This window comes from Sphaerodactylus townsendi, linkage group LG01 (assembly GCF_021028975.2).
Source record: "Sphaerodactylus townsendi isolate TG3544 linkage group LG01, MPM_Stown_v2.3, whole genome shotgun sequence".
Taxonomy (NCBI): domain Eukaryota; kingdom Metazoa; phylum Chordata; class Lepidosauria; order Squamata; family Sphaerodactylidae; genus Sphaerodactylus; species Sphaerodactylus townsendi.
Genome location: NC_059425.1, coordinates 55,679,575 through 55,821,038, shown reverse-complemented (window position 1 = coordinate 55,821,038; position 141,464 = coordinate 55,679,575). Strand labels below are relative to the sequence as shown.

Sequence of the window (141,464 nt, the reverse complement as noted above, 5' to 3'; positions counted from 1 at the left end):
AGTTGGTGAAACTTTGAGCCAATAGCTTCTCAAAAAGTTCCAACACAGGTGAGCTTTTGTTTTGTACAAGAACATACACATCATCCAGTAGTCATTAGGCATATAATTAGGAAAGAGAACCAGGTGTTGCTGAAAGATAAGACAACAGAAAAATGGGGAAAAATGATATTGAAAATGAAGCTGCACATAAGCAAGCAAGGACGATATACCAAGGAGAGTTGCTATCACCTAGGGAAGAGAATGCAGGGTTCAGACCTTTGTTTTTAACCCATCATGTTGCTTACACGGTTCTCATGGACAGAATAATGCACATTATTACGCCAGTTGCTTCATCTAAGGCATCAGAAATTACTATGACTTTAAACACCATATATCTGCTGCCTTTACACTGTTATTCTCTAGACACAAAGGCCCCTTTCCGCACATACAGAATCATGCGCTTTCAATCCACTTCAAAGCAGTTGTGCATAATAGCAAAATCCACTTGCAAACAATTATGAAAGTGGATTGAAAGTGCATTATTCTGCATGTGTGGAAAGGGCCAAAGTGCTTTACTGTTTCAGTTCAGGTTCCACTGCACCAGCTGCAAGTGAGTAACTTCATGTTTTTCAATGTAGCCTGAAATCTTTGCTTTTGTCTCCATATTTTAAAATTCCATAATTTAAAGTATGTTTGCTTAATCTCCTTTTTTTGGCTGAAGATTGTTAAAAGTACTAAGGTCCAAGAAGTACTCAAACTGTTCTGAGTCTACTTTTGAACTTGTAAGCCCCTATGCCCCAACCTTTCTCAGACCTGCTGAAGTTTGGTCAAGGAATACAGACTAATGTCAGACAGCCTCTCTGTGCTCCCTAGTATGTAGTTGATGGGCACTGCCTTTTAACAGGAGAGCGTGCATGGAAGCCAGCTGGTGAGTACAAGAGTTCTTATTTGCAGTCCTGGCTTTTGCAAATCTGTGCTCAGAAATCTAGGACTGTATCTTCACAGCATGTCTGTGTTCTTTGTTGGGGAAGAGAAACAAAGGTTATGACCAGATGGCAGCTTCCCCCATAGATACTGCTGAACTTCTCTCTTGTGGAATTTGGTTCCCACGGAAATCCACCAGCCTTCCCTATTAAATCATTACTCAATTTGCTAAAATGTGGTGTTCACCACCATCACCCCAATCTTTTTGAGGCTACTAACAGTTTTATTTACAATAATTTTGTTGTATAAAATTCCGAGGCATTGTATTTTGGTTATTTAACTCTTTAATTTTTTGTGTTTCATGAGGCTGGTTTAAGTTATTTCTGAGCTGCGTTGAGGGCCAGAAGTGTAGCCTCTACATGTGAACAAACAGGACGTTTGGGGAAAGAGACCCTGTCCCCCCGCCCCCCAGAAGAGCAAAATGTCATAACATAAGAAAGAGCCTGCTGGATCAGATCAGAGTCCATCTAGTCCAGCACTCTTCTACTCGCAGTGGCCCACCAGGTGCCTTGGGAGCTCACATGCAGGATGTGAAAGCAGTGGCCTGCTGCTGCCCCCGAGCACCTAGTCTGCTAAAGCATTTGCAATCTCAGATCAAGGAGGATCAAGATTGGTAGCCATAGTTTTTTGAAGCCCATCCCTTTTATACAGACCTGCCTTGTCCCAAGAGGTTCCCCAGTTCCTAACAAATCTGAAACCCTCTGCCTTACACCACCTTCTCATCCACGCATTGGGACCCTGTATCTCCGCTTGCCTAGCTCGCCCTGCGCGTGGAACAGATAGCATTTCTGAGAATGCCACCTGGGGGGTCCTGGACTTCAACCTGTTACCTAGCAACCTAAACTTAGCCTCCAGAACCTCCCGGCTACATTTCCCAATGTCGTTGGTTCCAATGTGGACCACAACTGCTGACTCCACCCCAGCACTGTCTAACAGCCTATCTAGATGAAGCAGAACATCTGCAACCTTCACACCAGGCAGGCAAGTCACCATGCGGTCATCACGCCTCTCACAAACCCAACTCTACATTCCTAATGATCAAATCGCCTACTACGAGGAGTTCCCCATCTTCCTGATTGGTATCCTTGGTGCAAGAGGATAGCTGATCATCAGCTAAGGAAGTAGTCCCATCTAAGGGAGCATCTTCCATCACCTCAGACTGGCACCCTCTGCAGTGCCATTCTGGAGCCAGATGAGGCAGCCACCCCACCAAAAACCAAATCCAGCCTTAACAGAATCCTTTTAAGTGGCTTGCTTTTCAGGAATACCTTTTTCTTTGCTATGTGACCTCTGCAAACTGTAGTGGATCCACACCATAGAGACTTCTCAGTGGCCAGGAGAACTTTTGCATTTTGCAAACCTCCCCACATCACCAGGAAGCCTCTATGGTAGCAACGGGGAGGCACTACATTGATGCCGCAGCCTGCCACCTCCTGTTTGGATGAGGTGTAAGTTCTGTCACCTTTAAAGCCAGTGGTGGGATCCAAAAATTTTAGTAACAGGTTCCCATGGTGGTGGGATTCAAACTGTGGCGTAGCGCCAATGGGGCTGGGCGGGGCATGACAGAGGCATGGCCAGGCATTCTGGGGTCGGGGCATTCCTGGGCAGGGCTGTGGCAAGGACGCAGCCACTGCGCCAGTCCTTGGGCGGGGAACAAATGCGCGCAGGCTGCCACGCACGCCGGTGCACCTCCTGCTACTGCTTCAAGTTCTGCGCGCTACTGCTGAGAGGAGGGGCATAACTAAGGCAAAAATCACGTGGCAAAATCACCAATTAGTAACCCCCTCTCAGCACACACAAATAATTAGTAACCTACTCTCGGGAACCTGTGAGAACCTGCTGGATCCCACCTCTGTTTAAAGCCCTTCAAGCTATTTGAAGACCTCTCTTCTAGTATAAGCCTATTTGCCATCTACATTCCTCTCTTTGCTTGTACATAATAGTTTTCAATTGTGATTTTATCATGTATATTTTAGTTCATTAGTTGCCTTGGTGATCCTTGTGAGTGCAGAAAGGTGGGGGATAAATATTGTAAAATAAATAGAAATTAAAATAACGGTGTTTGTCCTCAGGCAGGGTGCAGGCCATTTCAATCCTGACACCATTCCTCTGGAACAGTTTGCTGATGAGGAGGGCACTTACATTACTCATCTTTAGGAAGGGACTACAAACAGCTTTGCTTCAAGGTTTTCTATTGCACCGACTGTTGAATTGATGGTTTTCTGAAAGGCATATGGGATGATTCATCATATGTGCATTTTGTTGTATTGCAGATAGATATGGGTTGTTGCACTTGCACAGGTTTGAAGTGCTTGGTATCCTGGTATGCACTCTTGTACCAGGGGACTCATTTTTAGAGGGAAAGGTAAATTATAAATGTTTCTAATAAAATGTTGGTAACACATGGGAGATCCATAATCAGTTTTTTAAAGTCCAAAACAACCTAGAAGAAGGGGAAATTGAGTTGGGTGAGTATGTGATGGATCAGAGTATGGCTTTCACATCAGGCAAAGAGGCTGAAGACAACTTGTGCAACTGGTTTAAGGCTTTAGAGTTCTCTGTCCAGCCTGAAACTTTACTTGAAACAATTATGTTATGTGACTTTCTAGAAGTATATTCATCTGAACCACAAGCTGTTGAAGTCTGTATTCAAGGTCGGATTTTATTCAGACAACTAACTCTGTGATTTTTTGTTATTATCACTCCAATGTTGGATAACACTAAGTGTGCAATTGAAATTGCATTCCATTATTAATTTTGTCACTGAAAGCACAGTGGTGAATATTGTTGAGTTTCATATTTATGAACATATAATCATAACACATTTTTGTTGTGTGATGATTGCTGTGACTGGTGCCCTACAGGTGAGCCTATATTTAGTTCAAATTATTTGTCTTGCCAAGAGGCTGAAGAAGCAGAAATGGAGGCAGTTGAGAGCCCTTCAGAACCCAGAGTCTGATACTGAACCAGAGCTCTCTTCTCAACTGTGACCCTTGTAAGATTGCCAGGTGCCCCTGGTGAGGGATGGGGAGTAGGGTTGCCAGATCCAGACAGAGGAACTGCCAGAGATTTGGGGGTGGAGCAGGGGCGTACCTAGGCAAACTGGCGCCCGGGGACAAAACCTGAGTTTTGCACCCCCCCCCTCTCCAGCGTATGGGCGGCCACCCTCCCCCACCATGACCAAACAATGATTTTCTGCACCAGCTCACACCTCCTACTCTCTCCCCACCAACTCTTTTCCTAATTTCCTAATCACAACAACCCTATGAGGTAGGTTGTTAGCCTGAGAAACAACTCCAAGCCAGTGCAAGTAAAGCATGTAAATCTCTCACAAATCACCCCCAGCAAAACATTTACCAAACAAATGTCAGCATCATCTCTCACAAAACACCTCCAGTGGAATCCATCCCCAAACAGCATCACTTTCAATGGTGTTTAAACTAGGGAGCTCAGATTCTTCTTTTAAATCTACCTTAAAGGGAGAATCTGAGGTCCCCGGTTAAAACAAAATTGAAAGTGATGCTGTTTGGGGGTGGATTCTCCCCCACCCTGAAACAGCATCACTTTTGAGGGTTGGAGATTCAGATGAAACAAATAGCAGATTTGGCTGGAATCTGGGCAAATTTGGGCACATTCGGACAAAAATTGTCCGATTATGTCCTGCCCAAATATGAACAAATGTGAATGCAATGTATTTGGGTTTTTGGGGGGTATTTTTGGTGTTTTTTCAACCTGCAGGGAGCACATTTTTTAAAAAACTGAAGTGGCAGCACCATGGATTTACCAGGGCATCATCCAGAGATTGCCCTGATGATTAACACCTGAGTTTGGCATGCATGTTTGGTTCAGGAGCAGCATGCAAAGTTATGGACGCCCAAATGGAATGCCCCCATCCCCATTGTTTTCAATGGGAGCTAACTGAGATGGGGGCTACCCATTTGAGGGACCATAACTTTGGTCCCCCTGAACATAACTTCACCAAACTTGGGTGGCATCATAAGAATAGTTACCAGATGATACCCTGAAAATCTGGTGTCACTAGCTTTAAAAGTACACCCCTTCCAGGCACCCCAAGAAATTTGCCCAAGATTCTTTGTTTTGCAGTGACTTTGCGCCATTGTAGCCAACGGGGAATTTCTGAGGCAGGGTGCACATTTTTGAAGATAGAGGCACCAGACATTCAAGGTGGCTCCAGGAAGCCCTCCTGGTAATAGCATCCAGGTTTAGAGACCTTTGCTTCTGAGGGTCCAATTTTATGGGCCCCCAAAAGGCTTATTTTGTTTCCCTGCTCCTGCACATGAAGGCTGAGTTCTCTCAGAACTGCGGGCTGAGTTCTCTCAGAACTTCTCAGTGCCCCCACCCACTCCCAAAAGCAAAGCTCACCAAGCTTGGATGCTATTACTCAAGGTCTCTTGGAGCCACCTTGAAAGTCTGGTGCCTCTATCTTCAAAAATGTGTGGTCACTGCTTACACACTCAGACATTCCCCAGAATCTGCCAGGCTTTTGCTAGCAAGTTCCTGTGGTGCGGGAAAAATTTATTTTTCCCATACCACCAGCAGACTTCAATGGGAGCTTTTCTGTTATGCCCAGGTCTGTGGTAGAGGTTTCAACAGGGAGGCACTGTGGTAGTGGTCTTTCTCTGGGCGGGGGGCACTTATTTCCTGCAGGGCTGCTGGTGTGAGTCTCCCTGAAAGGAACCAGCCAACTTTGCTAAAAGTTTGCCTGTGATGGCCGAATGCTGTGCAGGCATCAGGTTCACCTTCAACTTTCGGTGCCCACAGCATTTTTCCCTCTTCCACAACACACATTTTAGCAAATTTTAGCTGGTTTCGCCTTTCAGGAGACCTGCCACACCAGCAGCTACAGGAAATGCCCCCCACCCAGGAGCATGTGTGGGGCAAGATCCCAACCCCTACCACAGTGCCTCCTGTTGAAACTTTCTCTACCACAGAGCCATCTGGGCATAACAGAGAAGCTCCCCATTGAAGTCTATGGTGAGGAAAAGTAATCCTTTTTCCCACCACAGAACTTCTGCTGAAGAGCCTGGCAGATTCTTGAGGAGATGTCTGGAGTGTGATAACTGCGCTGGCTGCACATTTTTTGAAGATAGAGGCGCTCCAGACTCCTTCAAAGGTGGCTCCAAGAAGGCATTGAGTAATAATAGCATCCAAGCTTGCATTGAGCTTTGCTTCTGGGAGTGGGGGAGGAGTTGAGAAAGTTCTGAGAGAAGCTCAGCCCACAGGCTTTCATGTGCAGGGTGAAGGCAGAAACAGGCCAAGCCTTTGGGGCCCATAACTGAACCCCAGAAGCAAAGTCTCCAAACCTGGATGCTATTATGCCAGGAGGCCCTCCTGGAGCCACCCTGAAAGTCTGGTGCCTCTATCTTCAAAAATGTGCACCCTGCCCACATTACCTCCACAGAAATTCCCCATTGGCTACAATGGAGCAAAGTCACTGCAAAACAAAGAATCTTAAGGGGCAAATTTCTTGGGGTGCTCTGGAAGGGGTGTATTTTTAAAGCTAGTGACACCAGATTTTCAGGGTATCATCTGTGTAACTCATTCTTATGATACCACTCCAGAGTTTGGTCGGGGAGAAGTTATGTTTAGGGGGACTAAAGTGCTATGGTCCTCAAATGGGTAGCCCTCATCTCAGTTAGCTAGCCCCATTGAAAACTAATGTGGATGGGGCACCCCTTTGGGGGTCCATATAACTTCTGTTGCCCCCTATGAACCAAACATCACCACCAATTCCCAGTGCGTATCATCAGGACAGTCTCTAGATGATACCCTGTAATTTTCGTGCCGCTAGCCTTAAAATTGCGCCCCCTGCAGGCCGGAACGTGAAAAAACACTTTAAAATTTTAAAAACACACAAACGACCCTGAAATGTTGGCGCCCCCCCCCCACGTGACCAAATGGGGCTGCCCAGGGACATAGGGTACCCCCTGTCCCTAGGCAGGAACGCCACTGGGGTGGAGTGTGGGAAAGACAGGGACCTCAGTAGGGCACATGGCCATAGAGTCCATCCTCCAAAGTGTCTGTTTTTTCCAGGGAAACTGATCTATGTAGTTTAGAGATGAGCTGTAATTCCAGGACATCTCCCAGGCCCCACCTGAAGGCTTAACCAACAAAAAAAAAGCACCAATAAGTTTAATGGTATATAAATATAATTTATATAAAGGGTTTCTTTGTAAACGTACAAGTAGGTTTCATTCTAGTTATTTTGTGATATTGTTAAACGTCTTTTGAAAAGTTTTCTTTTTAATAATAATCATCTCTTGATATAGAATAACAGGCCAATAAGAAGACATATGAAGTCATTCAACAGTTGGGGAATGACAGCCCGTGTGGACAGTTTCCAATGTTAACATTATTGTGAGCCCTTTGTAGAGGGACTATTTGCTTTGCTGTTCTTTTGTAAAAAACCAAAACAAAAAAACTTCTGATAGATTGTTTATATTTTTGTTGTATAAAAGTTTGTTATGTTTATTGAATATTAGAAGTGATTGGTAGTGATATACCATTAACCTTATTGGTCCTTTTTTTGTTGGTGCTTTTTTTGTACCTACCCCACTCTCATTATGGTTGATTCCCACCTGGAAGCTGGCATCCCTAGATGCCTCAAGGGCCTGATCCACCTCGGCCCCATTGCCGGACTCACGGACTAACTGCGTGAGGCACCTTGAACACCTGGCAGCCTAGGATTGATGGCCCAGTCTGATAACCAGCAGGACACTGAGTTGAGAGCAGATAAAGCGGTCACCTGCAATGGAATCACCAGAAGCTCTATGATAAAACCATAGGTTTTAGTGATTTGTTGACATATTTTCCCGGAAAGTGATGTCACTGTAGCAGGTACATGTCAGCACCGTGGCATCTTGCTCCTGGAGGTAAGGAGAAGGTAAAGAATGTTTAAGGCCTCAGTTCCATTTTGTTGGAACAATATCCATGATACACTGTTGACTTCAGTTGAAGTACTTTGAGTCCCCACCACCTTGAGGAAGTCAGAGTGGTGTTGAGGGGCTGGCTTGAATTTCCCTGGCTTGAATTCCCACTACTGTTTATATCGTGATGAGAATCTTTTCTGGTGCAGAGCAAATGGCAACTTTGTGTCAGGGAGAAACAATTTAGACTGGAAAAGCTAGTTAAATAGTTGACTGCTGCAAAAGTGGCTGTTGATGTTTATCATTCTATTTCCCCATCTCTGTCTCACAAATGGTGAGATATTCCTATAATGTCAAAATAAAGGCAACACACTGTATTCATATAGGGGCAGGACATATCAAAGGTAACAGACTCACACAGAAATGGTTGATGTTCAAAATGTTTAAAACAACATGTGTTCTAGGCAGAGGCATATCGGGGGAAATGGCGCCTGGAGACAACTTGCTCTCCGGACCCCCCCTGCACCTGTGTGCCTCCAATAGAGGGGGCCGGTCTGCCAGCAGCCTTCCGACCTCCATCAGAGGCCCCAGAGGGCCTCCGATAAAGATGGGGAGGGCAAGCCCGGCTGCAGCCTGTGCTGGGATCGGAGCCTGCCAGGATCTGAGCTGAGTGCAGGGTGCTGCCGCCTCCTTGCCAGCTCCATCAGAGGCCCCAGGGCTTCCAATAAAGGTGGGGAAGGCAAGCCCGACTGCAGCCTACGCTGGGATCAGAGCCTGCCAGGATCAGAGCTGGGCGCAGGCTGCTGCCACCTCCTCCCCACCTCCAGAGGGGAGGGCAGAAGGGACTGCCTGCTGGGAGCCAGGAAGGGGACGAGGCTTGGGGGGAACGGTGTCCTCGGGCTTCCTTGGCATGTCAAAAATTTGAAAATGTCTAATTAACTCCTCTAGTGTGTCATTCCCTCCCACAACCAAAAGAGAAATTATTCTTTACATATTCATTTATTTTAGTCCAATCATGTGTGGTGGTAAGTATTATATAAAGAAAAATAAAATATTTACAAAAATGACTTGAACACAAACAGGAAAAATAGTTGCTGTCAAGTGCTGGTGAATGCTGGTGTGTCACCCAAAATATTGTGGCATGCACAGCATAGGCTTGCCGTCACTGTTCTAGGATGATGATAGACGCTGTGTTTATTTCCTGTGATATGACAGCAGCAAAATTCTGTTACTTTGGGTTATATAACTGTTGTAATTTTTGTATTTTATGTATCACATACTTTTCAATGCCCTTGTATATTTTATCTAGGTCATTTTCTGCATATGTGACATTTAGGACTGCCAATTCTGGGTCTGGAGATTCCTGGAAGTTTTGGAGGTGGAGGTTGGGATTTATGGAGACGAGGGACCTCAGAAGTATATAATGCCATACAGCCCACCCTCCAAAGCAGCCATTTTCCCAGGGGAAATTATGCCTGTAGTCTGAAGGTCAGTTGTAATTTCTGGAGGCCTCCATTTAGAGGTTGGCAAGCTTAGCACTAATATTTAAAATTATGAAAATACTATAAACAATCATATAACCCACACACCCTTTCAGCATATATTTATTGTACTATGGTAATAATATTTAAATTATCAATCACTTTTACTGCTGTAGCTTAAATATCTCTCAAATAAATAACACTGCTTAGAATATTACCGATTAGAAGAACATAGAGAAAAGGGAAGAATGCATTTGTTGTGGATCTAGGTAATGTCCTACCAGGCATGTGAGCAGAAGAGGATGTGAGTGACTTTAAAGGAAATTTGCCAGTTCAAGATTAGAGGTTTTGCTGTGATGGGCCCCAGAATCTCTGTACACTGATTATTTAGGGATATATGCCTGCCCTTTAGGCTTTACACATTTATGTAATATCCTCCTCATGCAAGGCAAAAACAGTGGTTAGGTGTCATTTTCTTCCTAACTGAAGAGTTGTATTTAGGTCACCAAGAAACACCTGAGGATATGTGAAGGGCCACTCAAGTGGAATGCTTTCAACAAAAGTGCTCTCAACAGAATGTTTCTCCCCACCAGACTCCTCAAGGGTAGAGGAAATCTCCTAACAAGGGCTTACTGCAGTATCTTTTGCAAAAAGTGCAAATCTCATATAGATTATCCCCTGGCAATGGCAGGTCTGTTCAACAACTCAGTCATTGCCTTTTGGCAGAATACTCTATTATTTTAATTGTTCTAAATTTAGGGCAAGGTTAATTTTTAGGGCCCTCTCCGCCATCTGTGCTTCAAAGTGGGAAATGACCTAATTGCATATATTTGACAGCTTACCTACGGATTCTATTTAGAAGAACTAACATTGCTGTGGCATTTGGCTTTCTTCTCAATTAAAAAACAAACAAACATGTGTATGTGGTAGCCAGTATATTCCATCTTGTTGGCAGGTCCTTTGTCAAGCTCAACGACAGCTAGGACAGGAACTGAGTCAAATTTCTAGATAAATGATAAATTTCTCCCTGCAGAGTTCAGATAGGGTAAAACGATATTCTGTTCCTGTGTTTTTGCAATGATGGCAAAATTGCTTGATGAATTTCCAAACAGGACTTCTTTATTTCACTCTATCATGCCTCAAAGCCAAGTACATAATTTATGCCCTGAGGAAGGACTGGGGCTGTGAGGCATGACTCACTTGTACTATTATGCAATATTAAAACCTCCCAGAGACCTCAATGACAAACCTGTCATTCAGGTTACAGGAACCTTAGACACTGAACAGCGATGCTGATATCCAATCAGTGCTTTGTGAAACCAAGGAGGAAATTGAATATTGTGAGAAAAGAATAGCACCACCCTGAGCCCAAACAGACATCTATTCGGGCATATTCTGTACCACAAGTCTATATTTGATGCGTGGTAAACATTCATTAGTTGGACAAAGGAAAATATTTCTTGAAACAATTTAATGGAATTTACTGCCATGATACATAGAAATAGCCACTGGCCTAGTAGATTTGAAAAATGAATTAGCTCAATCAAGGCTAGGTCTACTGACAGATGTGCTTCCTCTGAAGACAGCCATAAATGGCGGTTGCCTCTGTGCCTTGCTTTTGCCCTTCTTGCAGACATTTCATTGGCTGCTGTTAGAAACAGGATGCTGGGTAGCCCTTTGAAATAGTCTAACTCTTCTTGTATTGTCCTTAGGCTTTACATAATGATAGACCCACCTTCCTGGGCCTGCAGCATTGCCATAGCCCTATTATTGTTGTCACTTCCTTGCTGAACCTACAGCAGCTTCAAGGCAAAGAATTCCGGATCTAGGCGTTTTCTGCATGAGTTGTTTACAACAAATCTTGTAGCCAAATGCTATATTTTTTCTTTGAATTCTGAATGTTTTTCCTCTGTTTGGTTCTAGAAACATTTTCCATTTATTTTTCTTCCAACGTTTTCCAAAGCATTTTCACAGTGACTTTTCCCCTATCAATTTCTCTTGAGCATGCGATCTTGTTGAAACTGCTTTTATTTCTTCACCACACCAAACATCCATGCCCCAATGTAGTCTCCCAATCCCCCCCCCTTCAGCCATTTTCTCCTCCACTCATTCTCCATTTTTGAAAGGAACTTTTAATTTTTTTCTCTCTCTCTTTATCATATCAAATTAGTAATGTGACATTGAGGCAGAGATGAAAAGCAGGGGCAATTGAATCAGCTTTGTCAATTTCACCAAGAACTTGTGATGTAACATTAAGGTGAAGATACACTTTTAGGAGACTATGTAGTATTATTAATTGTTAATCCTCAGTTATTGATCAGACATCTGATGGAGTAAATAGAGAGATTTGGCCATTTCTCTGGATACAATATCAACAGAATGAAAATAAAGAATATTCACAAATTTCTAGTGAAACAAGAAGAAATGGACATTGGGAAAGCCATGGGATATATTTCTTCAAAAAGGGTTAAATATGTAGGCATCAATTTAAATGTACAAAATGACACATTAAATAAAGATAATTATTTCAAAACATGAAAGGAAAACCTATTAAGGTGGACTAAGTTAACATCATGGCTAGGAAGAATAGGTGTGGTTAAAATGAATGTTGTATGTAAACTAAACTTCCTGTTTCAAATTCTGCCATTCTTTATACAGGACAAAAATCTGAAGGACTGGCAAAATCAGATAAATAAAATTTGTTTGGAATAACAACAAACAAGATTTAAAGTATTTTAAGGTAGTTACTTGTGGAAAAATAAACTGGAACAGAAGAAAGGAAGGGACTTTTTTTGGTTAAGGAAGGGACTTTTTGAAGTCAGGGCAAAAACACACAAAGGTTAAGGAAGGGACTTTTTGGAGCAGCAGTGGCATAGGAGGTTAAGAGCTCGTGTATCTAATCTGGAGGAACCGGGTTTGATTCCCAGCTCGGCCGCCTGAGCTGTGGACTCTTATCTGGGGAATTCAGATTAGCCTGTACACTCCCACACACACCAGCTGGGTGACCTTGGGCTAGTCACAGCTTCTCAGAGCTCTCTCAGCCCCACCTACAAGGTGTTTGTTGTGAGGGGGGAAGGGCAAGGAGATTGTAAGCCCCTTTGAGTCTCCTGCAGGAGAGAAAGGGGGATATAAATCCAAACTCTTCTTCTTCTTAAGCTCTCCAACATCACCAATGAAATCTCCAGTTGAAGGTCATGTTGATAGAATTATACTAATGACTAACAATAATGTAATTTATAAAGAGATGGTCATCGACCAGGGGAAAATTTAAGATGTGAAAAGAAATGGAAGATGAAGGGGAAAAAATACAATGGATCACTTATTTTCTGATAGCATCAAGACTCCGAAGAGAATTGGAAACAATAGGAGAAATATTGAGAGAAATAACAGAATTAAAACAGAAATAAAAATGACACAACAAAAACAACATTTGTTGGAAATAATATATAAAATATTATTTAAATATGCTTCTGAAATGGAACAAGTGAAAGAATGCATGGTAAAATGGATGCAAAATTTTCAGGAAGAGATATCTTTTCAACAGTGGGAACTCTTAGGGCCAAAAATTGTAAAATTAGTAGTTTGTCAAGCTCTCAGAGAAAATTGGTATAAAATGTTTTACACATGGTACATTACTTCAAAGATATCAGAAGAATGAATAAAAACTATAAAGGAATTTGTTGGCTATGTCAAGAAAAAGTAGGAACATTTAATCACATGTGGTTGTCATGTTTAAAAAGTGAAAATGTTTTGGAAGTACATGCAGAAATGCAAAGGACACTCAAAATATAGTTTCAAATGAATGCATGCAAATACTATAGTACTAGTATCTTTCCAAAGAACTTACCAGGGAAATTACAAGAACTATTTTTGTATTTGTTAACTGCAGCTAGAGTAATTCCTGTAACTAAATTGAAAGCAGAAAATTTATCTGAACAAGAAAATTGGGAAGAAAAAAATGAGAGAATATGCTACAATGGCCACGTTAACTAATCTTGAAAATAGAAGGAGTTTGATAAGAAATTGAATTTATATTTAATGTATTGTGCTGAAATGGTGAAAAATGAAGTTTAACTTGAATAAATTTTGTATAATTAGTAGATTAAAATTAAAGACAAAACTTTATTCAAATGAATATGCACTGTGGTGGTCATCCACAAATGTCGATATCAGCATAGCAGTGGTAACCAAGTAAAGAAAAGTAAGGCTTCCACAAATTTAAACATTTTTACAATACAATAAAATATTGTATTGTGTATTTATTGTATGACTTTTCTTACTTTTTTGTATTGTTTTAATTTTCTGGATTTTATTCTCAGTATTTATCGTCCTTTGGTTTTTACATCGCTGATGTTTTATAAATGAAAAAAACCCCACCATTTATTTTAAAAATAATGCATTTTCAACAGTAGTGTGTGGAATAAATGCAACTGAAGAGAGAAGGGGGGAAACAGGGGTGGGAATGGAGGTTTCCAGAATTCCACAGAAAATGTTTCTAAGACACAAGATTCGATTACTAGGAAAATCTGTGGTAAATTGTGCATGTGGAAAAGGCCATAACTATGCTATTGAGCATCAGGTACGGGTAATGAATCTTGTGAGTATCTAAAGGGGCTGAGCCTGAAACCTGCTTAGAAAAGCAGCTAGCAACCTTGTAGACATTATAGAAATGATAATGGAGAACCTTTGCACCATTCACACTGCAAAGACTCTAAGAAGACATCCTGTTCTTCCAATGGTTCTCTAATGTATGATATGTGACTACATAAACTAAGGAGATTGGGAAAGTTATACTGATTTTCAGTTCAGCAATAGAATAACTTGTTTTCTTAAGTGCTTCTTAAAGCAGCTTTACCCTCTGATGTGGTTGTGTCTATGCACTGGTATTTTCTTCAACAGGTTCATAAGCAGCTATCCTTCCTTATACACCCATGTGCAGCTGCCTGGCATTGTGCCCAATGACTGGAAGTATTATCACTGCTTTGATGTTTTGAGATTGTTGCTGGAACAACTGTTGACTGTGGAGCATTTGTTTATGGGGAGGAATGCACTGGCATATAGCACTCTTGGGGAATTGGGTTGCCCGCTCTGGGTTGAGAAATCCCTGGAGGTTCGAGCATAGAGCCTGGCGAGGGCAGGATTTGGGGAGGAGAGGGACAACAGTGTTGTATAAAACCACAGATTCCACTCTTCAAAGCTGCCTTTTTTTCCTAAGAGAACTTAGGATCAGCTGCAAGTCTGGGTGATCTCCAGCCCCACTAGGTCCTGTCCACAAACAAGGAAATAAATCCATTTTAATATTTATCTTTGCATGCATTTATCTTGGCCATTCCTGGCAGGAGAGTATATTGGAGAACATCCTGGCAGGAGAGTATATTGGAGAACATCCTGATGCAGTGAGCTACCAGAAGCTGAACTTGTAGGCTGAGTTTCCCTCTCCTCTTTATGCACATATTTAACCTGAGCAGGGCCGGAGGCATGAGGCCTTGGGTATGACCAGAAGAGCAAGAGTTAAAGGGTTCTTTAACCTTGGCCTTTAGCAGATGGCTTACAGCCTGGAATCTATGCAAATCAGCTTGCCAGAGCTAGACCAGCCATATTTGTTTGTTTTATTTGTTTATCATACTAATTTGGAATATTTTTATAAACTGTATTTTGTGCCTTCAGGAAGGTGATTGACTTAAAAATATTCAGATAAATAAAATTACCAAAGCCATCTAACTGCGTAAAATTGTTTCACATGCATCACATTTGGGTAACAACTCCAGCTAGCTCAGGGGTAGGGAACCTGCAGCTCTCCAGATGTTCAGGAACTACAATTCCCATCAGCCCCTACCAGCATGGCCAATTGACAGAGGCTGATGGGAATTGTAGTTCCTGAACATCTGGAGAGCCGCAGGTTCCCTACCCCTGAGCTAGCTTCATGGCACTAAACAAGTTCAAAGAGAATTCCTACTGACCAAAGATGGCATAAAACATTATTTATTGCACATTTGCTACATAATAAAAAAAATAGTTAGTAAATGGCACCTGAAAGGGTAGCAGACTGGTATAAGCTTTTGTTTTCATTTGTGCCTTTTGACTCTCATCTGGTTTGTCACAACAAGCTGGTTAATCTTTGCGGTACCTGACTCTTCTTTGATTTTGCTTCCACAAACCAATCACATGTATTTGGAATTCCTCCACATCATCAAGTCAGAAACACAGTTAAAATACCTGTGAAACTTGCTTGCTGTTCTTTATAAGTGGATGCAGCAACAGTGGGAGAAGAGTGAAAAATCCTTTCTTTAAGTGCCAGGCATGAATTTAGTCTAACCCAGTTTAGTCTAATACAAGTTTGTTTCCTGTAACATGGTACTATAGAGATGATTTCTCAAGGAAAGACTTCTGTATCAGCCACTCAGGTATCAATTTTAACCACCTTTTCTTATGAGTAAGCTCTACTGAATAAAATAGAGTGAATCCTGAGTAGACCTGCTTAGGGTTGCTCCCTTAATGTTTATGAGCTGTGGGAATTATTCAGCCAGAGTTGAACACAATGTTGGAAGGGGAAAAAACACATAGCAGATCACACCCTATGCTGTTTAGTCACATAAATATAAATAATTTGGTGCAAAGTTCTAAGATGTATAATTGCCATGTTGTGGCAACATAAGTTATTTATATTAAAAGAAGGTAGGCTATGTGTATAATTAGCTTACCAATCTTGAGGGAATGGGAAATATTTGAGGTGAATAACTTGCAAGCAAATGGTGTAATTGAGAGAGATTCTGTTTTTGGTTCAGGGCATGTTTCCCTTAGTGAAGCAGGACTATTGTCAAAAGATTGACTGCATCTCATGAGGAATGTCTTTGGCAGAAGCCTGAAAACCTGTTCAAGAAGTGTGTCGTTGAATCCTTTTTGGGATAGATATAAATCTACAGGCAAGTAATAAAGAGAGGGCCTTGGACATTATGGGGGGTTTCTAAAAATCCCACAGTATGGCAGCAGGTGAGACTCTGCTGCATAATATTAATGGATTTCAGTATTCAGAAAGACATGATTGGAACATAGCCATAAAAGAATGGAACTTGTTCAAAAATAATAGAGGGAACAAAAGCAAGTAAGAGAAGCATTATAAGTCTAAATTGAGTACACCTACACAGTACTTAAACATGTCTGCCCCTCACAGAGAACCTGAGTAAAAATAAATAGCAAAAACTTAAAAAAAATACTATGGTTGCAGTCAACTACAGACTGCCAAAGCAAGGAGATGGTGTGGTCGATGCTTTCCTGAAACAAATGGCAGATATTTCAAAGAATACAGAATTATCAAAAATGTGAGATTTCAGGGATGCAATTATCTGGAGATAAACTTTGCTAACCACAGAATGCCAGATAAAATACCTGACATACCTTGCTCATATCCTCTCAGAGGGCCGTTGACATCTTTGAGAAACTCTGGAAAACCAATGAGAAGTCACAAGATTTCAGACCAGCAAAAGTTCTCCCACTTTCAAAAAACATCTGGGAAAATACTACACTTGATCCAGCACAATGATTGTAGAACTTTCCTCTGTCCTCAGCCATTCTAAATCCAGTTCTCAGGGGCTTAGAGATCACCTGAGTCAGAGCCAGCAGAAGTGCCCAAATTGCCCCCTTCAGCTTCTCACTTGATGGATGCCCAGGGTCAGTTATACACACAGGGTTGCAAATCTCCAGGTGGGCCTTGAAGATCTCTTGGAGTTACAAATGACAGAAATCAGTTCCTTTGGAGAAACTGGCGGACTCTGGAGGGCAACTCTATGGTGTTAAGTCCTGCTAAGGTTCTTGCCCTCCCCAGACCCTGTCTTCCCCAGTCTTCACCTTCACAATCTTCAGGAATTTCCTAACCTGGAGTTGGCAAGCCCAGCCAATCTTGTGGGGCTGCCTCCCTCAGTCCTTCCTTCCTTGACTGACTGACACAGACAGAAGCAGAAACTGTGTGGAAACACAATGAAATTCCACAGAGGCAGACACAAAGTTCTACATATATCCAGAAAGAGTGTTAAGGTGAAATTAAGTCAGCTGAATTCTGGATGAGTTGGCGCTTCTAAAGATGACTCAAGGGTAGCCCTGCATAGAGCAAATTACATTAGTCTAATCTAGAGGTAAGCATTGCAGGGATCACTTTAGCTAGATGAGACTAAAACAGATAGGACACCAGCTGCTTTACCTGGTCCAGGTAAAATTCCACTTGAGCAATAGGTGCCACTTGGGCTCCATTGATAAGGAAGCATTCAGGAGCTGTCAGTTGCATACTGTCTAGGGTCGGCAGCCAGCACTCCCCAGTGAAACCCCTCCAATCCAGCCACATGACCTAGATTCAGTTTCAGGTGGCTCTCTTTCCATTTGAGTATGGTTCCCAAACAACTGGTCAGATTTTCTGGGGCAGTATCCGAATGACTGTTCATTAGCAGATATAACTGGTGTTATCAGCATACTGATGACAACCCAGTCCAAACCTTCAGATTAACCCAGCAGGAAGTTGTACATAGATGTTAAATCAAATTGGTGAGAGAATTGCCCCTGAGGGATACTACACACCAATGTATGGCATGTGGAAGATCTTTCATCTATAGCAACTCTCTGTTCCCAGCCCTGGAGAAAAGAGCCCAGCCACTTCAAGGCAGTGTTCTGTACCCCAGTACCAGAGAGATGGTTGGTCAGAATGTCGTAGTCAACCAAGTCAAATGCTGATGATAAATCCAAGAATAGCAGCAGCACTGACCTGCCCTGGCCAGGTGTATTCAGAGGTAGTTCATAAGAGTGACCAGAGCTGTTTCTACCCCATGACCAGTTGGTCTAGAACAGATCTAAGGCCAATGTTTCATCCAGAAAAATCTGGAACTATTCCACAACCGCTCTCTCAGTTACCTTGCCCAGCAGTGGCGTACCGCCCATGGGGTCACATGTCCCCTGGTGGAAGCCATATAGTCATGTGGGGAGGGGGGAATTGCCCCCCACACACCTACATCCCTCTGCACCTGGGGACATGTGGTGGAGCAGTGGCGGCAGCTGCGGAGCTGTTGGAGTAGGAGGAGGGTATGGCAGCCGGGGTAGGACATGCCTTGAAAGAGACCATTCAGTGCTAAACAGAAGAAAAAGCAGCTGGAGGACAATTGGGAGCAAAAGAGACAAGGTGAGTGAGCGTAGGAGGGGGGTGGGACCCAAAGTGAGGGGGCAGAAGAGGGAAAGGCGGTGGTTTCACAGCTCCTCCCCCATCATGGAACATCTGAAAAGATGCAGCCCTCCCTTCCTCCTTGCAAATGTCTGGAGGAACTGCACCCTACAGTCTTTTGGTTTCTCCTCTTTTCTCCCTGTAAGATTCCTTGGGAGGGTTTGAGCAATGGCTGCAGGGGCAGCCCTGCAGATCACGGAGCCCATGGCAGGCAGTGCTTGGCTTCCGTGGCCCTTTCAGGCAGTCAAGCTCATTGATGGCATGGGAGGAGTTGTGCTGGGGGTAGGGCTAAATTACACTGGAGGTCCTTTCCAACTCTAGGAAAAATGGACCCTGGCTCCATTTTCTCTAGATACGTCTCTGTTGCCCAGAAACAGCAAATGCAAAACTGGGTGGTAATTGGCAAGATCCCGAGGATCTAAAGATAGTTTCTTTAAGAACAGTTTAACTATGACCTCCTTTAATCTCTCAAGGAAAGTCCCAGATTGAGGGGACAAGTTGATAATATTCCTTAGGGGGGTCTATAGCACATCCCCACTGGCCTTCACTAGCCAGGATGGGCATGGATCCAAAGGCACATAGTAGGCCTTGAAGCTCCAAGGATTCTATCCACCTCATCCATGGAGAGCAGCCTGAAGTGGTCTAATACAGGACAAGAAGAGGGTCAAGTGGGCTCTAGAATGCTATCTGCATCAAGTATGGCCAGAAAGTCCTGGCAGGTATTTAGACTTTATCTGCAAAATAGCTCGTAAACTCACCACATAATTCTCTCTGTTGTGCAGGCTGCCTGACAAGGCCATTAACTGTCCAGCTACCCTAACTAATTGTGCTGAACGTGAGCTAGGAGATGTGAAATAATGCTTTTTTGTGGATTTCATTACCATGTCGTAGGCCTTCATAAACATCCTATAAGATGTGACACCCAATCTGTTTTTAACACCCAATTTGTTTTTAGTAGAACAGCCTTGATGTTCTTTTTAGAAATCAAACTAAAATGAATGTGCAGCTCATCGTGACAATTTTAATTGCTTCCTCAGTTATAATTCAAATGTTAAAAAATGGCTATCCATATAATTATTTCACTAAGAACACACAAATAGTGTTAATGCTTTCTCTACTACAGCTATACAACCTGTTACCCACCATGTCACGCACAATCATTTTGAGAGTGGAAACCGCTTGGTTCGATAGACTTCAATTTGTGTAGTTCCCGTATGCCTGAGACTACAGGAAAAAAGAAGTTGTCCAGCAGGCTATAATATGTGGCAGGTGGGCCGCATTTGGCTTGGTGGGTCACAAGGGATGGCTCTTAAGGGGAATGATTATAATACTCGGTGGGTCACATGATTTGCATGCCAGGTTGTTTTGGCTTGACCTCCAGCTAAAAGGGTTGCCAGGGATGGGAAAGCCCAGGACTTTAACAAGCCATCTCACTGCTGATGGCATAGAACCTGTTTTACTTTGGGTTCTTCCCATGCTGCTCTGGACCACAACTTCCAGTATACTATTAATTTCCTTTTTTTAAAAAATGGAGGACTTCCCTGTCCCCCACCCCCCCTTGTTTGCAATCATTAGATGGGGTCAAAAATAGCAGGTTGAAAACAACTGCTTAAAGGAGACATCCAGTTTAACTACTGCAGTGTATTGCCTCATATTGTCATTCAGATTAAACAGCTTAGGGTATGCAAAAAAGGATTATTACTTGTTGGACTAACTGTCTTCAAGTATGTTGCCCTAGAGCCTGTTACTGCTCCTGGATGTTACTGAAATCCTTTGTCAGATGTAAGACTGTAACTGAGCTGTCTGCTTCAATATTTCATGCACTTCTACTAATGAAGTGGTTGATATCTCCTGTTACTGGAGTAGGTGGACAATCTGATTTAACAATCTACTGCATATATTAATATTGTTTCTTGTTGTACTGATCAGAAGAATAGTTTGGGTTCTACAGCTTAATTTTAGCTTTGATTTCACTCCAAAGGAGTTCCTTTTTAAAATCCAAGTGAAAACTATGAACATCTTATCTTTTGGAAGTCTGAGGTTAATATAAGGAAAGGAGTCACTGGCTACTGACAACTGTGTGTATGTCTGTGGCTCATATCTATATTCATACGCAGTGGCGAAGCTACAAGGGACCGGAGGCATGCATTGCACTGGGCATGTGCCTGGGGGCGTGTGAAAATCACCTCGACCTCGAACCTGACCCCCTTCTCCCCTTGCCCCGCACCGCCTTGCCAGACCTGGCCCCACCCCACCAACCTGGCCTATTTTCAGTCAGCAGAAAGCTGTTTTCTGCCGGTTGGAAAAGGTCAGTGGGGGAGGGGGCTGGGACTGCAGGGTGTGTGTGGAAAACACGGAGTGCACCGCGGGTGCACTCCTGCCCAGCTGCGCTTCTGTTCATATGTCACTGCAATGTGGCACTTGTTTAGACTCTCTTTTTTTTGGTGAAATTGCTATTTTAGTATTTTAATTTGCATATTTTAATCACATGGTGTAAAAGTGTGTTCATATAGAAAATTGTCACTGAATTCTCATTGTTTGTGCTTCTTTGCTTCTCCAGATTCTTTGCCTCTCAATATGGATAAAAAATAATGTTCAAAGTCTGAGATTGAATTTAATATACCATTGACTCCATGCTCATTTGTGTTATATCACTACATTTATTTTAGATTATACACTAAATGACAATTTATGTACTTTTATGTGTACTGCTTGTTTCCTTTCCTGCAGTACAAAAAAAGGGCTCCCTGAAACAGATGGTGATTCAAATGTGTGAGACAGAAGCCCTGTTTGCAGTTACAGTGAATGGATATGCATCCTGCATAGACATGGGTACTTCTGTTTGTAAGAAGGAGCCAAAGAGGATTCACTTTACAGATGAAACCACGAACCAATACCTGGATAAGTGTGGGATTTAAATCACACATTGAGTTGTATGTGCATTGAATGCAACATTATAATTACTCAGTACATGTAAAAAGAAAAATCAAGTGTACACTGTACACCTATGGTATCAGTGGTGGGATTCAAAGGATTTAACAACTGGTTCCGATGGTGGGATTCAAATAATTTAACAACTGGTTGTATACAAGCACAATTTTAACAACTGGTTCTGCCAAAGTGGTGCGATCCTGCTGAATCCCACCACTGTATGGTATGTGTGTTCACTGTAACGTTAGAAACAAAATAGAGGGGGCAGTCAAATATCCAATTGCCAACCTCCAAGCAGGGCCTGGAGATTTTCCCATATTACAACTGATTTCCAGGCTGACACTCAGGGCTGATTGCCTCCCCTGTCTCCTCAGTTTGTATTCTCATGCTCTAATAACTGCATTATGATGCTGTCCTGACCTCCAAAATAATTTTTAAAAGCTCAGGCAGATAGTTCATTGTCAAAATTTAGAGGAAAATTCAGTTGAACACAAGGCATTCCTTCTTTTTCAAGCACAATGGTTTTGACAAAGGCAGTGTGCAAAAATGAATGATAATTCTCATATTCGTTCGGGACTATGTTCTAATGCAGAAGCATATAATTTTCTCAATCTCTGCACCTCAACTGACCAAACTAACGTATTTATGTGAAACAGAATATAGAAGGCCATTGAATTTTGTTAGAGAGGTGGAAAGCACCAGTCCCTTCCAACTAGTTCCCTTGTCGCTGCCCAGTCATTGAGGCCAATAGCTCAGCGTCATGCTGGGAAACATCCACCTCCCATTGGTACCCCTTTTTTGCTGAAGGAATGGGTTATTCATGACTTCAGCAGTAATGGTAGACAAGGTCATATAGTGTCAAGGCTGACCTTGCCTTGGTGCAGTGACTTCACTAAGTTTATCTGGGTTTGGTTCCAGTAACTCCCTGAGTAACACATATCATAAAGCAAAAGAAGGCATTATGGAAGAAGTTAAAGAAATGTTATTAAAACAAAGGCATATCATTCAGTGGCAGTGAAATGCACAAAAATAACAAAGTCAACTAGCTATCTTACTTACTGGAGTTCTAAGATAGCACAGTTGATTCTTAAGGCAAAGAGTTTCCAGAGCATAATACAAATAACTTCTTGGCAGCAAGAAGGGGTAGGGAGGAAAGAGTACATAAATAAGGTTTCCTCTGTCTAACTACACTTATAGAAAATTGTGAGCCATAATTTCCTGACCTCCTCAACCAACCATTGGGCAGTATCCATGCAACTTTTCAAGATGAGAGTGAGTTCCCCCTCCTGCGCCAGATTCACAGCTGAAATGTATGAGCCAATTAGCTGGCCCCAGAAGATGTTCTTGAGAAAAAACAACTAGTGTAGGGGTGGCTAGCACCTGTGTAGAGTTGGCAAACAGTGAACTAAATTGGGAAATTCCTTCAAGATGGCTTCTTTCTTGATATTTGGAAACTGTGGGGAAATACATGAGCTGTGTGGTTGAAAAGGAAAAAATCCTTTATGAGGAATCAGTTCACAGGTTTTGTCATGATTTTTTTTTAAATGAGATGCATATTGTCCTGATGAGGTCCTCATGTCTTTATTGTGGAAGAACTGGCATCTGGTAGCAAAGATTTTTCAGGTCAGTGTCAGTCAGAGTTGGATTCAGGACTGACACCAGAACCATTGCCCAATTATGTGGTGGGAGACCCTTATCTAGTTTCTCCAAATCAGAATCTAAAGCTATATAGTGAATAGTTATCATCTCTTAATACTGAGGGATTATGATCCATATCACAAGCTTCTTGACCTTGTGTTCCAGGTCTTATAGCGGTCCTAGATGGTTTTCCTATTATGCAGTGTCTAGTGGATTTTTCTGTTGAATCATATGGCTGAAACTAACACAGGTTCCGGCTTTTCTTCATAAGAGAAGCCTTGTATAAAACTAGATCACAAACGATACCCCACAATTAGTAACATGATTTTTATAAGTATATAAGAAAGAAGAAGAGTTGGTTTCTATGCCCTGTTTTTCTGTATCAAAAGGAGTCTCAAAGTGACTTACAATTACCTTCCCTTTGCCTCACGCACAACAGGCACCTTGAGAGGTAGGTGAGGCTGAGAAAGTTCAGACAGAACTGTGAGTATCTTAATGTCATCCAGCAGGTTGCATGCAGAGAAATGGGGAACAAATCCAGTTCACCAGATTAGAGTCCGCTGTTCATATGCAGGAGTGGGGAATCAGACCTGGTTCTTCAGATTAGAGTCTGCTACTCTTAACTGCTGACTCTACACTGGGGGATAGAAAATGATGATAGAGACAAAAACATATTAATCATCTGCCTTAACATTAAAATATCTAATTGCCATGCTATAATTGGAAGGTATCACTTATTTTATGGTAGCGCGTGTCCTCGTTCTTAGATCTCATTCCTAGAGCAGAAAAGAATCTTACCTAAGGTGTTGCAGGCAAAAGCAATAAAGTTGTCAAAGCAACAGTAAACAATGCAAAACATATAGTAGGTTGTTTTGTCAGGAACATATCTACAGCAGTATTTTTAAGATGCTCTTTCACAAGAGACAAAAAATAAGGTAGAAGATCTTTAATTTGAATGGTCAGATCCAAGGTGCCATTTCACATAGCAGTATGTCCTTATTTCTGAGACCTGAGTTTTGTGTGTGTGTGTTTACTTCCAAATTATGTCATCCTCCATTCATGCACTAATTATACACAACCTGTTTTCCCTCGCCTGGTATTGTTGGGCCAATGTTTGTCATGATTCAAGAAGAGAAGGTGTGCCCCATATTTGGAATGAAAAAGAATGCCCTTAACCCTGTGCATTTTAAACCTTTGAATACTTTAATTTGTATTTTATGATTTTATATAAATTATATTTTATCTATGTTGTTAGATGCTCTGAGCCCTCTCTGGCAGGAAGAGTGAGATGTTAAATATAATAAAAATACAACTATAAGCCTTTATTGGCATAAATTACAACAATACTACAGTACAATGACAGTACAAGCAACAGATGAACAAAGCAAAATTAAGCCTCTGTAATTTCAAGCATTATTACGAGGGCAAAATCTTTTGGTTTGATCAATGTTCCTATTTCTTTTCTGTCAGAAGAGCCAAAAGTAATACATTAAACCTTGCAATTGCCAGGGCTCTTCTTTGTTTAGGATTTGACAAGATACATTGCCATACTTTCTTGCTGGACCGGGATCAACATGCTAATCGGAGAACATGTTCTTTTAGCTGCTAGCATTAAAATTTGAAACTCTAAGTCCAACAATTTTTGTTCAACCATTTTAAAGTCTTCATAGAAGTTAAACATATTTAGTTCTTCAACTGAAAGTCCAATGTTTTCCAACTGCTTCTCTTTCAGGAGATACCACTTAAAGATGAAGCTATCCGCTAGCATCAGCCAAGTAACTAGTTGAATCCGACTGAAAGGGTGCACTTAACCGGAACTTTATAGTTCTTACCCATGCTAGTGTTTTAGGCGTACTCTGCCCAGTTTCTATACAGACGGTCGCATACAGAACACATTTGCCTAGTCCCATAATTTTCCGTAGGAATTTAGAGTGGAAAGAATTCAAAGTTTTGTTTACTGCATTAATTCATATTGGGACCCCATAAAATAGTTGTGAGGCAATTCTGGCATTGTATACAGTTAATGCTGCCAGAATACACTGGTTACCTCTAACTGTAAAAAAAATGAAAAATTGCAGATGTATTTATAGCAGGAACTGCTTTACGTTGCGGAGACCATGACAGATCATAACTAAAAACAAAACCAAGGTACCTGAAATTCCGCACTTGCTCAATTTTATGGCCATTTATTCATCATGTAAGGGGCTTCCATCGTTTAGAAACAACTAAAACTTTAGTTTTAGCATAGTTTATTTCCAATTGGTTCTCTGCACAATGATCAGCACAATGCAGTGGCGGAGCGCCAAGGGAGCGGGGTGTGTGCATCATGCACTGGGCGCACGCCTGGGGGGTGGAAAATCGCCCCTGGCCCCTCCCTGTTTCCCCCACGCCCCTGCAGCCACCCCGTGGCACCCCCCACGGCACACAATAAGCCACCCCTCCCCCTCCCCACACTTACCTACATTCCTTTAGTACTTTCTGAGGCTGAAAAAGCAGCCTAGTTGCAGTTCAGGCTAAAAACTGCCTGAGGAACTAAAGTTCCCAGGAGACCTTGTGAGCCCCAAGGTACAGTCCGTTAGGCAGTTTTTTCCCTGAACTGTGAAGAGGTCTCTTTTTTCAGCCTCAAAAAGTACTAGAAATAGAAAAGGAACGTAGGTAAGTGTGGGAATGGGGGCAGGGTGTGTGCTGTGGGGGGCGCCGCAGGAAGGCCATGGGGTGTGTGGAAAAAACACACTGCGCACCCAGCGCAGTTTGGCCCAGCTACGCCTCTGGCACAACGATGTAATAGTTGGTTGTTGTGGGTTTTCCAGGCTGTGTGGCCGTGGTCTGGTAGATCTTGTTCCTAACATTTTGCCTGCATCTATGGCTGGCATCTTCAGAGCTGTATCACAGAGAGAAGACACAGTGTGTAACAGACTGTGTGTACAACCAGTTGAATCCAGCTGTGAAAGCCTTTGACAGTATAATAGTTGTTGAAGCCCAATTCTTGACAAAGACAATAGTACCATATCATCTGCATATAGAAGGACTGGAACATGTATGCAATTTAGGACTATGCCCATTTACATCACATAGAGCTTGAGGTATGGTAAATCATTAAGAAATATGTTAAATAAAAAAGGAGCTAGTATACATCCTTGTTTAACACCTAATTGCATTGGAATTTCATCAGTTAGATACCCCTTGCGGGTACATCTAACTTGACAACTCGTGCTAATATGTAATTGTTTTATTAAAAAAAAGAAGTCTGGGATCGATGTTCAGTGCAGACAATAATAATACTAACAATAATTCCCTCCCCCATCATTTGTTGATGCCATTGTCGACATCAGCACAACTGAGGACTTTTTTGTTTTGTTTTTTGGTCTTTTTGTCAGGGCAATGTCATAATGCTGTTCTTCAGTTTCAACTATCAAAACATAAACATTTCACTTTTCACTGGAGAACTGGGATGTCTTTGTAATATTTGTTTTATTCACAAATATACAAAGTAACCAACAACAGAATTTCAAGTTATCAGGCAACATTATTATTTTTTTTGCTAAGCCCCCATGCCATAGGGCCGTGTCAGTCTTGCAGCGAAGTTAAATAGAGGCCCACTGGCACTTTAAAGATGAACAAAATTTATTCCGTCACAAGATTTTGTATGCTACGTTGTCAGACATGAACATCCAAGTAACTGGCCCAGTCAAACGAAACACATCTTACCATGACATGCCTCTGAAGATGCCAGGCTTAGATGAGAGTGAAATGTTGGGAGCAAAAACTACCAGCCTGGAAAACCCACAATAGCCAGTTGATTCCAATGAAAGCCTTCGACAATACAGATTAAAGAAGTTTTGTCCAGCTCAAAGAAGAAAATGTGGGAACCAAATGAGGCTTGAACAGATTAGACACGTCTAAGCGCTCCCAAATACTTGCTCATATGGAACAAAATCCCCAATAATAAAGGTAAGATTTTATTTTTTATAAAAATGGCTACTTGTATTATTTCCCACCATGCTTTGCCTCTCTCTTTCTCTTTAAATAGATTAACAAATTGGAACTTGTATTTCAGCAGCTGTACAATTAACTTGGCGTAAACACATCTGATAATTGTTTTGTGCTTGTGTCTTGGTAACAGCATAAAATTGATTGTCTCCTGAATGCTCAGTACAGGCTTTGAGCCAAGTCACACTGATATTAGCTGGAGGTTTTCCTAGTGCTTTCACTATCAGTGAATACATCTGTATTTATTTTATTACATTTACATTATGTTCCTCTTCAGATGTGGAGCTTGTTGGCTTTGGGTTCTTAGGAGGTCTACTGTCCAGCCTCTGACCAATCCCCAGCTTGCACAGCTTCAGCAAAGTTGTTGAATTATGAGTCCTCCAGCCATATCCAGAGCTTACTGCTGACCTACAAATCACAGACTTATCAATTCACTCATTTGTTCTCTTGTTGGGTAGATCATTATGGATAGAAGTAGAAAATAATAGCAGCCCTAATTCTACTTTCCCCCTTAATGTACAGAAATGAAATGCATGACGCTGTCACATAGTATATTTCCTAAATATTTTCTAGGCTGCTGCTGATGAAGGGCATGGTGAGCAAACACATGATGTGATAATAACACAACACACATTTCATTAGTGTCTATTACTGTGGAGAGGAGGGGAAACTCAACATGTGCTTGGAAAATATCAAGTTCTTCCCCATGACTCCCATTTAACAGATTAGGAACTGAAGTTTTGAGAGAGAGAGAGAGAGAGAGAGAGAGAGAGAGAGAGATACCAGTGAGTTCATGGCTTAACAAGGATTTGGACTAAGTTATTCCATACTTTATTCAATATGCTATTCTATCTAGCATTTGCAGCAAAATAAATCTTTGCTTTCACAATACCACTGTGGAGGACCAACATCTAAGAACAAGGTTGCTAGTAGCAACCCTGTAATGTGATTTGAAAGCAATGGGAAGGACAGCAAGTGCTGATGAACTGGCTGTTTGGAAAACAGTATTTAGTTCTGTTCGACCCCATCTCAAAAAGACTACCATAGAACTGTAAAAGGTGCAAAAAATTATCAAGAATGTTTTTCCTATAAGAAATGGCTGAAGCACCTGGAGACTTTGTTTGTAGAGAAAAAATGACAAGAGGGAAAGGAGGACATGATAGATGTTAGGCAGTTTGCCTGACATTGAGACATTTTTCTGTACTAATACTAGAACTTTTGATCATCCAATGAATGCATTCAGGTTAGACAAAAGAAAGCAGTTCTTCCTCAAACACATGATTAATTTATGAATTTCTGTGCCACAAAACACAGCACCTGCTCAAACAGCTTTAAAATGTGATTAGACAAAGTCATGGAGAATACAGACGTATCAAGAACTATTGATCATGGGAGCTAAATGGAACCCCCATATTTAGGGGCAGTATAAGACTGGTTGCTGGGGAGGCAACAGCAGGGAGAACTCATCCTTTTACAGGCTGCTTGTTAACTTTGCAGAAGTATCTGGCTGACCATTCTGGGAAACACCATGCTACATCAAAATGATCTTCTGCATGGTCTAGCAGGGATGATCCTGCATTCTTAAAATAGGACAAAGATGGGATTTGTTCTGTGACGGCAGTATTTATAAAACACTAGCTAAAGGCCTGTCAAGTTTCACAGATGAAATGGGGGGGGGGGGATACTCTCTGAGCAGGGAGAGTTTCTGTCATTTCTCCATTACCTATGCCCTCCATCGCTTATGCCTCAGGCATAATCAATGCTTAATTCACTAGAACACAATAAGAGTAACGGAGAATCAAGTTATCTTGTCTTTATTTAGTCTCACCCTTGTTTCTTTTCTTGGTAGCACTGAAGTGACAGATGATTGGGAAATGGCAACGTTCAAACATATGGATGGTTCTCTGGTTCTAATTTTTTTCTTTTCTTACGGTATTCCTGAAATGAGACAGTGATAAAATATTGTGAATTGTAACTTTTGCTGCAGAAGTAACTACAAAACTGTTAGTGGCTGTTTAGCTGAGCATGTCTGAGAAACACAGTTAAAAAGATTGAAGAGGCTTAGTCCTTGCTAAGAGAACCAACATGGTTAGGAGCAGCAGAATCTGGAGAACTAGGTTTGATTCCCCACTCCTCCACATGAAGCTATCTGGGTGACCTTGGACCAGTCAGAGTTATCTCAGAACTCTCTCAGCCCACTCAGAAGTAGGCAATGGCAAACCACCTCCAAATGTCTCTTGCCTTGAAAACCCTACAGGGTTGCCATATGTCAGCTGTGACTTGATCTCATACACACACACACACGCACACACGGTGTACTTGCTGCAAATTGTTTCTTGAACACTACTATTCCCCAACCCTCACAAAACAATTCTCTTGAAACCTTTCTTCCAGATCTTGCTTCTTTCTCATCTGTGGTGGTCTCATCCAGCTCCTCCCTTGCCCCCAAACCAAGTGTATAATCTCCAAAATTGCCCTATTTGCAGGATGTAAAAGTCAAGTTACTGCCACCAACAGCATGTTCTGCTAAGTGTCTATTAGGAGATGATGCTTCTTTCTTGAACTACAGAGAACTGCTCTTTGTTAAACAAAACTGCTCTACCTTTTAGCACTCAGTGCTAAAAAAAAAGCACACTTTAGTATCATGACTGTTTTAATGCATTTGTAATTGACCATCTGGATTATGTTGTGACGTATCCTTCTTCAGCCTGTAGTAAATAGAGCATGACAATATGCTTCATTTTCAGTTTTAATGAGAAATTTAATATCCATGAGGCCTCCTAAATAATTCAGCTACCAACATCGAGTTGTGAAAAGTCAACATCAGACAAATGAATGCCTTTTGAATGTGAATGCCCCCCCGCCCCCCCCATCCAGTTTCTATTTAAACTGTGGCTGCTATTATGATATAACAATAAAGGACACATGGCAAAGGACAACCTGCACCAGGATGAGCTCTGTATTCTTAAACCAGTGATGGCAAACCTTTTCGAGACCGAGTGCCCAAATTGCAACCCCAAACCCCACTTATTTATTGCAAAGTGCCAACACGGCAATTTAACCTGAATACTGAGGTTTTAGTTTAGAAAAAACGGTTGGCTCCGAGGCGTGTGTTACTCGGGAGTAAGCTTGGTGGTAGTTGGTGGCTTTGCTCTGAAGCAACCGTGCAACTTTTCCAACAGGTGAATCATGACCCTAGGAGGGTTTACTCAGAAGCAAGCCCTTTGCCAGCAACCGAACTTACTCCCAGGTAAAGAATTGCACTTCAATTCTTCGCATGAAAATCAGTGGAGTTTAACAGCGCTCAACAGGGTTACCTACACGGCTTCCCCAAAACTAGGTCTTTGGTTTAATGCTAATAATCAAGCCCAGCGGCCCAGGCCAGCCTAGATGCGTGTGTGGGGGGGTGACTCTGAGCGTGCCCACAGAGAAGGCTCTGAGTGCCACCTCTGGCACCCGTGCCATAGGTTCGCCACCACTGTCTTAAACTGTGTTGGCCCTGAGACAGAGATTGTGGAGCATGTTGCTACAAATACTACTTGTTTGTTTATCAGCACACAGCCTACTCCCCATGTTTCTGTAGCATGAAACTTCACAGGCAAGACTTTTTTTCATCAGTTGCACTAATTTGTAACACAATACATACCGCATGGGTTACTTATGGAGCCGCTTATATCACTGATATTGATACCTTTTATTCTTGAGAAGCTGAATAAATCACAGGTAAGCATAAAGTTGCACAACCTTGTTACACATTACACCTGAGCAGAGTAGCCTAGGGCCACATGTCCAAAGTCTGACGTATTTCAGTGGTTTAACAGCATCTGGTTTTTCTAGATTCCACAATGTGAACTTGGGTATAATCTAGGTGCGACTGTCACGTCATCAGAGATCATTTCAAGTCCAGTAATACCAACAAGATGTTTGAGGTATATGATTTCAAAACTCCATTCTTCAGATACAAGTAACAGTGGAGATCCTCGAGTCCTTATATCCTCCCAGTGAAAAGGTGGGAGAGTATTGCATAGAAAGGAATCAGGAAATGCAATATGTTATCAAAGCTGCTGAGAAATGCTTAGGGGTAAACAATTAGCATCTGTAGTGAGATAAGAATTCATCCCTGGAGGTAAAAAGTCTATTGTTCTGAAAGTCCTGGAAGACTAAAATGTTATCCCTCATGTTTTTGAGTATTGTGATTTTTCATACCAGATTTATGTCCATTTCTTTTGTATAGATTTGGAAACTGTCCAGGACTGTGAGTGGTCCTGGAGCTCCCCACCTCACTTACCCTAGGAGAGCATGCCTGAGCAGATTGGACCAGAGTCCACCAGGATGTGCAGGGGTGGGTGGCGGAGGCTGGCTGAGGCTGGAGAGAGGTGACAGACCAGGGGGAGCCAGAGGACAAGGCTTCTCTTAGGGAGCTAGGGAAGAGGATTTCCTTCAGCTGGCACAGCAGAGGCCAGGCTGGGGAATTGGGGGTGTGTGAAAGCCCAAGCAGAGTTGAGCCAGATTCCACCCTCATCAGCAAAGCTATCAGGGAGACTACCGGCAGCTGCCTTCACACAGGTGAAAGGAGGATTTGGAATAAGGTTTCAGGGAAAGCGGCACCTGGGGCATGGAGAAGGGATAAGAAGGGAGACAAAGCAAAGACAGGCAGGAAGAGGACCCAACCCCAAGATGCCAGGGCAAGCTTGCTCCTGGTTCAGGCAACCCAAAGAAAGGCAACCCTCTTAACAGGAGCCAGAGTCTTAGGAGGACGTTGCTGGGCTTCTCCTTAATAACCAGGGAGTGTTCCAGTCAGGGCAGAGGAGGGATGTGCTTCCACCCCTTCTGACTGATCTGAGGGCAGTTGATGACTCAGCTGACCTGGCTGAGCCTGCTAGCGAAGTCCCTGTGGGTGAAGCTGGGGTGGTGGAGTTGCCCACACACTGACTGACTGTCATTTCTTATGCAAAAGAATAAATCTAACATTAAAAAAAATACAACTCAAAAAATAATGGGAGAAGATTTTAATCTTATATGACATTCTCTTGCTGGCCTAAGATTACAGTCTTCAAACAGAAAAGCTTCAATAGGAGACATGAGACGCTTGAACTTTTCATTCACAAATTCAGAACAATGGACCCTTTCCAGGGCTGAATAGTGACATAGGGCTCTTGTCTCACCAACAATTTTAATTTTTGCCCCTAAGCATTTCTTCCCATTTCTAATCAAACATTTTGCATTATATCTTTGCATCCTGCCTCAATTTGCAACACTGCCCCATCTTCTGACTGTGATATAAAGACTTGGGAATCTCCATTCCTACTTGTATCTGGCAGACAGCTTTGACTTTTGAAAGCTCACAGCCCACAGATCTTGTTGGTCTTTAAGGAGCTCTTGGACTAAAATCCAGCTCTTCTATTTCAGATAAGCATGACTTCCCTCTGAAACTATCAAAGATGTTGCCACAACTCAATCTGTTGCTTTTTGACGTGTTAATGCATTCACATTACCGGATTTCTCCCATGTTTGCCATCACTGGATCCATTTCCCAAAGTACAGCTAATGATGCAAAATAGTATCTGTAAATACGCATTTCAATCTATAACATGATTTAAGGCCAGGTTAGATGTAACTGGCCCAGCAATCTGTGTCTATTTTTTTAACATAAATGGAATACAACCAAAAGTATTCTTCCACCCATTTTTCTGTGCTCCATTGCTTCAAGTATTTTTATTCTTGCTCTTCCAGTGCTACAGCTAACGTGGGGGACAAGTATTTCAAATAACCAAGTGCAATACAGTAAGGCAAAAGAAAAAGGAAAATCGTTAACTGAGCTCCCCCTTCACCTTTGTGCTCCATGGTAAAAATTGATACCCATCCAAACCTACTTCTCTTGTTAGCGTCTATTCCTCATCACATCTGGTTTGGATCTAAAACTATGAATTAAATATCTAAAATGAATGAACTGGAATTTAGTATAGATTTTGGCTGTTCTGAGGTATATTTTGAAATCATGAAGCCATGTTTAAATTGCATTGCTGGAATTGTGTGCTAGATTCTTTCCCTGGGTCTGTTCTGCTCTTCTTTCTGACAGCAGCTTTCAGAAATGCTTTATGGCTTTTGCAATGTGTATTTAAAGAGGAAATCAGTGCAGTCATAATTGGTTTCTTCTCTACTGTCCATCTACTCTTAAGATTCCTATGTTAAAGAACAGTAAAGAGAAAATTTCACAATGAAATGAATGAAATGCAATGAAATGAAAGCTGAACAAAATAAGATTGTTTGGTTATGATTGCATAGCTATTAAACAGCAAGATATGTATTTAAAATCTTTCTTAAAGGAACTGCAATAAATACTCTGAATATTGGTTGGCATGGCAAGACAGAATTAAAAGGGCCTCTTTTTAGCAATATTTGCACATTAAAAGCTATTTAATGTCCATCTTTTCCTTTGTAGATCTAAGTATAATTATAAACTTTTAAAGATGAGAATATCCTACAGTGCAATAAAAACTACAGCACTGTACTCCTAAGATTGTCTTTAAAAATGCATGCATAGTTTTTCTGAAACAGGGACTATAACCAAGTCCAATAACTAAAACCAATATCAGTTAAAACACATAATTAATTTATTTAACTTAAATCTGTTTGAAGATTTAAATCTCTTCAAAGCCACATAAAATATAGCAAATATTTAAATTAAGGAGAAAATAAAATTAATCATGGCCTTCAAGGTAAATGCCGAATGGGTTATTTCAAATCAATATGTGATATGCAGGCCACTTCCTTGCTGGGCCATATTTGGGTTCGCGCTTCCGGGTTCCTTTTCTGTCTAAACCACATGTAAAGTTTTCCACAGGCTCTTTTTATCCACTTCACCAATCCTGCCTTTCCACTATCTGCATCTTCCTTCTTTTACTGCATCTTCCTTCTTTTACTTTCCTTCTCTTGAACTTCTTCCTACTCAGTTTTGCAAACTGCCCACTCCCCTTGCTTCTTCCCCAGCTGTTCCTGCCACCAGCACAGACAGACCGAGTGCCCCCCCTCCCCCCCCCGGTGCCTAGCTTCAACTTTCCGCAAACGCATGCATTTATCTTTCCCTTCGTCTCTTCCTCTTGATTCAGGCGCGCATGCCAGCCAGTTCTGGCACACTTCTACGCATCTGAGGAAGTGAGTTGTGGTTCACAAAGTCCTTGCTGAAATAAACTGCCAATCTTTAAGGTGATAATGAACCCCTGTCTAATTTACTACACAGCCACCTCTCTGATAAGACTAGGCATCCGTCCATGTTCCTGCATGCGGGGATGCAAGGCCTTTCTAGAGACGTTCCTTAACTAACATTAGTAGGAAACATTGGTAATGCAAGGCCCTGCAGATAGACAGCTGTCCCTCCCCCTTGCTGTGTATTTCCTCAAGCTGGGCGGGGTGAGGGGGTAGCGCTGATAAATCGCTTTGCATTTTTAATGGCTGCCGCCCTATATCAGCTTGCATGCCCCCTTTTTGAGGGAAGGGGAGAAATATCCTCCCGATCCGAGCGATGAGCTCGCATCGCCCTTTCCGGGGAAAGTGGGAGGGGGAAGGCCTATGGAGGCCCAGCCTGCCGGGGGCTTGGCTGCCTGGCGGAGGGGAGGACGGCGCAGCCCGCCCGGGCTCGTTAGAGGGAGCTGTCGGCCAGAGGGAGCAGTGCTTGCTGCAGTGAGGGACCCACTCCTGCTCGCCGCCGCCGCCGCCGCCGCTTCCACCTCCTCGGGAGCCGGAGAGAAAAGGCGAGACTCGCGGAGGCGAGCGAGCAGCAGGAGCGTAAAAAGAGGCGGCGGCGGCGGCGGCGGCGGCGGCCAGCGGTCACGGCGCAGCCTCTGCCCAAGGAGAGCGCAGGGCCCCGCCAGCCACGGTCGCGGCCCCGCTATGAACCTCGCCGGCTCCTCGGGACCGGCCCCGACCAAACAGCCGGCCAGGCGGAGGTATGGAAACCCCCCCTCCCCCACACGGCCATGGGAAGCGGAGACCAGGCCGACACTCCCCTCGGCGCCCTTGGGAGGCTTCCCTTCTCCCGGCGCCTGCTGGCTCTGCTACGGGCACCCTCCTCAGGGCTTGCTTTGCGCCCCATAGCGAGGCTTCGGCTTGGTGGCGAAGTGTGGTGGGGGTTCCACATGGAATGAATATGGGGCTCCTGGCTGGAGCTCTTTAGGGGTTCGTTCTGAGTGGGTGCCCTTGAGAACCTGCCCCCAAATAGGGATGGAAAAGGCTCCTGTTGGGCGTGCAGATCTTTCCCCCTTTCTGAGGATTCCCCTGTACAAGGCGGTGAGAATTATGGGCCGGCGGCCGCCCTTTGATGCTCTTACAAAGTCCCCTTATTTTTGAGCGGGAAGGGCGACAGAGTGACTCGACTGGTGCCCTTGAAAGAATACCCAAATTCTGAGGGGAGCGTTCAGTCTTCAGTCTCTGTTGCGGCTTTTCAAAAAATCCTACATCCTGTAGGGCTAAAAAGTAGAGGCTCTCGCTCGGGGCTAAGGGACCAAGAGGGATCTCATTTGGACCCTCCTCCTTATCCACTACAAGCAGATTGAGTCTCTCTCCCTACCCCGATATATGTCTTGAGAGATGGGGGCACTCGACTTTTGAGTACACCATCTTCCTAGAAGGGGTCGGGATGTATTTGAGAGGAATTTTTATGCGTAATACGATGGTGGAGACAGGACTGGCAGTCTCTTGAGGACTACCCAGTCCGCCATCCCACCTACCCCCCATCTAGTAAAGCTTGGAGGTCGTTCCGGGGAGACCTTTTGGCAGCGCAAGATGCTTCTCTATCGGCAGGCATTTTCCTTGGGATCACTAGCCGAGGGAAACCGATTTCAGACTTTTAAGTCTCGAGGGAGCGCCTCAACTTCTCCTGTTACCTTTAAGGAGGAAGATGCAAAAGAGCAGCCCAGGAGTTCCCCCTACTTAGCTCTCAATTTGAATGGAGCCTCTTTCCACTCCTCCCCTCCCTCGAGACGGGGGCAAACGCTCAGCTTGAGACCGCTGCCCTGCCCCCCTCGGGCGGGGAACCCCCCGAGCTGGGCGCCCGCAACAAGGGCAGGCAGGGCTTATTTCTGGCTGGGGGGGGGGCGTATTTCACTTCCTCCCCACTCGGTTGCATGCAGGGTGTGGGGGGACACACCCGCCGCGGGGTGGAGGCGGTGCCAGGGCCCAGCCCCTTCTCCTCCCGCAAAGAGGAAGGCGCGGTAGGCCTGGGCCACAAAGCGGAGCAAATCGCCTGGCTCGCGCTTCCCCGCCGCTAATGCCGCCCCTCGCGGGGTCACTCCCCGCCCGTCTTTCTCCCCGCAGGGAGCAGCAGAGGAAATAGGGAGCCGCCGAGCGCCCCGGGCCCGTCGCGTTGGGGCCAGGCCAGCCACCTTCGTGTCCATGAGCCCGCCGCCCTCTCGTCAGAGCTGCTGCTGCCGCCTCCGCCGCCGCCAGCAGCCGCCGACCCGGGTGCACCCCTCCGCCGCCGGGCCCGGTTTCCCCGGCCCTGCCGCCGCCGCCTCCTTCCCTCTGCGCGGCAGAAGGTGAGTGAAGCCGTCCGGTTGGCTGGACTCAGCCGTGTGATCCTTCAGGATCCCCTCTGTTTCCTCCTGGTGATTTCCCTTCTCGTCTATAGTCTACCAGCGCTTCCTCTCATACATACATGCATACGCCTTTATTGGCATAAGCATTTCTTCCTTTCTTAACATCCCTTTTTCCCCTTGGCTCCCCTCCCCGTTTTGCTAGCCATTTCCAATAAGTGGTGGTTCTACATTTTCCTTCCCTCTCCCATTTCTTTCTGTAGTGCCTTACTGGTACCTAATATGGGGTCATTTCTTTTGATAATTTGTAGTCAAGATTATCATTTTCAGTTCTTAAGGCATTCTATTAATGTTTGTATATTGCCTGTTGGCCACTTCCTTTTGCTAAACTTGGTTGTAAAAATGTTCTTGTTGTAGAACTATAGAAGAGTTAAATATCTTTCAGCTGCTCCTCTGACCTATGACAAATCACCCATTCATGGGGGGAGGGGGGGGAAGCAAAGAGAATTCTCTTCCTCAAACTGACTGTCAAAGGAATGTGTTTTTCTGCTATCAGCTTATAAGACTGAATAATGATGTACTTGACATACAGTCTGCTCACTTAGTTATATATTGTTAGTAAAGACAAAATCTCTCATTTATGGTGAAGGAGTTGTGAGATTTCCTTTTAATATGTATAATTATATACTACCAATTAGTACTAATAATTCTGATTGGTAGTTTTTGATGGCTTTTTGCATCACTTTTAAAGTATTGTGCTTATATTCTGTTTGACAGGCTAAGACTTATATTTCAGTGGAATATGGCATAAACAGATGTAACTTTTAATTGAGGATTTGGGGGTTAGGTTGTGACTCAGTAGTGGAGCTCATACTTGCGTATTAGTCTCTGGCATTTCCAGCTAAAGGATCTTGGGCAGCTGGGAAAGATACCTCTCAACCCTGGAGATCTGCTATTAGTGAGGGTAGACCATATTGAGCTAGGTGGTCTAGTGATCCAATTGGTATATGGCAGCTTTGTATGAAGGTATTCTCATATGAAGGGCATCTGTATGAAATGGGCCTGTCCTTTGTATCAGTGACTGGACACTTTCAAAGTAATCCGCCCTTTGTTTAAAGTAAAACCTGTTAGTAGTTAGTAAGAAGAAAACAATGTTCTTTAGATTGAACAATTTCTCTTTTTCTTATCCTTTAGGAAAAGACTTCAGACCCCAGCGTGAAGAGAATGGCTGTGACTTTAGAACAGGCCCAAAGGGCGGGCTGTATGTTTCTGAAAGCACTCTTAAGATTCGGCTTCATGGTTGCTAATAACCTTGTCGCTATTCCTTCCTACGTTCTATATTTAATAGTACTGCAACCTCTCCGATTGTTGGATAGTAAACGGTTCTGGTATATTGAAGGAGTATTATTTAAATGGCTTTTGGCTATGGTGGCATCGTGGGGCTGGTGGGCAGGATATACAGGTAAGAGTAATTTTTTTGAAATTTACTTGAAATTTAACATATGCGTATATAGAGGAATAAACCTGAGGGCTGATGTTCTGTTGCAATTGAGGAATGGCTTTTCAAATGTTTTTATGTGTTTCACTAAGGTGATGTATAATATAGAGAGAGTGAAACAGCTTACAGTTTAATCCTAGAGGAAGCTCAAAACTGCTGAGGAGGTGGCATGACCCTGACACAGGTGTAAATTCTGCTTCCGCAATAAGAGGCATTTATGTTGGCACAGAGCCACTTACACTGGTGTTGAGGAACTGCGTGGTTGTGTGATGCCTGGGTGCCAGCGCAGTCTCGGCAGCAGCTCCTTCTCCTGGGGCTGAAGGGGGTGTTCTCAGGGTGGGGCTTGCTTTAGCCCTTTCAGTCCAGGAGCGCTCCCTTTTGCTGGCACAGACTTATGCTGGCAAGGTCAATGGCATAGCCCATTGAGATGCATGGGCCACTTTTGCAGGGAAGGGAGGTGTTGTTTTCAGCTTGTTTGGCACTGTATACCAAGCCTCTCTGGAGGTGGCATGGCTGCGTTGCGACTGTGCCATCCGTGGCTGTGGCACAACTACCACCCCCAAAATTTCACTGCCCGTCTGCAATCCTGATGTTTAAAATATTTATACCTTGCCTTCCTACTAGAAAGTGTTTAAAGTGGCCAACCAAATCAGTTCCATAGAATGAATGCACATCATAGCCAATTACAAATTACCAATTACCTTAAGTGATGTCTCTTTCAAAGCCACACTTAGAATCACTTCAGATCCTCTGAAGATGCCAGCCACAGATGCAGGCGAAACGTCAGGAGAGAATGCTGCTAGAACACGGCCATACAGCCTGGAAACCACACAGCACCCCACACTTAGAATCGTTTTTGTTTTCTGCTTAAAAGAAAGAGGAAGGTACCCTTCTCACTGAATAGAATATACGTGACTAAGACCAGACTGTTGTCTCTATTAAATCTATTAAATTCAAATTTATTGAACCTATTAAAGCCCTTTTAAAACTGAACTGAAATTAAAATATATTAAACCCATTGATAATTCTGTTATTGAGATTGGTGGCTTTGGAATGTCAAGGTTTGATCCGTTTCGACCATCTTTGTTGAACAGTTGTGATGGTGTGAATATGTTTTCCATTCTTATTGTTGGATGTGAAACAATACCTGAGATGTGAAATGTTGGGTGCCTGTGGCCAAATATTCCTTTCTTAACGTTAGCAAAATGCCCACTGTTACAGCATGGCCCATGGAGATGATCCCATATAATGCAAGGCTCAATAAATTTAAGATCTATTGGCTTCCACCTGACACCCCTCTTATCAGATAGCATTTTCATCCATCTGTGCAGTATGAGGTGTTGACAGTTTTGTGTCGTCCTCTTCTTTCTCCCCCCCCCCCCCCCCCCGCCGGAAAACTTTCATTTATATGGGAAAGGTGGAAAAAACTATTTCAGAAATACTTTTGAAAAGCAGGCTGAGTGTAGTCTTTGATTGCTGTCCTTCATCCTAAGAGTTCTGCCCATCCTATTGATTTCAAGGGTGTAACTCTTCTTAGGATAGCACTGCAAGCGTGTTGCCAATTGCAGTCCTTCTAAGATAGGTTTGAGAACTGTTGACAACAGAGTCTGTTCCTGTCTGTATGTTTCATTGCTGGTTCCAATTCTTATAGAGCATAATAGAGATGTTGTAAACTGGCTGTTAATTGTCAGTAATTATTATGGGCAGGGATTCTTGGCGAAAGAGGATGTGTTTATTGAATTATACTAGAAAGGTGGAACACATTATATCTTCCTTGGAGGTTCCTTTCCTAGTGAACTGGGTCACTCCAGCATCTGAGGATGAAAGTATCTTTTATCCTCACCTCAGCACGTCTCAAGGTGCTTCACATTCCTTTTTGTCAGAGGAGTGAATGGTAAACAATCCAGTTACATGAAAGAAGGTAAACATGTAGTGAATTGGAATAGCAACAAACACTTAAACTGAAATATTTGCTTAGGGAGAAAAACACGAGTGACTGAAACATTACATTCATCTGTTTCAAATCTTTACATGGACATGTTTAATTGGAATAATAATATGCAATAAGAATTTAAAGCCTGTATGGCATGTTCGACCTTTACATTAAGTTCAAAAATAAAATAGAAGGCATTGAAAACAGTTGGCAAACTAATTTTAGCGTGCCCAAAGAACTGTTAATCTTCTTCCCTGCCATCCTGGGCTGTGGATGTGGTTGTCCACACATCTCTTTCAGCAGAATTTAATTTTTCCATGGAGGTAATTGGAATATGACAAGAGACTGCTGCAGTAATGAGAGCGCCTTACTGCAGTTAAGATTTGACCAAAAATATGGCTCTGTGTGTGTCTTGGGTGGGGCGGGCTATGTGTTTCTATTCCTTCAGGTAACGGCGCTTCTCCAGGAGTTGCTCTGGTTTCCATTTTGGTTTGGTAGTTCTCAGTAGTAGAGATGGAGGCTGAGACATTTTTGAATTGCCACTTCCAAATTTTAATTGTGCTGAAACGCTAAAGGACCTATGCCAAAGGGCGGGGTGTGTTCTTCTACATCAGCAATGACTTCTACCACCATCAGGAATGATATGTTTTCAGCAGTAGTATGTGGAATAAATGCATTGAAGAGACAAGGAGGAAAAAAACCCAAGTGAAATGGGGAAACGAGGTGCGCAGAATGATTTCATAGAAGACATTTCCACGATACAAGTTTTGACCATTAGGAAAATGTGTTGTAAGCTGTGAATGTGGAAAAGACTCAGGATTTGGGAAACCCTGGTCAGATCCCCACTTGTTCCATGGAGCCTTGCTGGGTGACTTTGGGCCAGTCACACACTCACAGTCTTGCAGTTATTTGCATGGGAGATCTCCAAGGAATGCCAAGAGCATGATGCAGAGGCAGGCAATGGCAAACCAGCTCCAAACATCTCTTGGCTTGAAAACTTTGCAGGGTCACCATAAGTCAGCCGTGGCTTGATGGCAAAAAAAAAGTAGACCAAGTGCTGATGACCTTAAAATACTGTTTTGGTAACCTTTGCTGTGTGCCCTTCTAAGATAAGAACTTGTCTACTGTATATATTGTAGGATTCAAATCTAGATTCCCCCTCCAGGTTCTAAGTTATTTCAGTCAGAACTTACACTGAACTTGCACCATCCCATGCCGGCATCCACTTGGGATGCCAGCACAGTTCCACAGAGCCCCAGACCTCTGGCTTTTTCTGCAGTGGAGCTGCGGGGCCGCCAACTGTTGGAGCCTTTGCCTCCTCCGCTGCCACAAGTGCCCTTTGTGCTTGTGGGGGGAAGCGGCAGATCTGTCAGTGCACCCCTTTGCCAGCCCCTAAGGACATTCAGCATCTCCCATTTGGATTGGGCTCTCATTACTATAATTGTGAAATTGATGGTCCTGTTTTATTGCCTTGGGGATCCAGTGTACTAATAAAGATGCTAGTTAAAATTCAGGAAAATTGTTCAGTCATAATGAGGTTGTGAGTAGTTCTGATAATCTGAATTATTTGACATTCCAGTTCTTGTTGACTGAAGTGTAGTTTCTTCTGTGTATGCTTGAAGACTGTTCAGTGATCCATGTGCATAGCTTGTGTTTGACACTGTGACAGACTAATAACTGTTGCATTGAGGAAATCTGAACATTTGTTTTATAATATATTTATGATACATCTTTGGATTAGTTTCTCTAACAGTAGAACTAATATCAGTAGTGTCAATAAGAGGATACTCTGATTAATAGTGTGCATAAAAATGTTGTTGAATGTAGGAAGTTGCATTTGTTTAGTGACCCTTGTAACATTTTGCTTCTGTAGTTTCTTTCTGAGAAGGAAGTTAAGTGCATTTTCCCTTCTCAATTTTACCAGTTAGCTTTTATCTAGAATGCTTATATTGGGTGGCTTTAGATTTGTTGGGTAATAATTGTCAGACTTTATTTGGTAAACATTAAATACTCCAGAAAGGCAAATAAACCATATTTTTGCATTATTTTCGTATGGGTCCTCTAATATCAGCTCCTTCCCTTTGCATCTGTAATCACATGCTTCACAGCTGTGGCTGGCAATGGCACAAGCCTTTGCTTAACTCTGCAGGTGTCAACATTTATTTAGTCATGTGCTAAAATAGGATTGGAGGCTGTAATGGGAAATTCAGGATGACTGTTTCCTCACTTAAGGCTTTCATCCATGATGAGAGAGAAATTTCGCTGCATCTGTGTATTTAAAACTTTCATATTCCAACTCTGTGTTTTTGCCTCCTAAACAGCTTACACTCATTTAAAGTAAGTGGTAAAACCTGACATGATACTAGAGTTAAAACATCTGATCAGTTAAAGAAAAAGAAGAGTTTGGATTTATATCCCCCCTTTCTCTCCTGTAAGGAGACTCGAAGGGGCTTGCAATCTCCTTTCCCTTCCCCCCTCACAACAAACACCCTGGGAGGTCGATGGGACTGAGAGAGCTCTGACTAGCCCAAGGTCACCCAGCTGGCATGTGTTGGAGTGCACAGGCTAATCTGGTTCACCTGATAAGCCTCCACAGCTCAAGTGACAGAGCGGGGACTCAAATCTGGTTCCCCAGATTAGAATGCACCTGCTCTTAACCACTACACCACGCTGGTTGCCAATAACAGAATGATTCCCCAAATGATATTGGCTTGGTGCCTAGAAGACAGTTACATTTGTGCTGGGCTAATGTTTTAGAGGAAAATGTGCTAATAGAGTACCACCATGGGAAAAGGTTCTATTCGCAGTTGTTACCTGGCTGACATTTGAAAGCATGAGGACTCTGGGCATTGCCTCCATAGGCAGATCGTAATGTGTGGTCAGATGCATATGGGGAAAAGGTCTTTAAGATACTCTGATCCCAAGATGTTAAAAGTTTTAGGGGTCAAAACCTGCTCTAATGTTAAACAGATGGGAATTCATTAAACAAATGGGAATGGCAATCATGAAACACCACCAAAACATATCCAGTCCTGTGAGTCATATTAAACAATTTACAGTATTCTGAACCAGCGTAAGTTCCCAAATGCTTTTCAAAGGCACCCTCACATACAGTGCATTAAAGCATTTCATTCTGAAATATCCCAAAGCCTGGGTAACTATGGCAGTGGTTTTCTTGTCCAGGAGGCAGCTGCAGCTGGCAAACTACTATTTCGTTTACCATAGATGCCACCCAATCACCCGGAAAAAGGGTTGGAACTGTTAGTACTCGCAAACTATGATCCACAACTTCTAGGGGCACTGAAACCCCACTTAAAGCAGGTTTGGTACTAACTCTATGGTCAGCTCTATTGTCTACATACTCTATCATGGATGAATTAAACTTCTCTTTAGAATGTGTGTGTAAAGTGCTGTCAAGTTGTAGCTGACATGTTAGCTGCCCTTTGATTCATTAACCTGTTGGATTCATTAGAATGAGTGATGTTTGGAGAGATTTTATGTACATAATTAATTTTTTATTTCTGTTTCTACTCTGCTTCTAAATTGCCTGTTTGGCAATTATTGCCATTTTAAAATGAAAAGTAGTAGAGGAGTTCCCAATATATTTCTAGCTTCTTTGACAGTTTGTTGTTATTTCATGTGGATGCTTAATAGCAAGGCACGGGGACAAAATAAAGACCTATAAATACTTAAATTAGATTACTGCAATGCTCTCTGCATGGGGCTGACTTTGAAGACTATCCCGAAGCTACTGCAGCCAAAATGTTGACTGGAGTGGTTTGTGGAGACCATGATTAGTTGAACCTTTTCCCATCTACTTTGGTTCCCAGTTTGCTTTCAGACTTAATTCAAGGTTAAAGCCTGTTATGACTTGGGGCCAGCATACCTGAAGGATGGCATTTTCCTTCATGAATCAACTTGTCCATTTGGAAGCTCCACTTTGGGTGCCCCTGCCATTTCAGGATAAACAGGTGGCAACTCAAAAAAGGGGCTTTCTGGTTGTGGGGGCAAAACTTTGAAATTTCATCCTTTGAGAGATTCATCTGTCGCCCTCTATCATCGTCTTACATGAGTAGATGGAGACTGTTGTTTTGTTCAGCATATCCCCAGTAACTGTTACTGGTCCTATCCATGGTTGTGTTGTTACATGTTTGTATGACTATTGAAATGCTTAAATATTTATATATACTGTATTTTAATTATTCTTTTAATACTGTAATGTTGAAGTGTATTGATGTTTCCCCCTTTGTGGACAGTGTTTGGGTAGAAAGATGACATAGAAATGTTTTAAATAAATTAAAAGTGCTGCAGTGCAGAAATGAAGCCCACCGCCTTCATTCTGAAAGCTACCCAGTAGCTAAAAACATTGGAGTAGATTGTCCTTCTTTCCACCTAAGCATGCAAACAGGAGCATCAGAAGTTGCTGAGAGGTAGAGGAGAATCAACAGGGTTTTATTCATTCTACCTGTTTTCTGGTGCAGCTTATCAAGGCAGGCAAATTTTGCTACTGAGACTGGACTGGAACCAGACTGAACTGGATCCATGTTGGCTGGGTAGCACTCATAGAAAATGTTGAATTTTGAACTGGCCTAGGATTAATACTATTTGAGAACAATAATACAGTTTAGGCTCTTACCTTTTGTTTTTGAGCCACAATTTTTTTTAAAACTTCCCATTTATGTGTGGCAAAATCTTTTTAAAAATGAATAGAATTTAATTAGATTCTCAGCGTTCTTAAGAAACTGCCTATATAGCACAGCCAGCACAAAGGCCTGGGAGGGATATTCTGACTTCCACTTCTGCTGAAGAGAGCTAAAAGGTACCATTATTATTGCCAAATGTAGGAGAGAGGCTCAAAGCTAAATGGGGTAGGTGGTTTGTATGTACATGCAGAGTTTTCTGCTTCTTGGACTGTGGTACTTTCACTTCCTAGTCTGCTTAGTCTGCATGGTTTCTGATATATTTTTGTGGGTGGGAGATGACACAGTTGGAAGAAGTATAAATAATGTGTGGTTTTTGTTTCTGTCTCCTGAAAGAGTTCACAATAGAAAGCAGACATTGCTATAACTATGCTCCATTCAAAATATTTCAGCATATAAATCTGAGCCAATTCTGCAGTTATAGGGTGAATTGGAGCTGGAAAGGAAACATGTAGAAGAGGAAGGATTGTATGTTTGTTTATTGTTATGCTGGCTGTAGCCAACTTTCCTTACTTTTTAAGATACATAAAGCTGGGATAGCACCGAGTAGTAAGCTGTAGTACTGCAGTCATAGCTCTGCTCATGACCTGAGTTCTTGGAAGTCAGTTTCAGGTAACCAGTTTAAGGTTGACTCAGCATTCCATCCTTCAGTAAAATGGGTACCCAGCCTGCGAGGGGGTAATGTGTAGGCAACTGAGGAAGGCAATGGCAAACTACCCCATAAACATAATCTGCCCAGTAAACATAATGCAATGTCATCCTATGGCCGGTGGCGTACCGCTAATGGGGACATGGGGTATCTCATGTCCTCGGGAGCATGCCATTTGATCACATGGGGGGGGCACCCAGTGGTGGGTGCCTCAGCCACAGCCCGGCTCCTGCACTCCCCAGCCTCCCTGCTGACAGGGAGTTTGACTGTGGCTGTGGAAGCTGCCTGAGGCATCCGTGGCTGCAGTCCAGCTCCTGCCTGGGAGCTGGCTTCGGCAGGGAGGCTGGGAAGGCAGGAGCTGGCCTCAGGCAACTGCTTGAGTTGTGAGCCGTGGCCGCAGGCTGGCACTCGGGCAGGAACCGGCCTATGGCCGTAGCTCAGCAACGAGCGGCTTGGGTACTGAGGGGGCTCTGCCGGCTGAAGGAGCACGCTGGCGGGACGCCCCTTGGCCCAACCCCACCAGGCCTGGCCCCGCCACTGCCGGGACTGCCACCTCCAGCTAAGGTAAGTGGGGCATGGGGGGGGGGGGAGAATGCCTAGAGCAGGTGTTATCCCCAGAGAGCCAGTTTCCCCCGGTACACCTCTGCCCATGGGTCAGAAATGACCTGATGTTTGTACCGGGGACTGCCTTTACTTTTTACCTTTGTTTTTAAAGCCAGGATATGGAAATATCTATAATATACCATAGTTCTCTTTCCATATCTGGAAAGAGCCTTTAAAAAAAAAAGTTGTGGCTCAGTGAACTATTTTTCTTACTCATCTCATTAATGCAGGGCATGACAACTCCCAGGCACCAGATTGCCATAGCACCTAAAAATTTCACTGTGGTGCCTATTATTTTTAGCAAGGGCTTTATTGTAGTATCTCTTAGTGAAAAGTGTAAAGCCTATTGACATCAAAATATGTTTTGCTGAATGGCATAACGATACATTTGTATGAAGTTCTTATCATTGCTTGTTTATATATGAATTTTACATCATCCAGCATTGGTGAATGAAATTGTTTCTTAGCCAGTTGTTTTCTATATTGCCTTCAATATTCAGTTAAATGGAGCTTTAATGGAATTATCAGAAATATGGGAGAAGTTACACTAGGGATGTGTTAGCTTTTTGTTATAACCATGACAACCAGAGCTATCCCTATGTTTACTTTTATACAGCGCTTTTGTCATAGCTTTAATAAAACTGTAAGAAATGGAAGAGGTTATGATTAAATTTTGTGGTAATAATAATTGGAAAATAGTAACATATGAAACTGGATACTGAAAAATGAGTCTGGTTCCTAAATTGTGGAGTTAGCTCCTGGAGCCAAAGAAAATTTGTCAAGGCCTGCATTAGCATAAGTTAACATATTACAATAATAGTATTGTAATATGTTAATTTATGCTAATGCAGACCTTGGCAGATTTTCTTTGGCTGTAGGAGTTAGCTCCACAATTTAGGAACCAGACTCATTTTTCAGTATCCAGAGTTTCATATGTTACTATTTTCCAATTATCCTTACCACAAAATCTAATGGCAGTTATAATTCTCACTTTACAAAGTGTCTTGGATGCCAGTTTGGAGGAGTAGAACAGTAGTTCTTAACCTATAATCTACTTCTACTCATCAACTATGTGACATTTTCATTGACTACCCCCCTAATCTGTAAGTAAAATGTTAGGGCATAAAACAACATATTAAATAAATACATTTGAGACACTTGTTCCAGATGTGAACTTTGTGATGATAGGTTTGCTTCCTGTTTACCTGAATCCCACAGAAGCTTTTGAGGACTTTTATCTTATTCTAAGATTGGGATCAACTGCATCAGACAATTTTCCTCTGATTTGTATGTCAAAAGCCATTACAAATGGAGAAGAGGGATTCCTAAAGTTCTGAATGACTTCCTTTTGCCCCTTTCCCTAATTCTGAGTGCCCCTTTAAGATTTGTCATTTACCCCTTGAGGAGGGCAAATTGCCCACATTAAGAATTGCTAAACTACCCATTTGTGGCACTACCTATTTGTAAACTTCAGTTCTGAACACTATTCCAGTAGTTTTAGAGAATCTGTGTGCCAATAAGAGCGTCTTGGTATCTAGGGGGACCTTTTTATTATATCAAGTCTGGGGTTGGGGACATACAGAGATGGGGTGGATTGTGCTTAGATATACTTAAAAGAGCCATGCATTATTATTGTTAGCAGATGGGCAGGACATGTCATTCCCTATCCAAAATAATGGAGTTCACCTTCTTTGTCAGGCGTTTGTGTTACCCACTGTTCACCAGTGGGATTTCTAACCTGCCTGCATTCCATCTCCCATGCTCTTTCTGATCAGCTATGCTGTGGATTTGGCTATCTAGTAATAGACCATTAAAAGTGCTTTTATCCTCCTGTTTTGGGTTACCCTTGGACCTCTCGTTTCCAGGTCCTGGCTGGGAGTCTGTCAAATCAAATGTTTTTCTTCTCCTTTTGTTCTTTTCACAGGCTTCCTCTGTCTCTTGAGGACTCACTAGCTTTGCTTCAGATAGTCTGTAATAGTACACATATTCATTTTAATACACTGGATTCAAAGCAGTGGCAATCTTTAAAAGCATCTTAAGTGCCCTGTGACTTTATTATTCTCTGGACTTGGGTGCTTGACACTGTTGCTCTTACATGCACTTAGTTGAGGATAATGAAGGAAGTAGGCAGGGGATGACAACAAGCTGATGAACTTGTGACAGTTGGTTGCCATCCTGCTTCACATCTTGTCCTTATGATATTAACTGAGGTAGGTCTGTAACTAGCTGTGATACGTTTGGTGGGAATTTTGATGACAAAATATTCGTAATCTTGAAACCACCTTTCCAGCAGGGCCATACAAGAATGAATTGGTAGCCTGTTGATTTGCAGTTGCTTGGATGAACTTTAGTTATTGCAGCCCAAGAATGTGGACATTCTGCTTGAAGGCGTATGATTTACTGTTTAGATTCTCAACCATTTTAATCTTGGCTTTTAATGGCCAGTCAGGAGGCAGCAGCCAGTTGGGTCCAAGTGTTGCTAATGCTTCTTTGAGCAAGGAGAACGTCCCCTCTGTTCTGAAGATGCGTTTTTGGGACCCAGATGACTTAAGCAACTGCTTACTGGTGAGAAATATTCCCTTGGGAAGGGGATAAAGTGAGGGTAGCCTGCTCAGCTTTACAGGTTAGACCCAGACTTAATTTTCTCGTAAGGGGAGAGGTGGGATAATTTCCTCCTATTTCCTCTTCCTGCTACAAACCCCCAATCTAGCCTGATCTCCTGGCCAAGAAAGAAAATTCTTTTCTGGCTGAATCTTTGGATGAAGGGTGTTTTTCCCTTTTTCCTCCTGCTATTGAATTGGGTTCCATTGTTTTAAGAGGTAGCAATTATTGAATTTAATTTTCTGGTTCTTTCAAATTTTGATTTCTCAATTACTTTTTCCATTATTGGTAGAAGTTGTCTTATATCCCACAACTCTTAACCTATAAATATATTAAATAGCAGCTCTGAGATTGTTTTGGTTTTGCACTGTTTTGCATAAATAAGAATACCAGAATATTTAAAATAGTGATGGGATATTAATTCAGTCAAAAAATGATTCGTCAGTGTTTGGTGATGGACAGCAGTTTTTTTAAATTATCATGCTTAGTTGGAAATGAATTTTCTTTATTAATTTTTAATTTACAAGGGCTGGGAGAGCTACTGAATCCATTCTCCCTAGACCAGTGATGGTGAACCTTTTCAAGACTGAGTGCCCAAATTGCAACCCCAAACCCGCTTATTTATCGCATAAATGCTAACATGGCAATTTAACCTGAATACTGAGGTTTTAGTTTAGAAAAAACGGTTGGCTCCAAGGCATGTGTTACTGAGGAGTAAGCTTGGTGGTAGTCAGTGGCTTTGCTTTGAAGCAACCGTGCAACTCTTCCAATGGGTGAATCACGAACCTAGGAGGATTGACTCAGAAGCGAGCCCCATTGCCAGCAACCGAGCTTAGTCCCAGATAAAGGATCGCGTTTTAGTTCTTCGCATGAAAATCAGTGGGGTTTAACAGTGCTTAACAGGGTTACTTACTTCTTCCCCAAATCTAGATCTTAGGTTTAATGCTAATAATCAAGCTCAGCGGCCCAGGCCAGCCTAGATGTGTGTTGGGGCGGCACTCTGTTTGCATGTGCCCACAGAGAGGGCTCTGAGTGCCACCTCCGGCACCCGTGCCATAGGTTCGCCACCACTGCCCTAGACAGTGTATAAAATTAACCTCTTGTGATGATACTTGCAATTCCCTGAATTCCTTCTCTTTTCCTCTATCCAAAGCTAATGTTGTTCTCTTGCTGACAGATGTGAGTCAAGAGACCTGTGATCGTGTGTCTCAATGATTTGAATTTTCATTAAAAGCAACTTCTCAGAGCTTCAATAACGTTCACAATAGTGCTGGAGGAGAGAGTATCTTCACTTCTCCCCTGGGCTGTTTTAGGCTCCCCACCCCACCCTGTATTTTCTTCCCACGTGTGGAAAAGCAGCTGGGAGGTATTCACAAAAATACCTGATGGGAAAAGAGTTAGACACTTTGTCTTCCAGTGTGGCTACTGTGATCCTTTTTTTTAAAAAAAAATCTGGGATATTGATCATGGATCTCATGGCATCATATAGTTTTGCTTACAGTCTTCAAATACTGCCTTTTTGGAATTTAATCTTTAGTGTGCTCTTCTATCACCCATGACACTTTTGATATCAGTGTAGTTTTTGCCATCTCAACATGAATCTGCCTGTGTGTCTGTCTCTGTCTTGTTCTTCCTTCAAGGAGTTTTTGACTTCCCAGCCTGTGCAACACACGCACCTTTTCCCATTATGAAGCTCCAAGTCATGTCCTGGAGGACATGTTTCTCCAATCCAAAGAAATTTGTTTTACGTCCTCATACGTGTCTTTCACTAAGGAACACATGAGTAATGAATCATTGAATTTCTGAGAAGAGTGTTTTGCTAGTTTTGACTCAGTTTTAATCATCAGGTTGGGTTTCTGTTTCTTCTGAAAGGATGTGTATTTGTCCACATGTTCAGTGGTGAGTTCAGAAAACAAAGAAGAAATGGGCTGGTATTTATTATGAACTTTAAAATAAAATCGTAGTAGAAGTAGAGGCTATTGAATGCCTAGTAAAATGCTGAAAAGCAAGTTTGAAAGTGAACCTAAGACAGAAACAGGAAAGTAATGTGGAAAAGGAAATACTTCTCAATGTAAGGTGTTAAGATGAGAGCTGCTAGATACCATAGAAGCGAGCTAGACGCAGTTTAGCTCAGATGTGAAAGGAGGACCGTATGACTTCACGCAGCTTCAGACTGCCTAGACTGAGGAAGACCAGCAGGTGAAGTTTTTATATCCTTATCTTGCTTGCCTCTTTAGCAAGCAAGCAATTTGCCTCTAATTTTCTGAAAATCATATCAGCCAAGGGTTCATAGAAATATACCATGTCTTGTGAAGCAAGCAGAGCACAAATGTGTACCCATCTTTCTTAGTATGCAGGTATCTGCTTTTGTAACTGTGTAACATTCTAGGAAAGCACCTTGCTCAGATGCGAGCTGGTGTGGTATAGTGTTTAAACAAGGGCTGGAAGAACCTGAGTTCATATCCCCTCTCAGCCACAACATGTGTGACCTTGAGCCAGTTCCCTCTCAACCTGACCTACCTCACAACATAACTGTTCAAAGAAAATAAAGGAGACGAGCACTAACAAGCAACCCTGAGCTCCTTGCATGAAAGGCAGAATAAAAACTTGATACATGTTTCACCTGAAAATAAGTAGCCAAAGTTTTTCTAAACATGGCTGTTTTTGACCACCTACAGACATCTCTGAATTGCAATGTGATCAATTACCTTTTAGTTCCCTCTTCTGACCAGTGGACTTAATGGTACAGGGACAAACCTCCTGATCCTGAGGCTTTTGATGGTGCCTGATGTTGGGGAATCACTTGGAAGGCTTCCTTTGAGTGGACAGATCATGCAGAGAAGGAGTCCAACATGGTAACTTCAAGTGGAGATGTCCTTGTGCAGGCAGGGAATGCCCCTTTTATTGAAACTGACTTCCTCACTTTCCAGTGAAATCACATTTTTGTACAGGTCATACTGCTCCAGAAAAAGGTAGGTCTCACTTTCACTCCCTGCCTTTCTGCATCTAACTTGCACCATGGTCTTAGGAGAATGTTGCTCAGTTTTGCAGAAATGTTCTGTATTTTTTAAAATATAAAGACATTATTAAATCACTTCCTTAGCTGAGCAAAATATTTGTATGCTGTTTAGTAAAAGAAAATACACTGTAGCTCACAATGCAGTTACTACACAGTGAGGACTGTTTTGCCACAAGTTGGTATTCCAGCTATTGATTTTGTTTTAAGTGGCAGTAACCTGTATCCTTAATTTACTGGCACTCTTCTGTAGCAGAGGGGAGTGACAATTGAGTTCATGGCAAGAGAATGAAAGGGCTGCCAATTGAAGGCCCGGAGGAGATATCCTCTAACTGAAGTGATTTCTGGATAATTTTTCTATCACCGTTGATATTTGAAGGATTGTCCCTTCTTTTAGAAATAGGCAGCTCTTACTTTATAATGTCCTGGTGCCACAGAATGCAAACTTTTGTTCTAACCTGAAGCTTTGATCAGGGCATTGTAGTTCAAAACTGCATTCATGTTCTACTCACTTGAGAATGTCTTTCTTTTTAGGGATGGGTATGTCAAAGAACATGCAGCATACATACAGCATACATGCTGCTGTTGCATTTTCCTTTTGTAATATTGTTTAAACATTTCCATATCTGGTTAATGACTTCCCTAACATAGAGATGGAACTGACTGAGAAAAAAGAAATATGCAAGTGTTTTCCTTTTTTATACAAAAAGTGAAACATTGGGCCCTTGAAATTGTATCTAGTTTTTCTATACGGTGGTATACTTTTGATTTCAAATGCTTAAAAAACAGAGTTGGGAGTGATCTTCTAGGGTTGTGGTGGCGAACCTATGACACTCCAGATGTTCATGGACTACAATTCCCATTAGCCCCATGCTGGCAGGGGCTGATGGGAATTGTAGTTCATGAACATCTGGAGTGCCATAGGCTTGCCACCACAGTTCTAGAGCCATCTAGTCCAGCCCTGTGCTTAGCATACAGAATCGAAAACTAGAGCATCTCTGACAGATGGCTGGTCATTCTTGATGGATTTCCAGTGTAGGAGAGCACACTTTTCTAAGCCATTGTCAAACTAGCCAGCATGGCGTAGTTGTTAAGAGCAGCTGGATTCTAATCTGGAGAACTGGATTTGATTCCCCACTCCTCCACCTGAGTGGCAGAGGTTTATCTGATGAACCAGATGTGTTTATGTACTCCTACATTCCTGCTAGGTAACCTTGGGCTAGTCACAGTTCTTCAGAACGCTCTCAGCCCCACCTACCTCACAAGGTGTCTGTTGTGGGGAGAGGAAGGGAAAGGAGCTTGTAAGCCACCTTGAGTCTCCTTACAGGAGAGAAAGGTTGGGTGTAAATCCAAACTCTTCTTCTTCTCTAGTCTCACTATTAGGACTGATGAGACATCAATTTCACCAGCATCTTTCTGCACCACAGGGAATGAACATATTATTCAGCCATCCTGGGTCCCAACCCTAGACCCTAGTAAAGCTCTTCTACTACTACTCTGCACTCCTTCCCCCTTCCAGGATATACCACTGCCACCATATCAGTTCTCAGAGTTTTTTTCCAGCCCAAGGATCTCCACCCAGGTGCGTCTTGTATTTCACCTCTTTAAAAATCTTAGCACCAGTTTTGCTTCTCTTTCTCACTCCAGATTGCCATAGAGGAGACTAAACTCTCATTTGTGACATCTCTAGGTCTTAATCTTCCCACCTCCCACCTTCCTGGAAACTGAATATTAAACTAGCCTAAGGTGGCTTACAGAGATTGGATTGACCATATTTTAAAATAAAAAAATTAACAAGTCAGTGAAAAGCACATATTCCATAGGCAAACACAATAAACTGAGCAAGGGTAAGAGAAATTAGAATATTTATTTAATTTATTTAAAACATTTATTAACAAATGTTCTTCCTAGGTGATCTCAAGGCTTACAATATAGGCAAAATGAATAATAATAAAAAACAATAAACACATGTCTTCTTTCCCTGGCACTATACTGATCTCTCAAGGTGGGAATGAGAGACAGGCTATCCAGATCTTTAAGTTTCATTCGTTTTAGCTCATCCATTATCTTGGGCCAGTATTCAGGTATTACCCCTTGTTTTCTCAGGACTATGTGCTAATAGTTGCTCTCCCCGAGCCATGATAACCCCTTCTTCCTATTGTTGGTGTGTGTAAAAATGACTTCCTTCCTCAAGGAGCTTCAGTGCTATTTTCTGCTTTTCCTCATCCCCAGCGGACCTCTTCTCTCATTCTGTCTGCTGGAATGTTTTCTCTTTTTGACTGCTTGAGGCATATTGTCTTAGATGTGATTCCGGACTGCTTAACATCACCCCCTGGCTAAGGTCAACCGGATTGCTTATGTACATTAATGACCTTTTATGCACTTGTGGTCTGCCTCGCATTGTGCACGTATTTCCTTCGGGTTGGATCTTCAATTATGCATGCCTTTTGGCCTCTTTGGAAGTCACTGTGCTCTCAGATCAGAGAAGCTCTGCAGTTTCGGATAGCGGGGAAAATGTGACTTTTCCTTCCCTTTGCAGAAAAGAGGAAGGTGTAGTCGTGCCGCGAGGTCAGCGTAAGAACGAGACGAGACGCGGTGATTTCATCTGGTGGAGAGCGCCAGCAACGGGAGCGCGGGTTTCCGTGTTCCTAGCGACTCTCCCGTATGCTGACTCCTGGCACCTTTTATTATGATTCTAGCGGGGGCGTGTAGAAGGGCGGAACGGGGGGAATTCCGGGAGAGCGGGGGATTGAGAGATCATCATGTGATGCATGATCTCACCTGGCTGCTACGTGCGGAGAGGAGCGTCGGCGTCTGGGCCTAATCCTCACCTGGGGGCAAGGCCATTGTCCCTTTGTCCGGGACACCCGGTGGTTGTGAGCCAGGTAGTTCATGACCTGTGACTCATCGGGGGATGAGGGGTGGGGGAGCGGTGCGACCAGAAGGCCGCAGGAGCGCCGGTGTGCCGGCGCTCTACTTACGGTGCTGCTGGGTCAGCAGTGCATCCCTACATCTCCTCCTTTTTTACGTTTAGAAGGGAGGCCGAAATATTAGGGGGCGATTTAGGGGGACGCTCGTCTCCTCCGCCGTTTGGCCAAGCTGGCCGAGTTGCTTGTGCAACATTAGGACTTGGTTGCGATGTAAGGGAAAGTCGAGGGGTTTCTTACACATGTTACAGGCAATATTAGATATACATTGAATGAAACAAGATCCGACAATGAGGCACACAATCAAGCCAATGCAGAGCTGTACAATAGCACTCAACCATCCCCCCGGTAGCCAGCTCCAGAGGGCTGACCACCAGTGGGGTAGAACGTCATACTTCAGATTAGATACAATATCTTGCAGTTCATGCACTTTCATATGAATCAAATGGGAATTATCAGAAAGATTAAAACAACACATATTATGTACATTCTCACAACCTTGGTGATGCAATAACAACAAATAATCAATAGCGGCACGATTATCTAAAGTCGCTTGACGAAGTTCCTGCTGCTCGGAGGCCAGAGCATCCAGAGCAATGGATGTGAAGTTGATGGACTTCGCAAGGGCACAGGCCAGCCGGCCAATGGTCTTAGCGTTGTAAGAAGCGAGTCCGGGGACTCCCACTAGGGAGGTCGTGAGGGAGACGAACTCCGCTTCGGAGAGGGCAACCGCATCGCTCCGGCAAGAGGGGTCGAGGGGCAGAGTAGAGCGGCGGCGGCGGCGGCGCCCGGGCTCCTGGGGTGGAGCCTGAGGCAGGACGATGGTGAGGCGACTAAGGCAACAGAGTCCCGGCCGAGAGCCGAGCAGGGATGTAGTTGAAAGTTCTCTCCCCGCAAGTCCAGAACCAACCCTTCGGGAGCAAGATGTCCTCCGTGCGCGTGCAGTTCCAGTTGGCCGAGCCGGTGAACGGGCCCGGGTCGGTTCCTCGTCTTGCCGCGCCGGAGATGCGGGCGCAGGTGTTGGACTTGTGATTAGCGACAGTCTTGGTGACAAGGGAGAGAGCGCCGGCTGGGAGGGTTTGGACGATGGGTCCCCAGTCAGCGCTCATAGAGTACTTGATGGATGAAGCATTCATAAAGGGGCTCAAGCCAGACTCCGCTAGGAAGTCTCCAGGGGCTTTGCAAACGGGGAGCAGGCAGGAGCTTAGCAGGCTCCCGACTCCTAGGTACTGGCCCAGGCAGAAGGACGAAACGTTGGCAGCGGCAGCAAACTGCTCCCAGATGTTGGTCTGGTCAAATCTCGTCAGGGGGTGGCCGACTGCCACCGGCAGGAGGCAGCAGAGCAGGCAAAGGATGGTGGCCGTCGAGTTGGCAGTGATGATTGCAAAGAGGGCGGCACAGAGGTTCTCGGGCGTCTCGGGGTGGCCTTGCTGGCGCAGCAGCTCTTGAGCTTGGCTGGCGGTTGCTTTGACGTTCCCCCAGGTCATCCGGGTCTTTGGACCGTCTGGGCGTCGGTGGCGGCGTTCCCGTTGAGGCCGCTGGACGGGATCCTCCAGAGAGATTCGTTCCAACTCCGGGATGGGGTCGATTTCCTCCTGGCGCCATTCCATGGGCTGGCCTGTCATGGCGAGTCGGGATCCACCGGAGATCTGTAGGAAGAAGGACTGAAACACACCCCCTTCCCCAGGTTATAGGAGGGGGCCGGGTCCTGCCGGGCTTGGAGAGCCGATGGCGGGAGGTCAAAATCAAGTTTGTTGGGTTTAGTGTTTGATATAGGACGACAGGTTTATTTTGTAGCCTGCGTAAGGGTTGCTTTTAATGCAGTCTATTGGGGACCGCCCACGCCCACGCCACTCCTCTTTCTTTAAATTGTTTGACAGGAAGGGCAGAGGGTAGGCGATCCTGATGGAAGCTGGCTTCAGGGCGTCATCAGGGTGCGTCAAAGCGAGGGTCCGAGCCTCGAGGGAGGAGGGGCAAGCGGACCCTGGGGGAATTGTGGGTGTGCATGCTTAATTTGCAACACAAAAGAGGGCTTGGATGCGCTTTTGGGTGATGGATGCATCCGGGAGACAAAGTAATCAGGCGATTAGGAGTAAATTTCACACACAAAGGGGGAGGGGGTCTTTCTTTGCAGGGAAAATGTACTTACCGTGACCTTGGTGGTTAACGCTGAGAGGCTGGAATGGCGCTGAATTTGTAATCGAATTATCTTGGGGAATTGCCGCCCGCCGAAACCGCTCCCCAAGGGGCGGCTTCGGCCAAGCGCCTGGCCTTGCACAGCCGCCAGGTGCTGGGCAACCACAACCCACACAGGTTTGTGTGTGAATTTGGTGCGGCAGCATCCCTTTGACTAGAGGCCTGCCCTGGCCGCCGAAATCACTCCTTAAGGGGCGGTTTCAGCTAAGCGCCCTGGCGATGGTAGCCATAAGCCAAACAGGTTTGTCAGGGGCATAGTGGCGGCAGCCTCTTTTTTAAACTGGGGCCTGTCCTGGCAGTGCTGCGGTACCAGGACGGGCCCAGATTTTAATCCAGGGAGGGCCAGTCAGCCAATTGGCCCTCCCGCCTCTGCTGGTTGAAAAATTAGAGGGAAGAAAAAAGAAAAAAGGGGGGGGGGGTAGTTTCTCTGCGGAAGTTCGAGGATGAGTTCGGAAGGCACAATTAGGATCTATGATCTGTGTGATGGGTTTATCCATCCCAGACTAGGGTCGTTTTGACCTGGCTCATGAGGTCCCTTCCCCAGAGATTGACATGGATGTCCAGAACGATGGGGCGGACTGTGAGCTGCCGCCGAGCCCTGGGCTGTGGACCGTGAGCCGGGCGGATGCTCCGCCTCGCGGTTTGTTTTCCCCACCCCCCAGATGTGCGGACAGGTCTCGGGTTGGCCACTGGTCAGGCCACTCGGCTGCTCTGATGACGGTCACATCAGCCGTGTCCACCAGGCCCTTGAACAGACACCCTCCACAGTGAGCTCCAGATAATGGGCGGAGCTTCCGATGGGTGTTTCCACCGCCGCAATGGTAGTATTGGATGCGCCCTGATGGCTGCCGGGCTCGTGGCCTTTATTAAGCGCCGGCAGCGGGCAGCGCATGGGGCAGGAGGATCAGCTGCTGCAGCTGGTCCCGCTGGGCAACTCCTGCGGGATGTTTGTCCAGACTTGGAGATGGATGGGTCCCTGGTGCGTGGAGTCAATGACTCCGGGGATGATGAACAATCCCTGCTCAGCGGCGGAGGCTTTTGGCAGCACCAGCCCAATGGTCCCGATAGGGATGGGGTCGCCATATTGGGTTGGGGCTTAAAGCAGTGACCTCGTGGGGAATTTAAAGGAGATGGGCTGGAGGTGCAATATTTTGAGCCGGTAGGATGCCACGAGAGGGGGGTGGTTTGGGTGTGGGTCTTGGTGTTTGGGCCTGCTCTAGTACTCTTCCCCTTGGTCCTGGGCTGGGGAGATGCCCGGGCGCGGAAGTTTCCCGACGGGCAGTCGCTTCTCCAGTGGAAGCCTTTCTGGCACCGGGGGCATCGGGTTTTGGCGGCCTCGGGGGCCTTCGCCTCTTGGGGGAGGACCCTCCTCCATCGGGGTTGTAGGCCCCGGCCGGGCTGCCTACACTCCCTTCGAAGTGTCCTGACCTGCCGCAATTAAAGCAATCACCTTGGGGCTGTCCCCTGGCGGTGGAGAGTGCTGCGGCAAGGAGGCCAGCTTGGTGGGCGGAGGATCCGATGTCCTGGCAAGCCTTAAGCATGTCGGCCAGTTCAGGATCTTTGCCTAGGCCCGTGATTGCCCTACGGCACTCAGTGGAGGCATTCTCTTTGGCGAGGCGCATGAGGAGCTCGTTTTGGGCCTCCTCGCCATTCACTCCGCCTCTTTAAGCGCTTCCTGGAGCCTGTTCACAAAATCGGCGTAGGGCTCTTGGGGTTTCTGTCGGATGGTGGAGAAACTTTGGGTTGGCTGGCCAGCATTAGGGACCTTGATGAACGCCTTGTAGGCGCATTCAGAGGCGACCATAAGGGTGGCCTCTGGCAGGACAATCTGATCGTTGGGGTTGGCGAAGGCATCGAAGCCGTAAAGCTGCGCGGCGGTGTAGGCGCCGCCCGAGGCGGCTCCCCTAGCGATACACTGCTGGCGGAACTTGCTTTCCCAGATCACAAATTGTGCAGGGCTCAAAAGCATGCGAAAGGTGGTCTTCCAGTCATCCAGAACCATTAGGTGATTCCTTGCGACTGCTTCTAGCATGCCTCTCACATAGGGGCTGGTGACTCCTACGTCCCGCATCGCCTTGCGGAGCTCGGTGAGGATATTATAGCTCAACGGGCGGTACTCGACAACCCGCCGAACAATACCATCCTCCCCCTCGGTATCCGTGAAGTGAACGGGGCATAAAGCGAGAATATCGGTATCGTCTTCCGTCAGGGTTTCCTTTTTTCGCAGGTCGTGGTTAATACGCTCTGCGAGGGTTTTGAAACCCGCGCCATTACGTGGCGCCGATGGAGGTGCTATAGCTTCAGAAAATGAAGGCGGAGCAAGGGGTGGGGGCGGCAGAGCCGCGGGAGAATTTGAAGGAGGCAGGGGAGCATTGGGGGCAGAAGAAGGACAGGCGTCCAATTTAGAGGATAGAGAAAATTCCGGGGGTGAAATTGAAGTTGAAAGATCGAAAGGAGGGCGGCCTACAGCAAGGGAGCCATAGGTCTGCAGGCTGATGGCGACATAACATTGTCTCCACGTCAGTAGCAGCGACACCGGCGCGCGAGGCTCTGTGCGAAGAGTGCGCCCGATGTTTTCCCAATCCTTAAGATTCAATGTCCCCCCCTCCGGGTACCATGGACATTGAGCTTCAATCTCCTCGACCAATTTGCTCAGCTCCCCTCTCTTTACGGGGACCCTGCCGCGTTTCGCTAACGCTTTTAGCTCGTTAACGTGCTTGTCATAAGCCCTGCTTTTGCAAGCTCCCATACTCACCGGTGTTCCGTCGGACGAGAGAGTGTCCTAGGACTCGAGTCCCTGGATGCGCCGATCCAGCGGACGGGCGATACCGAAATGGTGGTCCCTGGATGCGCCGATCCAGCGGACTTCGGTACCGCGGCCCTTTCCCAGGTGTCGGTGCGCAGGGAGGAGGTTCGAGGATTCCCGGGTTTCGCACCAGCTTGTAGTCGTCGCCGCTGCAGGTCAGCGTAAGAACGAGACGACGCCGGTGATTTCATCTGGTGGAGAGCGCCAGCAACGGAGCGCTGGGTTTCCGTGTTCCTAGCGACTCCGTGATGCTGACTCCTGGCACCTTTTATTATGATTCTAGCGGGGCGGTAGAAGGCCGGAACGGGGGGAATTCCGGGAGAGCGGGGGATTGAGAGATCATCATGTGATGCATGATCTCACCTGGCTGCTACGTGCGGAGAGGAGCGTCGGCGTCTGGGCCTAATCCTCACCTGGGGGCAAGGCCATTGTCCCTTTGTCCGGGACACCCGGTGGTTGTGAGCCAGGTAGTTCATGACCTGTGACTCATCGGGGGATGAGGGGTGGGGGAGCGGTGCGACCAGAAGGCCGCAGGAGCGCCGGTGTGCCGGCGCTCTACTTACGGTGCTGCTGGGTCAGCAGTGCATCCCTACAGGAAGGGAATTAGCCTTTTGGGTTTTCTGCTTTGTTCCAGATTTCTGCAATCCAGATTCTTTTGTGTTGTATATTGGATGTCCCATCTTGTTGACACTGTGTAATTTATCTTGAGTCTTAGTGAAGAAGGGCAGGCTATAAATAGCATAAATAAATGAATTAAATATAAATAGATATTTCAGAGCATATTGTTTTTAAAGTGGGGTTTTAGAGGAACAATTATGTGTCCTGTTTCACAAACTTTTTCTTGTTACACAAAATGTTCCATTGAGCAACATGCTGCACGAACTGTACCCTTTCTTAAGAGTACCTGAAACGGTCTATGTTTCTTCTGGGACTTTTAAGCCCATGTGTACACGAGTCAAACTTGGTACTGTATTTCCAGAAATGAAAGGAAGAAAAGAACATTTAAATAATCTTTATTTAGAGTATAATGGACAGCATAAGGAAAAGTATGGAGAGAGATACCATTCAAAACTAAGTTGTTGGTTTACTCTAGCAGAATATCATAAACACCCAGAGGAAGCTAACACACAATTTAGTCTTGTGTAAATATATGTGCTGTGTGTGTGGTGTGCATGTTACTGACTGTGGGAAAAGTTTTTAGTAGACCTAAGAAGGGCTGCTGAAAAGATGGCAGGGTATCCATGTTGAACGAGTTCTACAACCTGAAGTAGTTTCTGCCTCTTGCAGGTGCAGATTGTATACCCCCTTAGCAATCTCACTTAAAAATATGTTCCCAGGCAGGCTTAATTGGAACATGCACTTCAACTGAGAATTTCACTTGGGAGGGGGGCATTTTGCTAATTCCCTAGAACAGGGGTAGGGAACCTGCGGCTCTCCAGATGTTCAGGAACTACAATTCCCATCAGCCTCTGTCAGCATGGCCAATTGGCCAATTGGCCATGCTGGTAGGGGCTGATGGGAATTGTAGTTCCTGAACATCTGGAGAGCCGCAGGTTCCCTACCCCTGCCCTAGAAGCTTCCATGAAGACAAGACTATGATTGGTTGAGGAAGGTCAGCGAGTTAGGGCCAGCTTTATTCGTAGGAGTAGGTAGTGAGAAGGATAGTTCCTCATCCTTTTCCCCCTTTCTTCCTCTTTGCTGCCTGAAAGATACTTGTATTAAGCTCTGAAAATGTTACGCCTCATGAACCAACTGCACTGTTAGGACTTCAGTAAGTAGTCAGCAAGTGAGCTTTGTTATTTGCATCCCATCATCTCTAAGCTGCATGCCTTGCTTTGATATCTTTTGTGATCATGTAATACCCTCCAATCTCATTTGATGTTACATTTATAGCCCATTTCAGAGGAGGGAGGGAGGGAGGAGGGGCAGATTGTGAGGCCAGTAACTCAAGAAAAAGTAGCTGCCTCAAGGCTGGTGTAACATCTCTGTCTTGCAGGACCTGTGGAACTGGGCTAAGACCCACAGGGCTCTGATCTCAGCTGACAGCGAGTTCCACCAGGTTGGGGTGAGGGCTGAAAGTGCCCTGGCCCTGGTTGAGGCTAGCCGGACTTCCCTCAGGCCAGGGACCACCAAGAGCTTACTACTGGCAGAGTGTAATTCTTGTTGGAGGCAATACAGAGAAAAGCAGTCCCATAGATATGATGGTGCCAGACCACTCAAGACCTTGAAGATCAAAACCAAAACCTTGAACACGACCCAGAATTCAGCTGATAACTATTCCGCTACCCCTGTCTCAACTGCCTTGCTCAGGAACGACAGATTCAACACTGGGCGATAGTTGGCTGGATCAAGTAGATCTAAGGATGTTTTTTTTTAAAGAGTGGCCTTATCACTGCCTCTTTTAGCCTCTCCAGGAAAACCCCCAATTTGAGGGAAAGATTGATAATTTCCAACAAGGGGGCACTGGACCTCATTGCCATCGGTTTTAACCAACCACAGTGGGCACAGATCAAGAGGACAGGTGGTAGACTTCCCAGCTCCTAGTACTCTGTCCACATCAGCCTGGGAGAGCAGGCTGAAGTGGTCTAGTATAGGACCTAAAGGTAGTCAAGAGCCTCCAGTTCCTATATTGTATCAACACTTCCCAGTTCCTATACTGTATCAATACTTCCCAGGAGGTCATGTCAGAGCAACAAGACTACCAAAAAGCCTGCAGAAGCCGTACAGCTAATAGCTGAATCACTGATCTTTTTTGGCCCTTCAGATAGGGATGTAAGATACCTAATTAAAGCCGGGTGCGAGCTAGCAGATGCAATGGAGGTAGCATAGAATTTCTTCTTTGCATCTTTCACCATCACATCATAGGATTTCATAAACATCCCATAAAATGTTCTTGTAGCTTCATCATAAGTTTGCCACCAAACTCACTGTAGTCATGTAAGCTCCCATTTATCAGTAGTAGCTCCTCAGTATACCCAGAAGCCAGTTTGGAATGGGGGCAAAAAAGATGTTGTGTGGGAGGATCTCACTGATGACTTCAGAGAGCCAGACATGCCAGTCCTCTGCCAGTTCATCAAGAGGGCAGGGCGGGGGATTGGATATTGCAGCGCATTCCAGAAGCCAATAGGATCTATAACCCTCTGTGAGTGGCCATAAATCTGCCCATCACCTGTGCAGGGAGGGGTATTGAGGCCCAGTCAGGTCCTTCAAAACAAAGTGATCTGATCATGGCACCCTATCTATAGAGATCAGATTCACATTCACTCCCAAGCCAAGGATCAAATCCAGCATGTGGCCGGCTTGATGTGTGGGACCTTTATTAACCAGAGAGAGTCCCAGTGCTGCCAAGTCTGCTGCCTGGGATGATAAGGCTAAATTCCTCATGAAGATCAGCTGAGGGTACCTGAAGGCCCAGTCTGACATAACTTCTAACAGGTGCAGCAGGGTATCTGCTGGTGTGCCATGTGGCTGGCACAGCAGCAGGATAGCCATGTTGTCCATGGTGTCGCACGCCAGACTCACAGTCAGTGCTGGAGATGTTTACAATGGGGGTTGACTTGAAGGAGAAAGGCTCCCAAATAATCATCGCTATCCCTCCTCAGTCTTTTGTCCAGGATTAAAGGAGGACCGAAAATCCTGGATGGGGCAGTTCTTTCGAGGCAATAGTTTCGCCTTCCTGCGCCCAAGTCTCGGTCACGCACATCAAATCCTATCTGCCTAGATCAGGGGTAGGGAACCTGCGGCTCTCCAGATGTTCAGGAACTACAATTCCCATCAGCCTCTGTCAGCATGGCCAATTGGCCATGCTGGTAGGGGCTGATGGGAATTGTAGTTCCTGAACATCTGGAGAGCCGCAGGTTCCCTACCCCTGGCCTAGATCTAAAGCCTTAGTGAGGGACTGAAGTCAGAGTTAGGAGATGGCTGTTATGGTATGTTTAGTCTCTGAAATTTATTTCTGTTTTTCTCACATGGATATGTGCAGGGACACATACCCCTTTTAAGCAATAAGGGACTCTGCAGCGATCAGAAGTTATTAGAGTCAGAGGAAGCTCCTCTATGCTAATTATTTTTAGCTGCTTAAACTGTATTGGGAACTGTCCACTTACATCATGAAGAGGCTACACTGATGGGTGAAAATTGGGAGTGCTGATGGGTGAAGGGAGCACCTTCCCCTTACTGCTTAAAGAAAGTTAGTATTTGAGGGAGAAGAAATAAGGTTTAGGGGATGAGTATAGGACAGCCCATTTCACCTTCCCTTTGATGTACTTCTCCTTACTCATTAGGCTGTAATGAAGCGAGTATCTTACTTTAAAACAGCAGGAATCATGAGGGGCAAAAAAAGAAGGGTTTTCTTTCCCCCAAGTTTCTTATAGGATTCACACTTGTTCCCTCTACTGCTGATCTTTACATAAAGCTTACCGATAGACAGTGGTATTGCCCACAAACATTTCTGCAGACGCACTCCACCCAAGCCAGATTTTTTATTTATTTTTATTTTATTTATATTTTAGATTTATAGGCCGCCTCTTCCCCGAAGGGCTCGAGGCGGCTCAACAACATGGCTGTTATTAACAGCAACTCAACAACATAACGTAAACATTAAAACATTAAGATAAGGATGGAACATGCTTCTGAGAGGCGTGGAATGCCAAGGACATTGAAGAGTCAAGTTAAAAGGGAGGAAGAGGAAAATGGACATGTGTGGAGGAAACTGGCCTGCTTAAGCCTATCATTCTGTGCAGTCCGAATTTATAAGTAATACATAAAAGCTAAAATATTTTGTCACATAGAGGTAGTATATTGTATGAATGCAATAGGTAAGATTTCTTTTCTTGTTTCTTTATACTCTCCTGTTTGACTTTTGGTCTTTAATACCTCTCACCTTGAAAACTCTATGATGAAATGGCTATCTGTGAAGGTTAAAGTAGAAAGTCCCAAGATAGGATTACAGCTGAACATTAAGAAGACAAAAGTAATGATTGCTGGGGAGTTATGCAACTTTAAGACTGACAGTGGTGAAGTAGAAATAGTTAAAGATTTTCTGTTCCTTGAATCAATCATCAATCAAACAGGAGACTACAACCGAGAAACAGAAGGAGATTGAGTCTGAGAAGGACGGTCGTTAAGGAGCTAGAAAAGATCCATAAGTGTAAGGAAGTGTTCCTGGCAATGAAGATCAAGACAGTTCATACCATAGTATTCCTCATGGCTATGAATGGGTGTAAATGTTGGATAATGAAGACAAGTGACAGGAAGAAAGCCAATTAATTTGAAATGCAATGTTGGAGAAGAGTTTTATGGCAACCAGGGATTACCAAAAAGACTGATAGATAGGTTCTAGGTACTTTGGTCACTTCATGAGAAGACAAGATTCACTGGAAAAGACAGTAATGTTAAGAAAAGTTGAAGGCAGCCGGAAAAGAGGTGTATCTAACGTGAGGTGGATTGATTCTATAAAGTACACCCCTCAGTTTGCAGGACCTGAGCAAGGCTGTTAACAATAAGATGTTGTAGAGGACATTGCTTCAGAAAATCACTATGAGCCCAAAGTGACCTGACAGGCCTAATGTAGGCCTACATGACAGGAAAAAATTGTAGTGGGATCGGTCACACATTCTTGATCAGTAGTTACAGCAGCAATTTACTTCTTAATACTCCTGTGCTTTATTACATATATCATTGTCTTTTTTTTTGACTGGTGTATACTTGGTGATTAATAAGTAGGAGGAATTAAAGACCTTTAGGTGTGGAAAGAAGCACACAGAAGTCTCTTAAAGATGTTCATTTTGCTTGCTGCAGGAGTCTGAAAGATCAAAAGATCAGCTATGGGCTTGACTGTTCTGAACAATAGGTTTGACCACAGGAACACTGTGAGCTTGAGACCCAGCCAAATTAAACATAGCTCATATGTTTCTGTACTATGTGCTACCACTGTGTGTTTCCCTTCTGTAGGGCCTTATTTTTAGTACTGTGTTTTGTTTTTCTTATTATTAATGCCTTACTCCACCTTTCCAAAAGAGTTCAAGAAAACTTACAATTAGCATGTTAATACATTTAAAACAACATATCTGAAATTAGATATCAGCAGTGCAGCTCAAAATTAGTCATAGTATCTTACAGAGTAAAATTCAAAGTGATAAAGTCAGAAATTCTTTGTGCACCCAAAATTTTCTTAGATAAATTAGTTTTACCTAACTGACAAACAAACAAAAAATAGAAGGAAGGCATACAAGCAATACAAAATCCTTGACACGAAGGTCATTCTGCAAACATCAGGAGCCTACTTTTAAGGCTTTGCTCCTCATTGCAGACAATTTTGCCACAATGAGGGGAAATGTAGTAGGTCCTTTTATGACAGTCTCAATAGACAGGTTTGTACAGGGAGAAAGTGATGCAGGTCCCAGGCTGTAAAGGGCCTTAAGGGTAAAGATCAGTGCCTTGAATTGTGCCCAGAAGCCACGTATGCAGTTCCTGCATTATTGATTGAACATGTTTATCTCTCTGCACCTACCACAGCGTGCTCTTCAGACTGAGCATGCCAGACCTTATTTAAATACCCTTTCCCTCACTTCTAAATAATTGCACTCTTCTGTCGCCCTGCATTGCTAATGGTCCAGCAAAAAGTTGCTTTTGTGCATAATTAAGAAGGATCTTCAACTATAAGAATTAAGCCTGCAAAACTCTCTTCTTATTTCTATCTCCCCCCTCCCACCTCTGTTTGCCAATTTCCAGCCAGTTTCGAAAAAGTAGCCCACATGGCAGACTAGGACCTAAAAATGTTTCTAGAGGTTTAATAAAATCCCTTTCCTTTCCCAAACCCATCCTCTGTTTCTCATTCTTAGAAGCTTCTGCTGATGCTCTGACAAACTTCATCAGCTGAAGTGGACTGGAGATGAAACTAGACAATAGAAATGCATCTCATTTACCTTTGACATTGAATCTATTTGGAGAAAAGTTCAGAGTGGTGGGTGGGTGCATCAGGAAATTAATTTAGAAGTATTTATTTTATTTCAGAGTGTTTGCGTGCCTCAGTAACAGGAGTGGTCTGCAGTAATTTGGGGGGAGAGTTGTGATTCAGTGTGGGAATGGTGGGTTGCTCTTAGCTGCAGCTTTAAAAAAAGAGTGGGCAGTTTGAGAAGGACTAATAGAGGAATCTTCTTTCTGGCCAGGCAACTATTTCTAATTAAGAGGTGGGAAGGACACTGGAGCAACAGTGGGAGCCACAGCTAGGTTTTCTACAGCGCCTTTTTCTATGCCCTCCCAAAGTGTGGCAAATACCCAGAGAATGGCCCTATCAAAACTATTGTAAAACTATTTGCTTAGCCCTTAAGTGCTTGTTTTGACTGAAGTGACGTCTGAGGCTGAGAATGCTGGGAGAAATTTGAATTAGAACAATATGAATCTGAATGTTTACAACCAAGCTTGAGCTAAGAGAACTCTTTTGAGTTTATTTTTTACAACTTCAATTCTAGTTCATGGTATACGTTGCTGCTGGACCTGCTGGAATGATTTATCTGGATGTAGTTACTTAACAGTGTTGTGCTTAATCAAGTAATTTTACCTAACCCAAAATGCCTTTCTATACCAGTTACTTTGAGGTGGGTATTTTAAAGGCTTTGTTGCTTTTGAATAAATAATTTAAGTAAGGATTTCTTTTCTCTGCCTCTTTTTTAAACAGTTGTAGAATGGGGAGATGATGTTCAATCCATCTCAGAAGATGAAGCTGTGATGCTAGTGAACCATCAAGCAACTGGAGATGTTTGCATTCTAATGATGTGCCTTCAGGACAAAGGCACGGTATGCTATATTTGTATATACATCATATGTAGTAGTAAACTATCATGGACATGTTAAGGAGTACTGAATAGTCCAGTGCAGAGTCTTGAGGTAGAATCCTTCATCTACATACCCATATCCGCTCAATGTTTTAACCACCCCCTCCTCTACAGATTAATCCACATCCCATAGATGGCTATGCCTTAGAACAGTGTTATCTCACTCAGTGGCTTGCACAGAGCCTTCTTCGCAGTTAACATAAACCAAGAGTCACAACTGCTGTATGCCCTGTACGCCACCCTACCAAACACATGTGTACCATACTGTAAGAGTCAGCATGGTGTAGTGATTAAGAGTGGCAGACTCTAATCTGGGGAACTGGGTTTGCTTCTCAGCTCCTACACATGAAGCCTGCTGGGTGATATTGGGCTAGACACAGTTTTCTGAGAACTCTCTCAGCCTCACCTTCCTCACAAGGTGTCTGTTGTGGAGAAGAAAAGGCAATTATAAGCTGCGTTAGAGACTCATTTCGATTGAGAAAAGCAGGGTATAAATCCAAACTCTTATTTTTCCTTTTCCAAGATATAACTATCAAGCGTATAACTAACATTGATGCACTCACATGATTCTCCATGCCATTTATTCCTATCACTGTTGCAGTGAACTTGCAGCTTACCTATCCTCTAGTTCTTCTGGCAACAGCTGTTTCAAGGTAGGAAGCATCTGTCAATCACTGGACAGTGGCCATGCCTGCTTTGTTGGAACAGGATGTGATTGCCACACTGGAGAATGGTACTGTGAAGAGCCACAGATATGTCAAACAGCTACATGAGCCTTCTGAGTCAGTATCACTGTCTTAGAAGTAAAGAACAGTACAAACAAGACACTCATGCTAAAGGCGTTTGAGGTCAGGATCTGTTTCAAATAATCTCTAAGGCCAGGAAGTTGGCATTCTGGGGAAACTAATGCTTGTTTTGTTTTGCATTTATGCACAAATGCCAATGAAGTTCATTGCACTAGCAGCTCAAACATGGGAAAAGAGATGCATCCAGGCTATTTTCATTTAGGATTACTCATACTCAGGATAACTCAGTTTCATCTACACTGTTTTGAACCTGCCTGCATTAATTAAGGCTCAGGTACCTCCCAGATTTTAGAAACTGGCCAACAGAAAGCTTGTTTGAGGCTTTGGGGATCAAGCCTCGGCTAAGTTTAAAATGACTATGACTACCCCACAGCTTGTGATATCATTTGCAGCAAAAATTGTGAAACACACATTGTATTCTTAGAAGTGCTATGCAATTTGTCATTCAGTGTAAAATTAGAAATTGGTGAATTCCTTATCACTTTGAAATTTGGCATAGGAAAACTTCCCTATTAGCTGGAATGTGAACCAACAGCCCTGTTCCTTTACAGTACAGCTGGGAGCTCAAAATGTTTCAAACCACATTCCTCAGCTTCATCTGTTTGCAGCCACTGGCCAAGCTAGTGGTGGTTATCAGCCAAGTGGCCAGCTAACTCACAGGTGAATAGGTGCAAAGAGAGAATCTCCCTGCTCTTACCATCCCTGGCAGATCAAACCCTGTTTTGTCTGCATGCTAAGCATCATGTTCCAGTGGACCTTTGGAAATGTAGTCCATCCCTGTTGTTCCTTACACATTAACATCAGCCATTCTGAGATTATGTTTCCTGGGGTAAACCCAAGGCATTGGGGAGGGCAATGAGAGGAAGGGAGATTCTTTCACAGTGACTGACTGTGAACCGTAGCCTTTTCCATCAGTTTCTACAGTACAGTAGGTATATTAGAAGATAGAGGATGGAGCAGTCTGCATCCAAGAAGAATTCAGGTCTGTAACCCTCTAATTAGTATTCTAGGATGAGTAGTACTGAAGCCCATATTTTTGAGTTCAAGGAGTATAATGGTATGTTTTGATAAAATGCTGCATATGAGTTCTACATTTAGATGCTTCAGTAGCAACTCTGCTCTTGCCATTCAATCAGTTTTTATTACAGCACACAGGCCATTCAGAAGCAGGAAAAAAAACCCTATAATTAATTATCCATGTAAAATAGCATGCTTCATCCTAATAGATCTAACAGTTTAACAGTACAATCCACTGGAGCAGGGAGGGGTTGTGGAGGTGGCGTGACCCCGGTCCTGGTGTCATTGCCAGTCCATTTGACATAAGTGGCATGCCACCATGGTGAGCCACGCAGGTCAGCGTTGTCCAGGCACCTTTGCAGCCACTGTGCCAGCTCTCCTCCACTCCAGGCGCCCATGCCAGCACCAATTGGGGGGTGGGGGTGGTGGTGGTCCTGTGGACAGAGATAATTTTAGTTAGCGTCTTCAGATTTTCCAGCTCTGGAACGCCCCCTTTAATCCAGCAAAAATGCAAGTGCAGTCCATTGGGCTGTCTGGGACCAATGCAGTGCAAAAGATAGATTTCAGTTTTATTTTACCTTTCTGTGCTGCTGGGAGCCCCTGTGGAGGCAGCGTGCCTGCACTGTCCCTGACCACCCCCCAGCAACCCCCCCCTCCATGCATTTGGCTGCCTTGGTTAGAATCTGACTAGATTATACGTAGGAAGTAAACTGAGGCACAGATCCTCTATGTCATAAGAAACATTTATATATAATCACTTTTGTGTTTTGAGAACTGTCAAGGTATTTTATTTCAGATACTAGCATATATATTTGTGTGACTAAAAAAACCCACAATGTGTTAATTTCAGATGGTCTGCCCTTTTTTATTTGGTTGTTGCATGTTGAGTAAATTGACTAATTATTATATGAACTTTTCCAGGTTGTTCGTCAGATGATGTGGCTAATGGATCATATTTTTAAATATACAAATTTTGGAATTGTATCTCTACTTCACGGGGATTTCTTTATAAGACAGGTAATAGTTAAAAGTGTTTGAAGATAATATACTGTCTAGGTATTTATTCACTGGGTAATCATAGTCTAGAAGTGTGAAAGGCTACAGTTGCAGATTTGGCCAAAAAAATTAGCAGATGGCTGAGGTGAAGGCCAGTCAAGTTCTCTAAGAACTCTTTTAGCCCCACCAACCTCACAAGCTATCTGTTGTGTGTTCAGGGTGGGGGAGGCAATTATAAACTGCTTTGAGATTTCCTATAGTAGAGAAAAGCTGGGTATAAAAGCCCACTCCTCTTCTTCAGTTCTGGCTTTTGTATTTTCTGGTTGGTTCCAACTTTTTTGCTATCCTAATCCTATTGAATTGTTCATTGACTGTCCCATCCTGTTGACCTACTCTATGTAATTTGCCGTGAGTTTTAATGAGAAAGATGAACTATGAATAAAGGGCTTGGGGCCAGGCTGTCTGAAAGACAGTTTCCTGCTATACTGGTCAAGGTCAGTAGTTAAGATCTGCCTCTTAACTCCATTTCTCTGTGTCCTGCCCCCAGAATTGGGGGGGGGGGGGGGCAACTAGACAGGGCATTTTCTGTGGTGGTCTATTGTTCTTACAACTGATTTAAATGTTTTTTAACTGTGCCACCTTGAAGGCCATGACTAGGTAGAAGGCAGAATACCTTTTTAATAAACGGTACTATTCCATATTGCCAAATTTTCATCCAGTGAAACAGTGAGGTTGGTGCCAACTATACCATTTGCAGAATAGGAAAACAATATATGGTTGTTTTATTCTGATACAGAATGATCCAGTTAATCCTTCACAATTTAAAGTTTGGCCTCCAAAAGATGCCTTCGGGAGGTTAAGGTAGTCAGTCCCCTGCCCAAACACTGGGTTATTACTGTCACTGGGGGGTGACATCACATCACATCACTTTTACTAGGCAGAGTTTGTTTATGGGGTGGTTTCCATCGCCTTCCTCAGTCATCTACACTTCACCCCAGCAAGCTGGGAGCTCATTTTACTGACCTTGGAAGGATGATTCAATCTTGAGCCAATTACCTGAAATCCACTTCCGTCAGGATTGAACTCCAGTCATGAGCAGAGCTTTGACTGTAGTACTACAGCTTATCTCTGCGCACCATAGAGCAGCAGTGACGTAGAAGGTTAAGAGCTGGTGTATCTAATCTGGAGGAACCGGGTTTGATTCCCAGCTCGGCCGCCTGAGCTGTGGAGGCTTATCTGGGGAATTCAGATTAGCCTGTACACTCCCATACACACCAGCTGGGTGACCTTGGGCTAGTCACAGCTTCTTGGAGCTCTCTCAGCCCCACCTACCTCACAGGGTGTTTGTTGTGAGGGAGGAAGGGCAAGGAGATTGTTAGCCCCTTTGAGTCTCCTACAGGAGAGAAAGAGGGGATATAAATCCAAACTCTTCTTCCTTCAAGAAGATGTTTTAAGAGTGATTAAATATGTTAGGGCATTTCAGATTAAAGTAATTGCTTAATTAACTGAGCCTCATTTCTGTAAGTATTATGGATACACATCAACGGTAGTTGTATCTATCTACTGGAGAAGTTATCATTAAGCTAGCCATGTTAATTTGAATCAGGCCAGGTGTCTAGACTTTTATTGGCTGAACAGAATGGCATTTCCTAGCCCAACTTCCTATATTCTTTTTACTGGAGATGTCAGGAATTGAAATTGGGCCCTTCTGCATGCAAAGCATATATCTTGTCACTGACTTATGGCTATTTACAGTTTCCCCAAACAGTTTATCTAACTGTGTGTTGTCTTGCCTGTTCCTTAATTCAACATAGTAATTTGGCGTTGAATGTGTTGTAAGACAAAATAAATTAATTCTGTTAATCCCTTGGGCTTGGATGTAGTGCAGTAGTACTTCATGTTGAATTAATTGTTTTAATTCAGATTTTCTAAATTTGGGGCCAAAGTATCCATAGGAGACCAATGGAAAACCTAAAAGCAGCCAAAGGGCATCCCAATTCACATCTAGACTACAGCACTTTTTTCTCCCATGTCATTTTCCCAGTGCAAACTCACACTTATTCACCTCACTTGGATATTCTATTCACCTCAGAGAAAACAGAATCTATACAAATAGCAGCTTTATGAGTCAAGAGAGTTTTAATCTGCTACTCCATCTGAATTGGGCCTCTCTGCAGCTGCTTTTGGGATTTAAAAAAATCACAATGCTCTCACATATCCCTTGGGTCATGTCAACTTTGGCCTGAACAGAAAAGTCCACAGGCATGCTGCTCTTACTTGGAATGAGGATTCTGATCATACTCAGCATAATTTCCATCCTCTGAGAACTAGATTTGCATACCGTTATCTCAGTAGTGTGAAATCCCCTCCTAGGATACTTTGAAAAGAGAAATGGGTAAAGTTCAAGTGTTGTCCTGTTTAACTTTTAGAACTTGCTTCATTTTCTCATTTAAGAAACAGAGTTGTTTTTCACATTCATGGAAGACTGTCCTTTTCATATATAAATAGTCATGAGTATCCTAGACCAGAGGCCCCCAAAGTAGTGCCCATGGAACCCATCAATACCTTTCCTGTGCTTTTGGAAAGTGGACAGAGCAGGTGAGGCTTTTGCCAAAAAAGCTTCTAATCAGCCATTGGATAATTCATTGGCTGTGCAGATTTTTAAGAATGTTGCTTTGGCAGCAGCTACTAAGGATATTCACCGTGTGGCTGCAGATAAGCCATGGCAGCCATTTTGTGACTTTCTTCGCCTCCTGCAGCTGCCATTTTGTGGCTGCACCCACCACACTGCATCAAAACTCTAAAGGTGCCCACCTGCTCAAAAAAGTTAAGATGTATATTTAAATAGTGAAAGTTTAAAAAAATAGACATAAACACAATAAGGAAGCAGGGCAAATACGAGTTACATGGCTGATAAGCATGAGTATTTTGGGGGAAGGGGTAACTGCTTTAAATTGTAGTTTTATTATGTATGTTTTAATTTGCTAACTGCCTTTCCAACCCTTGTGAGGATAGAAAGGTGGGGTATAAATTTTTTTAAATAAATGCATTTTAAGACAAAGGTTGTATATGGGAAACAATCATTAGCTGTCATATAAGGAACCTCCAATGCAGATAATTTACGTAAAAATTGCAAAGATAATAGGGGTAAGAGTAATCTCATCCCTTAAATTAAATAGGAGATATGCATATAAACTAATGCATATAAAATATATGTTTTGAAAATGGAAGATTTTCTGAAAGATAACTTTTCATTTTAGGGAAAAGCTCATCGTGACCAGCAGCTTGAACTTCTTGAGACACATTTAGAAAAATATTACAGGAGCCGAGATCGAAAGTGGATTGTATTGTTTCCAGAAGGTGGCTTTCTTAGAAAAAGAAGAGAAACTAGTCAGGCATTTGCCAAGAAAAACAATTTGCCATTTCTTACACATGTTACACTGCCAAGACTGGGGGCTACACAGGTTATACTAAAAAATCTGGTAGCTCAGCAAGAAAATGGAACTCTGGCTGGTGGAGATGCTACAGAAACAGGTAAGGGACAGCTGATTATGATTGGTGGATTGTATTTCATGAAATATTCCAAATGCCTTATTTTATAAACTAATTTCCATATTCCTTATTTTATAAGCCAAGTTTATAAGTCAATTCTGAATTTGTGCCACTTGTATAAGCATGTTCAAAATATCTGTTCCATAATGAATTCATTTCAGGTCCTTCCAAGTGCTTATTGGTTTTTCTTTTTGAAAATATTTAAAATATCTGGTGGTTGTTAGAAAACTGAACCAAAAGCAGTTACAAGTTCTGATACCTTGGAGTACACCATGCACCCGTACATGTAGGAGGGGATATAGTGGGGAACCGAGAGGGGAAAATGAGAGCTGTAAGTAGATGGTTATGTATAAATTGTTGCTTTTATATTTTGATATATTCCCTGTTGTGTATTTATTACAAAACTTATTGCCAGAAGGAAAATACTCTTAAAGTAGTTTGACTACTAGCTTTAGTTTAGAGTAGTAGTTCCCCACCTTTTTTCACTTGCGTACCCCTTGGCAACCCATTTCTCTAAAATTGTACCCCCGTATTAGCAAACCCATTACATAATTTTTTCACATACCCCGAAACACTTTGGTGTGTACCCCTGCATGCCCCAGGTTGGGAACCACTGGTTTAGAGTAATTGTATGTACTGGGCAAGGTTGTGGACTGAAAAGTGAAATACAGAGTGAAAGCATTTAAAGAGTAAAAAGCATTTAAAAAGTAAAACAGTTTAATGTAACGGGAATGAGTTTGGAAAAATATTTGCTTCCATTATATCTGTAGAAGAGACAGCGTGTTTTTCCCCCCTTGGCTGTGTATAAAGTTCCCTCTTGCATAAGAACACTATTATTTATTATTATAATTTATTTGATTTCTACCCTGCTCTCCCCATCACAGTGAGTCCAGATCAGCTTACAATGATATAAAACAATAAAATGTACTATATACAATATGTCAACCATGTATAACTCTAAAACATAAACAGCCCAATGGTAGTTAAACTGAATAGGATGGAGCAATCTCAGGACACTCCCCAATCCTGTACTGTAACATACAATCATAGCTCAAGCAAGCAAGGGGAGGTGGAAAAGAAAGAGATGCTATCCAAGACAGAAACATACCTATTGCTGTCTTCAACTAACAGGCCTGGCAAGCCCTGTAGAACTGAGATGCATCCCACAGGGCCCTGGTCTCATTGACAGAGCATTCCACCAGGCCAAAGTCGGGGCCAAAAAAGCCTTAACCCTAGTTGAGACACATTTCGGGCCAGGGATCACCAGCATGTTGTTACTAGCAGAGCACAGTGTATCTGGGGGACACATTCGAAGAGGTGGTCTCATGGGTACACTGGCCCCAGACTGTTGAGGGCTTTAAGCATCAAATCTAAAACCTTGAAACCAGATCCAGTACTCCACCTAGAGCCAGTGCAGCTGACAGAGCACAGGTCGAATATGTGCCCTCCACATTGTCCCCATAAGGACCCATGTATTTTGAACCAGTGGGAGCTTCCGGATCAGTCTAAAGGGCAGCTCTGCGGAGAGCGAGTTACAGTAATCCAGTCTGGAGGGGATCATTGCACAGATCACAGTAGTGAGATCAGTGTGAGGCAGGTAGTGTGTCAGTTGCCTAACTGGACAAAAATGAAAAGATGCCAGCTTGGCAACATTTGTGAACTGGGCCTCCACAGAAAGAGTAATCCAGGATCACACCCAAGCTGATGATGGATGGCTTAGCTGTCAATTGCACATTGTCAAGAGCTGGGAGCTGGTGTCTCATTCCTGCAACCCCTCTGGCCAGCCCAGAGGACCTCTGTCATATCATCTGCTGTGTGGCAGTTCTGTGAGTTCTGGCCAGTACAGGTAGTTTAGAGCAAACAAAGGCCTTTAAGGTGCTGCTGACCGTAATAAATATCTGATGAAGGGAACTTTGACTCTTGAAACTTTTACCCTGGAAATTTGTTGGTCTCTCAGGTGCTACTGGACTCAAATCTAGTTCTTCTGCTGCAAACTAGGAAGTTCACCCTCCTGAAGTATTATAATAGAAGGTATTGTTCCAGAGAACAGAGCATTGGAAATCTATGAGTACAGAAGTATTGCATGTGCACAGTATTTTAAGGTTGGCCATTGCTAGGTGTGATTTGAGTGTGTGATCTTCAGTTTCACTGCCACCAACCGTCTGTTCACCTGCTTTTTCTTCCCCTCCATTTTAATTGGACTGTCCTCTACACCAGGCTGAGAAGTAGTTGAAAAAATATGGAGAGGAGGCACCCCATGGGTAATTACAAAAGGGGAACGTAGTAGCGGAGTGTACCCAGGCTTTCTTGATCTTGCCTATTTAAGTTTGGTATTTGTTGCAACATAGTTCTTTGCTGGAACCTACTAGGGTGAGAGCAAAGCATGGTTTTCATGTCTCAGATTTTTTTCATTCTGTTCATTCTTTTGGTTAAAGGTAGTTGGTTGCGTCCAGTTCTTAATTATTATAGTTGGGCTGTTAATAATCCTCTTCCTAATACAGTGGAACCTCGGTTTTCATTGCCTTCGGTTTTCATCGGTTTCGGTTTTCATTGATTTTTTCAGAGAAAAATTTGTCTTGGTTTTCATCGATTTGCCTCGATTTTCATCAATTTACAGTAAGGTGCAGGGGTTTGTGGAGAAAAATCACCCGGACAAAACTGTTGCAGGCCGTGTCTGCAACTTGTTTAATGACAATGTCTTCATGCCCCATTTCAGACAAATCTTAAAGAGGCGTCAGAAACAGACCTCTTTGGACAGCTTTCTGGTGCGACATTGGTCCACTAGCTCTGAAGCTGGTCCTAGTGTTATTGTTTGTTACTGTTTTCAGTATTAAACACTATGTTTATTTACAAAAAAAATGTGTTTTTGGTATGTTTTTGGAGCGCCTAGAACGGATTAATTGGATTTACATTGATTCCTATGGAAAAGTTTGCCTCAGTTTTCATTAGTTTTGGTTTTCATCGATTCTTTTCAGACGGTTTACCAACGAAAACTGAGGTTCCACAGTATCTGCTTTTGTCTTTCTGGTGGTGTTTAGTGGTTGAATGTTTGAAGTTAGTCCTTTTGTTTTAAACATAGTTGTGTTGGGCCTTTTTGGTGTCTTTTATTGGGTCTCTGGCCTTTCATCCTTTGCTTTTTCTTTTAGTTCCTTCCTCTTTGCTCATTGATACTTTGAATTTGGTAATGTGATGATGTCCTTTTGTAGCCTTGATCTTGCCCCCTTTTCAGTTCTATTGTTTCTTATAGCTCTTATTAGTTTGTATTTGAATTGCTTGTGGCTGCTCTTATTTATTGCCCTTGTTCACCACTTGAGCTTATTTTGGGATGGAAAAGATTGTTGATAAATAGTGTAAACCAAGCAGGAGGCATGCAGTACTGCTGCTCCTTCAAGCCTGCCTCACATGGCTGCTGGTATGTCAGTAGAACTCCCACACGGCCTCTGCCCTCCGTCTCTGTGCCTCCCTGCATCAGTGGGAGTGGGGGCAGTATCAGGAAGCTTGCCATAAAGCCAAGACTTCCTGTTTCCCAAGTCCTGGGTTGTCTCACAGGGGTGGTTTTAGCCCAGACACAGCCTCCCTGCAAGGTAGTCAGTTAGCATGACAAATGGGTTCATTAAAGCAGGAAAGACAGAGAAGACTTACGTTCAAAGATTTATTGCAGGCAAGAGCACCCCAAACAAATACTCAATTCAGGCAAAATAAAAGAACACTCTAGCCCCGTTTTAGGGTGCTAGCTAACAGACCTTCTCCAGCCCCAAGACTAAAGAACTGGCTCCGCTGGTAACTTTGTCGGCTACAGCTTTCCAGCCCCAGCATTCAATTGTGTTACAGAGAGCCCTCCACCTGCAGCAATTCCACCTACTTCACCCCCACCCTGCAAAACTGCAGCTTTTTATCCAGACTATAGCCGATCCCATTCCTTCTGCCCAGTGTGTTTTCTTTACCTAAGCATATTATCTCTCTGCCTAAAGCTAAATAATTGACAGATGCCTCTTTGCCCTTTATTCTACACAGATATTTTTGATCAGTTAAAATTTAACCCCTCAAGAAGATATTTTCTTCTTGACAGGCAACTGCTTCCACACCTCACTAGCCCTTATGCCTGGCTGCTCTCTTTACCAGCTCAGGTGGTTGCATCTCCTGCTCCTTCCTTTCTAAGGCCCTCGGCGCATTTGATGGTGGCCAGCTGCTCCTTCCTTTTCAAAAATGGCAGTGGAGTTCTCACAGCATAGCACTGTGAAATCTCACTATTTATGCAAAACTTTTATTATTTTTTTGCATTTTTCAGGAATCCTGGGGGTGCCCCAGTTATGAAGGGAAATACCCTTATCTGTTCCTGGCCACGTTGTCTGGGGACTTTGATTCACACAGGGGCCAAGTCCACAATTAGATATGTGACAAATCTTTTATCTGTCTAGTTTTCGGGCGGGGCGGCTTTATCCTTGCTGGTCTTTCTGATGTTTTTATTCTCTCCCATCATGCTGTGAAGTCTAAGGTATGGGGGTTCGTTTCATGCATTCAGTGTCTTGACATTATCAGATGGTCTTTTCCTACCTTCACATTTTTCTTTGAGTTTTGTATGGTCTGCCTCTTTTTTCCTGTTTGTAACTGATTGACTACTTTAGAACTCTAGAACTAGAATTCATTATCATGGAATTGCCAATCCGATGCTAGTGTCCAGGGTATAGTATGGGGGAGGAGGACCAATACGCCAATTATAACTGTATCAAATCATATATTGTTTTCATTTTTTCATATAACAATATATCAGTTCATGGTTCCCCTTATGCAGATTCTGTTCTTTTAGAGCATATTTTTAGTATGAACACTTTATCTCTTGGTAAATGTATTCATTTTCAAGCTTCAATTATCTGTAAATTTTTAGACTTCCTTTCTTTGGACAAAACAAACCCAAAGCAATCTATAGAAGTAAATCATAAAAAACACACCAAAATCATAGCCCAGATGCAACTTTCCTGTAGATGGCTTCTGGATGGAGGTTGCAGTCTGCTACTTTTTATTTGTATTTCTGTGATTTGCAAGTCTATTTGTTTTTAATTTGGTACAAAGTGCTTTGAGTCACATTAATCAGGAGAAAGGCAGAATATATGTAAATTTTACAATGTATTTATATAAAACTAAAGAACTAAAATCAACAAGACTATCCTCACTCAGAATCCCAAGTGGATTAAATTCTATTGAAAGCTCTCCTAAATTAAATTGACTTACACAGTTTGTTTAAAAGGGGTAAGGGTAGCCTAGGGAACTCTGTTGAGAGCCCATTCTACGATTCAGGACTAGTTACCCAAAAGTGCTGAAATAGCCTCTTCAGATTGTACCTTTCTGTGAGAAATGGTGAGAAGGAGTTGGTCTGAGTCCATGTGTCTAGCTGACACATTGGACTTAAATAAAGACAGGTGGTTCTTCAGTCACATAGGTCAAGCATATAGGCCTTTGAAGTTAAAACCAGCACCTTAAATTACGCCTGGAAACAGGCAAACAGTGAAGTTCTAAACCTGGTATGATATGCTGCAAATGACACGTCACCAGTGAAAGATGGACTGTCACATTCTTCAATTAACAGCAGACTCCACATATGAATCTTTTGTGGCCAGTACCCTTATTGAGGCTTCCTGCAGTGATCTTAAAACCCATAGAGTCATATATGAGAAGAAGCTCCCCAAGGTATGCAGGACTCAGTTGCTGGCTGATAACAAACATCTCACCCAGAATAGGTGCAATATACCAAACATCCCTCTGCAGAGGAGCAAGGATTTTTGAGGTAAGTTACTACACTGTCAGAAGGAAAAGCCCAACACAGACTACGTTATTATAGTCAGGGCAAAATGTAACCAACACATCAATGAGAGTCAGAGGTGTAGCTAGGAAAAATGGAGCCCAGGGCAAAATCTTGATTTGGGGGAGGGGCACCTATGTTGGTGGCTGCCCTCCCCCACCATGACCAAAGGCTGCCCTCCCCCACTACGACCAAAGAATTATTTTTTGCATCAGGTCATCTCAAAGTCAGCATAACATTATAGAATATGCCCCAACTCACAAATCTGAACACAGCAATGGGTCCTGCCACACATCAGAAATAAAAATTTTGACAACATTTTCAAAATGCTTTCAAAATGTTTAACGCTGTTATAACATTTTTTTCATATGACAATATGTGTTTCAAGTGTTTTGTGTTTAAAAAGCGTTTTAAACACTTTTTTAGAAAGTGTTTTAAACTTTTTAAAAAGTGTTAAAAAGTGTTTTAAACACTTAAAAAGTGTTTTAAGTGTCATATGACTTAAATGTTTTCAAAATGTTTTATTACTTCTGTGAAAGTAACTGGCTGGGCACTGTGTGTGACAAGATGCTAGACTAGATGGATTCTAATTCTGCAGGGCTGTTCTTATGTTTGTCACTGACTTCTTTTTTAAATAAAAAAGTCAGCTGAAATATTTTGTAAATTACCTGAAAATAGACTCACTGTCACTTTCTCTTTCATGAGGGATCCATACTACCTTTCCTCACACCTATACCTACACTATGCAGAATCTACCATATAAAGTTGCCATTTTCTCCTGGTGAACTGACCTCTGTACCAGGAGATCTCCAGCCACCACCTGAAGGTTGGAACAATATATGAGTTGCACTCCTTAGCTATCTATTATGTATCTGAAATTCATTCCACTATTTATTGTGAAAAACCACATTATGAACTTACTTTGAGAGACACAGTATTGTAAAATTGTATGCCAAAAGCTATACCAAAAACAAAATAGCCACAGGCAACTCAAATAGCAAATAGTAAGACTAGAAAGCATAAAGATGTATCTTTTTCAAGTAGAATCAAGTATGCAACACTTACATCACATATATGTATCTGCATAATTGTTTTAACTAAATGGCTTATGCAATTCCATTTAATAGCATACTATAAAAAACCTACTAATGAAAACTTTGCAGGTTCAATTGTTCAAGCTTCATGGCTGAATGCATTCTAGCATCTATGAGATTAATTTGTAAACTCTTCAAATTCTGAATCTCCAATGTTTATGCTTCCTGTGTGCTGTTTGCATAATGAAGTTTTATAGTGCTAAATCTCTTCTCCACTCCCCTGGCTGGCTCCATCCCATTCCCAGCCTTTTTGCCAGTTTCCTAGCCCACCCCCCTACCTCGTGAGGCAAAAACTTCTACAAAACTAGAAGTAGAAGTCATATTTTCTTTTAAAACCTACTGCCACAACACAATTTTCAGAACTTATGGCATGTAGCCACGATCTCTTCCCCATTACCGTAGTCATTTTTGTTACGGGCAGAAGCTATTTAGGGGTTTGTTTTACTGTTACTGTAGCCATTTTTGTTAAGGGCGAAAGCTATTGGCTGCAGAAAAGAGACTTAAGTTAGGGATCATTTGCCAATTCCTATCTCGTTTCATGAGCGTTCGATGTGGAAAAGATACATATGCCTCTTCCCTCTTTCTCAGTTGTCCTGCCGATCATGGACAGAGGCATATGGGCAGGGTGGGGGGAAGGAGGAGTGGTGTGGGGGCAATTTTCCACCCCCCCACGTGACCCCAAGGGCCTGGTGCACTGGTCCCCACCTCGCCCCCTAGTGGCTATGCCTCTGATGAGAGTAGCTAGATCCTCATCTTGCAGTGGGAAGGGTGGACAGCTGGGGTGCCAGATATTGATAAAATCCACTCCTATCTATTCTTGTTAGCTGGGCATCCACAGGTATATCTCTGGATGCAGGAGTGGACACAGACTGCAAACCAGACAGAGGGAGGTTGAACTGTGTCTATTCAATTTAGGCCAACAGAAAACTGTACAACACCTGTTGCTTTGCTGCGCAAGGATTAGGACAAAGTACCTGACATTTCTAACATCACAGTATACTGAAATGTCAGACCGACAAAAAATTATCCTCTTACTGAACAATAATAACTTAACTCAATGTGAAGCAGTGGCCAAGTTTTTATATGTAATAATGGAAACGAACTGATGATTTACTTTTGGTATGTTGTACAGTATTTGATTTTAAGAATTGTCTTTTTTATCCTGTTTTTATATTTATCTGTTTTAATCTACATTGTATGCCAATAAAGGCGGGCGGATGGATGGATGTTGAACTTCCTGTCTGCACCCTGATATACTTCAGATTCTATCCTTGCCCACATTCTTTGTGTGTATATGAAAGCAGAGCCAATCTTAATGAATGAATCTGCCATTGTTCTCTCTTGTTTGGCACCTAATGGGGGAAAAATCCAACTGTATGGATGATTGGGTTTTACATTCATCCTGTGGACACATAGCCTTGATTCATTTTCTCCTGCTTTGTTTTTAAAGCACGATGAACATTGTCTTTAGAACCTGCCCTTTTTGTTTTCAGTGTTGAAGATTTTTTTTAATGTTATCCATTGCTTGGGCACTCTGTCTTGTCTTGTTTGGATCACTCAAACTCTTTGCTTTTTGGACCTTCTCTCCTGCCTTCAGTCTGTCCTTTCTGCTCAGAATTCCCATCTATCTTACATGGTACTTTGAATATGTCTTTCCTAATGTTATTTCCACTGAATTTCAGTTATACACACACACACACACAGAGCTGCATTTCAGCTGTATCTTTTTTTATCTTTTTACTTGAAAAGCCTTGAATAGTCTGGCATCTCTGTTGTTTTTATTTCTTAAACTTTTGCCGTATTAATTTCCCATTTTTATTGTTGTTGTTCCTACTTTCTTAGACATCAGATTATTTCTTTTCCTGTCAGTGATCTGCCCCCACCCCCCACCCCCAACTACCCGCCTTAGCATCTCCATGTGTTTGGAATGTTATTCTTGCAAGTCCTGGCAGGCCTTCCTTTTTTTGTAAAGCTTCTTGCAGTATGTCTATTTCCTTTGTGTTTTTCCATAATCTTTTTTATCTGCTCCATCTTTAAAATATGATACTAAGAAAATATGCAGTTTTGCATTATGTTATTATTTATCATTTACCTTTTCTTATGTCTTTCTAGGTTGTGATCTACATAGGCAGGGAGTTTTATTTTACTTCTTGTTGAATGTCTAGTAAAACTTAGCCACTGGGTAAATTCATTTTAAACAAGTCTTGATGGTAGAGCTAAGAATCCTAAGATTCAGCTGCATCTTTTAAAAATGTTCATAATTTAGGTAAGAGTTTGGTTTTCAAGTTTGTCAGGGTTTCCTTTTCAAGATAATCTTTTAATTTGTTTGGAATGTGAGCCATATGTATAGCTTGACAGAAACAGAAGGATTGAAAAGTTGATGCCATAGATGTGTAGATAAAAACTTTTGCAGTTGCTTCATTTTTCACCGTTGGCTTTAAAATATTTGTGTTCTCCTTTCTTTTTGAAATGTTAAGGTGTAGGATTGGAGGGAACAACGTAACTTGGATACTAGTGGGGGTTATTTATTGTAGTAAAAAGGTAACCAACAATATAGATCTTTTGTTTAAAGCTGGACTTTCTTCATAGACATTAAGAAAAGCTTGGCTTCATGTTCAGTCATGTAATGTGTGCTGCATGTTTTAATATTCTTGTGGGGTTACCTGTTACTTTTAAAGAAAGATTAGTTCTGTCGCACTATTTTTGTTTGTTTTATTCATTTGATTTTGAATGGTAATCACGGTTCCAGAAGTTGTATTTGATTACATAGCAAATATTGCACATGTGTTTATTATCCTTAGTAGGATTGCCAGATCTCCCTTGGCCACCAGTGGAAGATGGGGGTGGGCAAGGATGTCAGATCCATGTGTGGAAACTCCTGGATATCTTGGAGTGCAGCTTGGGCAAGAGAGAAGGTCACTGGAGTACAATGCCACTAAGTCCACCCTCCGAAGTTTCTGTTCTCCAAGGAAATTGATCTCTGTAGTCTGGAGATGAGATGTAATTCTGGGCGATACTCAGGTCCCACCTGGAGGCTGGCATCTCTAGATCTGCCTTCAGTCTTTCATTTCTGCTCACAATTCCCATCTATCTTACCTGGTACTTAAAATGCATTTTTTCCAATGTTATTTCCACTGATCCACTGGTCTCTCACACAGCGTATCTTTAATTTCTTTCTGCTCTCCATTCCTTTCTCATACGTGCATGCACACGCATACCGTCCTCAACTTCTCTTTCTCAATCCCTGTGAATTCTGTCTGTCTGTCTGTCTGTCTGTCTGTCTGTCTGTCTGTCTGTCTGTCTGTCTGTCTGTCTGTCTGTCTCTCTCTCACACACACACACACACACTCGTTAATTTCTCTGACTTTCTTTCAGTTGCACACACATTCTCTCCTTATCTTCTCTTTTTTCTCTCCACATCACTCTCCCTTTTCCAGTGGTGATGGGGGTTTAGGAATCCTTGAAGGCTGGCTACTAGACAGCAGCAGTAGTGAAAGGTGACACTGCAGAGGATCTTTTGTAGACAATGACAGTGCCACTACAACTAACTGTGGTTAGTATTTCGCAGAAATAAACTATTTCTGACCTACCTGTACTTCAAAAACCCTATAATGAGACAATCCAAAATGAAAAAGATATAGTTCTAAAAGATGGTACCCGCCCACCCCCACCCCCCACGTTGGATGGCACAAGTTGAAGGCAGCAAGAAAAAAGGAAGAGCCAACATGAGATGGGGTGACTCTATAAAGGACGCCACGGCCCTCAGTTTGCAAGACCTGAGCAAGGCTGTTGAAGATAGGATGTTACAGAGAACATTGACTCATAGGATCACCATGAATTGGAAGTGATTTGACAGAACTTAACACACACATACACCCACTAACTAGTGTAAGGAATTCCATAGAAGCAGAAATAAAAGGCTTTTTGGGAGTAAAAGTCCATTTATTAAGACATCTTAGAAAACTCAAGTACACGCAGTGGCAGGAATGACACTTCCCGCCAGAAGCACAGGTTATAACACCATTCACCCCATCCCCCCTTCCTGCTTCCCATGGGAACGGAGTCCTCATCTCCCGCGCAGAGATAAGGTCTCCGCCGAAGAAGCTGGCCCATCGCCCGGGCTGTGGAATGCACTCAAGGTTACTTCACCATCAACACCATTGAATCCTTTACACTCTGCCTCCCTTAGGTTTATGCGGAAAGGCGCGGTGGAAAGGAGAAGCAAGGGTGGGGGCTTCAATATTTTCGAGGAATAAACCCACTGATTATACCCAGAGGAATATCCCACCCAAGAGACTAAATATTGCAAGCGTTTGCGATTAAAGCGAGTCCAGAATAGCCGCCAGGCCAATTTCATAGTGCTTGTGACCATCAATAATAGTCGGTGGGGGCCTCTCGGTCGTGCCAGGCATCGGAAGCGGGAGCCTCCTTGAGCAAGCTGGAATGGAAGACAGGATGAATGTTACTAAGAGAGTTAGGCAAATCTAAGCGAGCAGTGACATCATTAATCACTTTAGTAATCTGAAAAGGTCCCACAAATCTGCCAAGTTTGGAGTATTTATGCACGATCTCTGAGATTTTTTGTAGATAAATACACCCAGGAGCCCACACACGGGAAAACCCGGGGTTGTTTATCCGGCAGTTTTGGGGAATCCTTTGCTTGTTGTAAAGCGGTCTGGACCGTTTTCCATCCCTCGGCTAGGGATGAAATCCACTGTTGAAACTTCTGGGGTCCAAAGTTGCCGCGAAGTTGTGGCAACGGTGGAAAGGAGCCACCAACAATTTCAAGGGTTTGTACTACTATGAACTGCATTGTTGTAGGCGTACTCTGCAAACGGAATAAGCTCGCACCAATTGTCTTGGTGGTAGTTGGTGTAACAACGTAAATACTGCTCCAGGTTCTGTCTAGTTCTCTCCGATCTGCGCCGTCACTTTGAACGTGGGTAGGGCGGCGATACCGGGCGGCCTCCCCTAACAACCTCTGCAAAAAACGCTTTCCAGAACTTTGAGATGAATTGGGGGCCGCGGTCGGAGACCACCTTTAATGGGGCGGAATGGAGACGGTAAATATGTTGAATGAACAGCCGTGCCAACTTAGGAGCGGAGGGATGGACGGCACATGGAATAAAATGGGCTTGTTTAGAAAATAAGTCTACCACCACCCATAAAAACCGTGTTGCCATGACTTTCGGGCAAATCTGTAATAAAATCCATGGAGATGACTTCCTAGGGGCGGGAGGCCACCGGAGAGGTTGCAACAGCCCATGGGGCTTTCCCGGATGGTTTTGGCTTCTGCACAAACTGAGCAGCCCTTAATGTATGCCTCGTCTTTGCGCATTGCGCTACCACCAGAACTGGCCGGGCTAAATGCAGAGTTTTAAAAGCCAAAATGTCCAGCCGAACAGGCATCCGTGGCAAGCTTCAAGAACCTGCTTGCGGAGGGAGGTATCGTACCAACAGTCCCCCCTCAAACTCCATTCTCCAAACGCAATTGGGAGTCACTTTCTTCCGCTGAAGGTTGCGTGCAGCCCCGCCTCTTCGAGTTCCCGCAGGAAAGGAGAGACGAGGCTAGGAATGGGGGGTGGAGGAGGATTAACGTTTGAGATCGGGTGACAGCCAACCCCAACTGGGAGGGGGAAAGAACAGTCGCGCTGAATGTCTCGTGAAGGCAGCTCCACCCTCCTCGGGTAGGCGCGAGAGCCAGCCAGTTTATTGGTTTTTTTCCAGGGAAAAAATGGACTGTAAAGAGAAACGAGAAAAGAAATCGCCCAACGGTTGTTTTGCAGACATCTTGAGGGGGTGGAAAGAGCTGCCAAGTTTTTATGATCCGACCAAACCTGAAAGGTTGGCTCCCTCCAGCCAGTGGCATGTGGTGGAGAGTGCTACTTTGCTGGCCACAGTCTCCTTATCTCCCACAGTCCAGTTGAGTTCAGCACCAGAGAATTTCTTAGACAAATAAGCACACGGAACCAGCCTACCATCTTTATTTTTCTGCAACAGGGCTGCCCCCAGTGCTTTGTCCGAGGCATCCACGTGAACCACAAACGGGAGATCTGGGTCAGGGTGCTTTAGGATAGGTTCGGTGGTAAAAGCAGACTTTAAGAGCTGAAAGGCTGTTTGACACTCCTCAGACCAGGAAAGGGCCCCGGGCTTAGCGGACAGTGGATCTTTACCCTTAGTGCTTAAGAGGTCTGTGAGAGGAGAAGTCAGTTCAGCGAATTGGGGTATAAAGTCACGATAGAAATTAGCAAAACCAAGAAAAGATTGGAGTTCTTTGCGGTTGGGGGGGCAGGCCATTGGAGGACTGCGTCAATTTTAGCAGTATCCATTTTCAAGCCCTCGAGCGAGAGCCGGTAACCCAAATAGTTAATGGAGGGGTGGTGAAAACTGCATATGGAGAGTTTGACAAACAGAGAGTTGTCGAGCAAGCGGTTCCATGCCTCCCGAACCAATGTCTCATGCTCTTCCATGGTTTGTGAGTAAATTAAACGTCATCTAAGCATACCACAACCTATCCCTTGTACAATAAATCATGAAGAACTTCGTTGATATAAGGGCCATAAAAGCCTCCGGGCCCCACTTAACCCTAATGGCATTATTAAGTATTCAAACTGTCCAAACTTTGTGTTAAACGCAGTCAAGTGTTCATAGCCTTCAGCAATTCTGACTCTGTAGTAAGCTTCTCTCAAGTCCAATTTAGTATTTGCCGAGTGCATCTAAAAGGTCCTTGATCAAAGGCAAAGGATATTTATTGGACAGGGAGACCGCGTTGAGACCTCGATAATCTGTGCAAAGCCGTGAAGGACCACATCTTTCTTTTTTACAAACAAAACGGGGAGCAGCGTGTGTGTGTTTGGTAGCCCGCCATATGAACTCAGCGAGCAAGGTTCTTGTCCAAGAAGGCACGGAGTTCCTTCTCCTCATTGGGACTCACGCGATAGATTCTACCTTTGGGTAGTTGCTCTGGTTGTATAACAATTTTGCAGTCAGTGTCTCTGTGGGGTGGCAACTGATCGCATTCTTGCTCCTGAAAAACTCTGGCTAGATCATGATATGCAGGTGGGATGCCAATAAGATCGGGAGCAATCGCTGAAGAAGCCAGGAGGAGAAGTTGGGTTTCCCCAGTTCATGTGTCATGGGAGGGTCAGGCAAAATTCTAAGATCCGTTCTTTCCAAATGAACTTTGGTTCATGTAACAGTAACCAAGGCATGCCCAAAACTATGGAGTGTTTGGCCACTGGTGCCAAGATAAAACTAATTTTCTCCCAATGGTCGGCGCAACGGAGGAGAACCGGCTGTGTTTTGTACTGGGCCGGTCCTTCGTTCCCAAGGGGGCTGCCGTCCATTTGGGTGAATGGTATGGGCTCTTGGCCAGGGGAATTTGGTCTGCCACCTGGGGCCGCATTAAGCAGTGGAAGCAGCCAGAATCCCACAAGGGCCGAGGCTATGATGCAGTGTGTTTAGCGGCTGGGCTGGTGAAATGCTTGGACAGTAATGGGAGCGCTGCCTTCACTCACGGCGTTAATAGAGTCGGGCCCATGTCCATGGGGGCGGAAGAAAGGCAAACAGCTGCTTCCTCCTCTGGCCGCCCGATGACCGCTTTAGACGAACGGGCGGCGGCGCCCTGACGTGGTGGCTTGGCAGATGGGGTGCGCGTGAGCTGGAGCGGTTGGTTTTGTTTCTTGGGACAGTTGGCTGGGCTAGATGACCTGGCCTCCCGCAGTAAAGACACAATCCCAGTCGGCGACGGCGTTCCGAGGTGGTTTCGGTAGGGGCAGCTGGGCTTGACTTGGTGGACACAGTAGTGGGTTTCGGGCGCATGCCACCGGCACGCAGCGTGATTCCAGACGAGATGCCACCTGGGATCCCAACTGGATCCAATCTGCAATAGTACGAGGGACCCGAATTAAAAACACCGTTTCACGCAGCTTGCCGTCCACAGCATCCGAGAAGTATTCGCATTTCATGCGTTCAGGCCACTCCAGGAGGAAGTCGAGGCAGCCGCCGCACGCAAATTCACGGGCAAATTCTGCAAACGGGCGGTTGCCTTGCTGGATAGTTTTGATGGTGCGGATAGCTTCATTCGCCTGATCTTGGAAGCGCGCTCTTAAGGCTTGGAGGAATGCGGGCACCGTGCGAGAGTCTTCATCCTGCAAATCTAGAAGAGTCACGAACCAGTCGGCTGCTGCCCCATCCAGGACGGAGAGCCGATGTCCCGTATTTTTTCGCTCAGACCGGTATAAATCATCATAGTCTTCCAAGTGGGCATTGAGTTGCAAAATGAAGTAGGAAGTTTGGAAGCCGGTCCCATCAAAACGGGCTGGTATCGAGAGGGCGATAGTAGCCCCGTTCAACGGCTCTTGGTGCCTGCTGGGGTGGTGGTTGCGCGGGTTGGGCAGGTTGGGCAGGCAGCTGTTGCACGGGGCCGGAATCGCGTGCTGGCGGTGCCGCTGGCGTTTGGGTGGCAGGACCCAGATACGTGGCCCCCCTGGCACCGGCGTGATCAGTAACAGCATAGACTCCAACTTGGGGGTTCCTGGTCTGCTGCCTCCTTAGCTCCCTCTCCAACGCAGCCAGCTCCCTCTCCTTGCGGGTCAATGCATCCTGGTGCGCATGCAGAGCAGCTTTCTCCCGTTCCAATTTAGCCAGTTCGTCCCGTTTAAGGGCTTCAGTGCGCTCACTTTGCGTGCGCAGAGCCTGAACGCTGCGTTGCCGCTTGTAAATCCAGTCTGGAGTGTTCCAGGACTTTATCATGGACTGACAGATTCTGGGCATATTGCCTGGCACGGTCCAACCCGAGTTGGCCTTCTTTGCGTCGCCGTTCCCGGTCCCCCTGCAGGTTTTCGCCTGCTGCAACTGTGCCCGTTCCTCCTCCCATAGCTGACGTTCACGGGTCCATGCTTCTTGGGCATCTCGCAATCGCCCTACTTCCTCATCGGTCAGAACTTCGGCGAGAGGAACAGATCCGGCTGGGAGTGCAGGCTTTCTTGGGACTCTTCTTCATCTGGAAGCGAGACGAGACACCGTAGCCGCCCAAGCCACCGGTGGCTCCCCCCCGAGGCAATTCCTCAGGTGCGGTCGCTGGCCTGGAATCAGGGGGGTCCGATTGGGAAGCGGTACGGATACCCCTCCCAATTCCAGGTTTAGTCCCGGTGTCCTTTGCAGACGGGCCCCAGTGCAGCCACGGTGGTTCCTTGGGAGCATCACCAAAATACGAGTCCAGGAACCGTTCAATGGATTCCTGGGTTGCCGCATGAAAGGTGGTCAGGCCCGTCTCTTCCATGACAGGTTGCATCTGAGGTTTGTAACCCACACGAGAGCGGGTAGAGATCCGATCCACAGGCGCTCCGATCCATAGACAGCGCCCCAAACGGCTCATGGAAGTCCCCATGGTGATCGTCACGATCCCTCGTTCCAACGGAGTAAAGGGAAGACTCGCGGTTGATACGAGACGAAAGAGCCACCAGGCGAGGCCCGTTCTCCTGCCGGTGCCTCCAGATCCAGAAGGGAAAGGTCGAGGAGCCCTCTTTGGGGGCTACGCGCATTCAACCTCTCCATGTCAAGACACCAGAGGTCCACTGCACTAGGAATATAGATGTATTAAGATTCCTGCCACAATGTAAGGAATTCCATAGAAGCAGAAATAAAAGGCTTTTTTAAACTCAAGTACACGCGCAGTGGCAGGAATGACACTTCCCGCCAGAAGCACAGGTTATAACACCATTCACCCCATCCCCCCTTCCTGCTTCCCATGGGAACGGAGTCCTCATCTCCCGCGCAGAGATAAGGTCTCCGCCGAAGAAGCTGGCCCATCGCCCGGGCTGTGGAATGCACTCAAGGTTACTTCACCATCAACACCATTGAATCCTTTACAACTAGTTCCTGTGGTTCCCGCTTCTGAAGCTCAGTGTGGGGAAGAGAGCAGTTTCTACCCTCCCTCCCTCCCAAGGACACACTGTGGCTTCCATCCATCTCTCGCAGTGCACCAAGGTGCACTCTGTCTTGATGGCTGTCCCTAAATGCACTGGGCTGACAAGTCAAGGCCCCCTCCAGGAGCCATTTCTCTCTTTCTCAGCACCCCCTTACAGTGATGGCAGGCCAGGGGTTCCACCAGTGGCTCCCAGACCAGCTCTGCTGCCACCATGCTCCCAGGCTGCACTGTCACCAGACTCTAAGGTGGTAAGAGCATTATCTGAGCATATGCAGACAAAGCTTTATTTAGTTTGGGGGTAATTTAACCCCACTCCCCGCCACCCAGTTTATTTGTAAAAACTTTTTGGATTTTTCTGCATGTCCATAGGATCCTCTGAGTCTGCAGAAAAACCTGATTGGGGGGAGAATGCCCCCTATCTGCAGATTTAGGTATCCACAAGCAGGGGTACACTGTGGCATTAAGTATACAGATATATTACTGAGTCAGAGTGAACAATGCTGATAAAAACTCTTAAGAATTTAGAAAATACTCTTGTATCGGTTTAAAGTTATGAAATCATTTTGTTTTATAAATTTGAATGATAGGTTTCCAGTGTCATATATTTTGGATTTTATTAAGGGCATGAGCTGATCCTGATTGTATATAAATGTGTCCACTATACTTCTTTCACTTGGGAAGCTGAGCAACAAATTTCTTCTCTAATCTTCTTTCCCTTTGCCTGTTTTGCTGGGATTTGATTTGCTGTCTTTTCGTTTTGGACACACTTAATCTATTGGATTTGATAGTTGGTTTACCTAGATTCAGCTGTTCCATACATGTTGAATTTGACTTAAGGCTTAGGTGTTCTACATTAAGGTTCATTCTTGCTGGGTATTATAACCTGAATATTTACAAACCAGATGAAGGTTCATTTTTAGAATAATAACTTTTCAAATTAGTTTTATAATTGTATCAAAATATTAATGATTGTTTTTATCATGAATTGATTTCATAATTATCTTGTTTAATAGGTTAATAATTTATATTTAGACAGCTTTTTTGTACTTTACTGGAAGGAGAAAAGCAGTCATTAACAATAATGATTTAAATTATTTAAAACAATATGTATTCTTGTATTTACTTAAATATCCATATTTGTTATCTAAAATGGTGGAACAAAATATCTTAGACTGACTACATCAGCCAGGTCCACACGAAAACCTTAAATAGTGTCTTCTGCAGCTCACTCATCTTCATTTTCTTTAAAATCTGGAAATGAAAAACAAGCTTTCCTGCTTCATCAGGTCCCAAATGATTTCTCAATTTAGAATAAATGAGTCCACAGGAAAAAAAAATTCTTTCTATGCCAGCAGAAGCTTCTGCGGTTAAGAGTGAAATAATTATTTCAACAGTTTCTAAATCCAAGTGCTTAGGTGGATTTCACAATTCACTGTTGTGATCGTCTTTAAAACATCAGCAAACATATATTTCTTGAATGGTTCCCCCTTAGCTCTGAAATTTTTAATAGTTGGCACTACTGATAGATGATTGTGGGATACCCATATCACAATTCATTCTCCATATTCCGCACAAGGTTTGGTTCAGCTACCAGATACTGACAATATTTGAGAGGGTGTTTGTCTCATTTTTAAAAAATGCTTGTAATTCAATTCTGTCGTTGCGTAGTGTTGTTTTTAAAACACTCACTTACTTTCCTCCAAATTTCAATAGCAACACAACAGCTATTTTCCTGTATTTTATTTAAAGCTTCAGAAATGTGTTTAAGAATGCTCAGCATATGTTGAACATTTTAAGCCCAGCGTCAAGGATTTTGACTGTGACAATGCCATCTATTTTTGCTCGGATTTTGTTCACAAATTGCCATCCATAGGCCAGTTCTTGATATGCTGCTCAAAACAGTCCACTACAGAGTTCCATCTAACAGCTTGTGGGAGAATTAGGGTGGTTCCATCTTTTCTTTTCAGAGCAGCTGCTGCTAAATGATTGTTACAGAAGTATTTAGCAATTTCAATGTCAACCTTTATTTTTAGAACACAGAAGTATTTGGCTAGGAGCAGTGGTGGGATCCAAAAATTTTAATAACAGGTTCCGTTGGTGGTGGGATTCAAACAGTGGCACAGCCGCACACACGCACCTCCATCCCTATTGGGCAGGGAGGTTGCTTTAGTAATCCCTTCTCGGCACTCAGAAAAAATTAGTAACCACTTCTAGAGAAGTGGTGAGAACTGGTTGGATCCCACCTCTGGCTAGGAGATTTATCAAATAAGCAGGACAACTATATTAGCTTGGTATTCTCTTCTAAATTTCTTCTCTTCTTGGATACGTTTGCAGCATTGTCAGTGATCAGGCTGCATACTAAATATTTGAATTTTTGTTTACATTTTATTATAGCTTCTTGTAGATCTTGCACTTTGTGTGCATTCTTATTTATTAATTGTTCATCTTTGGTCTTCTGTGGAGCCCCATTGCATTTAGACAGAACTGCTGCAAAGAGATTCATTATATTTCCAAAACTCATTAGACGGTGTTCATTCCCCACGGAGCTGTTAAGAAGCATTTTCTTGCTCAATCTTGTGCTCCTGGGGGAGGGGCTGCCCCTTTTTCCTCAGTTCCTTCTTCATCGCCAACAGAGTAGGTTCCCTTCTTTTAAGCTTGCAGTTTTCCCCCTTACTGCTGAAGTAAATTTACTCTTGACTTTCCTCTTCATTCTAAAAAAGAAAGAAAAAGAGGAGAAAAACAAGGACAGTTACATTTAAAACATTTTGTGTGTCAACCTGATGGTTAAGAGAAATTACCTCATGATCAGCTGCACTGAAGTTGAAAGGGCTGCTTAGTCATGCTGCCTTGTATTCTTTGGGACTATTTTCACTCTTTGTGAATGTATTTATTTATTTGACTTTTATGCCACCCCTCCCCTTGTGGGCTTGGGTTAGTTTCCAGTATATCAATACAAAAATCACTATAATACTTATAAAATCTAAATTTAATAAAAATAACTATTCCACAGTTATAAAATATATTATAATATTTCTAAAATAATGATCTATATTTTTATATGGCAACAGTTCCAAACTTCAACTAGTAGTGGACCATTTAAAAGTCTACACAATAAAAAAGGATCGACATACCAATAGGTCAACATAGCTGAAATTGAAGGGAGAGGCTAAAGATGGTAGTCGTTGCTGCCTCAACCTTATGCCTGGTGGGACAACACTGTCTTGTAGACTCTACGGAACTGTATCGAATCCTGCAGGGTCCAGGTTTCACTTGACAGAGTGTTCTACCAGTCTGGAACCAGGACTGAAAAAGCCCTGACCCTGGTTGAGGCTAGCTGGACTTCCCTTAGGCCAGGGACCGCAAGACAATTTTTTGCAGAGTGAAGTTGCCTTCAGGGAACATATAGGGAGAGCCAATCCCATACGTACGCTGGCCCCAGACTGTTTAGAGCTTTGTACGTCAGTACCAAAATTTTGAATTTTACCTCGTACTCCTCCTGGAGCCAGTGCAGTTTTTGGAGCACAGATTGAATATGTGCTCACTGTGAGGATCAAGTAAAGACCCTTGCTGCCACATTCTGGACCAGCTGGAGTTTTTGGAGCAAGTCCAAGGGTAGCCATGCATAGAACAAGTCACAGTAATCCATTATAGAGGTGACTGTGGCATGGATCACTGTGGCTAGATCGGTCTGGGACAGTTAGCGAGCCAACTGCTTTGCCTGGCAAAGATGGTAAAATGCCACATGAATGGCATGATTCACCTGAGCCTCCATTATCAAGGAGTTGTCAAGGAACATGCCTAGGCTCTTGACAGAGCAACTACAAGCTGGATCCCACCAAGAGTCAGCAACTGACATTCTTTCACCTGCCCACCATGGCTCAGCCCCAGGACCTCCGTCTTAGCTGGATCCGTCATCAGCGGTCTCTCTCATCCATTCCATAACATTCCCAAACAGCTGAACAGAGCAGTCATCCATCATCAGATACAACTGGATGTCATCAGCATATTGATGACAACCCAGTCCAAACCTCTGGATCAACCTGGCAAGAGGACACATATAGATATTAAACAAAATTGACAAGAGAATTGCCCCTTGTGGCACATCACAAGCCAGCTTGTGGCTAGGGAGTGTCCTCTCACCAATTTCAACCCTGTAAACTCGGTCTTGGAGGAATGAGTACAGCCACCATAAGGCTGTCTCAGATATGCCAGTGCTGATGAGGCAATTGATGATAATGTTATAATCAACTTAGTCAAATTCTGCTGTTAAGTCCAGCAACAACAGCAGAGTTTCCCTGCCCCAGTCCAGGTGTCTCCACAGGCCAACTATGAGGGTAGTCAGAGAGATCTGCACCCAGTGGCCAGTGTGGTAGCCATACTGGAACGGGTCCAAGATTAATGATTCCTCCAGGTAAGCCTGGAGTGGCTTGGCAACAGCTGTCTCAATTACCTTACTTAGAAAGGTAGATTAGTCACTGGATGGTAATTAAATGGGTTGGAAGGATCTAGAGATAACTTTTCAAAGAGCAGTCTCTATGGCCTCATTTAAATTACTGAGAAATTAGTGAGGGAAAGATTAACAATATCTCTCTGAGGAGCCCATGTCTCATCCAAGCCAGCCGTCACCAGCCAGGATGGGCACAGGTCCAGGAAGCACACAGTGGACTTGGCCACTCACAGGATTCTGTCCACATTATTCTTGGAGAGATGGCCAAACGAAGGACCCAAAGACAGCCTGTAGACTTCTAGTAAACTTACTGTCCCAAGGCTGGTAAAAAACGCCCTGGCAGAGAGATAAGATCTGATCTGGAAAATAGTTTGCTGGATCGTCACAGCTAAATACCAATTCCCTATCAACTTGGAACCTGTCATTCAAGGTCATCAATTGCTGAATAATTGTGCTGGACACAAGCTTGAAGATGCAATGTTTTCCATGAAATAATCTCTTCCCAGATTTCACCATCATCTCATAGACTTTCATAAGCATCCTATCAGATGTTCTTGCCTCTTCAGCATGAATCTTCTTCCAGACATGCTCAAGCCATCTTAAGATGGTTCAGAAAACTTTATTCTAAAAGTGTGTCCAGTATGGCACAAAAATGCTCCACTCCGATAAACATGACCTCTGCCTCCTGTGTCTTGGTGAAGAACACAGTGTCAGTGCCTGCAAGATATGCCAACTATTTACACCTAAAGCCAGAGGAGACAGGGTCTCATGTTGTAAAGCTGCATTGTGACAGAAAGAACTCTGTTGTTCTGATAAACCCACTATTAGGAGAAGTGGGGCAGCCCTACCCACAGGCTGGGTGGCTGGCTGCGGTGCTGTGACCACACCTCCCCCACTGCTCCCAAAGGGGCTTCCCAGGGGCTCTGCCGCTGAGAAGCCCCTTATGCCGTCGGGACTCTCAGGTGCCAGTGTAACACACCAACTGGCTGAGAGGAAAGTGACTAATGTTGGCTCCTCTTCCAGCCATGCCCCTGGTGGCAGTCCCATGACAGTGGCATGGTGACTGGCGTCGGGGGAGTGTGGTGGTGCCCGCACAGCAATGAAATAACTTTCTTATTGGCGTAAGTGTCCCAGGGAGGGCATTCCCACCCATGGAAGCCCGCACTGCTTCCATGGCAATTTCAGCCCCCCCCCCCTCCACATTTGGATGGGGCTCTTAGTCTCTTTATTTCTTAAGGTGGTTGGAGTAAAGGGAAAGCAATCTCTTCTCAGTTCTTATCCAGGTGAATTGCTAATGCAGTAAAGCAATGTTATGAACAAGCAGCTTTGCCTTCTCCCCTTCACAGTCACACCTGTTCAATTAGGGCACAGCCGTCCTCTGCTGCTCTTCACAGAAGGGTTTTGCAGAAGGGATAAAGGAACTCCATTAAAACATTCTCAAACTGGGTCTTTTCATCACCCTCTGCCATTATTGGCTATCTGTTCAAGGAAGAGAATAATATGATAAATTTCAGGGTATACTCACAAAGATCTCAAGATATGTGGAGTATTCTGCTCAGAAAGTCTCATTTTCATTTGTCCTTCTTGCCCCTTCCCCCCATATTTAGCTCTTAACATCTCTTTAGAGCTATTCCATCCTTAAACTACTTAAACTTTTTGAAACTTAGCACTTAAGAGGTAAAGGGCTGATTCTGTGTGCATAGATTTGCAGAGGAAGAGTAGGATTGAGATTTGTTTCTTAACTGTATTCTTTTCAAAAACATTTTTGCTGTTAAGAAGAGGGATGTTATCTCTGAAGACAGAAATTCACAGTTTTGAGAACTGTAAAATCAATAATCTGTGATGTTATCTTCTAGACAAAAAAAAGAGACCCAAAGTAATGTTACAGAAATCTCTGGGAGAGCATTACCTCGGGGCCTTAATGAATAAATTCACTGACACGTTAAATAAATTTAAACATTGCACACATATATAGTCTCATACAACATAATTAAAATTAATCCATATTTTATGATGAAAAACCTTTGGACTATAATGTTTCTTAAATTTTCTTTTATGGGGAAAGCATTTATAAGTCATTACTGATGCAGGCCTTTTTTCACCTGCAGCATAATAAATAGGGTCTCCAGTAGAAAACACCTGCATTGCTTACTTTGGACTCAAGTAGCAACTTGTCATGACATTGTCTTCTGCATTTAAGTAAGAGATTTCTGTTGGTTTACTGAGCTTTTAAAAATCTACTGATATGGATTTAATGTTAATCATTTCTGGCTTTTAATGATAAATGTTGGAAAAGCTTATTTAAGGAAATTTAAAAGTGTTTTGATTTGATTTGATTTATTAAATTTATAGGCCGCCTCATCCCCGAAGGGCTCGAGGCGGCTCACAACATGACTGTTTCCAGAACAGTAAATCAATATAACATAAAATCTAACTCATTAAAATTCAGCAGCAATTAAAACAATAAATACAAATTAAACAACAAGGTTGTGTAAAAATACACACACAGGCGCCCGGTCTAAAGGCCAAAAGAGAAGGGAGGAGAAGGCAGGGCCCAGGATGGAATCAGGGCCCTACCCAGATGGGAAAGGCAGCTTAGTTCCGGTTTCAATGGGGGGCAATAGAGCCATGGCCAGCCCCCCCAAAAGCCCGGTGGACTAGCTCTGTCTTACAGGCCCTGCGGAATTCACCGAGGTCCCGCAGGGCCCGGACAGCTGGAGGTAGAGCATTCCACCAGGCAGGGGCCAGAGCCGTAAAGGCCCTGGCCCGGGTTGAGGCCAGCCGCATTGTCGCAGGGCCAGGGATCACCAGCAGTTCTGCTGCAGTCGACCACAGCGGCCTATGTGGGACATAAGGGGTGATGCGGTCCCGTAGGTACGAGGGCCCCATGCCACGTAAGGCCTTAAAGGTCAATACCAACACCTTGAAAACGATCTGGAACTCCACTGGGAGCCAGTGCAGGCAGCATAGCACAGGGGTGATATGATTTAGATAATCACCACCTGTCAACAGCCGGGCCGCCGCATTCTGGACTAGCTTCAGCTTCCGGATCAGCCGCAAGGGAAGGCCCGCGTAGAGCGAGTTACAGTAATCCAACCTCGAGGTGACCGTTGCATGGATCACAGTAGTCAGGTCAGACTGGGAGAGACAGGGAGCCAGCCGCCGTGCCTGGCAAAGATGAAAAAATGCAACCCGGGTAACATGGGCTACCTGGGCCTCCATTGATAATGAAGAGTCCAGGCGGACCCCCAGGCTGCAAGCCAGGGACATAGGGGCCAATGCAACCCCTTCCAAAACAGGCAGCTGGAATTCCCTTGGTCCGTCCCCCCGGCCCAGCCAGAGGACTTCCGTCTTTGTTGGATTGAGTTTTAACCTACTCTGCCTCAACCAACCAGCGACCGACTCCAAACAGTGCTGTAGAGCTGCAGGGGCAGAGGTTGCCCCCCTCTCCATCAACAGAATGAGCTGGGTGTCATCCGCATATTGGTGACAAACCAGCCCAAAACTCCGCACCAGCTGAGCAAGGGGTCGCATGTAGATGTTAAATAAAAGCAGGGAAAGCAAGGCCCCCTGAGGGACCCCACAACTAAGTGGGGCCCTATGGGAAGCCTCATCCCCGCACCACACCTGCTGACCCCGACCCTGGAGAAACGAGGCAATCCACTGAAGGACAGTGCCCCATTATCCCAGAGGCAGCCAGGCGGTGAATCAAAAGGTTGTGATCGACCATATCAAACGCTGCTGTGAGATCAAGCAACACCAGCAGCGCCGATCAGCCTCGGTCTAGCTGCATGCGGAGTGTATCTGTGATGGCAACGAGGGCGGTCTCCGTCTCATGCCCAGCACGGAAGCCGGACTGGAAGGGATCGAGCACCGATGCGTCCTCCAGGAAGCCCTGAAGCTGCTTCAGCACCACTCTCTCAATTACCTTCCCCAGGAACAACAAATTCGAAACGGGCGGTAATTGGCCAGATCACCAGGATCTAAAGATGGTCTTTTCAGGAGTGGGCGGACCACTGCCTCCTTCAACCCACCCCGGAAACACTCTTTGCTCAAGGGAGCAGTTAACTATATTCAACAGGTGGGGTCGTAACTCCTCCCGGCAAGCTTTTATCAGCCAGGAGGGGCACGGATCCAGAGGACAGGTAGTAGGCCTAACAGCAGCTAGGACCCTGTCAACATCGGGCTCGCAGAGTAGGGAAAAGTGTTCTTAGTCGCTGCTACTAACTAGTCCTACAGAACAGAAACAGAGAACAAAGTGAGTCTATGCCTTTTTTTTTTTACTATTATTACATATTTTTAATCTTTTAGACTGGAAACCCATCAGCAAAAAAGTATTTAACAGCAGCATCAACTTGTTTCCATCAGTTGCTAACCAGATGCTTCCAGGAAACCCATAAACAGGGCATGATGGTGTAACCTCAGCTTGTGGGTTCTGTGGGGCAGTACTTGGAAGGAGTTGCAAAGAACCAAATTTAAACAAAACAGTTTACTTAACAAATAACACTTTTAAAACATTTAACATTTACACTTTGCAGTCCTGTTAAGTTTGCATTTTCAAGTCCTTATTTACAGTCTACTGATATTGCCAAGTCCAATTCTTCTTTGCTGGTGGTTGGTTTTGAAGACTTCTGAGGCTTGGTGAATGGGCTTCAAGATGATGAAGGTTCCCAGAAAACTCTCACCATTTACATACACAAAAACCCTGAAACAATAAATTCTAACATTTACAATATAGCAAAAAAATAAACTCCCTTCCCACTAGTTCCCCACAACATTGCAGTTACCTTAAACAAGGTGTTAAGGGCTTAATAAAATCAATCAAGGTCCCAGCCTGGTAGTCTCGCTTCCTCCAACCTCATGAGTTCTGCAGCATTCTACTTCATTTCAGACTCCACCCCTTTCTGGGTCATCCCATTCTGACACAGGGGTTACAATGGCACCAGCCCAGTTTTGTCAATTGGTCATTGGTTGTCTGCACACTTGAGTAGCCATTCGACACTTAATTAGGTGAGGACTGTTCACAGGGGACATCCAAACTGTTGTGGCCATTGTAAATGCGCTTCAAGCTCCCCTCTCCACCATTTAGAATGAGTTTTGAATTCTGGTTTGGAAGCAAAGTATGGTTTCCCCAGCCAGGAAGTGAGAGAGGGAATAGGAGTGCATGGAGGAGGTGGGAAGGGAGGAGACTAATGCCTGTTCTGGCTGCAGGGAAAATTGTTGTTGTTGTTGTTGTTAATTGGGTTTATATACCGCCCTCCCCCGGAGGGCTCAGGGCGGTGAAAACCGCCCTGAGGTAGGTTGGGGAAACCCCAATCAATGAGGTAGGTTGGGGAAACCCTAATCATCTTGTGGCCAAATGTATTATATAATTTGACCCTCATTTCTAGCTGTTCAACCTCCAAAGAGGGAATATACTTTTTCCTCCCTTTACAGGTTGGTCCCTAGATAGATGATGTGTGACTTGTGACATTACATTTGAATGACTGGTATTGCTTAAAATTTTTCCTCCTTTCTGTTCCTTTGATTGCTGTCAGACACATGAGAATTTGTACTGGCACTGGATGAAAGCTGTCCTACTGAAAAGTACAGGCATAGCTGTTAGGCCAAGATATTGCACTTGGCAGCCTCTGCCTGCAAGAGCTCCAGGGGGAAGAAAAAGCCAGTAAAGAGTAATAGATACATGCAACCCTATGTCTGCAGGGTTTCTGTATAAGCCTCTGTGGTCTAATTTGTTTGCTTTTAGGAGAAGCAAAGCTCAAAGTATTCTCAAGAGGAACAGCACTGAAGATAGTAAAAGTCCTTCTAGGTGTACACTCTCAACGAGGATTCATTCACAAATTCTAAACTCTGATTTTCAGTGTTCACTTTGGAACATATGCCTGCAAAATGGAAGTAATACTGACTACTGTGGTTTCTTGGACACTGTGTCAGACGTGGGCTTGGGAGATGTGAATTCAAATCTTTTCATATCCATGAATCTCTCTTGCCAGACTCAGCCTGGCCAATCTTCAGGGTGGTTTCAGCATAGAAGAGAATAATTCTCATATGCAGGACCTCCAATTCCTTGGCAGATCTAGATACATAATCAGTTACACAGCTTGAGGAACTTTCTGTAGAAGACAAGGAGGATATTTCCTGTGTATTCAGTCCTATTAAAAATATTGAACTGGAGGGAATATTTATGAGGGTCCCAGATTTATGCATAGCCATGGCATGTGGGGAAATAGCCCTTGCATACCCAGAGTCTAAAATGCCAAAAACAGCATATCAGACTCAGAGCCTTCCAGTTTCTAATCAGAAATTAAAGGAAAGAATGCAGTCACAACTTAATACAATTAGATGTCATACTTATTTCAGTGAGTCAGCAGGGGCTACTTCCTGATTCTCTGAAATAATTTCCAGATCCCACCCACATGAGAATGGTCAAGGCTTGTAAGTTTGTTATCAAACATCTCAGAACACTTAAATATTTTTCCCAAAAATATCAGAAACCTCAGATAAGTCAAGCCAAGTTAATTTTACAGATGAATAGATTGTGTAATTAATGTTGCAGTCCTTTCTTGTGGAAAGTTAACATTGGCTCACGGTATGCTCCAATGATGTAATGTATGAGCCATTACAACACCCCTCCCTCTCCGAAAGGAAGGCAATGGAGAATAAATACCCTAACTTCCAAGCTAGAAAAGTTGGGTAGGTTTCACTTCAGATCTGAGACATGTCTCTAGTGCCACAGTTTCTTCAGATACTAGGATTTTATTTGCAGTCTGTTGATTATTCTTGCTGAATGTTTGGTTTTTTCAGGTATGGCCAGTTGCTTTTATATTAACAACTTCCTTATTGCTGCTATTCTATCAGTTTTTTAATTAATAAAGTTAACCTTATGTAGGACAGTGGAGTGGCAAACACCCCAGAAGAAAAAGGTAGAATTCAAAGAGAGCTGGTGTGTCAACAGAGACATAACATTCAAATCACAAGATGTCATAGTCCCACACCGAATAGGTCAGGCTGCACCTGAAGTACTGTTTGCAGTTCTGGAGGCCTCAGTTCAAAGTAGGATATGGCCAGAATGGAGCAGGTGAAGAAGAGGATGATCAGGAGGCTGAAGACCAAGCCCTACAAGGAAAACACTGAGGGACTTTGGAATGTTCAGTCTAGAAAAGAAGAGGTTGAGAGGTTGGCGGGGGGGGGGGTGTGTGTGACATGAATGTTGTCTGTAAGGACTTGAAAGATTGACACTTGGAGGGGAAGGAGCTGTTTCTCTTGGCAGCAAAGAATAGAATCTCAATAATGGGTATAAATTACAGGTGGAAAAATACAAGCTGGACATTAGGAATTCTTTTTTGTTTCGTTTTGTTTTTAACAAGAGTAGTTCAGCAGTGGAATTGGCTGCCTGCGGCGACCGTGAGCTCTCTCTCACTAATAAGCAGCAGCTGGATGAACACTTGTCTGGGATTCTTTAGGCTGATTCTGCATTGAGTGGGGGTGGGGGTGGACTAAATGGCCTGTATGGCCCCTTCCAACTGCATGATTCAATTAATTGTCTCTTTGTTCGAAAACATTTGTACGAAACCTGGATCCATGTATACAAGGTCTTACTCAGGGTTTGAACCTGGGATCTTGCACTCTTCCACTTGACTTCCACCCCCTTTAGAGAGCAATTGGGAGTTGTGTTCTTGTGCCAATTCCCTATTCACTCCTTGTTTTAAGACTGCAAAGTGGAGAGATGCTTCTGTTGTGTTGTAAGGTGCAGTATTGCCTGAGCAGAGGTCTTTTGGGGTAGCTTGTGTTTTTTTTTAATATGAGGACTCTCCAGTTTGTGTATCTGACTCTCAAAGCGCTTGAATATAATCAAGTTATTTAAAAAGGTAATTACAGAAGAATATGGCAACTGGGGTGAAAGGAGAAGAGAAGAAAGCAGCCCCTGGAGAGAACAACTTGAAACATTGGTCTTCTGGCCGAAGAGCCTATAGTCCTTCTTGGCAGTGGGCACCTGCTAAAAAGGAGGCCTGGATCAAAATAGCTTGGTTGTTGGAGATATCTGTGGTTGTACAAGGTAAATCAGGAATTGCAAGGAAAGTGCTCTGGGCTGTGTATTTACATTATCCCTGTTGGCAGCAATCTCACTGTTGTTCCACTCTAGGTTAAAATGCTGAGCTATACATAAGGTTTTGTTAGCTTTCCTGGATCCTGTCTGTGCTGTTAGCAGAGCTGACTATTCTTTTAAGAAAGAGAGAGAAAAAACTCATTTGCATCAGCCTACAGGCATCATATGTTGCTTATATCTGAAGAGGTGTCTAGGCACAAAAGAAGAAAACCATTTGACTAATAGTGTGCTTCCAATTGGATTTGTTATTGGCTGACTGATTGAACTCAAAGGGTGCTCATCAATGGCTCATCTTCATCCTGGAGAGAAGTGACTAGTGGGGTGCCACAGGATTCTGTCCTAGCCCCATTGCTATTCAGTATTTTTTATCAACGACTTGGATAATGAAATACAGGGCATGCTAATCAAATTTGCAAATGACACCAAAATAGGAGGGGTAGCTAACACCCCAGAAGTCAGAATTCAAAATGACCTGGAGAGGTTAGAGAGCTGGGCCAAAACAAACAAAATAAATTTCAACAGAGATAAATGTAAGACTCTACATTTACGCAGAAAAAATGAAATGCACAGATATAGGTAACACTTGGCTTGACACTACTTGACACTATGGGTAACACTTGGCTTGACACTACATGCGAAAGTAGTAGACACAAAGTGAACATGAGTCAGCAGTGTGATGCAGCGGCCAAGAAAGCCAATGCAATTCTGGGCTGTATCAATAGGAGTATAGTGTCGAGATTGAGGGATGTAATTGTACCTCTCTATTCTGCATTGGTTAGACCTCACCTGGAATATTGTGTACCGTTCTGAGCAGTGCAGTTCAAGAAGAATATTGAAAAATTGGAATCTGTCCAGAGGAGAGGACTACCAAAATGGTAAAAGGTCTGGAATCCATGCCATATGAGGACAGACTTAGGAAGCTGGGTGTGTTTAGTTTGGTGAAGAGAAGGTTAAGAAGTGACGTAATAGCCATGTTTAGATATTTGAAAGGTTGTCATGTTGGTGCGGGAGCAAACTTGCTTTCTGCTGTTCCAGAGGTTAGGGCCATGGGTTCAAGGTAAAGGAAAAGAGATTTCACCTAAACATCAGGAAAAACGTCCCAATAGTAAGGGCTTTCAACAGTGGAATGCACGACCTCGGAGTGAACATAAGAACATAAGAACTAGCCTGCTGGATCAGACCAGAGTCCATCACTCGCAGTGGCCCACCAGGTGTCTTTGGGAGCTCACTTGCAGGATGTGAAAGCAATGGCCTGCTGCTGCTCCTGAGCACCTGGTCTGCTAAGGCATTTGCAATCTGAGATCAAGGAGGATCAAGATTGGTAGCCATAGATCGACTTCTCCTCCATAAATCTGTCCAAGCCCTTTTTAAAGCTATCCAGGTTAGAGTGTAGAGTTAAAGTCTCTTTCTTTGGAGGTTTTTAAAGAGAGGCTGGATGGCCATCTGTCAGGAGTGCTTTGATTGTGTGTTCCTGCATTGCAGAGGGTAGGGCTTGATGGCCCATGGGGCCTCTTCCAACTCTGTGATTCTAACAGAAGCGAACCATATAAACATCAGTGACTATGTCAAAATTGCATGTGGGGGTATTAGTTTAAGCTGCAACCCAGTATGGGTTATGTCAGGTAGCTACTACCCTTTGATTATGTCAGGTAGCTACTGCTCAGGTTGAGGTGAATAAAATACAACTTCTCCACTTCTTTCCTTAGCAATATGCCATCTTGGGTTCTTGGGAGCTAAAGACACACTTAAACAATAGATCTGGGATACAAAGGGGTACAGGCAGATAGAGCTTGGACACACCTCTATCCTGCAGTAGGGAATCATAACCAAAATTTTGTTCCAGCAAACTGCCTTTATGCTTTAGAATTCCCCAAATACTGCACAGCTTTCACGCTAGCACATATTAACTGCCTGTCCTCAGCACTACTGGAACATACTTGCATATCCCCTATCCTCAATGTCTCTGTTACTGCCAATTGAACACAGTCAGAATAGTGGGATGTGTGTTATTATGTTGTCCAGTTTATAAGGATATCCATTGCCCATATCTCACCCCTACTCTATCTGGAAAATTCTACACATATTCTTCCTTGCAAACCGCTCCGATGAGACCACTTCTAAAATGGCCAAATTCTGTGCTGAGACCTTGTTCATAAGAAAGCAGATACTCCAGCTGTTTTAATAACTTTAACAACCGCACAATAAGGTTATGAATCTCTATACAGTAAATTTTATATTAAAATGTAATTTTATATTAGTATATAATATAAAATAGTATATATTAGTATATAGAGTGAGCCACTAAACTGATTCTGACTGATCTTTTGACCATAATAAACGTAAAGTATACATAAAGCATAGCTGAAATAAATGAATTTACACCTTTATGCATCCATTTACCATCTTATTTCTGGTTCCATCTATGTTACCCTCCTAGAGAGGAGTCTGGCTGTTCCTTCTTTTTTGGGAGATTTTAATGAACTGGGCTATAGGACGCCTGTCATTGTTGTGTTGACCTGTCATTGTTGTGTTAATGGATTTTAATGGATTTTAGCTAATGTATTGATTGTTATGTGGTCACTATTGTGAACCTCTATTTGTTTGTATACAGATTGATGTTGTGTACCACCCAGAGCCCCTTGAGGATGGGGCGGTTTATAAATCGGGAAAATATAAATAAATAAATAAATAAATAAATAAATAAATAAATAAATAGAGTAGAATTTAAGCAGTCTTTTCCTGGATTTTCCCTTTTTACTTCTAAGTTCTCAGAGTACTTTTGTTATCAAATAAAGCTTGGTCTTCTATGCAGTCCTCAATTGGGATTGTGAATGGAAAGGCTAATCACCGGAGGATTTTCTTCAGCTATTCTTCTGCCTTTTGCATAGAGACTCAATGTGGATTACAAAATTTAGTAATGCAATAGGAACAATATAAGACATGCGTTAACAGTCTGAAAAATGCTGCACGGATTTTGGCTGTTCATATTTCACGTATGCCAGGATCAACTCTGGGATTGGAAATCCAGAGGTCACCAAGTACCATATTTACCAAAAAGGGAGACAAGCCTGTTAAAAAGTTATACTCAAAAGATTTTTATTACCAAACATAACTTTGACGTATGTAAATTTAAAATATCTTTTTTTTCTTGATGGCACATGCAGGGGGTTCAGGTAAATAGGGTACTTGAAAGCTTCAGCAATATTTTCAGCCTTATGTTGACTCCTCTGCCCAGCGACAAAGGGAAAAAGTACTGTCACACACAGCATAGAACCTGGTTAAACATTTAAGAATTGAGTTAAATATTTGCCTTGGCTAGCATCAAACTTACTTGAATGCAAGATAATTAATGGTGCCCCTTCAATCACTGTTTTGTTTAGCATTATAACACAAATTTATAGACAGCATTATAAAAGCACTCTTAAATTGTATATCAGAACAATTCTGGTAACATCTATGGTCAAATAAACATTTCAAATATAGTGTCCTGCATAGAACATTAGATGAGTAATTAATAAAGCTTTTTGTGTAAGCTACAGCTAATTTACCTTTGACTGTGCTTACAAAAGATATAGAGGGTCATTCTTTTTTGGGAGTAAGTAGTGGTATGTTTTATTAACCAGAAATTGCATTTTTTATCCCTGTTTGTGTGAAAGTCTAATTAAGTGTCATTATTGATGTGGGTGAATTTGGAGTTAAAGGGGTGTATTTTGTTTCTATTCCAGTTTGAGAAATGATCATTCCTAATGCCAACTAGTGTACTTCGATATTTTGCACTATTGTGGTATTTCTTTGATTCAGTGATGTACATATTATAGCATTGGCAGAAAGGCAGTACATACGGTAACTGCATGAATTGAAATGAATTAACTGAAGCACTGAAAAAGAAGTATGGTGCATGTGATTTGAAAATGTTAATTTTTCTGTTTCTTTACCTCCCTTATGTCATTTCTTTTGTTAGAAATCAAATCAAAAGGTCTTCAGTGGGTGATAGATACAACCATTGCGTATCCCAAAGCTGAACCTCTAGACATTCAGACCTGGATTCTGGGTTACAGGCGACCAACAATAACCCATGTACATTACAGGTAGGAAAATATGCATTGTTCATAGGTAATCTTAAATTGAGGCTGCAAAATGTTTTAGGCCCTCGGTACATTTCAGAATATGGTGTTTGAAATACAGCCTTTAGAGTACTTTACACTTCAGAACTGTTAACCTTCTTGAGCAGGTAACTAATTTTCAGTGAAGAACTTCAAGAGGTTGTAAAATGTGCTCATTGCTGAAGAAATCTATATTTTCTCTTCGCTATTAGGGCTACAGTGATCTGAAGTTCTATTCACTGTGGTTGTTGTAAACTAGTCGCAAACGCTTAGAAAATGCTGTATATGACATCTGTGCTGTCATGTTGTGACCATAACCCTGCACAGCTTGCAGTGGAAAATTTGGCTTTGGAAGCAGACATTGGTTAACAGTGAAATCTAAAAAAAGGATTTTGTCTGTTTCACTTCTAGCAGCTTTGCCTTAATTTTTTGCTCTGGGCCTTCTGCTAGACTTGCTGCCATGGAGAAAATAATGAGCTTGTTTGGACTTTCAAATGTCTTTGATGGTCCTAAATTTTCAGATTATATGCTGCTCCTCTTGTGTACTAGGGCACAAACTTCTCAACAAGTGATGAACAAGATGAGGAGGGGCTGCAACAAGACTTTGCCTCTCCTAAAGCTTCTCTCTGCCTGCCCCCCAATACAATCCAGTTACAGCCACACTGTCGAGCCAGCATGTTCTCCATAGGCTTTGCCTTCAGTCCAGCTCCATAAGTGATACCTACACACATTACTACTGCAACAAAGTTCATGAGTTAGGATTGGTTAGTACTGATGCAACAGTAGTTCTGTTCTTTGGGCCTTAAAATGTCATCTTGCAGCTGGTGTGACAAGGGTTTTAGAATATGTAATGTCTTTTGTACACCTAGAATGACTGACACTTTGGGCAATTACCCACCGGCGCTCTGGCATGCAGTGGGACCGAAAGTGCATCAAGGCAAGAAATCTTGTCCCAATGTGCTTCCACTTTGCAGCGTGCCAAAAGAAGAGGTGCATCAGGGCAAGATTTCTTGTCCCAACGTGCTTCCTCTTTTTGAGGAAAAAGCGAGAGCTCTTCTGGCATGACTTTTTGTGCCAGAGCAGGGCAAAGGCGGGGAACAGCCTTTTAGTTCCAGGTGAGACCTTCTGCTCACCAGTCGCTCTTCTCCTGGATGGTGTAGGCCATCTTGTTTGGGTTATTCTCCACCATCAATCAAGGAGGCAGGAAATATACTTTGGTCACTTCCTGTAGGCTGGTCATAGCTATCTTGCCCCAGTATCTTCCTGCCTCATCAGGGAGTGCAGCAAATTCAACAGGCTCTTTGCTTATTGATAGGCTTTGTGTCCTTTGGATCCCAAAAACTCCTTTCTGTGTCTGTGAGAGTTTGTAGTCTTTTTTCCTTGTAACTCTGTGTCTGTGGTCCTTGCCCTCCTTGTGTTTCCTTCTTCCCGCCAAAAAAGCCTTCCCTTCAGCGGTTATGGCATCGGCACCATTTTCTCCTCACAAGGAGGGATTCTGCCGCTCGGCAGCGGAGAACACGGAGGGCAGTGACCAGGTCTGCCAGTCAGGCCTCTTGCTCTCCCCCGCGCGGCCGTGTGGCTGAGAGGGAAGTGTGCACTGGCTGGTCCCAGGGCAGCCGTGAGGCTAACCAGTGGGCCTCTTCACTATCGCCCTCTCGGCACGCAGGTCAGCGTGCACGTTCGACCAGCCCCTGTACAGGGTGCCAGGGAGCGTCTCGGAGTGAGAGCCGCGGTCCCAGAGCAGCCATGGGGCTAGCCAGCGGGCCTTTTCGCCATCGCCCTCTTGGCGCGCAGGTCGGCGCACACGCTCGACCAGCCAGGGAGTGTCTGGGCATGAGAGCTGTGGCTGCAGCCGCGAAGAGGGGAGGCACCAAGAGGACGGCAGGTCATCTTCCCGCCTTGATCCCGTTTCCACTGCCAGTATTCCAACTCTGCAGCCGATGGAAGCCTCTTTGACAGAGGTCTCCGATCTAGCTGGAGTCTCCAGGCAAGAGGGAGAGAGGAGGGGGAGGAAAAGCAACATGGCAGATGCCATTCCCTCGGAGTGGAGCGTCTTCTCCCATCACTGGCTGGTAGCCTTAATGCGTTCCTCCATCAGGGAGGAGGTCTCTAAGCAGCTGCAGCCATCCCCTGCCCTCTCTCCTTACAGGCAAAGGCCTTGCTCTAGATCCAGATCCCCCATTCCCCTTATTTGGGATAGAGACTGGCTGGCTCCTGTGTATAACTCAGAGGACAGTGACATACCCCCTCATACACAAGAAGGGATTGGTAATCTGTTTCTACTGTTCAGGAAGGACATTTCAGATATCAGTGTCGCAGGTTTCAGAAACCTCACGCTCAGTCCCCAACCAAAAAGATCCAAACTGTCAGATGGGCTGATTCTGACCCAAAGCCAGTTGCTAAACGCAGGAGGCCCAACCTGTCGGTGCATCTAACGTATTACAGGTCTCAACAGCTCAGGAAGGAATCAGAAAGATTTATGGAGCCTGTGACAGGGGCTGAGGTGACTCTGATAAACCCCCAGTTTGTACAGAAGATCAGAGTGTACTAGGCTAAAAAATTAAGGTCAGAAGGGTCAGTAGCCCAGCCTTGAGGCAAAATTGGCTGAAGCCCCAATAACATACAAGGACTTCCATGGAAATTGGACGAGGGAGTCTATGGAGGTATTTAGATCCCAATTCTATTGGGAATGCTATAGCTTCACAAGCTAAATCAGTGATGGCGAACCTTTTTGAGACCGAGTGCCCAAATTGCAACCCACTTACCGTATATACTCATGTATAAGTCGAATTTTTCAGCACATTTTTAATGCTGAAAAAGCTCCCCTCGACTTATATGCGGGTCATTACATTTTTGTGTGTGTTTTTACTTTGCCGGCCAACAGGGGGCGCAGTGTTTATGCTAGCAGCACCAAAATTTCAGGGTACCCTCAGAAGACACTCCTGATGATACCAGCCAAGTTTGGTAAAGTTTGGTTCAGGGGGTCCAAAGTTATGGACCCCCAAAGGAGGTACCCCATTCCCCATTGTTTTCAGTGGGAGCTATTAGTAGATGGGGCTACTCTTTTGAGGGCTCATAACTTTGGACCCTCTGAACTAAACTTCACCAAACCTGGCTGGTCTCATCAGTAGAGTCTTTTTATGATAACAGCCAGGTTTGGTGAAGTTTGGGTCAGGGGATCCAAAGTTATTGACCCCCAAAGGGGGTGCCCCATCCCCCATTGTTTACAATGGGAAGCTAATAGTAGATTTTCCATTTCTGATAATATCCCTCTTAAAATCTAAGTTGGGTTACATTTGGACATACAGATGATGATGAGGAATCCAGTTTTGAAGGATTTTAACTCTTGTGTTTTAGCTTGGTTGCTGGTTGAGCTAAGGTTTTTGTACTTTTAAAGTTATTGTTGATACCATATTGTTCTTGTTGACCCTCTTTTCCACTTACAGAGCCAGTTTACTGTTTTTCTTTGAAATAAATATTCAAAAACATTTAACCTACTGATGCCTCAATTGATGTAATTTTATTGGTATCTATTTTTATTTTTGAAATTTACCAGCAGCTGCTGCATTTCCCACCCTCGACTTATACGCGAGTCAATAAGTTTTCCCAGTTTTTTGTGGTAAAATTAGGTGCCTCGACTTATATGCGGGTCGACTTATACACGAGTATATACGGTATTTATTGCAAAGTGCCAACATGGCAATTTAACCTGAATACTGAGGTTTTAGTTTAGAAAAAACAGTTTGCTCCGAGGCGCGTGTTACTCGGGAGTAAGCTTGGTGAAGCAACCATTCAACGCGTTGAATGGGTGAATCATGACCCTAGGAGGGTTTACTCAGAAGCAAGGCCAGCCTAAATATATGTGTGTATGGGGGGGGTGATTTTCCACTCCCTCTAGTCATCCCCAGAACCAGCTAGTCGTCCCCAGAAAGTATTAAATGCAGCTGTCAGAGTTAACGCACAAAACCACAATGTCAGCCCACTTAGGCAATAGCAAAACCTGAGTGAGGCAGCAAGCTATAATTTATTGGCCTAACAATGGGGAAGGACATCCGTAAATTCTGCAATTCCATCCTATGTGACAGCTGGTGGGCAAGCCAAAATATAAAGGCAGAACTCCTTTGCATTCTGCGGGTAGAGGCCTATAATGGCCCTGGCTACTGAGTAGGATGGGACAAGAGCTCTCATAGCTGAGGCCAGCCATTCATTGGCCCTTCTGAGGGACACCTTTGAACACTTATCCGGGGGGTCCTTGATGTTCCCCTCACTGTTCCTTGAGACCGGTCCCCCCGGTTGGAGGGCTTCCACGGGAAATCTACTAGGGGCATTTGTAACATCCTACGGGGTTCCATTTGAATCACTTCAGTGAGGGGGAGATTGATCTGGCCCCCGATCACTTTTCAGAGCCGGAAGACCAGGATTCTGAGGTGGCTGAGGACCCAAATTCCTCCGGTGCAGCGAAAACCATTAAGGGTTGCCCTAGGGTCTTTCCTCGGTTTTCTCAGTGGAGGAGGAGATCTCCTATTTTTTCCCTTTGCCTGAGGCAAGTTCAACAGACAATGGGATGGAACTGCAGCAAACAAAAGTTTCCCCCCAGTTTTTTTTTTAGAAGCTGTACCTGGCTCCTGATCACCTTAACAGTCTTATCAAGACCCACTGATCGAAGGGCCAGTGGCTGCGTTTCACTCGGGTGGTCTGATCTGGAGGGACAGAGGGGGAAAACTAAGGAATCCCCTGGATAGAAAGGCAGACTACAGCCTTAGCAGGGTCCATGAGGGCACCGCTATGGCTCCTAGGATCCTTGCCCCCTCTGTGACGGTGGCTAGATCTACAATCATCTGGCTAGATCTACAATCATCTGGCCTTCTAGCAATCATTCCTCCTGAGGACCAGGGCCTCAGAGAGGGTACCGAAAGGTTACTCATGGCTATTGCCTTCTTAGTGGATGCCACCCTAGATGCCTTTTTGACCACTTCACGTATAATGGCAGTGTCCTTGGCGCGCCGCTTACTTGGTTTAAGCCGTGGCAGCGGAAGCCATTCTAAGACAGTCGTTCCAGTTTTGATTCTCAGGAGGGGTACCTTCTTTGGTTTGGAGTTTGATAGGATCCTTGTTATCTCTTGATAACAAGAGAGCCATGCCCGGATCTGTCAGGTCAGACAAGCCCAGGTTTTCACACAAGCTGGACTTTAGGGCCTCTTGCTCATCCTCTCCCCACTACCGGGAGGGAAGGACAGCAGGCAGGCAGACACAATCCTTTTCTCTGACTAGAGCTTCTGTGGCTTAGTTGGGTAATGCAGCCTTTGTGTTGCAGTCTAAAAGCTTGCCGGTTCTAGTCCTGCCAGGGATGAGTAATTTTAAGTGGCAGGATTGTTTGTGGCCAGCACAAGTCCAATAAGTCCTTTCGGCCTGACTCTGGTGCCAGCAACAAGACGTGGTTATGTGGGCATTCCGATAGGCAGGTGTCTCCTGTCTTTTTGTCACCAGTGGACGGAAACCCAGTGGGTCCGGAACATAGTTTCTTCTGGTAGGGTTCCTTTTGTTGCCACAAGACAGGTTCCTCCCTTCACCGAACAGCTTCACTCCGGAAAAACGGGACAGGCTGAAGTGGGCAATCTCTGTTCTTACCTTAATCAGGGTCACAGAGTCCGTGCTGTTGGATCAAGTGGGAAGGGGGGCATACTCCCACGTCTTCACAGCCCCCAAGAAAAACGGGGATGTTCCCAGTGAAATCACAATTCTGGTTCACTAAACATTTTAACTGGAGTTTGACAAGTTATTTATTTCAAATATTTATATGCCACATTCTTAAAAATACATTCAGACTTTGTCTGGAATCTTTCACAAAGGGGGGCAAGAGAGAATGGGTTACCTTTGGCAGCCATTCATTTATACAATAAAGAACTGATTTTAGAAGTAATAATCATTACTTCTCAATTCTAAAAGGAATGTCAGTTCTCCTTGAGTCAGTTAGTTAACTAACAAGCATTACAGTATGAGGCACGTTTCAGTCTAACTCCACCTGGCATTGTAGAGTAGCTCTATAAAGGCTGGGCTTGAGACCAACTTGTGATAATCTAGGATGACATCTAGTGACAGAGTCTCTGGTGTGATTAGCTTCCCCATGCACCAGCGAACAAACACTTTTCAGGAAGATCTGTGAATCTTGGTGGTGGACGGACAACATGAGGCTAGCAACATCTCAGTCACGTTGTTTGAATAGCTCTTTTTTCTCCTACTGTTCTGTTCAAGAACCATGCAGTCAAACTGAACCAGATGCCACAGATGTCACAGGTGACCTTGGGATAACCAATCTGGAACCATCGAAAGGATTAAGAGCTGTGTCTCTGATAATCCTTGAATCACTAAAACTATGGGTAAGGCCAGTAGGGGTCCATCAAGATGACCCTTGCTCTCTGTCGTCATTGTATCCCTGTGGTGACAAGTCGTCATTGTATCCCAGTGGTGACATCGTATCCCATCGTATCCCAGTGGGATACAAACAACAAGCCTAAATCCACGATCCTTATTAACAAAAAATTTTAAGTTCGAACCACCCAACGACAAGGAGGTGGTTCTGCCTAACTTTTGCTCCAACCCTACCCAACCCAGGGAACGTTTATGGCACCACCTGGATGTGTGTTGGTCCCTGAGGGCCTTTCTCATACGAAAGGAAAATATCAGAGAATGTGAGTCCCTGTTTATTAACATGGTTCCCCCTAGGGTAGGTGAGGCCATGTCCTCTGTGGCCATTAGTTCCAGCATTAGGACATTCGTCATTGAGGCGCACGAGGCCAGTTGTCTACCGGTTCCCAGTGGCATCACGGCCCACACTACCCGGACTTTGGTCAAGCACGTGTCCCTAGAATAGATATGTAGGGTGGCCACTTGGGCCTCTCCCTTCTCCCTTTGTGAGGCACTGTAGGTTGACCTCTCTAGATGCCATTCAGGCCTCCTTTGGAAGGAGAATCCTGGAGCACATTATCAGAGATTAACAGAACCCACCCTACGGGTCACTGTTTGGGGAGTACCCAACCAAGATGGCCTACACCATCCAGGAGAATGACCTATTGGATCCTCCTATGAAGGGGTCTTCTCCTGGGTGGTTGTAGGCCATCTTGGCCCTTCCTGTTCTCGTTCTTCTCCAGTCATGTGTTTCATATATAAAATGGCAATGTTAACATTCCAAGCTAGAGTTTCAGAGCCTGTGAGGATTCCTTTGAGCTTTGGTCCCACTGGGGCAAGATAGCTATGACCAGCCTACAGGAAGTGACCAAAGTATATTTCCTGCCTCCTTGATTGATGGTGGAGAATAAGTCAAACAACCCCCCGGGAGAAGACCCCTTCACCGTGAGTATCCAATGGGTCATTCTATCTCATCAGGATTAAACTTCAGTTTATTATTCTTCATCCACGTGATCATGTAAGAAGCGCTGAGAAGGACTGAGAGCGAAGACTTGGATGAAGGTTTTAGACTGTGGGGCTGCTTTAGAAGGACCCTCACTGGGTTCATGCCAAACATACCTTTCCACAGTTAACCTTTGACAGAAAGGAAGGTGTGTCAAGTTGGAGGTGAATTACAGTCTAGAGCCCAACCTTCCACAGGCCATCCATGACCTTTCCTTCCTACTGGCCACTTCCACCTTTCCATGCCCAGTGCCTACTGGGGTCCTGCTATGGTGGTATCCAAAGTTCATGGGAAATGTGGTGTTCTAAGGGCATGTGCCATCTGTGACCACCCAGAACTGTAGTAATTCTACGGTGGATTCCACATGGGCCAAAAACAACGGTGTAAAATGGTGTAAAAGGGTTTACGCCATTTTCACACCACTGTTTTTGGCCCATGCAGAAGCCGCCTATGTTTCACCAAATTACAGGGAGCGAGGGAGGTCTCCTTTTGCAGCAACCACGGCCACCAGGTGAATAGGTGGGAGGACTTTTTTGCCTTTTCCTGCAATTCGAGTCAGATCAGAGTTGAGCATAAAAGCTGCTCTCATGTTTCAAAATCAGGAAATTAGGGACTTGGGTTTCTTTTCTATTTTATAATCCTGTACAAATGCCTCCCAGGTTCCCCTTGAGAATCAGTGTTGTATAAAACATTGCAAACTCAGCTGCAGTTTGTTCTGTTACCTGAAACCTTTTCAGCCTAATGAATTATAGTTTAAATAGCACTGTGAAGTCTGCTAAAGGTAATGAACACATAACAGCAGGAGAAGGACATATTAAAGATGCAGCGACTGGCAGAATCCTATTATGAAAGATTTTTGCTTCAGATTGTCTTTTAGAGGCCAAATTCAGCTAGTCATTTCATGCTTTTAACTGGAAGGCCAATGCACAGCAGTGTTATATAAGAGAAGCCAAGAGGCACTTACATCAGAGCATTCAGTAATGAGAGTGGAGAGCAGTAACTTCCTTGACCTTTCAATATCTTCCGGGCTTACTGAGAATAATAAGTAATAGCAGGGCTGAAAAATGGAGATAGTGATGATGGGAAAGTTGGTTGGTTTGTGCAAAGGGTTGTTTAATGAATAAATGATTTAAATCCACCATTTGATACTTTGATGTGGGTAGGAAGTTCGTATTGGACTGTTTCACTGCTTCTTAAGGGAACACAGATTTAAATACATTATCTTTTGCAGTTTGGCAGCAAAAACTGCTCATATAATTAGCTGTCCTATGCAGAGGCACATTCCCTTTTGCTATTTACAGAGGTGCTCCGGAATAGGTCAAGAGGGTGATTCTGTTATTTGCTGAAGTGAATCCATCTACCGCAGGACTCAAGGGTACAATAATGGAGAAAAAAAGATACTCATTGCCTGATCTTGTGTTGGGGGCTGGGGGTGGTTCTGCTTCTTGGAACCCAAAGGCTGGTGTTCTGGCATCAGGCAAAAATCCTGCCTGGTGGTGCAAGAGTACTGGGCAACTGTCTGTGTTGGGGTAGGAAATGAGTGGTGAGGATGTGGAGCTATGGTGCTTGAGGGCAAGTTGACAAGACTCTGGAAGGTTCATAATGCAATTTCCAGCACATGTTCAGCTACTTAATAGCAACTGAAGGGACCCTTAATTAAGATTAGGAATAAGAAACAGATGGTTTAATTCTTTCTCCTGACATTGTTTCCTCAACCTCAAATGGCCTTCCAGGGCTACTGCTTACGTATTTCAGGAACATATAGCATTTTGACATGTTTTCCACAGTGAGGCAACCAGCTCCTCAGTGCAGCCATTTGAGGTCAGGAAAAGGCATAAGAGACAGAATTCATCGCTACCTTGTTTGTACTAGTTAAAAAATAAGAAAAAATGGGCATCTGTATCTTGCCTCAGTGGAGCTACAAGCAGTTTTGGAGGGCTACTTTTTCAGTATAAAAACAAACCGGTAGAGGAGGAATGCTAAGATAACCCTAACCCTCCTTCTCCATTCCGCACTGTCCTTCCCCTCAAACAGCAGCCCCAGTGCCGAGAGTGGAAAAGGCGGGTCACTGAAGAAAAAGTGGGATGTAGTAAGAGAGCCCTGCGGCAAAGAGTGGTAAGCTGCAGTACTGCAGTCAAACCTTTGATCCCAAGGGGAGTTGGTTTCAGGAAGCTGGCTCAAGGTTGACTCAGCCTTCCATCCTTTCAAGGTTGGTAAAATGAGTATCTAGCTTGATGGGTGTAGAGTGTAGATTATAGGAGAAGTCAATGGCAAACCACCCCGTAAATATAGTCTGCCTGATCACATCATGACATTTACATCATCCCATGGATCAGTGCTAGCACAGGGAACTACTTTTATTTAGTAGGAGGCATTGTCTTTGGAAAAATGCATTTACCTCCAAGACTAAAAGATCAGATATTAAGAACTACTTGTAAATCAGGATAGGCAGTCAATTTTTTTTACCTGCAGTGAATTGTTCTGCAGTGTATCATAATGACAGATGACAGTATACATAATTAGCCCTATGTCATTTAAACAGTCATGTGTCTAGTTTCCATCATGCAAATCAAAAATGCACAAAATGCAACCACCCAGGCATTAGGCTAAATGCTTCCAGAAACCTAGGGAATCCCCAGGTTTGCAGAAGCATCTGAAAACATGCTGATGTGTGTATATAAGGTGGGGGGGTTAAAACCCAAAAGTGAAAAATGGTGTCTACACATGGTAGACAGCGAGGAGAGCGAAAAGGATGTACAGGTACTGCAGCAACCAAAAATGGTCCCAAAATTGTGCAGCCTTCACCAGAAAGTGTGTGGGGATAAGCTTTGGGGGGAAAGTCACAAGGATTAAGGTATGGAGGAAAAGGGGGATGGGAGGAAAAGCGGTGGGGAGGAACCATGCAAAAAAGGTTCTCTGTTAAGGTAGGGATTGGCAAAAGGGAGGGAGGAAAGGAGGAGGAAGAAAGTACATGACAGGGAGGATTGGGGGACAAAGAAGGAGGGGAGGAAACAGGCCAGTGGGGAAAATAGGGATTTCCCCTTCCCCACAAGGCTCTGGGTTCTCCTCCTATAAATAATATAATGTCAAGCTACCTCAAGTTCTGCTTGAAACCAAGCTGCTTGAGCTTGTTTCAAGACTTGGTGTACATATTGCCAAATGCAGACCAGTCTCCTTCACGTGTTCTAGGGGGTGGAGGAATTTGAAGTAGAAAAGAGGATTTGAACATTATGTACAGTTTACAGAAACTGCAGTTAGCAAAAGTAGATTTTGAAGACATTTTTGAAGGCAAAATGTTTTTAAAACGTGCATTTATAAACACTTTGTTCATCCTGAAAGGAAAAAAAACCCTTCTATAAGAGGTTTTTTTTAACTCCCCCAAATTTCTGTTTTTGCATTGGAAAAATTGAGAGACCCCCCCGGGGGGGGGGGGGATGTTATTTTCCAGTTTTTCTAGATGTTTTTAAAAGAACTTTGTAGTCCTACTATGGAGATGTGCTCACAGATTCTTCAGCAACTCACTTAGTTTTCTCCTGTTATTTTCCTTATGTATGTCCTGTATTTTCCCCCAGTGGGGACACAAAGCAGCTGATGTGTTCTCTCCTCTCCTTTGTTTCATCCTAACAATTCTGTGAGGCAGTTGGTGTATAACTGGCCCAAAGTCACCCAGCAAACCCAGATCCTGATACTATCCAGTAGAGTCTGACCCTTCAAAGATGAAAAGAAAGGTGGCAAGAGGGAGACCAACCAGCTCAGGGGAAAGACCCCTATCAATAGATGTGCATTACCTCCAACCGGGGAAAAGCTGCCTTACCTGCCTCCCCACCCCACCACCCTGCCAGCCTTCCGCCAGCTGGATGCCCAGGGGAGATTCACTGGGCTTCCTGGGCCCCCCCCCCCCCCCATGGAAAAGAGGAGCTGGCTGCGAAAAATAAAAGTTTTGGTTTTGAGTTCAAGTTTAGCTTGACACCAAACCGGAATTGAAAATCAGATGGAACGTTTTTATTTTTCTTCAGTGGAAACAGACCATGAAGCATTATTGGAAGTTCCAGCCTAAATCAGTCATACTCCCTGCGTGCAGCATGGCACATTGGAAATTTTGGATGCTTTCATTATTTACTGTTATAAGCAAGTCTTGTGATAAAACGGAACAGAAGAATTTCTGCCTGACAATAATGTGCATAAGTCTTTGGAAAATAGAAAAACTGACACTGGAGTGTACACCAGCTCCTGCTCCAAGACTTCCAAATGGAAAGAGTCTTTCCAGACTTGCATTAAGGGGATGCTAATTTTATTGACCTAATAATTTGTTTGACCTTTATTTTAAAACAGGATTTTTCCAATTAAAGATGTACCTGTGGAGCCTGAAGCCCTCAGTGTTTGGTTATATCAACGGTTCATTGAAAAGGAGGATCTCTTGTCACACTTTTACAGAACAGGTGAAATTAGTTTTTACTTTTCAGTGCTTTGGAAGCATGCTGCATTTAATGTTTCTATTATTTATAACTCCTTATCCAAAGTTAAGCTAAGTCTTTAATAGACAAGGATGAGTAGGGACTTATTAATGCTATCCTCTTCAAAGGGAGATGCAACAACAAAAAATTTTTTAATCCTTTCTGAAGGATTGGCCAAGTAATACAAATATACACTCAAACCTAATCAATGAAAGTTCAGGGAGAAAGTGTCCTACAGAACTCAGCTTAAGCAAGAACAGTGCAGAGACCAATATTAGTTCTGCAGAACTAGCCAATACCTGTGAAGGGCCAGGGAGTCATAGGTCTGATAATGATATTCAGTACTCAGGTTGTTCTTTCCTACAGCATCCACTCTTCCCCCTCCCCTTTGGAACTTTGTAAAAAGCAACAGTACGCCTCTGTTGGGGGTGGGGGTGGGAGCAGTGGTGGGATTCAGCAAGTTCGCACCACTTCGGCAGAACCGGTTGTTAAAATGGTGCTTGTAAACAACCAGCTGTCAAATTATTTGAATCCCACCACCAGAACCGGTTGTTAAATTATTTGACTACCACCACTGGGGGGAAGCCAATTAACATGTGAAAGGGGAGTAATAGGATATAGCGCTGCCATTTGAAGGCTGTGCTTAGCTTTGTTCTTCTCTTCATAGTGGCAGCAGGTAAAGTGTGCATATGGGCGCCCTATCTGCAGCTGACGTACACTTCCCCTTTTGAAGGGAACAAGAGAAAGTTTTCCTTTGATCCAATTTAAAGGTGACTGCCTGAAGCAACCCACAAGTTGTATTCAGAATGAAATGGTATCATGTGGGCACTCCCATTTAAATTCTATGCAGGGGGAAAATCCCCATGGGAAGCAGTCTGTCACTAACCAGACCACAATAACATTGTATCAGAATCAGACAGTATAGGTCAGAACCGGAAAAGAAATTGGGGCTGGGGGGGAATCCATATTAACTGAGGGTCTGGTGAAACGTAAAGAAACGTAAGAATGTCAACCACTATACCCTGTTCCACATAAAGACCTACATAAAATTGTAACTTCATCCACCATTGCCTCCTGCCCCCCTCCCCTCTGCATGGTCCACACCCCACTCATGGTCTAGTCCGGACCAGGCTGTGACGAGTGGGAGATGTGGAGCATGTGAAGGTGAGGCAGGCAGGAGGCAATGGTGGGTGAAGTTACCATTTTACATTGGTCTTTATGTGAACAGAGTATAGAGTGCACAGTCATATTCCAATAATGTGTGATTTCATTTGACATGTGCCTATAAAAAGGATTATGCATCTCTCTCAATTAAGTTAAATCTGATAGCTGAATGTAAGGTGAGACTTACTTTTTTGTGCATTTGGTTCTCATAAATGTCTCTTTTCCAGTTGGGACAGAGGAGGCAGGACTAGCTTGCAAATGTAGTCTCTTTCACTGGCAGAGTACTCCTTCTCCTTGGAAGTATGGTTTGAGTTGTTTGCTTTAAGTTTTGCCACTAATTAGCTTGATGTTAAAGTATCTTTTTTTTTAGCCTTTTCTTTTTCCCTGGTGGCCTTTTATTTTCTTCTTTTCTCATTCCCCTAGTCAACAGATTATAATCAGATCTCCATCTGGGCTGGGCAGGCAGGTACGGAGTAAATGAAGTGCAGGCAAATGAGGTGCTTCTGAACCTTGCATCCTTGACTAGCTCCTTTCTGCCAGACGGGTGAGAGAAGGGAGGCAGGACATGGCCCAACAAGTGCCTTAAAGCAACAACACTATACTGAGGGTACCCAGGCTAGCTGAATGAGGGCTCTCATTTTGGCTACGTGCCTTTGTCTTCCTGTACATAGGAAGAGGTGGCAACCTGACTGTACCCATAGCAGTAATCCTGTCTGTATTTGATAGAGAAATATTTGTTCAAATATTTTACAGTCCCTGATGCCCTCACTAAGATTCTGGTGACTCAAGCAGACTTTGTGGTTTCTCACCCGGATAACGTACTAGTCCAGTCCCAGATGAGAGAGCAATGCCACATTGGTGTAGACTACTCTAAAGTATGTGGGAAAACAGGAAAAAGTCCTCTCTGGCCTGGTGAAGCAACTAGAGCATCTTAGAGTTCAGTCACTGGTCTACATCGTATGTCCACGTAGAGAAGCAAAATCTAACCAGGGAAGTTGGATTGTCAAGACACGCAGATCTGATAACACTGGCATGGCTGCTAGGGATAATGGTGTCGTGACAGGAGGCGGCCCAGTGGGTTGCCTGCCTCACAGAACCTCTTCAGCCAAGGGTCCAAGCTGAGCTGGTCTTGTGAAGTGAAACTTGAGCAGGGCTGGTAGGTGGATGAAAGCTCTAGTACTGAACCCAGCAAGTTTTTATCAGGATAACCATTATGACCTAGCTGTAGGGGCACACATGTAGGAATGAGTGACCTAGCTGTAGGGGCACACATGTAGGAATGAGTGGCCACAAGTGGCCACAAGAAGTTATATAGGTTATGGTTATATAGGTTTTTGAAACAACTAGCCTTCATAAAAACCTTCGCAGTCTTCCACTTTCCCAGGTGAAACCTAAACTGGTTTCTGACACCATTATCTGACAAATATGTCATCCACATGATATAGGAAGAATTAGATGAGTCATTATAGTTAAGCCTAATCACGTATCTGACTGAACTAGGGTTTATTCATGAATTTCAGGTTCTGGCAAAGTAGGGAACTTTGACAAACTTATTTCAGCCAGTTTGGTGTAAAGCTTTGTTAAGGCATGAGTGCAGGATTCATTCAAGGGAGAGGAGAAGGGTTGCGAGATTTATCCCATGATCAACTCTGAATCTTGTAACCACCATCAAAAAGAGCTGATATCTATGCCATCTTGAACCTTTGTTCAAGGGTATATTCTGAAAAATGAGCTTGAATGTGCAATTGACAAGTTTTACTGCTTTTCTTTCAGGAGCATTCCCTCCGCTGCAGGGACAGACAGAAGCTGTTTCCCGAGAAATGAACCTTAGCAATCTGTGGCTAGTTGCCGTACAGTTTCTTGCATTTTTGTCAGGCGGTATGTGGTACTGCATTCTTCAGTATTTTTATCAATGCCTATTTTAAAAGGGACCTGAGGACACAATTGGGAACCAGGTACTTCTGTAGAGCGCATCATGTTATGTGTGCAAATGTGAATGTACTAGGAAGGAACATACTGGATGGACTTTCCCCCCTTCTTTGGGGGATTTTAAACTTCACTAGAAGTGAGAATCAGTAACATAGCAACCTAAAGATGTATTTTAAGAACTGTCCATATTTTTAAATGGTGTGTGTTGTCCCGCCTCCACACACACCCATCAACAAATTCAGCATTTGAACAGGAGACACAATTATACAACCACCGTGGGTGAACATCTGGAGCAAGAATGCTTTTACCACAGGTAGTGTCCAGCATTGTAGTTGAATCTTGGAGTCTTCAGCAACTTTCTCTTCAGTAGTCTGTACTGCAAGTCTTGTGATAGAGATCCCTCATCTGCACAAACTCAAATTGTATTGTGATGAATCATTCTGGATCAGTTTAACCTATTCTGCAAACCTAGTTATGGTACTGTGACTGCCCCATGTTACCTGTTTAGTAACAGCGGTGTTTTGGTTCGGGGGAGGGAAACAACATCTAAGTGAGATCTTGTATCAGAAATATAGAAAAGGAAAACTATTCTGCACAAAGGCTTTGCAGTGTCTGTCATGAAGTATTGAAAAAACTGTGCATACCTCATAGAGCCATTTATTTCTGCCCTCTTTTTATGAATTCACATCTCTTGCAAGTATCTCTGTTGTAATGATACTTCAAAAATGGCATATTACTTTATCTATTTTCAATTTTGGTTTTAGAATGCATTTCATAAATTGATCATTGTTTTTGCAGAATGCACTTTTGAAAATGCAATACAGTGAAGGAAATGCACTCAGCTTGGCTGAAATTTAGTTGTCATTCCTAACCGGTTGGATTCTTGAGGGCTGTTAAGAAGCCTGTGAGTTTTCAGTGCTAAAGCATACGAGTCGCCACACTCTAGCCAAAGTGGGAAGGTTTTTAAACCTTTAAGAGGCCTTTATTTCCATTTGACACAATAGCACTAGAAACACCCATGAGAGGGTTTACATACATAAATGCCAAGCACCTCAGTACTTTGCTAGTAGGAAAAAGAAAAGGACCTTAGCATAGTCTTAAAACAGTGTGTTTAGTCACTGGGGTAAAATAATAGGAAGATCTTTTGATATCCAGAGCTATGGCAAAAATTACCTTTGGAGGGCATTACTAAGTCTGCCACTTTGTTGACAAGTTTTGCTGTCATAGAAAGGGAATTTAGCTCAAGAGGCAGCCGTCGCATTAAAGCAGGGTTTCAGTTGATACATGTTACAGTTTATAATGGTCTTGGAGAAAAACTTTCTCTATGTGTTATCTATTAGTCTCAGAATGTTTGGCATTATGTCTCTATGACTACACAAAGATATATATAAGAGAAATCATTCCTAGAAAACAGTTACTAATTTAAACGTACAGACCTGTAGAGTGAACTTTAATGGCAGACTATTGTCTTTTATGGACTGTATTATTTCTGAGAGCAGAGTCAAGCCAACAGTAGTTCTCTGTGCTGAGTTTGCAGTATCTGTTCTCCTGTTTTTTCCCCCCAAATCACATGAGAACCAGTTTTGGTGAGTAGTATAAAAAATAAAAATATAAAACCACAGCATCATATTTTTCTGTTGTTTGAAGGGGGGGGGGGGCAATCAAAAGACATAAATTTCCCCTAGTTATGTGTGTAAAATATCACTTAGTCAAATATGCCAAATATTGATGTTTACTCATGGAGTTCATTACAGCATGGGTTATAGCTACGGTGCATTCTAGAAGATGCAGTGATATATACTGAACTGATAAGAGTGATACCTTCATGAATTAAAGTCAGAAAGCAGCATTAATGCCTAGCATTTAACCTTGAACATAGAATACAGGTTGTTAAATGAAGTTTTTTGACACGTGGACAACTGAATATCAGCATAAGAATAAAATCCATTTTGAGCAAGATATTTCCTGCAAAAGAAAGCTATTTGGAGGGATCAGAGTTTCTTCCCTTATTATCTTTGCCTTCATGAACTATGGCTAAAGCACTTCAGTTCACCACATTGCGGGAAATTGTCAAGGAGTTAGTTCCCCGTCTCTGGATTTACATGGCTATAAATCAGAGTTCTACTCTAGGAGTCAGTTATCACTGGCCAGGATGCAGAGCATCAGCTATTGTGACTGTGTCCTATTTTAAGAAGGACAAAGTTTTTCTAAAAAGGAAGGTGTGTTTCAAAAAGTGAATAGTACATGTCTAAAAGTGAGTAGTACTTGCATTGTATGGGTTTCCTGAATGAACACAAGACACCTGCAAGAAGACAGGTTCTTCTGCCTTCCACCCCAAGTTTATTTTTAACAGATATTGGTCACAATGGCCTGTGACAGTACTGTAAATACTGAGTTGCTGGCTAATGAAACAAAAGTGGATGGCCGTGTAAGCTCAACATAACCAGGCATTCTACTTCAGCCTGCTCGTTTCTGTGTGGCAGGATTTCACTGTTTAAGGCACTGATGGGATTTGAATAGATAGACTATTTCCCTGATCCCAGTTGCATTGTGTGAAGGTGTATCCCATTTCTTTTGTGAAACTCTACCAAGTAGCATGTTTGGATATACGCAGCAGTAGGTTTTTTTTTTTACGGTCTATACTGGAAAATGTGAAGAATGTTAGGTATCTGCTTCATGAGTGAATACGGATATTGGGACTAAGAATTCTTAAATAAAATGTACAATTTCATCTCAGACTTGGACTACTATCTTCAAACAGCCTACTTATTCTACAATAGCCCCTCTGAATTCAGCAAGACCAGTTCAAAGTGAATTTGTCTTAGGACCACATACTTGTAAGAAGAAAGTTGGCAAAGAAGTACTTATATGTATACATTATATGCATATTTATACACATACCCATATAAGGTCCTGCAGGGATACACTAAGGTGGTCTAGACTGTTTCAAGCATAGCTGTTCATTTGTTAACACCCAGAACATCTTTAAATTATACTGAGTTAGGTTGATTGGCAACTACCAGTTCAGTCCCCTAAGATGTGTTATGCTAAATCTTGTTTCCTATCAGTCATCATGGTGATGTAAACACCCTTCCATTATTTGCATCACCTAATCTGACATATACAATATCATAGTCACTTAACCCAGTGAGCACCTCCCTGTTCCACACTTGCATTTCTTAACCAAGATTAGAATTCATGCTTTGCTATCAGCGTTATTGAAAGGAGTTTCACCTTGATTGGAAATACTCAAAAAAAGAGAAGAGGTTCTTAATTTGTATTCAGTTCCTTTGAGTATGCAGCCTTCTGAATATATACAGTAGGATGCCAACTCCTGTCACGCTCCAGCCCACCAAACCTCTAATGGTAGTTTGATTTGCATGGGATCATCATGCAAAGCATCTTCTGATATAATTCAGACTTTATGATCAACCAACTCAGAGAAACCAGTTTCAGCAGCCTCATCGTGGAAAACTGTAATAATACGACTCGTCTTGGGATACCTGAATACTGTGGGTTTCTTTGGCAAAACCCTGATAAGTGAATGGGATAAGCCATTTTGCTGTAATCTGCCCACATTTTCTGTTATATTTATTTTGGAGAATAATGTGCCCAATAAGCCATAATTTTATCAAATTTAACATTCACATTTCAGTTTTCAGTAGTATGGAAAAATATGTACAACACAAAGGCTGAAAATTACTGTAGAAAAATTGGCTGTAATGTCTGTAGAACTGCTTCTTTCCTGACTCTTATGTGTGTGTTGGACATTCAATTGCATTTGTCTTTTATAGTGTTGCAGTTTTATGTCTGTGTCATAACTAGGTAATGTAAAACATCAACTAGAAGAGACTTTTAAAAATATTTTATGAGTCATTTACTAACAAGAAGCCATCAAAGTCTTAACAGTTTAGATTTACTGCCATTCAACAATGTGTGCCATTCACACACAGTTTTTATCCTCCTCCCTGAACTGACAATCTTTCTACAGGTTTTTGTGTGTAACTGTACACTCTGTAATTTTGTGGAAGCATTTCCTCTTATGGTTTTAAATCTTACTTAAAAGAGTTTTGTAGGATTCAGGGGGCTAGAGCTTTCTCTTGTTTGGAATCCATCCAAATAACTTCTGGTTGGCTAGTCCCTGGTGAGTCAGACTTGACCTTTCTTCACTTTCTTAGTCAACAACTGATGACTTGCAGCTGAATGTATTAACTGCCTCTATTGAAAATATTTGTCTTTTTGAGATTACTTTTACTTGAATTGCTTCAGAATCAAATGCATATCAAGAGGTAAGCATGCATGTGTGAACTGGCCCAGTTTAAACACAGTTATGCCAAAAAAAAAACCCCTCATACCAAATTCTGTTCCTGCAAAGCCTCCAGTAGTTGTAATAAGAGCATCCCATATTACTCCAGTGGAATCAGTGGCGTACCGCTAATGGGGACGTGGGGTATTCCCCACGCCGTTTCGTCATGTGGGGGAGCACTGGGTACCCCCCACATGATGAAACAGCATGCACCCGAGCTGCCTGCCACAGTGCTCCACCCCCCTCCCGGGTTCCCTGCAGGCTGGCTTCTGCCCTCCCCAGGCCCTGGGGAAAGCAGGAGCTGGCCTGCAGTGCCGGGGTGTGTGTGTGTGCTCAGTGACAGCGGTACTCGCCTGGGCTTCCTGCAGGCCAGCTTCTGCCTGAGCCCCAGCCTCACTCGCCCTCCATGCTGGCTCCCATAAGTGGGGCACAGGGAGCTGGGAGGGGGGGAGGTAGGCAGCCAGCCATGCCCCCAGTCGCCATTTAGGCCCAGTGCACCACTGAATGGAATGTGGAGCATTGGCACACTGACAGTCTTTGTGCTCAAAAGCTGGTTTTCTTATTGCTATGTAGTGAATAGCTTCACTGTCATTAGAAAACTACAAGCATATTTAAACAAACCAGTATGATGGCAGTTAGGCTTCATGGGCGAGATCCAACCAGCTTTTCCACTGATGAAAAAGGGTATGCTGAGGATCATGGGATGTGTATGGACCAAAGCTATGTAGGACTGGAGACTGTAGAAAGAAGGGGAATTAATTGAGATTGAAATACAAAAACTGATTGGATCAAATCTTGCAAATTGCCCCCGATAACTTGTTGCACGTTTGAGACCAAACATAAGTGGCGCCTTAAAAGACTCACAACACTTACTGCGACATAAACTTCTGTGAGTTCAACCTCACTGTTTTGGACAAAGTAAGGTCTGATTCATGAAAGCTTAAGCTGGGATAAAATTGGTGGTGTCTTAAAATGCCTCTGTATTTAGGTTTTATTTTGCTGAAACAAAGTAAAACGAATATTTTTCTGGAATTATTATTTGGGACCAAAGTTAGTAAAAATTTGGAATTTTCAATTTGCAGGTTACCCTAGGGGAATAGTATTGAGAGATGTTTGGTGAGCTTTTAAAAAATTTTGTTTTCCTTTTTGGTTTCCAAAACCAGATATAGTGAAGGGGGCTTATACTTAAAGTGCTGTATGGAAATTAAAGAGCCATATAAAAGAAATTGTGTATGAAATGGCATTTTTGCCAAATTATGCATTTTAATGTATAGGGGTAAATTGTAAAGGGAAAATAAAACTCAGTTTACAAAGTCATCAAACTATCATAATCAATTTTCAGTTGCTTTATTTCTGTTGCACAAAACATGTGAATTACTTGTTCTCAAAGTTCTTAAAGTGTGTATGACCAGGGGGGAGGGAGGGGAGTCTATGCATTTCATTGCTATACTTTTTGAATTTAATGCAGTCTTTTTCCCACTGTGTTGTATATCTATATTAACTCCTCTCTTTGTGCCACATATGATCAGAATGAATGCACAACATTGTAGTGTGATTTTGTTAAAGGGCTGGTCACATTTGGATTTATGTTTGAATTGATTTCCTCATAAAATTCATTATAAACTATCAGTGTCCTTTTTAAAGCTAGATACAGATACCAAAAGATGGTTTTTTTCTCAGTGCAGACAAATAGATGGCATTCTTGGTTTTGTTGTTGTTGTTCTATTTGGAGAATCCCTCACCCCACCCCCATGTTTTGCGCGTTATAATCGTTTAAATGGATATTTGACGAGGGGGGGAAATTGCACCCATTTAATTTTACTTACCATGCAACTTCAAATCATTGGTCACACTGACAGTTTGTATATGGTGTATTAACAGTACGACTGAATAAACAGGTCTTTTTATAGCTCTCAGGATTATCAGAGATTCATCTTTCTGTGCAAGATGGGGCTAGATTTGAACTAAGACGTACTGTTGTGTAAAGCAGGGAAGATGCTTCTACCATTTTGACTCAAATTTGTTAAAGTATTGATCTTGCATTAATTTTTACAAAGGTCTAGAAAACAATATAAACCTGTAGACCTTTCATGTTTCTTGATAGACAATCCAGAATTCAGAAATAGTTTTCTGTGGGACTTCAGTTCCTTTCCAATGAAGAATGATGCTGTTATATATTTTATTATTATGTAGCCATCTAAATTTAAGGCATATTTTACTTTTTTGAAAGCAATGTTGTCATTCAGTTTAGCTCTCAACTAAGGCCTAGTTCAGATGAACATCATTCTCTCTCCAGAGGAGTACATTGGATTTGCTAGGTTTGTGAGCCCGTGAAATTTGTGTGGAGGCACTGTATATGAGAACCACCACCTCCATGTGTGGGGCACCTCCATAACTACAGTTGCGTGTCTCTTCTTTAGAGGTATCACAATTGTGCAGTTTGGATTTGACATGTAAGCAGTTCCTATTTTGGGTACATCAGATCGTACAAACAGTGCCTGGATGCTACCAGGCAGAAATCTGGTACCAGTTGTGCACATTATCAAAATGCTTGCATGGGAGCCACCATTAGTCTGAACCCCCAGTCAATGGTCGCTTGTCCCTTTTTAACCAGTAATTTGGTACATGGAAACACATGGAACTCGTAGGAGCAGACCGAAGCCCCTTGCGCAGTCTGAAGGAGCTGTGCAATGGTTAACGTCTACCTCTCTGTTTCACTTCCAGATTTTGTTTGGGTTTGGATCTGTGTGTTTGTGCTAATAATGAAAAGTGCTATTTGTAAAAAAAAAGTTTTAAAAAATATGGATAGGAAGAACCTGAAAGCTGAAGCTTAAAGCACCAAAGGATCCAGTGCTGACCAGCCCTGTCCTGCACATATTTGACAAAAGCCATTGTTTTTAATTCTTAATATAAACAATGTTTGTTTGTAAAGTTCCTTCCTGCTGGAAAAATATGTATTTTTAAAAGAAAAAAAATCCCTCTTGGTTATAAAGAATGTCAGCTGTATGAGCAGATGTGACCATATCATAACATGCTGATCAGATATAAATCAATAAAATTTATACCTCTCAGGTCTGATAATCTTTGCATATGGTTTGTCATATAATTTGTTACTTGAATGGCTTACACAATGAAGGCATAAAGCAGTAACTTTGATATGAAATTTATTTACTCAACCTTGACACAGGAAAAGAATCACCAAGGCCTCTGCCAAATTGTACCCAAGCCAATGCTAGAATCCATCTTGAGAGATATGGGTAACTTACCTGTCTTAGTTGTAGTCTACATACATTGCACAGTATTTATCTGAAAGTGGTAGTTGGAGAATCATCAGCCTATAGATAAAAACATCAGAAATGGTTTAGCACCACCACCTTACAGGAGTGCTTAGTAAAGTTCCCTTCCCTATGAACTCACTTTCCTGGTTGACTGATGGAGTGCCAGAGAATTCTATTTATTTTATTTCTATCTTGCCTTTTTCCACTATGAAACTCAAGGCGATTTAAATAAGGTTCCCAGGTTTCCCTTCTGGCTACTGACCAAAACAAGCTAGTTAGCTTGTCCGAGGTTGCTGGATCATATGCTCAACCATACACTAGGCTTCGACTCAGGGGCTGGGGTTGTCCCTGGGCTGCAGCCATTTAATCACGTGGGGGGCAGAAAATCACCCCCTCCCCCCCCCCAGTCCCTACACTGACTTCAAGACCTGATGCAAAAAAAAGTTGTTTGGTCATGGTGGGGGAGGGTGACCACCCATTGTGGGGTGGAGCAGAAAACTCAGATTTTGCACCGGGCCTCTGCCTTGACTTAACAGTTGTTGTATTTTCTCCTCCACCCCAGTCTTGTTTTTTTAAAGGCAGAGAGGCATGCAAGAGCCATGATAAGTAATCTGTCACATATGATTTCTGTTCCCCCAGTGCTGGCTTGCACATTGCTTCTGTGTGTACCAAAAACACAAAATGGGGGATGATTTCTTCTGTGAACTGATGCTGAATGGCTGACTTCACAGAAGCTCTAGAGCTTCAGGACTGCTTTATAACTGTCTTCAGACCTGCCCATGGGGCATTTAGTTGTAGCCTATTTGGTTGAGTTACTTGGAGAGGGTGAAAATTTTCATCCTGTTGCTAGTAAATATCTGAATCATCATGTTCATTGCCTTTAGCCCTTTGAGCTGACAGCTTTTTGGATCATGTGCCTGCTTCTTTTTGAAATCTTCATTCTCTTGTTCTGCCAGTTGGCTAATATGATTAATGGTGTCACTTTGGGTAGATCCACCTGGTAATCTAAAGAATTTTAATTCAATGTGATGCCTTTTGGCAACCAAAGGCCTCTCTCTACCACCTCAAGTTGGTTTCAGATGCTTAAACCTGAATTTCTGAAGTGCTTCCTAGAAATGCTTGTCAGCCTGAATATCTCCAGAGCAGTAAACAGTCTTGCGTGTCAGAGAGAGATGCTACTGCTGCTGGCATGAAACTGCATCGAGAAGTTGTGGCATGGGACAAATGGCATTTTCAGGAAATGAGCAGAACCATTTTAAAAATGAATTAAAGAAAGTAAATCAATTTATTATACAGTGCATTTAAAATATCAGTTTAAAAACACAGGTCTTGAATTTAGCCTCTCGACTGAAAGGAAGACTGAGGATCATTGCTTCCTTTGTAGACTCAATCCATCTCAGGCTGGATCTTCCTTTTTTCCTGATGCCTTCAACTTTTTATAGCAATATTCTTTTTTTCCAGTGACTCTTGTCTTCTCATAATGTGACCGAAGTATAATAGCCTCAGTCGCTAAGTAGTGGTAACGGTCACCTCCAGGCTGGACTATTGTAACTCGCTCTACGCGGGCCTACCCTTGCGGCTGATCCGGAGGTTGCAACTGGTCCAAAACGCAGCGGCCCGTCTGCTCACGGGGGGCGCCTTCCGTGACCATATTCAACCAATATTGTGTCGTCTGCATTGGCTCCCGGTTGAGTTCCGAATCATCTTCAAGGTATGGGTGCTTACCTTTAAGGCCTTACGCGGCCTGGGACCCTCATACCTTCGGGACCGCGTTACCCCATATGTCCCCACTAGACCTCTGCGCTCAGCAGAGGCCAATTTACTGGTAGTCCCTGGCCCCTCAATGATGCGGCTGGCCTCCACTTGGGCCAGGACCTTTACAGCCCTGGCCCCTGCCTGGTGGAACACTCTTCCTCCAGCTGTCCGGGCCCTGTGGGATCTTGGTGTAAGACGGAGTTGTTCCGCTGGGCCTTTGGAGTGTCCAGCTGCTGAAAATGCCCCCCTCTCTTTCATCCCCATGGAAATTTGGGTTCATTATCTACAGAACCCACCCTTTCTTCTCTTGGGAGGGTTTAAGAAGGATTTTAATGGGCATTGTTACATATTAATTGCTGCATCTTAATTTATATTATTGAGAGATTATTGTATTTGATTTTATGTTTATTTGTATTTGAATTTTGTGTTTTTCACAGCCCAGAGCCCTTCGGGGATTGGGCGGTATATAAGTTTGAAAAATAATAAATAAATAAATAATAGATTCTTAAGGCACCCCTGTTCTTTCCCCCACGGCCTGGAGGATGGAAATTTGCATCAAGAAAATGGCATAGGGGAAAAGAGCTAAGCCAGTCCAAATTGCCCTCCATGGTCACTATCAGCCTTTAAAGACCAAACAAAACTGGAACTTGATAAAGATCCCAGTGAGCCCAGATGGGAAAGGGGAAGAAAGACTGAAAGGAAAGGTGGCTACTGAGAGCCGGCCAGGGGATAGTTATCTGCAGCGGAAGCAGCTCCCGGTGAAGGAGGAGGCTTGGGCTGGAGGCAAAAAAGGGTAGGAGCACCAGGCAGAGCTGCTGCCTGGATGAGGCAGGGCCAGCAGACAGGCTCCTAACCCGGGGAAGCAACTAAAGGCTTGAATTGAAGGGACTGGACTCTTTGGCTATGTCCAAACAGAGCTCATGGCAGCTAATCATAAGGGTGGGCCAAAGGGAAGTGCTGTGGAATGAGTGCCCCTCTTCCATGCGGTGCCACGGAGCACCATTGTGAGTAACAGTGTCCACATTTGTTTTCCATTGTTCCTGTACCAGGGATGAATGTTGTCTGTGGCTCTGAGCATCTGGGCCACCAGTCAGTTTTGGCTGAATTGTGCAAACTGTCATGCCGGGGCAACTAATATCAGACGATGACATGCCCTGTACTTTGGCAAGAACATGCAGATCTTAACAGCATGTCTGCCAGATGGCTCAGGATATTGAAGATGACCTTTTATTTTCTGAAGATTAAAAAGTTTTCTCAAACATTATTGACAAAAGGAAACTAGGAAGCAAGAAATATATTAGCCATATATCCAGTGCCCTTTTGGACATTTTAAGAAATTAAATGGGCTCATTTTTTTCTAAACAAACAAAAGATCATGCCCTTCCTTGTAATTAGTGAAAAAAAAAGTATGTGAAACTAGGAAACTGGTACATATGGTGTATGTCAACTATGCCCTTGGCACATTATAGAGAAACTTTTCTTCGAGTCCCTCTACTCTCCTTAGTGTTTGCCTTTTCTTCCCTCATTCTTTGTTATTTTCTCTGAGGCACTTGCCTTTAGATAGGGACAGAAGGGCGCCGGCTCTTTAAAATAGCTGCATCTCTCTGCAGCTCAGCTCCGCTCAGGCTTCTTGCACACAGAGGGCAAGCAATGTCAGAGGACGATTCAGAAGTCCCTTTGTTAATGGATTTGCCTTCCAACCTAACAGGCTTGCCTGAGCAGGCTGTCTTGGTCACGGTTAACAATGTGGTGGCCATTTCATTGCCCTCCTCAGCATGCCAAAATGGGGCAAAAATCAAAATAGTCCCCAAAAGCCCACCATTCCTGAGTCTCCGAGGGCTCTGTGGGCTCCAGGAAGCATTATTCACATCTGAAGACAACAGCCAATTAGCTACAGTCTCCTTGTGTGTACGAGCACTCTACCTCCAGGTGGGTAACGTCATTGGGTCCTGGTTTGCCCCCGTTCTACCAAACTTCTATTCCTTTGTTGGGTGCATTGAGAGAGGAGATGTCAACAAATTTTTGAGATCCAGGCATTTCCAGATGGAAACATTGGGGTCTATTGCCTCCAGCTGGGGGAGTTCCTCACCTCAATTGACCTAATCCAAACATACCTCCATATCTCCATCTTGCCTGAGCACAGGAAATTTCTCTGATTCTGCATAAACAAGACACACATGCAGTTCAAGGCACTTCCCTTCGGCCTATCCTCAGCCCCTGGGTCTTTTCCAAGTTATTAATGAACCTGGTGGTGCTTCTCAGAAAAAATAAAATCCATCTCTATCCTTACTTGGATGTCCTATTGGTTCGCTTTCCATCTCAACAGCAGTCAGTGATCAATACCCAGAGAGTTTTATTGTGCCTCCAGACACACAGGTTCCTAGCCAATGTTAAAAGTTCTCTCACCCCTGCATAGCATCTAGAACATCTGGGTGTGACTGTGGATCCACAGGTTCTGCAGGTATCCTTAATTCTCAGATTGCTTCAAGAGAGGCTGAACTCAGGTCTTTGTTCTTCTACTCTGAGAAAACAGGTCTTAGCCATGGTGCTCCCCCACTTAGAGCAGTGGTTCTCAACCTGTGGGTCGCAACCCCTTTGGGGATCAAATGACCCTTTCACAGGGGTCGCCTAAGACGCTCTGCATCAGTGTTCTCCATCTGTAAAATGGATAAATGTTGGGGTTGGGGGTCACCACAACATGAGGAACTGTATTAAAGGGTCATGGCATTAGGAAGGTAGAGAATCACTGACTTACATCTCCGACTTCTCAAGGGGGCTAAGGCCTAGGATACTTCTCAACTTCATTGCTTTCCTTTCTGGAAACTAAACACAGTCCTCAATGGCTTTATCAAATCACCATTTCTACCATTAGTTAGATACCTCTAAACTTCTTGAGAATGAAAACCATCTTTCTGAAGTTGGTGACATCAGCCTGACATACGTTGAAACTCTTGACACTCTCCATAAACCTTGACTTCTGTACCTTTCATAAGGACAAGATCGTACTGCAGCTGGACCCAGCATTTTGCCCAAAGGTCAACTCCAGATTTCATTGTTCCCACAACATATGCCTTCCCACATTTGCGCCCAACCCAAAGCATCCCAGGGAAGTGATTTGGCATTGCTTAGATGTGAGATAGGATTTTGAAGGTATATATAATTTGAAGATATTCATCGCAGTGGCAGTTTCCAGTGCAGTAATCAGTAATCTCTTAAAAACTGCATTGTCAAGTGCTACCGCGCCCAGAAGATGGAATTCCTTCAGGCATTACAGGCCACTCAAGAGAGCCACAGCAAATGCAGCCTTCTCTGAAAACGCCTCAATGAACAACAATGAGCAATCACACCGTCTACCATCTTGACCTTTATTAGGCATTACAAAATAAACCTGTACAGTTCAGCAGATGCTGCATTTGGATGTAAGGTTCTACAGCATGTGGAATCTTTCCAGAATGATGACCCACCCAAGTAAGAGAGGGACACTGCTTGGTGGAGTCCCACAAAATGTCCTCAAAGGGAAAACAATCTTTGGTTACTCACCCATGAGAAATCCTTTGAGTGATGTGAGGACATCTTGGCCCTCCCATATAATCATCCTCTCAGAAAAACTATATAGTTACCTAGACAACCTGAAATGTTACCTTAGACCTCATTGTAGATGTGTTCTGTATGTTCTCATGTATTCTTCCTGTTATTTTTATTCTACAATTAGCCTTTATGCTACTTGCACCATTTCTCAGTTAACATTATTTATTTATTTATTTATTTATTTATTTAATATACCGCCCCATCCCCGAAGGGCTCTGGGCGGTGTACAACATAAAATCACAAATAAAAACATCGTACAAAACTCCCAGAAATATAATAAAACAACAATTATGTCCTCAGATGGCCTCCCACCTAAAACCTAATCCTCCTAGGAGGGAGAGGTAGCGGGACCTGATAGTAATAAGGACCCATATATTCCAGTAACGGGTCCCGATGGTGTAGGGGAGGGGGCACACTCAGTGGCTGGTTTCTCCAAAAGCCCGGTGGAACAACTCAGTCTTACAGGCCCTGTGGAAATCACCCAAATCCCGCAGGGCCCAGACAGATGGAGGGAGAGTGTTCCACCAGGCAGGGGCCAGAGCCGTAAAGGCCCTGGCCCAAGTGGAGGCCAGCCGCATCATTGAGGGGCCAGGGGTCTCCAGTAAGTTGGCCTCTGCCAAGCGCAGAGGTCGAGCTGGGACATATGGGGTAATGCGGTCCCGAAGGTACATTGTTTCAGTAGTCATGTATTAGTATGTTGGCTAAAAGTTTTTTGGTTTGACATGAACTGAGGAGGAGCCAGGGGACATCCCCACCAAACAGGAAGAAGAAAGTATTTCCTGCCTCCTCGATTGGATGATGGGAATTACTCACAAGATGTCCTCTCATCACTCAGATGAAAGGGACCTTTCATGGATGAGTAAGCAAAGGTTGTTCTGCAGTGGGGGAGATGACAAAAAGGAAGACAAAGGCAAAGTACCTGGGGTGAATCAGAGCAAATGCAGCTGTTCGGGCCTAGACATTGTTTCAGAGCCTGGGAAGGAGGTCTAAAGCATCAAGTCACAAAAACGGTGGGTTTTGGTCGGGGCCTCTCATAAGAATATTTACTCAAGATTTATGTTTCATTCTTACATAGGGTTACAGTTGTCTTCTATCCAAGGACTTGATCACCACACTGGAGTAGTGGTTAGTATGTCAGACTAGGCCTGAGGAAACCAGGATTTAAATCCCTGCTCAGCCAGGGTGACATTGAGTCTAGTTTTCCTCACAGGGATTCTTTTGAGGATAAATTATGGAAGGGACAGCCTCACACTGTTCTGTGTTCATAGGGAAGGGAGGATAAGAATGTAATAAATAGGCCCGTGCCCATTTATCTGCAACATCAGGCCATTAAGACTCTTTAAAATGTAGGATTTTTTGTATTGGACTTTGTTCAACTTAGAAGATGAAGAATTATGACTGTCTCCGCTGTTGAACTGAGCAACAGAAAGCAGCACAAATTTAATATAGGCCTCTGAGATTCAGTTTCTAAAGGTGGTATTTTTAAGCATCACATTGTTATGTATAAACATGGAAGAAGTTCTATCAATATAGAGAATCATAGTAGAGGAAGTCTCGTTATGTCCTAGGGCTTATGTTGTCACTTTTTGCAACCATAGAACTTGTGACATAATAGGTCCCTGTGTGTTTTTTTTAAGTGCTGCCTTATGTAACACATGAACTGACAAGGAGAAGCAATAATACCAGAGGGAATTCTATACCCAAGTGGATTACAAGGTAAAAATGAGTGTGATCTGGCCAGATTTAACACATTTAAATCTCACCAATTTCCATAGGAGAGTGTTAAGCCTGCGTAACCCTGCACTTTATTTGTACCCTTAAATCCTCAATGGGATTTAAATGTATTTATTTTTGGCTGTATTCTGCCCATATCTTGTAGACACAACTTTTAAAGCTGCAGACACTTAAAGTTTCTGAGTTTGCTTTTTTAGAGTCAGCTTGCGCTATAGAACATATTTCAACCTTGAATGCGCTGACCTTTGTATTAAAAAGAAATTTATTTTAAAGGGGCATGCTGCATCTCTAGAGAGCCACTGATTAAAAAGGGAATCTTCATTACTATGGTGCTTCACAGCAAATTTAATTATCTAATAGGGAGAACTGGGATGGGAGTGGGAGAGCCTGTGATACAGAAACATCCTTTAAAGACACAACACTTGCACACAACTTCATTTTTTTTCTCAAATAAAAAATTACAGACTTCACATAACCCACTTTAGATACACAAGCACAGTGAAGTTACCTTACTTCCTGCACTGGGATACTGCTTTGGGATGCAAATTATGTCATAAAGACTGCATACAACCTCACCACCCTCTCCCTCAACCATCCAGATGTCTGGGCAAATACAACTCTGTTCATACAAACCCCATCTGTCACAATGATAGGTGTTTCATTCCTTAATTAGTTAGAGACACTGGGGGCAATCAACCCTAACCTTGACTTCCTGAAAAATTCAGTAGGTTTTTAGCAGTGATGCAGGAAAAAACCCTGACAACACAAAACTGAAAACACTTTTATGTCCTAGTGACCTTAGGTCAGATTTCCAAAGTTCAAAGCCTAATATACTGAGCCAGTGTATGACTTGTACCTCATATAGATAAATCCCTTGACTTTGGACATCAGCCAAAAGATAATCACCTTTGGACTCTCTAACCATGCCACAGTGACATCGTACTCTGGCTCCTTCCCTGGAACGACAGTAAAGGCTTTCCCCCCTGAAAAGACAGGATAATCAAAATTACATACACATAGCGGGGAATAAACTCCATTAATTCAGTGGCACTTACTTTTGAGTAGATGTGTAAAGGATTATGCTGCTGCTGACTAAACCTTTCTTTAACAGACCATCTCCTTGCACTCCCTACCTACTAGCCACTAAAAATCATGGCTTTATGCCTCATTTGTAGAATGCCATACCAATGAACACCACATCTGTTAACCTTCCAGTGCCAGGCAAAAGTTTTGTAGTTTTAATTTCCCCAGGGATTTGTAAACTTGATTTCTTTCAGGAAGGGGAATTTCTCCTTTGAGATTAGCTCTGGGATTTTCTGGGGTTGGCCTTCTGCCAACTGGAGACTTAAACTGGAGGCTTTTCAGTTCCCTTTACACAAATGAGGTTTTGCTACTGGTTTTAGTTTTTTAGTTCAGTACAATTTTTTTTGCTGTTTTATGCTGATTTCATGTAATAAATATCAAGACATGGGTACACCTTTTCTTCCTCTTTGACTTTGGTAATAATTAGAGCTGTGTTGAATATTTTCATGTTTTGATATTTGGGTTGAAAGTAGCATATTTAGGGAAGGAATTTTTTTAAACCTAAAAACTCACACTGAAATACTCTTTTTAAATTATTTTGTAGGGGAGTATAATGATAGGTGACACTCCCAGAACTCTGGAATAGGATTCATTTCAAAGTTCAAGCCCTGTAACATCTCTAATGACATTGCATGGACAGCCTCCCAACATGTCCTGTGAACTGCTGAACTGCCTTTCCACAAAACTTACCAGGCAGTGCCCAAAGAAATTTATTTCCCGGTGCTCTTGAAATCTTTATTAGGAGTGTCTGAAGTCTTTTGAGCTTCATTTCCCACTCAGCCAGGATGGTGACACACGGCTTTGTGTAGCATCAAATGGATGCCTGGTGGTCAATTCTGTGTCTTGGTGCCATTGCCTAGTAAGATTTGTATGGGCAAGGGAAAGATATGGCTGCTGCAGCAATGAGGAGGGAGGGTTGGACCTAGATGAAGCCTACTTTGAACCACATTTGGGGGTGGGGTGGTCCTGATTTGGAGTGGTGCCAAAATACAGAAATGTAAATAGGAATTCTAAGCCCTCTCTTCTGAAATTGAGCACTGTCACCACCATGTAGAAGAGATTTCGTCTTCCTGCCTTTACCCACCAATTCTCCTGTCCAGATACCCCCAACCCATTTTTCCCCATCAGCCAAGCTTTGAGAGTGAAAGTAAAGCTGGTAGTTGTAAGGGGAGAAGGATTAAAGCCTTCAGTGCACTGATTCTATCTTTCAAATGTCTTCATCCCATATTTGTGTAACCCCAACAAATGCAGGCTTGGAAGCACACCTTTGCCAAGTTAATGAGAGTTCCTGCCTCAGAGCAGGAAATCTAGATCATAGCAAAACTAGAAAGAAATCCAAACAAAATATAGAAGTGGCACTGCCTTGTGATGTCACACAGTAAAAGCTTGATTTTTATCTTTTAAACATGTGGTATAATTTTTAGGCAACATTTCCAAGATTGCACTTCCATAAAATTAACCTGTCACTCCCGGCAAGCTGTGCAATTCTGCTTTCCAAACAACTAGGTTAAGGTTGGTTGCCTTCAAAGGCCCTTCAGTTGTTATCATTGCTAATTAGTTATTTTGGTCTGTTGCCAGAGGCCAAAACTTAACTTGGCCTCAGTCCCCATGTGTATTACTATTACACAATTTCTACTGTGGGGAAAAGAAATGCAATTTTACTTGCATTTCTATCCTTTGCAACCCCTAATGTCATGCTAAAATGCTTTAGAACAAATTTTAGTATGCTGAAAAATGGTTAGGAAAACATCCCTTAGTTTCTTAAAAAGTCAAACAGAAAGACTGTTGCTAGACTTTTAATTTTACTTCAGAAAACCAATTTATGTAATAAATATTATGCATAAATCTAGGTCCTGTAAGCCAGCAGCAAGTAAATTCCCATGGTACACTGTGGATGCTCAAATCCATGCTGGCTCATTCATCATATCCTGTTCACCTGTTGTGAACAAATAATTAACTTTTTGATGAACTGCTCATCAACCTACTCATGGCTGTTCAACAGATTATTTCACTGCATTCCTCCCTAACAGTGCAATGCAATTGGCTTTTTGTGCATCTGTATCCTCACAGACCTGATTGAGTTCCACCCCCGCAGCCACTTCCTGTGCCACCATTTCAGTCGGCAGGAAATTTAAACAATTGTATTAATTAAAACAGTAAATTTGCACACATCTATAAATGCTGTTTGTTTGTTTACACTCATTTGGGATTCATCTAAGTAGACCTTAGCAACATTGGTGGCTGCCTGTTTGTCTAGACTGGCAACATTTTTGCACATGCACAGTAGAGGGGGTGGGGGCAAATGGACAAACATGTTCAGCAGGTGCTCAAATTATTTAGCATGAACTGGTGCCTGGCTCACATCTGATTATCACATTCAAACACAGTAAATTCAGTCACTGAACACAGTAAGTTCAGTCATTGCAATTTGCAGCATCCCAACCATACACGGGCAGTCACTGGAGGATATCAGGTTCTCCACTTCTTGCCACTGCTGACTAAAAACGCATGACCAGTTTTGCCTTAAAGATCACAGACAGGTGCCCTTCAACAGAAAGGTGAACCTTATTCAGGGAGGCTATTTTAGCCAGCACTGCAAATTTTCTGTATAAGGGAGGCTATTTTAGCCAGCACACACTTCCCCATGCCCCAGGAATGTGCTGCATGGCTCTGAGTATTTGATATTTTGCGCTTGAGCGTACTTGAAGAACATGGCAGCTATTGCTCAATGCCAATCTTGACATATGGTTTATATCTTTTGGGTGAGACCCCTCGCTTTGGGCATTTTATCATTGCAGCTCCAGCTGTGAGTAACTGCCCTTCCTGCTTTATTTTTGGCCTTGACTATTTACACAAAATGCCCAAAGTCTCCCCACCCCCCCACCCCACATCACAAAATCTTCATTTACTTACTCATAATTCTGCAGACATGGGGACAGAGGGATGTTGTATACAGGACCTGTGCTTTTCTGCTGGGGGTTATACTGTTGATGGTATCCCAAGATTGGCTCCTTCCTTGGAATTCTCTCCTCTCCTTATGGCTGAATGACAAGTGAAGGAGGAGGAGGGATAGTCAGCTTGGACCTTCACTGACTTCAACAGAAGGACTTTCACTTAATTCTACCTTATTCATACGCTAGCATGACATTAGCACAAAGTATAGGAATGGTCAGAAGCCATGCTCATTCCCCATGCTAAACATTCTCATTCCCCAATGTGTTCCCAGTTCTGCTAGCAGGACAGTATCACTGCACAGGCATGGATTCACTGCATCAGCATACCGTTTTTCTCCAAGATGAAGGGGAATTTAGGGCATTGCTGTCCCTAGCCAGGGGACATAAGCTAGGGAACAGGATTATAATGCCCATCAAAATCAGGTATGTGCTTTTATGTGAACAAAAAGCAGACTTCAACCCAGAGCCATCCTAAATCAGAAACAGCCTTGATTATTGAATTTTTGTGTGTGCATTCTTCTTTTTCAGTTAAATCACTCGATTCAAAATCTGTTCAGAAACATAAAACTCAACTGCAA

General features: G+C 43.5%; 1 protein-coding gene across 1 annotated transcript; it reads left to right on the top strand.

The window, feature by feature from the left end:
- The first annotated feature begins 34,629 nt into the window (after positions 1-34,629).
- On the top strand, positions 34,630-129,575 carry LPGAT1 (lysophosphatidylglycerol acyltransferase 1). The gene is made up of 9 exons (XM_048487340.1): positions 34,630-35,035; positions 36,402-36,622; positions 37,814-38,081; positions 67,227-67,345; positions 70,128-70,223; positions 73,463-73,736; positions 107,092-107,218; positions 118,974-119,080; positions 122,033-129,575. The coding sequence occupies exons 3-9, from the start codon at positions 37,844-37,846 to the stop codon at positions 122,182-122,184; spliced, it is 1,113 nt and encodes a 370-aa protein (XP_048343297.1). The 5' UTR covers positions 34,630-35,035; positions 36,402-36,622; positions 37,814-37,843; the 3' UTR covers positions 122,185-129,575.
- Positions 129,576-141,464: the final 11,889 nt, after the last annotated feature.

Bases quoted from the DNA above. Each gene is read 5' to 3' on its own strand.
- LPGAT1 (XM_048487340.1), top strand. From the start codon at position 37,844: ATGGCTGTGACTTTAGAACAGGCCCAAAGGGCGGGCTGTATGTTTCTG. The intron at 67,346-70,127 runs GTATGCTATATT...GAACTTTTCCAG, and splicing joins GCCTTCAGGACAAAGGCACG to GTTGTTCGTCAGATGATGTG. The intron at 70,224-73,462 runs GTAATAGTTAAA...TTTTCATTTTAG, and splicing joins GGGATTTCTTTATAAGACAG to GGAAAAGCTCATCGTGACCA.